Source organism: Tauraco erythrolophus, chromosome 4 (assembly GCF_009769465.1).
Source record: "Tauraco erythrolophus isolate bTauEry1 chromosome 4, bTauEry1.pri, whole genome shotgun sequence".
Lineage (NCBI taxonomy): Eukaryota > Metazoa > Chordata > Aves > Musophagiformes > Musophagidae > Tauraco > Tauraco erythrolophus.
In genome coordinates, this window is record NC_141468.1 from 1 (window position 1) to 110,740 (window position 110,740).

A 110,740-nucleotide genomic window follows, 5' to 3' on the forward strand; every position below is an offset into this window, starting at 1 on the left:
AAGGATCACCTTCCTCCTGGCAGCGCTCCTAATGCAGCCCAGGATGCTGTTGGCCTTTACTATTAATGGCTTATGGTCAGCTTGTCTACCATGATCCGCAGGTCCTTCTCTGCAGAGCTGCTTTCCGACTGATCTGCCTCCAGCATGTACTGGTGCATGGGGTTAAACTTCCCCAGGTGCAGGAGTTTGCATTTCTATTTGTTGAACCTCATGAGGTTCCTGTTGGCCCATTTCCCCAGCCTGTCCAGGTCCCTCTGGATGGCGGCATGCCCATTTGTAGGGTGTCAGCCACTCCTTCAGTTTTGTGTCAGCTGCAAGGTTGCTGAGGATGCGCAGTTGCGGAGGATGCACTCTGCAGTGGGATCAGCCAGCTGCCCCTACACTTCTGGGTGCATCTTGTCAGGGCCTGTGGATTTGTGTATGACCAGTTTGTGCTGCCTAGCCTGGTCCTCTTCCACATAAGGTAAGTTGTCTTTGCTCCAGACTTTCATTCAGGTGTCAGTGGACTGGGATTCCTGAAGCCTGGTCTTTCCACTGAAAACTGAGGGAAAGAAGACAGTGAGTGCCTCAGCGTTTTCTGTGATCAGGGCCTCTGCCACATTTAGCAGTGGGCCCATGTTTTCCCTGGGCTTCCCTTTTGCTGTTTATATAACTGTAGAATCACTTTTCATTCCCCTTCATATTCCCTTGTCGTATTCAGCTCACGCGAGAGTATAATTTAAAAGTGAGTTCAAAAAAGGTGGATCTATAAGACTTGAGTTCAGGTTATTAAAGTCCATGCCTGTGCAAATAGGTGCAGACCTCAGTTCCTCTGTTTCCGTTTTGAGGAGGCCGGTTGTGAGCCAAGCCCAGCAAGACACATAAACTTGGGTTCAGTATCCGGGTAGCCAGCCTCGGCAAAGGCCAGGGAATCTTTTTCCAGCATAGTCCGTGTACGCATGCTCGCAGTTATAATGCCTGTAGCATGCAGGTGTGTGCTGAGCCCTGTACCTGTTGCTGGTTACAACGGATGTCTGCAGATGCCTAGATTATACTTTTTTCATATTTCTAATACCACTTCTAAGAATTCAGCTATTGGTTCTGTCAGTCCTAAATCACATTATCTTACATTACCTTGTGTCACATCTCAACCACATGTTGTGCATTTGTGACTTTAGGCAGCTATGGCCTAATGCTCAATAGGAAGATTGGATCCATCCTTGTCAAATGTTGATGACAGTCAGAAAGAGGCATTTTTGCATTTGGATGACTGTTTTCTAAAAGGTGCTTTTGCCACTGCCAAGTCAGCAGGTTCTGTTCCTCATAGGGGCATTGGGAAGTTGGTGGTTTACTAAACTATAAGTACTTTGTTATTCTTGTAATGAACCAGGGATTCCAGGTCTTTAAATGACTGTTTTATATTACCAGCCTGGTGAACAGTTGATGTTAACAGAAGAAATTTCTCTGGTAGGAACTATAGAACTGTATTGTTCTGGAATTCCATGTCTCAGTCTCACTTGGGGCCAGCTGAGAAGTAAGCAAAGTACTAATTCTCTTTCCCCTGGCTATTGTATTGATGCAGGACGGGGGCAGTCCTGGCTTTCTGACAGTGTGCTGCTTGAGTAGTCTCAGCCTCTAGAACTCTTTGCTAGAGACTGTCTGAGGCCTGGCTGATTGCTCCACGTCTTTTTGCTTCACTGACTGTTTCTCAAGCATCTTGTTCTAGAGGCTGGAGAGACTAAGCTCATGCCATGCAGCATGAGAAACCAGGGCATGTCTGCAAGAATGGGAAATACCATTTCCCGAACAGGAAGACTCTTCACTTTTTATGATGACTGACTGTAATAATCCCAAAGTGTACTGTGTAGGATGAAGAATGTACTTTTCTTTAATGTTGTATAAATTATTTTCCTATTTCTTCTTTTTTTTTTCTTTTTCCTCTCTCTGTCAAGAGTCTTGTTTCATGCAACCTGTCAGTACCTGAGAGATCAAGAATGGCGTGAAGGACATGCACATGACTGCTCTGCCTTGGAAACCTCCTTATTACTGAATAAGCAGACCTATGAGCTCCTTGGTGCTTGAAAGAGGTTGGTATTCACATGCCCTTTTCTGCTATTAATGTGCATTGTAACATTTTCTACTTCTGAAAATTCAGGTGGTTAGAAGGTGTGAGTGCTGCAGAAGAATAATGCAGTACTGTTCTCTCCATTGTCAATACTGCCACGTTTCAAGTGGCAATCTGAGGTTTGCTTACTAGGATGAAGGAGGTCAGGAATGAGTAGATCGTTGTAGTAAGCTTTAGAAGCCTACTTCTAGCAAAACAGAGACATCTTGTATTAAAAGATTCCATTTGATGGAAGCTTGATCTTACAGGTAATGTGAGTTTGCCTAGTTTCAGTTTGCACTACTGGAGCTTCTTTTACATTCGTACAGATTATTTTGCCATTTACAGGCATGGACTTACAGTTGGGACAGATCTATAGCGTTTCTGTTGAGAGATGTCAAGTGTCACGTGACCTTTCTTCATGGAGTACTAGGCTGATTTAGGTCTTAAGGGACCTTATGTTTGTGTTTTCTGAAGTTCATGATGTTTCTGTCCACCTGTTTCTCTAGCCTGTTGAGATCCCTGTGGTTGGCAGCTCTATCCTTTGACTTATTGCTGTGGTTTAGTCCGCTCCGGCAACTAAACTGCACACAGCCGCTCGCTCACCCTCCCCCAGCCCCCGGGGATGAGGAAGGGAATTAAAGGAGAAAAGGAAAAAACACCTGTGGGTTGAGATAAGAACAATTTAATACTACTACTAATGTAAGAATACATACATATATGTACAATGATAGATATATACAAACGAGTGATGTATGGTGTAATTGCTCACCACCCCTTGACCAAGGCCCGTCTTGTCCCGAATTAACGATCCTGAAACAGATAAGTCCTGACACTGCAATCCTGGATGAGCGAGAGGCCCAGAGAGAGAGAGAGCACCCAGGGAGTCCGAGAGTGAGAGTCCTGGAGGAGCAAAGGCCCTTCTTTCCGGCTGACCCTCACTTTTGTACTGGGCATGATGCTGCATGATATGGAATACTAATTGGCCAGTTTGGCCTCAATCCTAAGTCTAAGTACAAATCGTAAGGAGAGTCGTGGACCCCCATCCCGGCTATACTCCCCCCTATCCTGTTTTGCTCCTGCACACTGGCAAGAACACGGCAGCTGAAAACTCCTTGAGGCCTCAGTGCCAACCACAAACATCAGCTTGCTATCAACATTCTTCTCAGAGCAAGTCTCAGACTAAAACCAAAACACGGAGCTCTTCTGGCTGCTAAAAAGAAGAGCTGACTCTGTCCCAGCTGAAACCAGGGCACTTATCAACTGCTCATTAGAATTTGCTGAACTTATTGAGGTGGATTGCATCCCATTGTCTGGGTTAATACTGGAGAATTTAATCTGTCACTCTCTCCAAATTATGTATTGCTGGCTGGTGCTGCTGCAGTTTTTTGGTTCTTCACCTCCACTTAATGTATCAGTTTGGCTTCTGAATTTCAAGGAAAGGAACGAATGTGTGCTAAGCAGCAGCCAGGGAATATATGCCCTCTCCAGACTATTCCCCTATGTCAAGGTCCTGTCCTGTCACACGTGTGACATGCAGAGGTCTCATCATCCCTCTAATGTGACATGCTTGGATCTACTTAGCAAATGTCAGGGCTGAGTTCACCATTCCCACTATTTATTAACAGAAAGCTGCTTTTATGTATTTGCAGATCATCTTTGGCCTGTAAAGAAGTGACTTTGTTTAAGAATCGTTTTCTCTCCTTTTGAGTAAACTGAACAGATCGTAGCTCTGTAATGTCATTGTCAAGAATGAACTGTGAGGGTGATTTGAAATCTGGTATAAAAATGTATTTTTTCTAAGAGTGGTGAAGGTATCCGCATGTCTTACCAGCACATCTTTGGCTTTCATGTTCAGAGAATCTGGCTGCTGTTGTTAGCATGATCATTTTTTTTTTTTGATCCTGAGGTTTTACTTTCGCTCTTCTCTTATGGCAGAGGAAATGTTTTCCCTGTAAGCCTCATCACCTCTATAACATTAGAGATCTGCATGAAGGGATGCTTATTCTTCTTGGCAGTTTTGACTTTCTAACTGTATTCTGACTCTGTTTTGTTTTAGGCTGAAGATGCTGAGCCGTTTGTCAGGTTTAGCAAGTACTGTTTTACAAGAGCTGTCAGGTGATGATGGAGATGCAGTTACTGAATCTTCTATTGCTGTAAGTACAGTGCTCTCTAAAGACTTCCAGATTTTATTGAGAATTAGTTTGGGGAGTGTGAATCATTTGACTGCAGTGAGGATTGTTTCTTGCTTCTTCATTGCTGAGCACTAGACTGAGCTCTCATTCCACTCTGCTTCTCCTATATTCCTGACCTCTTAAGTCAACACTTTTGTGGGGCATACCATAATCTCCTTAGTTTCAACGTCTCGAGGTGATCCTAGAAAACAAACTAGAATTAGGGTGAAGAAAGACTCTTAAGAGTACTAATGATTCCATGCAGCAGAAAGGGGAGCTCTGCCTGATTGGGTGACAGTGGATGCTGCCCTTTGGTACTTGAGACAGTGGATAGTGTGTGAGTCATAGAGTTTCTCCAGTGCCACTCGTTTCAGATTTGCTGGTGTTGTGTTCAGCAGAGGTGCTCACTTTTTGTGTGTTGACTCGTGGGTATCCTGAGCTTTCCTACTGGTTTCACCTAATTGTGTATAGTTCTATAGGCTATGTGAAATGCTTGTGAGGAAGAGAGTGCAGCATTTAGGAGTGGAACTGAAGATGTCATTTGGATGCTGTACTGCAGTCTGTTTAGACTTTTTTCCTCCAGAGCACTTGTTTCACTGTTTCAGGTACAAGCTTTAGAGCCAAAAGCAGAAAGCATGGAGGAGGCACCTGAGGAGCTATTGGAGCGCCTAGCCCAAACAGAAGAACTAGTTGTTCAGCTAAAGGATTTGATCCGAGAAAAGGATGCCCTGATCCAGCAAAAAGAAGCTGCACTCAAGGTATTATTTCTTTCACTGGGGACCTGGGAGCAAGAATAAAATGCTGATTCAGCTTTCTGTGCAAGCCAGTCTCTGGTTTCTTTTGAACGTTTGAGACACACGCACTACTAGATGTGTCACTTCCAGAGACTTATTGGAATCCAAAGAATGGACCCTAACCCAAGAGACGTAGGATAGCTGCTGTTCGTTTTGCTTAGGGGCAATTCCTTCTAGAGTAGATAAGTTACATCCAAGTTATGTAGCATTTTGTCTCAAAGCTCCTCGAGGCCCAGGCAGATTCCTGATGGCTCTAATAAATACCGATATCTTTTGTGTGAGGTTTTTCTTTCCCCACATCAGGGTGTTTGAGACAAAGGCAGCAGGCTGTGTTGCAGTTGCCCAGCAGTCCGGTGGTTTTACTGCACACAACCAAAGATATGTATTGCACACCCTGAGTCATGTCGTGATAGGACAAGGGGCAATGGCTTTAAACTGAAAGAGGGCAGATTTAGATTAGATCTAAGGAAGATATTCTTCCCTCTGAGGGTGGTGAGGCACTGGAACAGGTTGCCCAGAGAAGTTGTAGATGCCCCATCCCTTGAAGTGTTCAAGACCAGGTTGGATGAGGTTTTGGGCAACCTGGTGTAGTGGAGGGTTTCCCTGCCCATGGCAGGGGAGTTGGAACTAGATGATCTTTGAGGTCCCTTCCAACCCAAACCATTCTGTGATTCTATGATTCTATGACATGAGAGAAAGAGCAGTTACTTGATATGGTGTTGGGGAACTGCATATAGGAGAGGAAGTCAAACTGAGTTTGTACTAACTGCCAGAAGTCCTGTGAGTGATCTGTACCTTGAATAGAAAGTGCTAGAGCATAGAATCATAGAATCATTTAGGTGGGAAGAGAACTTGAAGATTGTCGGGTCCAAACGGTAAACTTACACTGCCAAGTTCACCACTAAACCATGTCCCTCAGCACCACATCTACACGTATTTTAAATACCTCCAGGGATGGTGACTCCATCACTTCCCTGGGCAGCCTGTTCCAATGCCTGACAACCCTTTCAGTGAAAAAATGTTTCCCAATATCCAATCTAAACCTGCCCTGGCACGACTTGAGGCTATTTCCTCTTGTTGTGTTGCTTGTTAACTTGGGAGAAGAGCTTGACCCCCACCTTGCTACAGCTTTCTCTCAGGTAGTTGTAGAGATCGATGGGGTCTCCCCGAGCCCCCTTTTCTCCAGGCTGAACACTCCCAGTTCCCTCAGCCCCACTCCACGTCACATGTGTGCTCCAGACCCTTCACCAGCTCCGTTGCCCTTCTCTGGACATGCTCCAGCACCTCCATGTCCTTCTTGTCGTGAGGGGCCCAAAACTGAACACAGGATTCAAGGTGCAGCCTCGCCTGTGCCAAGTGCAGGGGAGAAGCTAACTATTTTGCTGTGTATAGTGTTTCAGAGCAAATTTGTTTCCTGGATGTGTTTTAATTAGCACTGTAACTGGGGTGGCAGGTTTGGACAAAGAACAGCAGACTGGCAAATTCTGTACCTTTTCCAAGTGGTGCTTTCAGGGTGGTAGCAGTGGAATTTTAAGTGCAGTCAGTTTGTATCCTTCTTTTACAGGAAGAGCGAGAGGCTGCAGACGCTAAGCTGATGAAGCTTAAACTTCAGGCCAAAGCCAAACTGGCCTCTCTGAACAAACGCATTGAGGAGCTGACAGAGAAGGGATCACCATTGCCTGCACAGACCTTATCAGAAGAGGAAGTGTGTCCCAAGGTTGGGAGAACAGGGCTGCTTAAAAGCTGTTAGCCTCTGCTGATAATCTGGTGCCATCCTACACTTTAGGTCCCCGTGAGCTAGCAGGTCCTGTCGCTCTTGGTAACAGGACATTCATAGTTCCAGCAAGGATGAGCAGCCCTGAGGAAAAGGACTTGGGAGTGCTGGTGGATGAGAAGCTCAACATGAGCCGTCAATGTGCGCTGGCAGCCCAGAAAGCCAACCGTGTCCTGGGCTGCATCAAAAGCAGCGTGGGCAGCAGGTCGAGGGAGGGGATTCTGCCCCTCTGCTCTGCTCTCCTGAGACCCCCCCTGCAGTGCTGCCTTCAGCTCTGGGGTCCTCAACACAAGAAGGACATGGAGCTGCTGGAGCAGGTCCAGAGGAGGCCACAAAGATGATCTGAGGGCTGGAACACCTCTGCTCTGGAGACAGGCTGAGAGAGTTGGGGCTGTTCAGCCTGGAGAAGAGAAGGCTCCGGAGTGATCTTATAGCAGCTTTCCAGTACCTAAAGGGGGCCTACAGGAAAGCTGGAGAGGGACTTTTTGCAAGGGTGTGTAGTGACAGGACAAGGGGCAATGGCTTTGAACTGAAAGAGGGCAGATTTCGATGATCTAAGACAGAAATTCTTCACTGTGAGGTTGGTGAGGTACTGGCACAGGTGGCCCAGGGGAGTTGTGGCTGCCCCATCCCTGGCAGTGTTCAAGGCCAGGTTGGATGAGGCTTTGGGCAACCTGGTGTAGTGGAGGGTGTCCCTGCCCATGGCAGAGGGCTTGGAACTAGATGATCTTTGAGGTCCCAAACCGTTCTATGATTCTATGATGTCTGTGCTGTAGGAGGCTGGTCTGTCCAGCTTCCTTGTACTGCAGATGCCCTTGGAGTACACAACTTGATCTCCTCAAGGGTGTGGGCTGGTTTCACTCTGTGTACCTTCAGTAATCTGTTGTAGCTAGGTTCTTTCCTGCAGGAGTCACATGTCTATCTTAGCTGTAAGTTTGAAAATGTTATCTGTCATGTGAGTACAGCAAAGAGTGGGAAGGTTGGCTGAAAGTGGGAAGGTTGGCTGAAATACAAGACCAAGGAGGTTATTAAAATTGAAAGGCAATAACTTAAATGTTTTTGAAAAAATTATATTTTCCAGCCATGTAGCTTCCCGTGCCACCATAAAGTTTTATGGTTAACAAACCATGATTGTGTCAAGTTAGGTAAAAAAATGAGGAGAAAGCATCATGGTGTACCAAGACATTGAAGAAGCTGTTGGCTGCTAGCTAGAAACTCCCATCGGGGCTTGTAATTTTTGAAAACTTAAAAGTATTCTGGTGACCACATAGTTTTCTTTAAGAAGTCAGTAATATGAGGCAAGGGAAATGTGACGGAAGTCCAAACAGATTGCAGGACATCACACGATATTCGTTAAACCAGAGAAGATAAGGGTTGTTTGAAACATTTTCTAAAAAAGCTTAAAAGATTATAGGAAACATTAAAGGGTGAGTGTGAGAGGTGACTACTAATGGGCTGAAGATTGGTTCCATGACTTGTGCTCACTGTTTTTGGTCGATGACATCATAAGATCATATAAATGTGCTACTGTAATTCACTTTACAATACAATCTTGATCATCTTTCTCAATGCAAAGCAGCGTTTGGTTTTCGTACAGGAAGAATAGGATGATCTTGTGAGATAGTATAAAAATAAAGCAAAATTTAACGAGTGCAAGATCAAGCATTTGTGGTGCCTTGCCACTGTGTACTGCCAGGCTGTTTCAAACATGCCCTGGCCGCAGGGGCCGGCGGGGCCCTGGCGGCCGCTCGGCTGTGTCACCTCGCGCTGCTCTCCTGCTGCTGAGGCTGCTTTGGCCTATTGCTCTGTAGCACGTGCCGTCGCGTTACTTTGTGTAGACTTGCTGTTACGGACTAAGGAGTGTTCTTGCTTCAAAATTCAAAGTTATCAGTTGAAGAAGGCAAAATGAGAGAAAGCTTATCTGTTAATCACCATGATGCAGACTTTAAAAAGAGGCCTGCTCTTTTTTTATGTAAGGCAAACAGTTATCCTTCCAACTGCTGTACTAGGTGGCAAGGCCTCATGTGGAGTGTTGTCATGTTCTGTTCACCTGGAATTGGAAAGATAAAATCTGAGAGCAGCAAAAGAATTTCCATTCTCCCATCATGTTAGTAGCTGCTTTTACTAGACCCTCAGAATAGCTTGGCTACTTGGGCAGCCAAAGGTGGAGAGGAAACATCGTTTCTTTCTACAGTTGTGTGAGGGAGGTAAGCACCAAGAAAGTGGGAGACTTAAACTGAAAGGACAGTACTGACATGTGAGTGGATGAGTGTAAATTAACCAGGAAGAAAAATGGCCTTCTAATTAGAGGAGTGAGGTCTTGATATGGTGTCCAGTGGAAATGGTGTGGACCAGAGTCTTCCTGGTTTGGGGCTAGAACATCATTTAAGAGAAATGATGCTAGGGCAGTTATCTGCAGTATTATGTATTTGACCCAGAAAACACTTTCCAGGTACTTTCTTGTAAGGTTAGACCTACTGGGAAGCTACAGATTCGTTTATAAGTATTTCTCCAAGTAGATGCTGTCTTGAGTAATGGTGATATTTCCTAGACAAGTACTCTGTCTCATTTGAAGATGAGAAATTTAGGTTAGGGTTGCATGTTGTGCTGAGGTATTGAACGTTAGTGTTTCCTCTTGGAAATCATGAGGGATAAATATAGCAAAGGGCTTTTTTTTTCCTGTCCATGGTGGGGACCTCATAGGAAGGCTGTATTTTAAATATCTAATTGGTACTATTACTTTCTGGGACTTTAACAGACCCTCATTTTCAGGATAATCAAAATACTGGCTTCTGTCTTTCTGTTAAGTAATTAGTATTTATGTACAGAACAATTGAGTCTCCTTTTAAACTTTGAAAGTGGGTAAACACAAATTATTGTCAGATATAAGAGTTTATACGTTTTGGAAAAACATGGGATTTGAAAGCTGGAGCTCTGGGAACTCTTGGCTGTGCTGCTGTCCTTAACTGTGGCACTCCATGTAGTGGCCAGTGTGCAAAGACTTTATCAGAAGCTTTTCCAAATCTGATTGTAAATATCAATCCTGAAAGCTAATCCCAAGTAGGCAAACTAATCCACCCATCTTTCCCCCCTAGCAACTGCTTTGCCCCAGCCTTATAAATTATGTGTATCCCTGGCTTCTTAAAGCTTCCTGCACTTCTGTTGTTTCTTTTTTTAGCCTGTTCTACTTCTAAGCTTGAGTGTGATTAAAGCTTTCCTTGTCTGTCTTTTCTACTTGCTTCCGAAGACCCTCTTTATAGATGACATGTCTTTTGAGGAACAGTAGCTTCTTACTTATTCTTATTGCACTGACTTACAAGTCTTTCTAAAAGCCTTCATAAATTTTGCAGGGTGGGTTTAAAGGACATAAATACTCTGTAGACTCCATATGTTATTGATGATCTTTGATCCAATATCTGTAACAAGAAAAGGGATACGTTTTGTATATATTCAGTCAAAAATCCCTAGCACTAAGTACTTGAAGTAGTGGGGAGTGCTGACATGACAACAATTTGAAGGATGTCTTTTCTGCTTCTCAGTGACAGTGTTGATATGCTGGACGTAATATGTGACTCTGTGATAAGCAGGTGTACAACTGTGTTGTTGGAGAATTGCTGGCCATGCAGATGGTCTTTGAGACACAAAAAAGAGTGCAGATGTAGGGTGCTAGTATGTCTGACTAGACGTAGTCTAGGCACATAGAATGGTTTGGGTTGGAAGGGACCTGCAAGTTCATCCAGTTCCAACCCCCCTGCCATGGGCAGGGACACCCTCCACTACACCAGGTTGCTCAAAGCCCCATCCAGCCTGGCCTTGAACACTGCCAGGGATGGGGCAGCCACAGCTTCTCTGGGCAACCTGTGCCAGTGCCTCACCCTCAGAGGGAAGAATTTCTTCCTTAGATCCCATCGAAATCTCCCCTCTTTCAGTTTAAAGCTATTGCCCCGTGTCCTGTCACTACACACCGTTGTCCAAAGCCCCTCTCCAGCTTTCTTGTAGTCCCTTCAGGTACTGGAAGGTGCTGGAAGGTCTCCCCGGAGTCTTCTCTTCTCCAGGCTGAACAGCCCCAACTCTCTCAGCCTGTCTCCAGAGCAGAGGTGTTCCAGCCCTCAGATCATCTTTGTGGCCTCCTCTGGACCTGCTCCAGCAGCTCCATGTCCTTCTTGTGTTGAGGACCCCAGAGCTGAAGGCAGCACTGCAGGGGGGGTCTCAGGAGAGCAGAGCAGAGGGGCAGAATCCCCTCCCTCGACCTGCTGCCCACGCTGCTTTTGATGCAGCCCAGGACACGGTTGGCTTTCTGGGCTGCCAGCACGTTGCCGGCTCATGTTGAGCTTCTCATCCACCAGCACTCCCAAGTCCTTTTCCTCAGGGCTGCTCTCAATCCATTCTCCACCCAGCCTGTACTTGTGCATGGGATTGCCCCAACCCACATGCAGGACCTTGCACTTGGCCTTGTTGAACTTCATAAGGTTCTCACAGGCCCATCTCTCCAGCCTGTCCAGGTCCCTGTGGATGGCATCCTTTCCCTCCAGCGTGTCCACAACTCCGCACAACTTGGTGTCATCTGCAAACTTGCTGAGGGTGCACTTGATCTCACTCTCCATGTCACCAACAAAGATGTTAAACGTCACTGACCCCCTGCCTTTGCCTTCTGTGACTTGGGCCGTGCGACTGGAGCTCTTGCCAGTGAAGACTGAGGCAAAAATGTCATTCTGTACATCAGCCTTCTCCAAATCCTGGGTAACCAGGTCTTCTGTTTCCTTTTGGAGAGGCCCCACGCTTTCCCTAGTCCACCTTTTAGCACTGACACGCCTATAGAAGCTTTTCTTGTTGCCCGTGATGTCCCTGGCCAGATTTAACTCTATCAGGGCTTCAGCTTTCCTGACCTGATCTCTGGTTGCTCGGACAATTTCTCTGTATTCTTCCCAGGATACCTGTCCTTGCTTCCACCCCCTGTAGGCTTTCTTTTTGTGTCCGAGTTGGTCCAGGAGCTCCTTGTTCATCCATGCAGGCCTCCTGGTGTTCCTACCTGCCTTCCTCTTTGCTGGGATGCACCACTCCTGAGCTTGGAGGAGGTGATCCATGAATATTATCCAGCTTTCTTGGGCCCCTCTTCCCTCCAGGGCTTTATCCCATTGTACTCTACCGAGCAGATCCCTGAAGAGGCCGAAGTCTGCTCCTGAAATCCAGGGTAGTGAGCCTGCTGTGCACCCTCCTTCCCACCCTAAGGATCTTGAACTCCACATGTTTTATGTGAAATGTCTGAGTTTAAATTTTGTGGTGATAAACAGAGAATTTTGGTGCCTTAGAGTGGAGTAGAACTGATCATTGTCTGCATGTTCCCTTTGCTTATATCTGATGATTCGTTGCTATAAACCCCTTTAGTCTAAAGAGATTTCTGTGGGCATTTTCTGTAGTCTAGAATGCTTAATTGTCTGCCCTTTGTCATGTGGAGAATGTTCTTCTATTGCTAACTAAAAAGTGTTTCATTTCTGGTATTAGAGAAATCTGTGAAATGAAAAAGTCTCACAAATCAAAGTGGTCATATCATAGATTATGTATTATATTTTACTTAGTAATATGATTTACCTTAGTTTATATGGTAAGCATTCATGGTTAATTAGCCATTGCAAAGTGATTTTACGCTTCCCAATTGAAGACATCTTGTGCATATCTACACAGAAATAGGGAGAATAGTTATGAAGTAGGACAACTTCATTTAAAGAAACAAGGAAAATGTGGAGTTTAGGAATTGAGAAATGTAGTAGAAGTAAGTATTGGTTAGAAGTCAAGAGTGCAGTAGCTTTTTAGTTGTGTGGGGTTTTTTTTTAACTGACCGGTAATATTGATGGGTTTACTTTCTTCTGTTTCTTTTCTTCCGACTTCTTTCCACTTGCAATGTCAGAATAACCAAAATTCAAGTGGAGGGCATAGAGAGGAAGCAGAAGCACTAAAAGAGCAGCTCAGAGAGCAAGAGGAGACTGTTCAGGATCTGAAGGAACAGCTGGCTCTAGCCAAAGTGAATCTGAAAGATGCTGAAATCAAGTATGCAGCACAGGTACAGAAATTTTTTTCTATTCATCAGTCTGTGTGTGTGTCTGTGTTTCCCGCCCCACCACTTACACTAACATGATAGAACAGAATAGTTCCTCTGGAAGGGACTTACAATGATCAGGTAGTCCAACGGCCTGACCACTTCAGGGCTGGCGGGAAGTTGAAGCATATTAAGGGCATTGTCCAAATGATTCTTACAACATGTGACCACCCTCTTGGTAAAGATGTTTCCTAATGTCAAGTCTGAACCTTCCCTGACGCAGCTTTGAACCGTTCCCATGCGTCTTGTCACTGGATAATTTGAGAGAGATGGTTGCTCCTGAGGACATGCTGCTGCTAGAGAATGTGGCTAAATCCTGCAGCCAGCCAGAGACAAGGCTGACAAAGTTCCATGCCCCCCAGTCCAGCTGGTAGCGTGGCTGAGAAGGCGTTCTCAGCAGGCGTGCAGGTACGACTCCTGTATGTGTGTGTAGGTGGCCAGCCACACAGGATCACCCAGTACTTACGCACACAGACAGTGCCAGCAGCCTCACCCTGTTCCCCTCTGTGGCAGCTCAGATGACAGAACAGTAAGAACATACACAGATGTACTTAGACGCGCAGCCTGCCCAGTAACTGGCCTCTGGATCCAAGTCTCCCCAGCTGCTGGCATGTGGACATACAAAGCGGCAGGGCCCACAGCTCAACTCCAGCTGCTGGTACGGACCCATGGCTCACACACATGTGCACAGAGCTGGCTGGCATTCCTCTGGTCCCTGCAATAGCCAACTCCCCTGTGCTGGCTTGCTTTTAGCAAAATGCATGTGTTAGTGCATGGACACACCCCCACCCACCACCACACCTGACCAGGGCTCCCCTGGCCCCTTCAGTAGCCAACCCCCTGTGGTCTTATCCTTAGAGAAGCACAGACACACAGGTGCACCCTCACCAGGACTCCCCTGGTCACTCTGGTAGCCAACCTCCCTGTGTTCTTGGCCTTGGAGATGCACAGGTGTGCACATGCACACAGCTGACGAGGGTTCCCCTGGTCTCTCTAGTAGCCAGCTCCCTTATTCACACCCTTTGGCCAATGTCCGGCCCATTCCTGGCCAGCAATCCCAGAGCAGGAAAATCCTGAAACTGCAGTCCTGGGTGAGAGAGAGAGAGTAGGCCTCAGGAGCAGAACGACGGGCGAGACCCTGCAGGGATGGCAACCGCTGAGAAAGAGAGACCGTCCCCAACAAACTGTCCAATTTATAGTGAGCGTGACGTTACATGGTATAGAGTACCCATTTGCCAATTCAGGTGTCAGTTGCTCTGGCCACACATCTTCCAGGTTCTTGAACATCTGGGTCATTAGGAAAAACAAGTTGAAAAGTTCTTGATCACTATGGATACCTGCATACTGCGACTGGCTATTACCAACTTTCTTCTCACTGCTTTGGGTGCTGCAGTCGTCTTAAAAATGCAGCTTACTTTAGAACTGTAGCTTTTCATGATTCTATCCCAGCGAAAGCAGAACAAGTAAGAAGACAGGACAGACTGCTGATCAGGTGCAGGGCATGGCCAGACAAGCGTATTGAGCAGCTACTGTTGGCATAACTAGCCTTTTATAGTTCCCTTACCCTCTGTTTTTTTGGTTTTATTCCTCCTCACATCACCTTGGTCCATCCATTTCTCTGCCTTTGGTTCCTCCTCTGAATGTTCCATAAGCCTTTCACAATGCCAAAGTGCCCTTCACGTGTGTCTCTCAGGATGTCCTGTATCCCCAGGCAGCAACCACCCCTGGTGCAAGAGGTGCTCTGCACTTAAGTCATGTTGGTGGGTTTCATGCTTGGACAATAAGACTGATGGCTCTCTGAGGAGGAGGGGAGCCGCCTCTGAAAGGGCCTGGACAGGGTGTCTCTTCCGAAGAGTCGGAATTTGGGTTCTTCTCTGTCTGCCATTGCCGTTCTGTGATGGGTTTTGCAATAGCTGGGGCAGAGTATTCTTTCAGCTCCCAGACCTGCCATTGCCCCTCTGTGTTCTACTGTATATGTGCAGAGGAGCTTTTTGTCGCGTAATGTAGCAGCTGTTATGTTACATTGCATTTATTTATGGAAAGATTTTTGTTAATACTCTGAATTGTAGGTTTAGCTTTTGATCTGTGAATTGGGCTGCATGCTGTACAAGTAAAAACCCAGGAGTTTTATGAACTTGGAATTATATAGTAATCATCTTTTATCATTTGCATATTTGTAGATGAAATTCTATGGGTTTTGCTGAGATCTGAAATACTATCACTTAATACATATGTATTAGTAGGATAAAGATACTGTTTGACCAAGGTTACATATAGGATTATCAAGCTGAAGACCTCATCACACACATAATATGCTGGTGCATCCTGAAAGCAAGCCTGCCTGTCTGTCAAGCTCATAACCTTTTTTTTTAATTTATTTTGTGTCTTACGTTTTCAGCTGAGCTCCCTGCAGGAAGTGATTCAGGAGAAGGAAGCTCTCCTAGAAGAGCAGGTTCACCAGCACCAGACTGAATTGCTCAAGATGGTGGCCCAGTCAGATATGGAAGCAGAGATGCAGCAGGTATGTTTGATATAATAACCTTATTACGGGAGGAGAAAGGAAAAGAAATCTTACCAGTCTGAAAACACCCTTGAGAGAGCAGTTCTTATCAAAGTAACTCAGAAGGGGTGAGAAGAGAGATGATTTGATTGTTTGGGGATTTTTGGATGCTGGTTTGGACTTTCAGAGTCCTTACTTCCATCTGTTGATTTGCTATCTGTTGAAAAGAAAGAACAGAAAAAAAATAGTATTAATTTTTTGTGCTCCTGTTCCCTATTTGTGAAACAATGCTGAGCAGTTCCTACTGCACCAGGGCTCCAGAGTAAGTATCAAAAAAAAAAGTTATTCAGGCTATTAAAGTAACTGTGTTATGAAAACTAGGTGTATGGATGAAAGTAGGAAATCCAGCCACCTTATGTTAGCCTCCCAGACCCTGGCATAGCACTGTCTGTCTCACAGAACCTGCGTACGCTTCAGAGACAGCTGGAGGAGCAGGAAGCAGCTCTGCTGGGACGAACTCAGGTGGTAGAATTGCTACAGCAGGAATTACACGCTGCTAAACAACAAAACCAGGTACCTTTTCATGCTTTGCTTATTGCCTTACTCTCATATGTAAGTGGTGGATGGGGCCTTTGTCAGTAGCTCAGAAGTTACCAGATTAGCTTATTCCTGGCACCTGGTTTCCAGCATGAAATCAGCTTGGGGGGGCTCCCTCAGTTCAGGTTTTAGAGCTGCAGGTCTGTATGCATAGCTTGTAGCATGTCCAGCCAAACAACAGGGATAGGGATGCTGCAGCAGCCATCTCTAGTGACCTGGATTCTGGGCAGGTGGACAGGGACAAAATCTATCCATACTCCACGCTGCTGACTGATAACGTGCGAAGCCATCAAATACGCAATGCTTTGCCTAAGACCAAAGTACCAAACAGTGCTGCTGTAGCTACACTGTTTCTGGACTGCAGTATCCAGGCCACATCAGAACATAGATATTCTTTGGTATGTCTCGCTGAGAACTTGCTAACATGATGGCACAGCTTCTGGAGTGGTATTGGCTCTCGCTCAATCATTTTGGAGTGTGAAGAGAACAAGATCAAGTCCGTGCATAGGTGACTATATACACATGTGCTTCTTGCGACAGGGTTTAGTATGCAATCTCTTAAAAGGCTTGTATGCAGATATGTGATGAGTGTATTTTTATTTTTTTCCAATATCTGAACTTCTGAAAATAATTCTCCATCCTTTTAGAAAAGGCTTATACTGTATCAGTCTCATGTTAGTAGACTGCACAATCTCCAGCCAGTCTAGTGCTGAACCTCCTTTTGATAACTTTTACACACTTATGCACCACTCTTATTTTTTCGCGTGCGTCCCAGCCAGGCACAGTAGTGAGACCTCTTACCACCAGGAAGAGGTGAAGAACCTCTGTGAGCCGACTTGTGCTCAATACTGATTACATTGCCCACCAGGGTGTTTCAGGGAGTGGTGACATGGATGTCTTCATGGCATGGTTGTTGGGGTCCTCTGACTCCTTTTCTGTGTCTCTGACTCCCCTCATGCACATTATATGGTCAGAGGGACACCCTGGTACACGTATAAACTTGAGGCCATGCGGCTGAACCTTCTCTTCCTACCCATAAAGTAAAGGGAGCTCCTCACCTGCCTCCTCCTGAAACTGTGACCATCCACAGCTCTGGGAGGAGAAAGTTTGACAAAAGGAATTCTGGCAAGTGTAGGGTCTGTTTCTTTTCTTGGTTGTCTTAAATCTCTGCTCAGCGCCGACCAGCTTTCTGGGATCTTTCTTGAAGCAATGGGCAATGTGTTACCTCCAGTTTCCTATTTCAGCATTTTTGACCTCCTTTCATATACACGCTTTTGTTCTGCTTTTTAATTGTACTCTATAATTGTTGAGTTCTTCCTCTTCTGTTTTAGTCCTTCCCTTTTTGGGAAGCTTTCTTTCCTCTAAAGGAGAGCTCATGGCCACTGTTTTACTATTTCTTTCCTCTGCATTCTCCTGCTCTAAATTAAGACCTTCCTTTACTAAAATTGAGAGTTCTCGTTCCTCCCAGCATTCCTTTCCTGCAATTTGCAGATAGTTAAGCAGTTTCTTTCTAACAAATTGAGATTTCTGCCATATTTATTTCCTTCTTTCTGGTGCGTAGATATTTGAAAAAGATTTAATGGAAATTTTAAAATATAATTCAGATACTTTGCTTTGACGATGTATTGAACTAGTTGAGAGTTAGATTAATTTCCATATCCTTTTACAGACACTCCTAGATCAGTGCCAGAAGATGGAAGTGGATCTATGCTCTCTGAGAGATGTGCTAGATGCAGAGAGACGAGAGTCTCAGGATCTCAGAGAGAAGATGGAGCTGGAACTAGCTGAGAGGAAGCTGTCCTCCCATCGCTTGCAGGAGGAGGTGCAGTGTCTCTCAGAACAGCTGGAAGACGCAAGAAGAGCACAAGCCGAATTAGAGATGAAGTATAAAGACCTGGAGCGGGACCAAAGGCTGGAGGTGGAAGAGAAAAACCTGCAGATCAGTTGTCTTAAAGTGGCTGAGCAAGAGCTGCAGTCTAGCCATGCTGCCCTTGTAGCTGAAAATGATCAGCTGAAACGGGATGTTGGCCAGCTGTTGGTGTTGTCTGCTGAAAACAGTGCTACAATACGGAAACTGCAGGGTGAGCAAGCACAGCACTTTGGTGAAGCAGGTTCTCAAGAGCTTAAGGATCATTGGATTGCCTTCTTTTTGACTTTGTCTTTATAGTAGCTCATAAGAACGTCTTGATGTACCAGTTCCTAGTTGCTGGGGAACATAGGAGTGGTTGTAGTGTATCAAACTAAAGGTCTCTCTAGTGCCATCCCACCTTTCTGTCTTTGTCAGTGACCAAAGCCGGTTGCAAGAGGAGAAGCAGAAGAGTAGGGCAGCGTATGTGGTGCTTTCCTTGTGTACTGTCCCAGCCTATGATCTTTTGGGGCTTATGGATTTCTTGAGCTAGATGTGGGGGGTTTTTAATTAATTTTAATAACTTGTTGGATTTTTTTCTGTTGACTTATGAAAGATCTTTTTAGATGTGCCCCATTCTTCAGAGTCTGAGTTTCTACTGAAATTACAAGTAAAACAACCAAGGAAAGCAAACTGTATCATTTTTACTGTAGGCCTGTATTAAAGCTAACAACATTGATCTTGCCTCAAGCTATTATTTCGAATCGACTTTTGTTCCAGCTCCTCTATGGCCCAAAACTGAAGCAGTAACTGAGAGATAAGGAATATCATGTACTATTATGCATATGTGTTAAACTGAGTATATTTCAGCAGAAAAAGGCAAAACCACACCTAAACTCCCTTTTTTCCCCTCCAGCAGATGATCTTGTACAGAAACCTGGAGAATTTGTCTGCTGTCAGAATGAACTGAAATCCCAGTCAGTAGTGCAGGTGCGTGAATTGAACAAACAAGTCTGATCTTTTCATATGAATCTCTTGAATGTGTGGAGGAACTGAAGCTGAAAGAAAATTTTGGAATTCCTTTTTTTATGAAGTATTGCTTGAGAAAGGCTTTTATGGATTCTCTCAGCTAATGGGCAGACATGTTATGACAATTGAAGCCTGGGAAGAAATAGGAGTCAATTTGGGTAATTTAAAAGTTGCCAGTTGATTTTTTTTTTTTTTTTTTTTAAAAAAAAGGTTAACTGGAAGATCAAAGATTAATGTGTATGTATAAACTGCATTGAAATTTATCATTGAAATTTATCTTTCTCCCCTCCCTCCTATGTTTAAACAACTTCACAGGAAAAAATAATAGATCAGGAAGATCGAAATGAGACTTCACTCCTACCCACAGAAAACTTGGAAGGACAGAATACTGAAGGTAGTGTGATTATCTTACCTATTTTAATATTCTTAAAATACTTAAGAATTATTCTTGTCTATTTTTAGGTAAGAAACATGTCCGTGGTTGCTGGTTCATTACACTTTCATTGCCAAGATCTTAAATAGTATAGAATTCTTTCAAGTGGTTAAAGTAGAATTTAATTGTAAAAGAAAAAGCAACTATTTGAACCTCAGGCAGTGAACAGACTGACAGAAACAAATGAGTAAACCATCTGGAATTATTAAAAAGACTGGGCAGTGCATCGTAGACCTGCCTGCATGATGGTGGTGCGTGATACGAAGCGACAGTTGGTGTTTTGGCCGTGAGACGGAGTGGGGAGAGCTGTTACCTGTATGGTTCACGTGCTTCATGTTCCTGCATGTGTGATCTATGGTGATAGGTGCAAAGAACTTGGAGGAGACATGAAAAAGCTAGGATGAAGGCAAGGATGGTAATATTATGTGATTGCAGGCTTTTCCAGAAAAGGGCACCAAGGTTAGCTTCATTGTAATAGGGCATATTAAGTTCAATGAACAGTTTTGGTTTATTTGGGTTTTTGTTCCATTAATGTCAGTTATGCCTGGGGATGGTAGAATATATTTTGTATTCCAAGGCACTGTACACTGGGACATTCTTAGATTGTACAAAATAAGATATAACTGAAGTGGTAGCTCCTCCTTGATACAAAATACTGACAATCTGCTGCTGGTGCTTCAGGGCCTTATTTTTGATCACTTTTGCTGAAACAGTAAAGGGTTCATACATATGCTACATGGAGAAAAAAAGACAATTAATTTGATTTTGAGTGTCTAGGCATGTAGACTGGTAGTGGCAATATCACCACCCTGTCAGAGTTGTAGTATAAAAAGATGAGTTCCCACAGTTTTTGACTTTAGAGTGTGGTGCGCTATGGCAATAGGCTGTCTTGGTTACTGCAGAAATAGATTCCTTTTACTTCCTGTCATTCAGATATAGACCCTCTGTGTAAGAATCCTGATGGAGGAATAATCACCAAAAAAACAGATTCCTGCAGTCCTAGAACATCTCCATTCTCTCTTTTTATTCTATGAACTCAGAAATTCAGGTCCTTAACGGACTTCAAGACATCATTTAGAATCACAGAATGGTTTGGGTTGGGAGAGACTTTTAAAGATCATCTAGTCGAACCCCCCTGCTCTGGTCAGGGACATCCTTCACTAGATCAGGTTGCTCAAAGCCTTGTCCACCCTGACCTTGAACATGTCCAATGATGGGGCAACTGACAACTACTCTGGGCAATCCAAAGAGAAGAAGCCCTCTTGAAAGGCTGCAATAAGGCCCCCGTGGAGCCTTCTTTCTCCAGGCTGAAAATCCCCAAGTCTCTCAGCCTTTCTTCACAGGAGATATGTTCCAGCCTTCTGATCACTTTCATGGCCCTCCTCTGGAGTCACTTTAACAGATCCATATCCGTCTTGTACTGGGAGACCCCAGAACTGGGCACAGTACTCCAGGTAGGGTCTCATGAGAGTAGAGTAGGGGGCAAGAATTGTCTCCCTCAACCTGCTGCCCACTCTTCTTTAGATGCAGCCCAGGATATGATTGACTTTCTCAGCTGCAAGTGCACGTTGCTGGCTCCTGTCCATTTTTTTGTTTATCAGTATCCCCAAGTCCTTCTCAGGCCTGCTCTCAGTCCATTCATACCCTAGTCTGTATTGATACTGGGGATTGACCCAACCTATGTGCACTTGGCGTTGTTGAACTTCATGAGGTCTGCATGGGCCCACTTGTCATGGTCCCCCTACATGGCATCCCACTCCTCGAGCAAATCAACTGCACCGCTCAGCTTGGTGTGATCTGCAGGCTTGCTGAGGGTGCACTCAATCCCACTGTCTGTCGTGAATGAAGATAGTAAATAGTGTGGTCCCAGTATGGACCCTTGAGGGACACCACTCATTACTAGTTTCCACTTGAACATTGAGCCATTGACTACAACTTTTTGCACGCAGCCATCCAGGCGGTTCCTTATCCATGTAACAGTTCATCCGTCAAACTCATATCTCTGCAATTTAGTGGCAAGAATGTTGGGAGGACCATATCAAAGGCCTTAAGGAAGTCCAGTTTTTAATCTGATTTCATACCCTGAGTTAGGATTGAGTATATTCAAAATGTACCTGGAAGGCTTTCATGAGCTTTCTTAAAAAGCAGGTCCTTCCTCCACTGAAAGAAATTCCACTTGAAAAATGCAGTGACTTTTAGAGCTTCACTGTCATGTTATGTAAAAAGTCTTTCCCAATGCATGTTTACCAGCCTGTTTGCTTCAAACCAAGTTTTTTTTGTTGTAATTCTACTTCCAGTGAGCATCTTGAACCCTGCATTACTGACATTTTTTAACATTTTAAACACTGGGAAATGTAATTTCTTTAAAAAAGCATGAAAAGATTAAATAGAAAAATGTAAAAATTCATCATCTTTAAAACCTTCTCTGTAGGTTCTAAAGAATTTGTTACTTCATTTCCTGATGACTTTCTAGTTTGTCAGTCTTATTTAAAGACTGAAATGGTGTCTGTTGGTATCAAATGTAAATGGAAGCTTTCTTGTCGTAGAATCATGGAACAATTTGGGTTGGAAGGGACCTTAAAGATCAGTGCCAACCCCCCTGCCATGAGCAGGGTCACCCTCCACTACACCAGGTTGCTCAAAGCCCCATCCAGCCTGGCCTTGAACACTTCCAGGGATGGGGCAGCCACAGCTTCTCTGGGCAGCCTGTTCCAGTGCCTCACCACCCTCACAGTGAAGAATTTCTTCCTTAGATCTAATGTAAGTCTCCCCTCTTTCAGTTCAAAGCCATTGCCCCGTGTCCTGTCACTGCACACCCTTGTAAAAAGTCCCTCTCCAGCTTTCCTCTAGGCCCCCTTTAAGTACTGGAAAGCTGCAATAAGATCACCCCGGAGCCTTCTCTTCTCCAGGCTGAACAGCCCCAACTCTCCCAGCCTGTCTCCATAGCAGAGGTGCTCCAGCCCTTGCATCATCTTCGTGGTCTCCCTGTGGACTTGCTCCAGCAGGTTGATGTCCTTTTTATGTTGGGGGCCCCAGAGCTGGACGCAGCACTGCAGGGAAGGGGGTCTCACGAGAGCAGAGCAGAGGGGCGGAATCACCTCCCTTGATCTGCTGGCACCACTGCTTTGATGCAGCCCAGGACACAGTTGGCTTTCTGGGCTGCAAGTGCACATTGGCAGCTCATGTTGAGCATTTCATCACCCAACACGCCCAAGGCCTTTTCCTCAGGGCTGCTCTCAATCCATTCTCTGCCCAGTCTGTACTTGTGCTTGAGATTGTCTCAACTCATGTGCAGGACCTTGCACTTGGCATTGTTGAACTTCATGAGGTTTGCACAGGCCCACCTCTCCGGCCTGCCAAGGTCCCTCTGGATGGCATCCCTTCCCTCCAGCGTGTCCACAACACCACACAGCTTGATGTCATCTGCAAACTTGCTGAGGGTGCACTGATCCCACTGTCCATGTTGCCGACAAAGATGTTAAACAGCACTGGCCCCAGTACTGACCCCTGAGGAGCACCACTCTTCACTGGTCTCCACTTGGACATTGAACTGTTCACTGCAACACTTTGAGTGTGGCCATCCAGCCGATTCCTTATCCATCAAGTGGTCCATCCATCAAATCCGTGCCTCTGCAATGCAGAGACAAGGATGTTATGTGGGACAGTGTCAAATGCTTTGGACAAGTCCTGGTAGATGATGTCAGTTGCATATACGAACGAGTGATGCACAGTGTAATTGCTCCCCACCTGGTGACCAATGCCTGTCCTGTCCCAGCATACAATCCCGAAACAGGTAAGTCCTGACACTGCAATCCCAGACGAGCGAGAGGCCCTAGAAGAGAGCACGAGAGAGAGAGAGAGAGACCTCTGAGAGTGAGAGCCCCTGGAAGAGCAAAAGGCCCTTCTTTGTGATCAACCCTCGTCTATCTACTGGACATGACATTGCATGATATGGAATATTTTATTGGCTAATTTAACCCTCAATCCTAAGTCTAGATTCAGATCGTAAGAGGATTTGTGGACCCCTTGTCCCAGCTATGCTTCCCTTTCCCAGCCTGTTGTGCTCCTGCACACTGGCAAAAAATACAGCAAGTTGAAAAGTCCTTGAGGTCTTGGTGCCAACTATAAACATCAGTGCGCTGTCAATATTCTTAACGAGTCTCAGGCTAAAACCAAAACACAGAGCTCTTCTAGCTGCTAAAAAGAATTGCTGACTGTCCCAGTCAAAACCAGGACAGCAGCCTGTGCCCGTGGTCAGTCACCCTCACAGGGGAAAAAGCGTTTCCCGATGTTTAGAGGGAACCTCCTGTGCTTCAGTTTGTGCCCGTTGCCTCTGGTCCTGTCACTGGGCACCACTGGAAAGAGCCTCACTCCATCTTCTTTACGCTCTTCCCTCAGGTATTTGTACTCATTGATGAATTACCCCCTGAGCCCTCTCTTCACTGCGCTAACGAGTCCCAGCCCACTCAGCCTTTCTTTATATGGGATGCTCCAGTCCCTTAATCATCTTTGTGCCTCTTTCTTGGGCTCTCTCCAATATGTCCACGTCTCTCCTGTACTCAGGAGCCCAGAACTGGACGCAGTACGCCAGGTGTGGCCTCACCAGTGCTGAGTAGAGGTGAAGGAATACTTTGCCTAATGCTGCCCAGGATACTATTAGCCTTCTTTGTGGCAAGGGCACATTGCTGGCTCCTGGTCAGCTTGGTGTCAGCCAGGACCCCAGGGCCTTTTCTGCAAAGCTGCCTTCCATCTGGGTGGTCCCCAGCATAAACTGGTGCTATGGGGTTGTTCCTCCCCAGGTGGAAGACTTTTCACTTCTCATTGAACTTTAGGAGGTTCCTGTCAGCCCATTTCTTCAGCCTGTCCAGGTCCGTCTGAATGGCAGCACAACCCTCTGATGTATCAGCAACTTCTCCAGTTTTGAATAATCTGCAAGCTTGCTGGGAGTGCAATCTGTCCCATCATCATCATCCCAATCATTAAGATGTTGAACGGGGTCAGACCCAGTACTGACCCCTGGGGTACACTGCTAAGTTACTGGCCTCCAGCTAGACTTCATGCTGCTGATCACCACTCTTGGCTGGCCATTCAGCCAGTTTTCAGTCCACCTCACTGTCTGCTCATCCAGCCCATCCATCAACAGCTTCTTCTGTGAGGCTCTTATGGGAGACAGTGCCCTCCTGTAGGCCTTGCTGGTAGCCCCTGCTCTCCCTTTATCCACTGAGCCAGTCATTTCATCATATACAGTGACATACCTGTGGTAAATGGTGCTTATGCGTCAGGTTACAGAAATATAAGCATAAAAATATCCTGAGTCAAACAGCAACTAAGTTCTTGTACCAATCTTGTCTTGGACCATGGTCCTTAAGAGTTTTATTCTTCTCTTTTTTTAACAATTTCTCATTTATCCAAATGAAATTTGAAATGTTTTGCTACAGAAGTTCTTTCTTTCCCCTCCTTTATAAAAATATTTCTTAAAACTTGAAACTCGTATCAGCTGTCCTTTAATTTTAGTCTGTGTAACAACAATTGTTCTTTTCTAAAAGGTGCTTAAAACAGCATGTTGTTTGGTGGTTTACCTCTAAAAAAAACCACACCACGTTATCCAGTGACAATGTTATGTATCTCCACTACGTAAGTGTTGCTAACAGCCATGTGTCCTGTTCTCTAAAGTTCCTGGAAGAATATCCTGTTACTATCTAAATCAGAGTTTTAGTTTTCAAATAAATTGTTTATGTTCAAATATTTCAGAAATACCACACTTGCAACGTGTTCTCCAGGAGCCTCAGCAGGAAGCTTTGACGGTTGCAGAAAACACGAAGCAGGTAATGATTAAGGAACTGGAATAAGCTAAAACTAAAATAGGTCAAGGACTGGCCTTAAAACAGCTAAGCTGTTATGGCCTTTTTTAACAATCCTCTTTGGAAGGTTATTATTAACTGGATTAATGATGAAAGACAGAAATAGATGCCAAGTACTGCTGGTACTGTGTTCTTATCAGAATGTATTTCCCTTTGCTGGCTGTGTGTAATTCTTGTGTCCTTCATCCATTCAATCCATATTCGTACTATTTTCTGTCTCTCTTTGGTTCTTCAGCAAAACCATAGGCCAAACTGAGGTAAGTCTCACAAAATACAGTTCCAAAGGCCCAGCTGTCATTGTAGGATGCCTGTCCATTCCCGCTGCCCTGATGGGGATCCGGCAGACTGACTGGCGGAAGCTGAGCTCTCTTTGTTAAGTGAGAGTTGTGCCCACGTTTTCCCTAGTCCACCTTTTATCACTGAGGTACCTATAGAAGCTTTTCTGTTGCCCTTGATGTCCCTGGCCAGATTTAACTCTATCAGGGTTTCAGCTTTCCTGACCTGATCCCTGGTTGCTCGGACAATTTCTCTGTATTCCTCCCAGGCTACCTGTGCTTGCTTCCACCCTCTGTAGGCCTTTTTGTGTCCGAGTTGGTCCGGGAGCTCCTTGTTCATCCATGCAGGCCTCCTGGTGGTTTTGCCTGACGTCTTCTTTGTTGGGATGCACCGCTCCTGAGCTTGGAGGAGGTGATCCATGAATATTAGCCAGCTTTCTTGGGCCCCTGTTCCCTCCAGGGCTATATCCTATGGTGCTCTACTGAGCAGATCCCTGAGGAGGCCAAGGCCTGTTCTCCTGAATTCCAGAGTAGTGAGTTTGCTGAGCGCCCTCCTCACTGCTCTAGCGATATTGAACTCCACCATTTCATGGTCACTGCTGCCAAGGCTGCCCTTGGGCTTCACATTCCCCACCAGCCCCTTCTTGTTGGTGAGAACAAGGTCCAGCAAAGCACCTCTCCTCCTTGGTTCCTCTACCACTTGGAGAAGGAATTTACCATCAACACATTCCAGGAACCTCCTGGGTTGCTTTGGCCCTGCTGGGTTGTCCATCCTACAGATAGCAGGGTGATTGAAGTCCCCCATGAGGACCAGGGCTTGCGAACGTGAGGCTGCTCCTATCTGTCTGTAGAGGGCCTCATCCACTTGGTCCTCCTGGTCAGGTGGCCTGTAGCAGACACCCACTATGTCCCCTGTCCCTGTTCTCCCTTTAATCCTGACTGATAAGCTCTCCGTCAGCTCTTCATCCATCCCCAGTCGCAGCTCGATGCACTCAGCTGGTCACTGACATAGAGGCAACACCTCCTCATCTCCCCTGCCTGTCTTTCTTAAAGAGCCTGTATCCTTCCATTCCAGCACTCCAGTCATAGGAGCCATCCCACCGTGTCTGCGTGATGCCAATAAGATCATAGCCCTGCACATGTCTCTAACTCCTGCTGTTTATTCCCCGTGTTATGTGTGTGGCATCATTGCATTCACTGATATCCCAATCTGCTGAGATATGTCTTAGTCTGTTGCTTATCACAGAAACCAATCTACCTGGTTTTTTATTGATTTTCATTAGGCATCTGAGTTGCATCTAAAGTTGGGACTGATAGTTTTTACTCAAAGCTTGGCAGGGCAGCAGGCAGCTAAGACAGCTGTCTTCTAATGCAAAGATCATGGCTCAAAATTAAGTATTTTTCCTTCAACCAACAGAATAAGAATGTTGGACCTGAGGTGAAGTTCCAAGACTTGCAGACTCTGGAAGCTCCAGCCTCTTATGGAGACTGTTCTTCTCCTTGTACAGGTGAGGACACAGAGTAAGGCATGTGACAAGAAAATTGTGGAAATTTGTAAAGTTTCAGTGACAAATCTAAGGTGATTTGGAAAGAGGAGCTTTGAGGTCAGAATCTAAAGATGTACAGGGGATAGAAAAGATGCACATGATGTAGAAGAGAATTTTCTGATGTGGAATGGATAGGATATATCAGAAGAGAAGTAGGAAGTGGTTCCTAAGATGAGAAAGGGAGAAGTGTTTGAAGGAAAGCATGTTTGTAGATGCAAAGGCTGATGTGTAAGACACAGGAGAGAATTAAGATAAGATGAAGAATTGGATTACTCTCTGCAAGGTAGTAAGTTTCTGTTTGTGTCTGGAATTACCACCCCCACCCCCCAAATTATTAAAAAAAAAAAAAAAATCCCAAACCAACCCAAAATGAAACAACCTGTTACCTAGGTCACTTGTCTCTTTGCCTCTTCATTCTTCTGTGGAGGGTAGATATAGTGTAGACTTAGGGGATGGTAGTGTGCAGCAAATGCAGGAGGTTTTGCATGTGCAGAGCTATTGGGGATGTCTGGGTGCAATGCAAAGACTCAAACTTTTTTTTTTATTTGTTTTTGTCTTTCTTACCTTGGGAACTAGAGCAGCTCCAGTCCTATGTATTATCTCTCCACTTACCTACTGACTTTACATGCAACTCGTTACACTGATGGTGACAAGTGTACCTTTTATCACTAGATGCATCAGGAGAGCAGGTGAATTCTGAAGTGCAAAAGCCATTTGATGACACATTGGTGCTCACTGAGGTAAAAATTTAGTCTGGAACTTTTTTCTTCGCAGTATTGTACGCATCGTGGATATGAATGATATGGATGAATGCCCCATCCGTGGAAGTGTTCAAGACCAGGTTGGATGGGGCTTTGGGCAACCTGGTGTAGTGGAGGGTGTCCCTGCCCATGGCAGGGGGTTGGAACTGGATGATCTTTAAGGTTCCTTCCAACCCAAGCCATTCTATGATTCTATGAAAACTTTAATTCAGTTTAAAAGCCCCAAGGAGTTGGTTTTTTAACATCCTGTAACTTAAAAGTGGTTACTGCAACACTGCAGCAGGCTTTAAGAAATAACTTTCCTTTAATGGTTCCCCATAAATTGTTTCTGCCCTCTGAGCTGATGAATGGACACCCTTTAAAACACAAGATGTTGACTTACTGGTGGGCTGCTGATCCATCCTTTCTGGGAAGGATTTGTGACTGCTTTTCTTTTGTAATCTGTTTTTGTGGGTGGGAGGAAGGCTTAAGATAGTTATTTGGAAAAAGCCAAGCACTTTGGTCTAGATGCTTTGTCTGGTGCACTCACTTTGGAGATGAACATAGACTGGAATATGGACTTCTACACTGTTTCTTTGCCATGTTAAATGGACAGATAGAATAGGGGACAAAACCTCCTCATTCAGAGACTATGGATGGGATGCCAGGAAAATGTGACTGGATAAGTACACTGGAGGGCTTATGAGAATCACAGGAGAACTGAAACACTTCAGAATCATACTATCTTGTGAAAAAGAGAGAATAGGAAATAAGGGAATGGCAAGTTACCTTTATGGTCTAATCCTAGAGCCAGAATCTTTCATGCTGCAACTTCAGAAACTGAAATGAACAGAACTGATCTGAGGAGTCCTCCTGTTGTTAGTAAGGCTACTATTTATTGCAATAAATAGCCAGCTCAAGAAAGGGTGTGCTTAAACTGCAAAATGTGGAAAGCAGATACTTCCAAAAGTGACCCTTTCACAGGATTCAAAGGAAAATCGAAACCTATTATTTTCTTTCAGGCAAGAACAGATGGCTTTCTCAGTGGAAGTGAGCAGTTTACTGAGGAAAGATGTCCTCCTGGAATCTTGGAATATCTTGCTGCAGAGAAACAGAAAGATCTGTCAGTTCTGCTGCTGGAACTGAAAGAAGCCCAAGAAGAAATAACTTTTCTGAAAAGGCAGCTCGAGGCCCCAAACAGCCAAACTTGTACAGATAACCAAAGAGGAGAAGCAGCTAACCAGCTGGAAGATAATTCCCAGATATGGTCTCTTGGGAGAGAAGAGCAAAAGGCTTCAGATACGCAAAATGAGTTGGGCAATAGTTCATTACTGAGAGAAGCAGAAATGCAGCAAATTGATGTGCTTCAGAAAAACAGAATCAGTCTTCAAGAAGTGCCCCAGGGAAGCACTGTCCCCTGCAGAGGGGAGATGGAGGCAATGCAAATCTCTACAGCAGATCCGGAGCCTGGCACCTCTCAATCTCAAGAACTGACAAAGTTACAAAACCAAATTACAGAACTGCAAATAATTCTGCAGAAATCAGAAGAATCCTATAAGAAAGATCTAGAAGAAAAAGGTGCAGAAATAAATAGGCTAAACCAGTTGGCTGAGGAATACAGGAGAAAAATAGAGGATTCTGACAGTGCGTTTTGTGTTTTGACTAAAGAACGAGATCAGCTCCTGTGTCAGATGAAGGAACTTTCTATCGTAACAGAACTGAAAGAGCAAGTGAAGCAACTTGAGGAAAATCTAGCTCTTTCAGAGAAGCAGAGGCTGTCAGACAGTCAAAGCAGTCTTCTGAGAGAACAAATCCAAAGCCTTAAAAATGAATTTAAATCCAAGGAGATGAAAATTGAAGCTTTGCAAAAAGACTTGGATGAAGCGCAACTTCAGCTTTCTGACCAGGACATGCAATTAAAAGATCTGAGAAGCCAGATCAAGAAGAAGGAATGTGAGGTACTTGATCTAGGACAACTTTTGAGGGAGAATACAGCTGAGATAGAAGAGCTTTCCCAAAACTTAGCCTCAAAGGCACACGAAGCAGCAAGCCTAGAACAGCTTGTTGCTGAACACACCAGGTCTATAGAGAGCCTGCAACAAACCTTGCTGGAGAAAGACCAACAGATGACAGAGATCAGTGTCAGCATGTCTGAGAAAATGGTCCTGCTGAATGAAGAGAAGTTTTCTCTAGGAAATGAGCTGAAGAGCCTTAAAGAGCAAACAAGTCTATTATTAAAAGCCCAGGAAGAAAAAGACCAAAACATTGAAGCAAAAGATACATATCTGAAACGTGGGGTGTCTGAGCAGCAGGATGAGACTGAGGCAGCATGTAAAGAAAGTGAGGTATTAGTAAATAAACTTGAACTTCTGAAAAAAGAAAATGAGCAAGTAAAGCGGAAGCTGCAAGCAGCACTTGTTAACAGGAAGGAGCTTCTGAAGAAGGTTAGCAAATTGGAGAATGAATTAGTACAATTGAGAAGAGAACCTGAATCAGAAACCTTAGTGCCTCAAGAAGCTGAAGGGGAAGAAAATATGACAAGCATGATATGCAGAGAAGGGAATCTTGAAAGCCAGCCCAGTGAGGAGTATCTAATTCAACTGCTTTCTGAAAAGGAATCTGAGTTGCAGAGCATCCGGAAGAACCTGCTGGATAAAGAAACTACTGAAGCACAATTGCAGGCAGTGATTGAGGAAATGAGGCGAAGCTTGCAAGGTAAGACAAACATTGTTTCAATTAAAGATGAAATCATGGAGAGTCAGACCATTGCTGACAAAGTAACTGAAACCAATAAAAGCCCAAAAGATTATGAAGAAAATGAAAAAAATAGTTCAGCAGCTACAAATCTTGAAGAAAACCAAAAATCTTCTCTGAAAGACAGGATTTCAACTCTTGAACAAGAAAAAGAACAACTTCAGAAAAAGCTTCAGGAAGCCCTGGTATCTCGCAAAGACACTATAAAAAAGGCTCAAGAAAAAGACAGGCATCACAGAGAACAGCTGAAACAGCAGAAAGATGATTACAACATCCTACAGGAACAATTTGATAAGCAAAGCAGAGAGAAGGAGAGCATCCAGGCTCAGCTCAGACAGCTCCAAGAACAGAAAGGATCAACAGATAATGTTCTTGGGAATCAAGGTGGGTTGGATTCTTCATGTGTGGATGCAGAAAATACAACAAATAACAAGCTTGTTCAAGTTGCAGATGTTTCTGGGGAAGAGTTTAAGAAAAAACTTGAAAAATTGCAGATGGAGAAGGAGGAATTGGAATCTAATGTTAGCCATATGCAAAGTGAACTTGCTTACAAATCAGAATTAGTCTCTCATTTGCAAGAGCACGTAGCACAGTTGTTTCTGGAGATAGAAGGGCTGAAGAGACCCTCTGACCAAGCCGAAGCTAAGGCAGCAAGTCTTCAGACAGAACTGGAGGAGAGTCAAGCGAAAGTTTCTGGAGAGAGCAGTCTGGAAGACCTGAAAACACTTATGCACCAAAAGGATGAAGAAATGAAATTTCTTAACTTGCAGCTAAGGGAGAAAAGTGAAACTCTCAATAATGTGCAGGCACAGTTGCTGGAAAAAGAGGACTCAGTCAAGAGACTATGTAGTCAGTTAGAAACTCAAGCTCAGGTGCATGAGGAACAAAGCAAACAACTGCAAAGAGAGTTGCTTGAAATTCAGGAGAAGCAAGATGATGGTGTAGAAGCAGCTAAACAGAAGAACCAAATGCAGAGGAAGTTGCAAGCTGCACTTATTTCAAGAAAAGAGGCACTAAAGGAGAGCAAATCTCTAAAAGAGGAGCTGGCTAATGCTAGAACTACTATTGAAAATCTTTGTGTCAAGTTGACAAATATGGAAAGCCAAATATGTGGCCATGTTAAAGAAAGAGATGCTTTAACAGAAAAGTTAGCAGGCCTCACTGAAGAGCGAGAAAAACTTGTTGCAGAAGTTGATAAAGTACTTGTGGAAAATCAGAATCTTGATGGCTCCTGTAAAAACCTGACATTTACTCTAGATAGAGTTGTTCTGGAGAAGGAGAAGCTAGAGAAGGAGATAGAATCCTTGAAATGCTTTCAAGCTGCTGAGAGTTCTGAGTGGCATGAGAAATACAGGGAGCTTCAGAAAGAATACGAAACTCTCCTGCAGTCATATGAGAATGTGAGTAACGAGGCCGAGCGGATTCAGCGTGTTTTGGAAACTGTTAGGCAGGAAAAGCAGGAAATTTTCATTAAGCTGAAAAGCGTTGAAGCAAAAAAAGAAGAAACAGATAAGCAGCTACAGGAAGCTGGACAGGAAATTGATGGAATGAAGGAGAAAATGAGGAAGTTTGCAAAATCAAAGCAACAAAAGATCCTGGAACTAGAGGAGGAGAATGAGAAGCTTAGAGCAGAGATGCATTTTACAGATGGAGAGCTACACAAGACAGGACCTGTCTGTACAAATACTAGCCCGAAAGAAGATCTGGAGAGCTCTAGGAGGGATTACCAGTCTCTTTCCACTCAGCTTGAGACAGTAATGGCCGAAAAGGAGTCTCTTAATCAAGAGATCACAGACTTGAAGTGTCATTTGCAGTTAACAGAATCTAAACTGAAGGAAAGCAGACAACTGGTAGACAAGTACATTGCTCAGAAGACAACAGGGGAAGAGACAAATCAGGCAGTTGCCACACCACCAGCAGCGGAGAGGACTGAAAATCAAGTGGACATAAGTTTTAGACCAGAGTCTCCTACTGCAGAACTGGAACAAAAAGCATTTGAAGATAGTAGCCCTGGTGAACATCTTCGTACCTACATTCAGCAGATAGCTGAGCTCACAGAGCGAATCACAGAACTAGAAGATAATAGGAGGGCTTCAGAGCAACAGCTGGGTGACATCCGCATGTGTGTTGAGACTTTAGCAGGTGAGAAAAGGGCTTTAGAGACCCAAATGGAAGAGAAAGTCAATGAATTGAGTGCTCTTCAGGACACGGTAGCAAAGATGGAAAAAACAGTCCAAAAAACCAAAGATGACCTCATAAGGATGACAGAACTGAAAGACACACTAGAAACTGAGAAGGATGATTTGGAAGAAAGGCTCATGAATCAGCTGGCAGAACTTAATGGGAGTATTGGAAACTATCAGCAAGATGCAACAGACTTCCAGATAAAAAATGAGCAACTGAAACATGAGCTTCAAAGTTTGCAGAGAATGATGCGTGAACTAGAAGAGGAGAAATGTCAGATGGCAAAGGAGAAAAGTAAAGCAAGTTCAGAAATGCAAAAGGAATTTGTAGAAAAGCTAAAATGCAGTTGGAGGGGAGACAGCAGCACACATGTAAAGGAGCTTCAGGAACTGCTGAAACAGAAACAGCAGGAGATCAAGCAGCTGCAAAAGGACTGTATTAAAAGCCAGGAAAAGAACAGTAGTTTAGAAAGAACTGTTAAAGCTCTGGAATTTGTGCAGAGTGAGTCTCAGAAAGAGGTAGAAGCAGTTAAAGAGACTTTAGCTAAAGCAGTAGAAGACACCAAGAAAGCCCAAGCAGAGCTTGCTCTCTGCAAAGTAGTATTGGATGACACCCAGAGTGAGGCAGCAAGAGCTCTAGCAGAGAGCGTCAAAGTGAAAGAAGAGTTGCAGGCAAACAGAGAGAATATTAAAATTCAAATGAAGAAAAAAGATGAGGACTTTGAGAGAAGACTGGAACAGGAGAGAGACAAGCACTCAAAGGAAATTAACAACATGGAAGAAAAGCTGGCGACTTTGCAGAGGGAGAAAGACTATATGGAAACAACTATTGGTGATCTTCAAGACTCCTTGAAGACGAAGGATCAAGAAGCCAAGCAATTGGAAGGCAGTCTAAACAAAACACTGGCCCAGCTTGCAGCCTTCACCAGGAGCATGTCTTCCCTTCAGGATGATAGGGATAGAGTGATAGATGAATCAAAAACCTGGGAGAAGAAATTTACTGAAACTATTCAAAAGAAGGAGGAAGAAATACGTTCAAAAGAGGAAACTTGTGTTGTGCTAAAGGACCAGATGAAGCAGATGACCATACATGTGGAAGAACTTCAGGCTCATATATCCAGGTAAAGAAGGTGATAATGACTCAGCTGGTATTCTTGTATTTCCTTTTGACAAGGCAGCAGCCAGGCAGGAGGTAGGATTCTCCCTTCCTTTTGCACTATACCAGAAAGAAAGAATTTTGAGTATGTAAATACGCTACATGTGACGTGTTTGGCGAAACTAACGAATGCCTAAGAGAGCAGAATTAGTCTTCCTGATAAAGCCATGAACATAAGGCTCATCCCCTGGATCACTTATGTTTGGATGGAGAAGAGGTTTGGAGTTATGTTGCAGGGAGTTACTGTGTATTTGTTGTCTGCACAAGGATACAGGGAGATAACAGTGTGAAATATTTCTTCTTCTCATCATTAGGGTACTCCTGTTAAATGTGTTCTCTGCAAGAAGCAAGTGGCCACCTGAGTACTATCTAGAGTCTTTATTAATCTGAAATTTAAAATAGATTCTTTTGCATAGAGTTGTTGCATTCTGAGATTAAACTTGGCAGATCAAGAGAGCATTGCGATAGAGAATTCCAGTTTAATGCCGAAATAGATTTTGAGGGAGCTATGGAAACATACCAAAATGTACATCTGGGAATTTTCAAAATCAAACTGTTCTTACATGAGTAAAATTGTTCTGTAAATTTTGTGATCAAAATGCTATATCTTTGCTTACTGGAACATGGAATGAACATCGAGCATATTAGAACAGTGATTTTATTGATTTTTTTGTGTGTGTGATCTACAACAGATGAGAGAAAGAATTACTTTAATGAGAAGGAGGTGATAACCTCCAATGTTTACCTCCTCCTTTTTTTCAATATTGACATAAAGATTTCTCTCACTGGACAACTTTTTAAAAATAATCCTCCAGCACCAGCACCACCCCCTTCAGACAGTAGTGGAGTCAGAACTTTAAAAGATGCCTTGAATATTAAATTGAGGGCAAATTGATCATCTGGGAATATTTCCAGCTTGCTTCCTTAAAGTAAAACTTATTTTGTGGCTTTTCTAAATTAGTGTAATCAATGAAAACTATTCCTGTGGTTTTGGATGCTACTTTGATTTGGGACTGACTTTCTCTTCTCTGTTTTCAGGCTGGAACGCAACAAGAAAGACTGGGAGTCTGAATCCAGGAAGGAGATTCAGCATCATCAAAAGACATGTGAAATGTTGCAGGAGGAAAAAAAGGAGCTTTTGACTCAACTTGAAGGATCTCAGGAACTGTACAGCAAGTCTCAGACTGAACAGCAGAAACTAGAGTCAGAAATCAGCAGCCTGAGAGACCAGGTTGCTGACTTACAGAATTCCTTCGCCAAATGTGAATTGGTCAGAGAAGAGCTGGAGAGTATGGTCAAGCAACAAGAGACCAGTATCCAGAATTTTAAATTCAGCTGTGAACAGCTTGAGGCTGATCTGCAAGCTTCCAAGGACCTAACAAATAAACTGCATGAAGAAACTAGTGCCAAGGATCAAAAGATCATTAGTTTGCTGTCTGCCAAGGAAGAAGCAGTTACGGCTGCTCTATCTGATTTACAGCAGCAACATTCTGAAGAGATGAAAGAGTTGGAGCGTAGGCTAAGTAAGGAGGAAGAAGATAAAAAAGCCTTGGAAAATGAGAAGAACAAATTTCTTGACAAACTTGATCATCTCACTGAAAAGATGAAAATAAGCAGAGAAGAAAGTAAGCAGCAGAAGGCACAACTGGACTCCTTCACCAAGTCCATGGCATCTTTGCAAGATGACAGAGACCGTATACTGAGAGACTACAAGCAACTTGAGGAACGTCATCTTGTTATAATCTTGGAAAAAGATCAGCTAATTCAAGAGGCTGCTGCTGAAAACAATAAGCTCAAGGGAGAAATCAGAAGTTTTCATAGCCAGATGGATGACCTCAACTCCGAGAATGCCAAGCTGAATGCAGAGTTGGTGCGGTACAGAGAAGACCTGAACCAAGTGATTTCGATAAAGGACTCCCAACAGAAACAACTTCTCAAAACACAGCTTCAGCGGATCCAAACTCTGGAAAAAGAGAAGGCCATCACAGAAACACAGCTGAAAGAGTCAGAGCGTACTCAGGATGATCTCAGGAAGTGCATGGAAGCCTTGAGGGAGGATAAAGCCAGTATGTCACAAGAGATTGAAAGCCTTACATCCTCTCTGTCTCAGGTGCAGAGTGAGATGACAGCATTACACGATGGGGGTCCTATCAAGGAGTGTCAAGCACAACTGAAGGCCCGAGAGGAGGAGGCACAAGAACTGAGTCATAAGCTTTCTCTCTCACAGAAAAGGATAGCAGAACTTGAGGAGGAACTAGTATGTGTTCAAAGGGATGCAGCCAAGAGAGTGGGAGAGGCTGAGGACAGGCTTCAAAAGGAATTGAAGCACCTACATCATGATGCAGGGATAATGAGGAATGAAACAGAAACAGCAGAAGAGAGAGTTGCAGAGTTGGCACGGGACTTGATGGAAATGGAACAGAAATTTCTTGCAGTCACAGATGAAAACAAAGATCTCAAAGCTCAAATTCAGTCTTTTGGGAAGTCTATGAGCTCTCTTCAGGATAGCCGGGACCAGGCCAATGAAGAGCTTCATGTTTTGAAACAGAAATACTCTGCAGACTTAGAGGAACAAAAGAGTCTAGTGCAGAATCTTCAGAAACAGATGGTTCAGCTACAAGAGGAGCAACATTCCACTGCCAGGGACCGAGATACAGTGAGGTCTGAGCTGACAGAACTGCAGAAAGCCACTGACGAAAGAGGTCTCTTGGCTCAGATTGAGCAACTTAATCAGAAGCTCAGAGCCAAAGATGATGAGCTTCTCCATTTGTCTTTGGAACTAGAAGGCTCTTGCAACCAAGTCAAATCTTTCTCCAAGGCTATGGCAAGCCTTCAGAATGAGCGAGACCGTCTGCTGAATGAATTGGGCAAAACACGTCAGATGGAAGAAGTGAAGCCCCAAACAGAAGGGAGCACTTCCACCACTCCTTCAGAAGTGCAGAGTCTTAAGAAGGCACTGTCCTCCTTGCAGAATGACAGAGACAGAGTAGTAAGTCCTTGTTCTCTCTTCCTGCTCTTACTTAAAGCCCCATAGGAGATTTTGATCTTCAGATCTTAAAATTCAGCACACTTAGATCTGGTATTTGCAATGTGAAACATAGATCATTGTCTTTGCAGAATCACAGAACAGTTGAGGTTGGAAGGGACTTCTGGAGATCTTCTAGTCCGGCCCCCCTGCTTAAACAAGGTCAGCTGGAATAGGTTGCCCAAGACAGTGTCCAGTCGGATTTTGAATAGCTCCATTGGTGGTATATGCCACAGCTTCTCTGGGCAACTTGTTTTTTCACGTATCTGGAAATGATTTCCAGAATTAGTTGCTCCTTCACCTTCCCAGAGATGGAGATGAGGCTGACTAGCCTGCAGTTTCCCAGTTCCTCCTTGCCTTTCTTGTAGCCAGGGATGACATTTGTTTTCTTCCAGTCTTCAGGAACCTCTCCCGATCACCATGACCTTTCAAAGGTTATTTGAGTTGTCTCTCAATGACCTTAGCGCTTGTGGGCACGTTCCACAAGTGGATTTAGTAAGTTATCCTCTCTGACATACAGAAGCTGTGATTTCATTGTTAACTTTGCAGAGTGATTTCTTGTGTTAACTTGATTTAAAATACGGAATGACAGAAATAAGATACGGGCTCCGTTTTAACCTGCTTAATCCACGTCTTGCACATCTGTGGAAGCTTGTGCATTTGGTTTGTGTTAGGTTTCTAGAAGAGACTAGAGCAAAGATGTGGGTTGGTTTCTCCTCTTGGCAGCTGATTTGTCAAGACAGGTACAAGGCATTGCAGCTTCATTTTGACATCCTTGCTTGCATACGTAATGTGTCCGGGTTTGTATAGTCTCTAGCACAACACGACTCAGCAGGTTTCAGAGTTCTAGTTGCTGGTCAGATGACAGACTTTTACAATCATTTTCCACTGTCACTTAGCCTGTCTTAGTTTCCCCTTCCGTTAATTCACAACAGACTTTGATACTCTCTTAAGCACATCTTCCTTCTCGTCCATTTTACATCTCAGTTATTTGTAGGTTTATGTCTCCTGTACTGCTGTTGAACTGGCATATCTGTGTAGTGCTGCTAATGCTGAGATAGATCCTCAGGAGAGGGATCTCCTCACTCATTAAGTACTTCCCTGTCTCCAGGGTCAGTCACCTCTTTGTGTCTTCAAAAACAAATTGCAGTGATGAATGCGTAATGACAACTTATTTCAAATTCTGTCTGAGTAGGCTGTTAAAAGGACTTTAGTTCCTCGGTTCCCTGGTTTACAGTAAATGCCAACCTCAGCAGTTACTCTTAACCAGCTCCTCTGTCTCACTTTGTCTTCCATTGACTAGGGGAATTAATATTGCAATCTGGGATCTTCTCGTTAACGTATGTCAAATCTTCATGGAAAGTCTCAAAACTCACTACTCTCATTAGCGGTAGAATTCTCTGAGTTTGTTTTCTCTGAGCAATTTTCAGTAGACCGCGGTAATCACTGATTCAGTTTCTAGTTTCTCTGTCATCTGAATGTGACTTTTTTTCTCCAGATGTCACGGTGAGAAATGCTCTTAAATACTTGCAAGTAATAATCCTAGCTGCTTGCTCGGTTGTCACACACTCTGCTGTTTCCCTTTAATTAAAGGTAAGGGAGCTGAAGAATCTGCAGCAGCAGTACATACTAGTCGGGGTAGAATCCGCTGAAAATTCTCGCTTAAAAGCGCAACTGCAGGAATATCAGCAAGACGCAGATAAACAGCACCGTCTCCAAGAACAGCTGAAGCAGGAAAGTATTTTCTACCAGCAGGAGCTCCAGCAGCTTAGGTGAGAATTGTGTCTTCTCGCTGCCTCAGGGATGCAAACGTGCCGTTTCTTTCACTCAAAGAGCAGCTGGGCAGTGAGAAGCTGGCCTTGCCTGCGTTCGCTGTCACTGAGTCACTTTGCCCTGCTCAGAAGTGGGCACACGTTGCTTTTGTTCAGCTTTTGCCTCAGATGTAGGGTGAAGGACTACAGCCCAATGTATTGGAAGGAAATGCCTGTGTGAAATAGGTTAATGACTTTTTAATTTTTTATTTCCTTCATCTAGTGGTGGCTGATATCATCTGTTTGAGAGGAAACTTTGGCTGTTTCTTATATTGGAGCTTCTGTATGTAATTACGGAAGTCTCCATTCCAGGCTGCTGATGAACACCCTTTATTATCCCACTGATACCATTGTTTAGAAAAGACTAATTTCGTGTGACTGTCTAGTCCTTTGTTTCACTTGCTTGATGTCTTCTATTTTTGAAAAAGTCTGTAATTCAAGTCTAGTAAATTGCCATCTCCAGCTGGACTAAAACTAGTCAGACAAATGTGCTCTGTTCTAAAAATGTTTGTACTTCAGAGATCCAGCTAAGAGTGACTGAACCTTGAGTGACAGGGTGGGATTTTCTTGTGGAAACATGTATGGCTTATCTTTATACAAAGTGATATAAAAACTTGTAGCGCTCCTTCTCCCTGCCCACAGTCTGACCCTCAAACTAACACTCTAGATCTTGTAAAGTTTGAAGTGGCTCTCAAATGTTGTCTCCTGATAAAAGAAAAGGAGATTTATTTCCTGTCCAGCCTATACAATGTAAATGAAGTGACAGCCTCAAGTTTGCATGTTGGGATCCATGCTGGTTCTGGTGCATGTGTGATGGTGGCGGTGATAACGTTCTGATGACAAGTGGCGTTGTCAGTGACTTGCTTGACGAGACTCTCTGTACAGCACAATCAAAACAGTGTCCAGGAATATGAAAAGCGTGAGCATTGAACAATCTGCAGTGTTGAGACAAATGCAGAATACTTCCTTAAGCCTGCTTTTAAGGTTCTGGTACTTAAGTGGGCTGGTTTGGTTTAGTTATAAAGCTTCTCTTCTGGCATGGGGTAATGATAGGAAATAGAATAATCCTCAATTCGTTCTGAGCTGGATGCCAGGATATCATGAGTGATACTGGTAATTTCCTTTGTGTCGTACTGGGCAGACAAGAGAAAACTACCTGGGAAAAGCAGAACAGCAGCATAAAGGAGCAGTACCTGACGGTCATAGCAGAAAAAGACAAGCAACTGAGCCATTTACAAAGGATCACGCAAGAAATGAGACTTCCCCTCAGCAAGTCTCAAATTGTAGAGGAGCAGTACCAAACAAAGGTGGGTGGCAACGCATTTCCATGCAATAAAGAATCTGTGTGAGGCTTGAAGTTCAGACAAAGTAGCATGTGTTGCTTGTATTCAGCTCAAACAGGCTGCAGTATAGGATTTTGTTGTGTGGCCTCCAAGGAATATACCAACAATGCAACTTGGATCATTGAAAGCTTTTAGAAAACTCTGGCATACCCTTATGTACTCTTCCCTTAGTTCATGGTTCCTAATGTTTCAAGAAAGAGAGTAAAAGAAACAGGACTTCCTAGGCACCTTAGGTCCTTCTGAGCAGTATGGAACTTCTCAGGTCTTTCTGGCTATTTTAGAATTGCCTCTTGCACTGTGTTTGAATCTAAGGTCTTCTGGTTTAATTCTCCTTGTAACGTCACATTCTAGTTTTTAAGTTTCCTGTTGAATTGCTGTTTTTACAGCAGGATCTACAATCCTGACTCAAGCCCAAAGAGGCTGAGGATTGAATGTTGCACTTTCTGCCACCTTTCCCCTGTATGACAGTCCTAAATGTGGAGTGGAATGTGTTGAGTATTGTCTAGGGAAGGATGCTTGCCTACTGCATGTACGATACCATTAGGTTATGAGCAAGGAAAGAGCTCTCCTGCCCACATCTGTGATGTTCCAGTGAGAAGCTCTTATGTCAGTAGAGGAGGGAGGAAATCTCTCCTTACCTGTTTGACACACACTTGCATATATGCAAAGAAAAACCTAGAACAATGTGCATGTGATGCTTTCCCAGAGAATGCTTCAGTGCTAATCTTTTAATCTGGGTTGAATGAGAGCAATGTGGACAATGCTTCAGTTTTTTGTTTGTTTTTCTTGTTCATACGCTTTTTTTTTTCCTTCCTGTATTGAAGACAGCTTTAAGACAAGTTTTGAGAAGGCCCCATCATATGTGCAGGTTCATTGATCTTTCCTAATTATTTGGATTCTCACATGGCTTTTAGGATATTTCTGTTTATTCCCCATTTGCTGTTTTGCTTGAGCAGATCAAGTTCCAGGCCCAGGAATAATAATGTTGGGCTTTGACCTTGGAATACTAAACAGAGATGACTAATATGAGAGTGGGTTGTCATGTGTGCAGTATATTTTTCATTTTTTTTTTTCCCTGGCAGATTTCTTCAGAAGTTCTGAGAGGGGACTTTTCAAGCACAGAAACGGAGACAAAACATCTCCAGGCCCAGCTAAGTGACAGCCTGAAAGAATTGCACCAGAAGGAGCTCAGAATTCAGCAGCTAAACAGCAAGGTACCAACTATATCTTGCACTTGCTTGCAGTCTGGGATGAGGAATGCGGGGAACAGGGTAGGCTTGAATAGGGCTTAGGGAGCAGGAATGAATGTTTCTGTTCTTGTGGGCATTTAGTGAAGTAACACAAAATCAGAAATATTAGTTCTAAGAGACTTCTGGAGGTGGTCTAGTACATCCTTCTGCTGCTCAAAGCAGCACTGTCACCAACATTAGATCAGGTCAGCCATGACTTCGCCTAGCTGGGTGATGAAAAAATAGATCTCCCCTCTGGGCCTTTGTCCAATGCAACTCTTCACTTTCAATGCAAATGTTTTTCTTATTGTCTAGTCCAACGCTTCCAAGCCACAGTCTGTGGCTATGGCCCCTTGCTATGTTTTCTGCCACTATCAAAAAGACTTTGTCTCTGTCTGCTTTGACTCCCTTTAATTTAATTGCAAGCTATTGTATAAAAACATAATGTATTGATTATATTTCTGAAAGGTTTAGGTCAGTCTCAGCACTTTGGAAATCTTGTTTTGGAAGCCTGTTATTCTGTACATCCTGTTGATGTTTTGTTTCTCCTGTTCTGGAAGCCTTAGCCACAAGCTACTGTTGGAGATTATCTCTGGTCTTTGGGCCTTCGTAACTGTCACGTAACCTCACAAAACCAAGCCAGACCAACTAACAAACCAGAAACGGGATTTATTTTTTACAAGATGGAAACAAAATCAAACTAAGTTTTACCATAACTGAAACCGCTTTGAGCCTTCAACAAACATTAACAATCCGCAGGTTCAGAATGTTGTTCGCAGTTCATGCGACGCAATCGACTTCAAAATGCTTAAGGTTTATGGCCAATGACCCAAAATGCACAATCACTCACCTGAAAAGGGAGGGCTCTCAACCTCAAGGAGTTTCCTTAGGCAGCGTCACAACGCAAGGGGAGAGTCCTCAACTGCAGACGCGCTGCGCGGAGGAGGACCAGCTCAAAGTGGCTCTACCTCAGGGCTCCATTTAAACCCTAGTCGAATCTGATCAGTGGTCAAATACGGTCGCGTGGCCCCTCTGTTGGCTGAGGACCCCAACTTCCTATTCGACCGAAACGCATACGTACTGACCACCACCGTATGGGCGTAACGAGCTGTGGTGGGAAGTTTTTGCAGGTTTTGTCAGGTCTTTGTCAGGGCAGGTGCATCTGCCACAGTACTGTGCAGTGTGGCAGTTCCATGTTCTCAATAGAATTCTTACCCTCAGTTACACAGAGAACAATGTTGCTTTCACAAAAATATGAGTTCTTTACTTAACAGTTGTGTTCTCTTCTCAGCTATCTCAGGTCTTCGAGGAGAAAAATGCCCTCTCCCTCCAGCTTCGTGGTAGCAGTCGGAACGTCTGTGAGAGCCATCAGCAGTACAATGAGGTTCTGAACCGCTGCTTGGTGCTTGAGAGACAGCTCCAGGAGCTGCAGGCTGCAGACAAGGGCACGGTAAGGGTGGTCTTCCTGGTCCAAGGGAGGGAAAAGCTTATTGCAGGTGGCTCCTCTAACTGTGCAGCACTGTAGCTTTCTATCCTCTTCATTAAGCGCTATCCGCCCTACATTCATGCTTTCTTTCAGGAGTTGTTTGCAACAGATGCTGCTCCAGGAGCACCCCAAGAAAAGAATGAGCCTCAGAGAGGCAGTTACACACCAGAACTGCAGGAGTTGCAGCTGAGGTAAGGAAAGCCTGAGAAAACAGGGGTGGGGATGTTAGTCCTGATGGAAGACTTAGGGCTGGAGATGAGCCTATTTCTGTTACTCTCTGTCAGAGTGTTGGAAAAGCTCAGTTCCACACTAGGACCTTGTGGAAGTGGAGGAACTGAGGAACATATGCACTTGACAGCTGTCATTAGTTATCTCTTTGGATAGAACTTCAAAAAATGAAGAGAGAACATGCAGCAGCAATTCCAGTTGACCATCACCAGCCAGACTAGCATCTTTGTTTTGATGGGCTAGGTCTTCAGTAACTGCTTAATGGTCCTGGTCTCAAGGCTGTTATCCTGAGAGTGTCTGGAATTGAGACCTAGCATGTGATTCCTTGTAACCTTCTGGAACTAAAATCTAGCACAATTCCTCATGCTCTTTGAAAATAATTTTCAGGAGGTGGGGCCATGGATGACAGAGCCAAGGAGCTCCTTTCTGATGTGACATAGAAGCTTCAAAAGATTTGTCTTCTCTCTTGCTTTCCAGACAATTTAAGTATATTAATAAAAGATAACGAAGTCTTCTATGTGAAGTGGAAGGGAATTGGAGTCTGTTCACTTACTGCATCAATGAATACAATAGAAATAGAATAGTCCATGAATTAGCCCTTTTTTGGCATATGCTTGGTTATTTTCTGACAGGTTGTCCAAAACAGAACATTTGCATAGCAGCACAAAGCAGGATCTGAGGTATTTAGAGGAGCAGCTGGAGGAAGAACGGGACCGTCGTCTTGCTGTAGAGGAGGCGCTCTCTGCAGCACAGGATCAGATCAGGAGGTGAGGGAGCTTGAGCAAACAGGCAGTACCACCGTAAAAGTATGGTGATCCCAGCTCTGTGTTTATCTGCACTTCATTGCATCCTTCTGTCCAATGTCACTGGGGGCATAGAAATGACTACACCATGTGTATCACAGAATCACCTAATGGTTGATGTTAGAAGGGGACTCTGGAGGTCAGCTGGTCCAATGCTTCTGCTCAAGCAGGGCTACCTACAGCCAGTTGTCCAGGACCGTGTCCAGATGGCTTTTGAATATCTCCAAGGAAGAAGACTTCACAACCTTCTTGGGCAACTTGTGCCGGTGCTCAGCCACCCTTACAATAAAAAAGTGTTTCCTGATGTTGAGGCTATCCTTCAGTTGTAGAAAAAGATAGAATTAGACAACTGACTAGACATTAAGACAAATTTTGACTAGAAATGAGATGCTGGCTTTCTCAATGAGTTAAATTAACTACTGGAAAGTATAATTTGGAAACTGGGAATCAGGTGAAGGCAGAAGAGGAGTTTTCATATTTCCAGGGGATTCGTCTCCTCAGTAAGCACCGGTCTGTCATGGGCGAAACAGTCTTGTCTTGAAGAACGTCATTCAATTTTAATATATTGCCAATTAACATAAACTTTTAATTAATTTGAGTATTGAGAAAAAAAATAAACGCTTAGGGAAAACACTTCCCCCTGTCTTCCCCTGCCTCAGCTTCAGTCTAGACGCTTCTCCTGCCCCCTTCCTCGTACCCGGTCCGGTTGTTCGTGCCGCCCGTTGCACTCGGTCCCTTTGGTGAGGCAAAGGGCTGCGCAGGAGGCTGGAGTCAGCGTGGGGTGACTTCTCTCTGCTGCTCCTTGTTTCTTGCTCATTTCCTCCTTCCCCTAGCAGCTGCCACCCTTGGTTAGTTTGAGCAGAGGCACCATACGCTCATCTGGTTGTAGTTTTAGCACACAGAGTCGTCATCCATCGCCAAGCAGCTGGAACCAGCTGGGTCTGGGACAGGGCACTGCCTGGCCTTCCTGCCACACCGCTCTCCTTGCGGCTCCCCGTGACCAAACCGTGCCGTCGATACCGAGCACGCTGTGTATTCCAGGGCACTTGGCATGTACCCCGTCAGCAGGGCAAGGGGCCGGACTAGATGTTGGGATTGGGATGCAGCGAGTCGTGTGTTCGAAATGCCTCTTTCTCCTCATCAGCCATGAAAGTGGGTTTTATCTTGTAACTGCCTGTGCTGTGCGCTGCCTGTAGTCAAACCAAACCTCACTGCTGCAGTCTTTTACCTGAAAACTGTGGCTTGCTTCCGACACACAGGCTGCTTCAGCCAAAAAATAATGGTCTGTATGGAAGAATTCAGGATTAAATTCCCGGATAATTGCTACACAGACAACTGTAGCACCTTCTAGCATTAAAGTCTATGAACGCCTCATATACCTGAAGGGGCCTACAGGAAAGCTGGAGAGGAACTTTTGACAAGGGTATATAGTGATAAGGGGCAATGGATTTAAACTGAAAGAGGGGAGATTTCGATGGGATCTAAGGAAGAAATTCTTCTCTCTGAGGGTGCTGAGGCACTGGCACAGGTTGCCCAGAGAAGCTGTGGCTGCCCCATCCCTGGAAGTGTTCAAGGCCAGGTTGGATGGGGCTTTGGGCAACCTGGTGTAGTGGGGGGTGTCCCTGCCCATGGCAGAGGGGTTGGAACTGGATGATCTTGAAGGTCCCTTCCAGCCCAAACCATTCCATGATTCTCTGATACTGATTTCCCTTCACTAACTAATGCTAGCCCAGAGATTTGACAGTGCTGCTTCTGCATTTCGTCCTTTAGTAGTATCTTATCAATCTTGAATATCTGTCACTAGAAAATAGTTAGCAAGAACCAGCACTATTGGGACCAGAGCTGGCTTCCAAAATAATTTCACAAAATTTAAAATATAAATTAGATCATCTGCCCTGGCTTCTTTCAAGTCACACACTACGAAATTTCTCTTGAAAGCCCCCGTGCAGAACACAGAGACCTCAGTTAAGTTAGAGTCTGAAATTCCTGAAAGACAGGAGAAAACTAGCACCAAAAAAATAGTGAGTTTTGAAGTGATAGGATATGAATTAGGTATGAAAGGACTCCACTGCTAGCAACTGAATTGTCCTCTCTACTGGAGAGGAATGGTAATCTATACATCAAGCAGTGTGGAAGTTTTACTTTTCTCTCTGACTGTGGCTCTGACTTTGGGCACAGGAAGTGACTGGCACTGAGAAAGTGTAACACTGAGCGTAGAGAGCACAGAATACCTACTCTGTTATGGTTTCACCAGCCTCCTGGTGGAGGAAGGAGGACTACTGCTAGTTGGATCACTCAGTCCTTCTGCGCAGCTTGAGCCCAGGAGGCACTACAGTTGTACAAATGAAACCAGTTCTTGTCAAGTGAGGCCATGGCTTGTTTGCAATGGGTGATTACTTTTTGAAGAAATACCTCCTTTTCTAAGCTTGTCTATAGTTTGGGGCATCATAAGAAACTGAATTTCATTTCATGGTTTTTCGCGGCAGGTTGCAGTCAAGCGAGTGGACGTCTTCCTTAAGTGCTAGCATTGATGTGACTCCAGGTCATGAGCATTCCTTGCTGATTGACTCCGTGGATAATAATTTCAGCAAAGTAAGCATTTACTTTCACAGCTGTCAATGATGTGAGCCCTGGCTGATGCAAGAAAATGTGAATTGAGTACTGTGAACCTATAGCAGCTAAATCCTTCTGTAGGTTTAAATCTGTGTGGGTTTGTCTAGATTTCTGCTCATCTTGCTCTGTTTTCCATGCCAATGCCACATACTGTTCTGGTCGTGACTGTGCTACAGTCTGCGTAAGCAGACTAAATTTCAGAGGTCACTGAAACGTAGGCCAGCATTGTCTGTGCCTAAAACGTTATCCCGGGTTCCTTGTGGAATATCCAGGGCCTCAGTGGCAGGCAAACAGGCGAAGTCTGTGCAAACAACGTGCAATCGCATGCAAAAGAAGTGTGTGTGTTACTGGCCTTAGCAGCTACGGTGTCTGGGGAGTCTGCCCTTTCCTTGAGCCATTGCCTCAGTTTTTCCATCCATCATCTTTCCAACCTGCACCAGTCAAGCTGGGAGCCAAAGTGGAGAGCTGCTTTTTCGCTGTCCCGAATGACAGCCTGGCATTCGCCTTTCCTGTTTTGCTAAGGATAAAGCTCTGCTGAGGAGTTTGCCCTCTGGTCTCTTCAAGCCTTGGGGGTGGTGCTCTCAAGAGCAGCATCAGCAGAATTACAGCAAGAGCCATAACTGGGTGCTGCTCTGTGCTCATGCTTGGGGTTTGTCACTAGAATAGACGTTTTTTTCTTTCTACTGGAATTTTGCCAGTAGATGTTACATTGTCTGAGGACTCCTGGAGGAGCCCCTGTAGAGTAAGGTGTCCAACACAGCAGCTTGTTCAACAGCTTCAGAAGTCCTTTCAGCCACAAGGGTGAAAGAATGCAACAAATAAATAATTTTCTTCTTTAGGCCAGAGAGTGAATCAGGATTCCTGGTAGCTCAGAGCTGTGATACAAAAGTGCCATTGATCCATTTGTTTGCATTTCACTCAGAGGGGCTAGAAATTCATAGGGACCACGTGTTAGAGAGAGATGTTCTGCATTCTTTTGCCTTTTCTCAAGCAGAATTGGAGAGAGCTGGTTCATGAGAAACCTGCAGAGAGCAGGGGAAGGGAATTATTTTACTGAGGATTGGCTCTAGAGGTCAAATCTGACAGTGGAATGGGTTTAGGAAGGTTCATGCCCATTAGCTTAAACTTATTTTCATGATCCGGAGAGCTCTGGGAGAGGGCAGCTGGGGACACATCCATTCCTGGTACTGACTGGTCTCTCTTTTACTCTTCCAGACTCGGAATATCGTTGGACTGCGACGCCTGTTGTGCTCTCTCTTCCGTTCCCGGACCCGCTTGCCTCTGCTAGTGGCCATGTATCTGCTTGCTCTCCATGTCCTGCTCTTCCTGTGCTTTACAGGCCACCTATGAACAGGAACAACAGTCTTTTCTTTAGCCACAGCCCCCTGTGTAATCCCTGGGCCTGCATTCCCTGTCAACAGGGTAGCACTTCACCCAGCTGCCTTCTTTTTCCAAATCAGCCCTTAAGGAGCAGCTGCACCCAGCAGCTTGCGTCTAGGTTGCTTGCTGTCTAAGTATGCAGCAGCCAGTGCTGATGCTTGGGATCTGTTTCCAGGGCATCTGCCATCCCTTTAGTGTTTTTAAATGAGGGGTTCATTATCTGAGCCAGGGTCCTCATGCTACAAGCTTCAAGAACAGCATCTGTTCCTGTACCTGGAGATAGCACCACTTATTTAATACAGTATTGTGCTGTGGTAGGAATAAGGAAAATGTTCTTGAGTTGCTGCAGTACTTCAACGCTTCTAGGAACTGCAGGATCTCCCCCCTCTTAGACTGAATCAGTTAGTTGGGTTGGGGAAACCCTGTAGCTAGATGTAAGGAAGAGAAGCTTCTTTCCTTTCATCCCTTAGATTTGCTTCATGGCTCAGTGCTGTTTGAAATGCATATCCTAAGGAAGTTGTGGACACGTTAAGGAACACAAATTGAATTTCAAAATTGTGTTTCCTGCTCAGTTGCATCTCCTGTCAAAGAAAGACCAAAATTAGTATATCTGGACCTGCTGAGCATTCCATTTAAAACCAATCATGTCTGCCCTGACAAGCTGCTAAAATAATTTCAGTAATTTAGTTATTGAAAATGAATAGGAAACAAGAAACTTTTTAGCTCTAAGGCAATAACCTTGCTGTTCATAACATTTGTGCACCCATGGAAGGTGCTTGCATACTTCTTGAAATGACAGCAGCCGTGCTCCTGCATTTTCATCCACTGAACTCTTGTCACAAGATTAAACCTGTACAGGCTGTGTCGGAGGGTTCCATAATGTGGTATGTGGACCCAAATCAAAGGCAGAAACTCCAGAAATAAACTGACCCCCATGCTGAGGAAGGAAATAGAACTTTGAAACCTCACATCTCTACTTTAGGAAAAGCCTGTTGTAGAAAGCTAGTGCTGGTCATTGGACTTGTTTGATTCTAAAGCAAACTGATGCAAGTGGGCTTGATCTTATAGGATATATGGAAAGCTGTGTTTTCTAAAGAACTCCCGAATATGTCCTGGAATTGAGACTGCCCTCTTGCAAAGGGAGAATGCTGAATGCGAAGGAGATAGTTCCAGTGGAGTTCCCCGTCAGAGACCAAGTGGTGGTTCTGTTCGGAGTACTTGCCAGAAGGATTGTCTCTGCCTCTTACTGGGATATTAACAGTTGCATTTTTAACCATGGAAAAGAGGTAGTTCTTCTGATATTGCTGGTAAACAAAGATTCTCTAGCCTAGTGAACAAAGTTCACTAGTTCTAGTGAACAAAGCCTGTTTGAGGGTGGATTGATTTCATCATGGTAGCTAAAATAACTGGACCTCTGGTAGGTCCAGAACATTGGCATTATATATCCATTTGTGTACTACCCTTGATTATCTGTGTGGACTTCCTCAACTATGTAGAATTCAGTGACCAAATACTTTGCCTATAGCTTCCTGGGGCATGTGCTCCTGTATATATAATAAAGATTATTTTTCAGATTGAATTTATGTAATGTTGTCATGTAAATGTCAGAGGTCTCTTGAGGGTATAGTGCTGCTGTATCATACCTTCTACAGGACCGCCGTGGGACTGTAGGTCACTTGCGTGTACGCTGCTTTGTCTGTTGATGGCAGGAGCTCTGTTTCTTCACATTATTTGAATGCCTGTGGAGATGACCTTTTTCCCTTATCTCACCTCCCTCTCAGCCTTTTTCAGCTTTTGCTGCAATGACAAAAGAAGGAAATAGCACTTTAATAGTGAAAGCAATTCCAATAAAACAAGATCCGCTTGGGTTTATTTTCTTTGCATTTAGGCCTGTTTGGCTGAACACTGTGCCCTGCTAGAGTTGCACAACCCCAGGAAAGACACAGGAGTTAGCAATCTTCCAATTTTCTGCACCCATTTGCAGACCAGACCCCCTTTTCAGGGAAGTTTGCTGTCTCCCTGGGGCCTGAGTCAGGGATGTCACCAGATGACTGACAACCTTATAGCCTTCAGACTATTGCCCGCTCCCTCTCTTCCGTGTGGGTACTAATGATGCAACAAGAATTCCAAGGCTGATCAAAAGAGATTTCAGGGCCGTAGGAAAGATGCTAAAAGATTCAGGAGCACAGGTAGTGTTTTCCTCAATCCTCCCAGCAATGGTGAGAGACATTGGAAGAAACAGGTGTGCCTAAGATATCAATACCTGGCTCCAGGCCTGGTGCCTCCAGCAGAACTTTGTTTTTTATAACCATGGGAGAGTGTTTAAAACACAAGGTATGCTGGGGCCTAACGGGATGGCTGAAACCCATCTTTGCTTGTAAACTGGTGGGACTCATCGAGAGCACTTCATACTAGAATCAGTGGGGGAAGGGGATACCAACAGGAGAGCTGAAGGCAAGCCAAGGGTTGGCATGGCATCACCTGAGGGTGGCAGTGCTAAAGGGAGCATTTACACGGCTCCAGGGAGCACTGAGGGCTTAGAAGCACTTCTGAAATGTTTGTACACCAAGGCATGCAGTATGAGAAACAAACAGGATGAACTGGAAGCATGGGTCAGTTCCCAGAGCCATGGTATCACTGGTGTTAGTGAGATCTGGTGGAATGAGTCCCACAACTGGAGTGCTGGTATGGAGGTCCACAGGCTGTTGAGGAGGGGCAGGCAGAGCAGGCGTGTGGAGGAGCTGCACTAGTGTGAGGAGAGGTTTCGCTGTACAGCCCTCGCAGTTAGGGATCATGTAGTTGAGAGTCTCTGGGCGAGGACTGGGGGAATGGAAAACAAGGCAGATGTCATAGTGGCTGTCTACTACGCATCACCCAGCCAGGATGACAGCAGGTCTCGGCCTGAGTGCTGTGTGCAGTGCGGGGCCCCGCTGTTTCTAAAGAATGAGAAGGTCCTGGAATGCGACCAGAGGAGGACAACAAAGCTGGTGCAGGGATGGAAGGTGCGTCCTGTGCGGAGCGGCTGAGGACTCGGGGTCGGTCTGGTTTGGAGAGAAGGAGGCTGTGAGGGGTGACCTCACGGCTCTCTACAGCTCCTGAGGAGGGGATGTGGAGAGGAAGGTGCTGAGCTCTTCTCCCTGGGATCCAGTGATAGGACTCGTGGGAATGGTTCAAAGCTGCATCAGAAGATGTTCAGACTTGACATCAGGAAACATTTCTTTACTGGGAGGGTGGTCACATACTGGAAGAGGCTTCCTGGAGAGGCAGTGGATGCCTCAAGCCTGTCAGTGTTCAAGAGGCATTTGGACAATGCCATCAATAAGAAGCTCTAACTTTTGGTCAGCCCTGAAGCGGTCAGGCGGTTGGGCCAGATGATCATTGTAGGTCCCTTCCAACTGAACTACTGTACTCTATTCTAAGCCCTTTATATCTCACCGTTGTGGCAAACAGAAATGACTTCTCTAAGAGCTTTTCTGGCTCCACTCAACTCATTTAGAAATGAAGTTATTTTGGTTTGAGACGTTTATCTAGTGTCAAACTAGTGTGATTCATGCTACCCATTCCAAAATTGTGCACTTCCCACCAGTAAGCAATGTACCAGTTTGATCTGTAAGGGCTTAGGATTCTTTAACTACATGCTTTTGATCTTCTTAGTTCGAGCAATTTACTTTTTCTTTTTTTTTTTTATTGTCCTGGATGAGCTTTCCTGTTGTTATGGTTTGAAGTGGGGGGGGAGGTCCGGGTGGCAGAAGCTGCCCATCAGACCGGACTCCCATCCCCCTCGGGGCTTGAGCCAATCGGCGCCTCTGCGAATCGCCCTATTTACGTCGGACGAAGGAACCGGAAAGGTGTGTGCCTGTGCCCAGGGGCAAGGAGACGGGAGAGGGGCACGGCCCCCGCTCCCGGCGCTCAGCCGGGCCGGGCCCGCTCCGTCGAGGATGGCGGCGGCGGAGCCGCTTGGGGAACTCGGGGAGAGCCCCGCTGCCGGGGCGCCCACCGGGCCGAGTTCACCCAGACAGGACTGAAATCTGAGAGAAACGGCCACACAGATCAGAGGTCAGTGAAGGTGGGACGGAACAACGTGTGCCGCGGCTGAGCCCCCTTGTGAGCGGCCCCTTATAACAAGTCCCCTTATAACAAGCAGAGACCCACTCGCAGCCCGTGGATGACCCACGTCGGGAAGAGATGCCTGAGCCTGAGACTATTGTGAATCATGGGCACAGGTAGAGACACATTTACGCATCTCACTTTTACGCATTTATGCATTTAAAGTCTGTACGGAGACGCATTTAAGGTCGCTGTGCCGACCCACGCCGGAGCACATTTAAAGTTTGTTGATGACCCACGCCAGAGCGAGTGGCTGCGGCTCCTTAAAAGCCCAGGACTGGTAAAGCCCGCACTTGGGGCAAATCCGATGGGGTAAGGATTTGCCCCCCCAGCGGGCAGGATTCACGCTTTCGCCGTGAGTAGGGGATCCACTGGAGCAAGGGACAATGGTGTAAGGGCTCCTTTTCCTTTAAGAGAAGCGGCAGTAACAGCATGGGATGAGCTGACCTGCACTCCCCCATTCCCTGCCCCCTGCGCCGCTGGGGGGAGGAGGTAGAGCCGGGAAGAAGAGGCAAAGGGGGGGGGGAGTGGTGGTGTTTTTAAGACCTGGCCTTGTTTTCTCGTTATTCTCTTAAGTAACCGTTTCTGTGTGCTTTTCTCTTTCTAGGTAGCTGTTAATAAATAGTTTTGCATTAAGAAAAAAGCCTCTTTTGCCCGGGACTGTGGTTGGTGGGTGCTCCTCTGTTCCTGTCTCGATCCTCAGCTCTTTTATTACATTTTTCTCTCCTCTCCATTTTACTGGACTGGGAGAGCTGCGTGTGTTTGGTTGCCAGACTCAGCCTAACCCACGACACCTGTATGTATGTGTGTATATATATGTAAATATATGTGTGTACACCTGTGTGTTTATATATATTTTTAATTGTAATGAGTCAAATTTCTTAACAAATTCTGTAACTTTTATGGTGGAATGATTTTTTTGAAGAGATGGCAAATGGAGATCACAATCTAGTTTTGCACTCTAAGAAATGTAATTGTGCCCCATCAAGTGCTACTCCTGGAGTCAGGATTCATATCCTGGGTATATGCCTTCCCAGTGCCTCAGAGCACAGGCAGCGTGCGAGGGAATGGCAGCACGCTGGGGCAGGTTCTGGTGCTCACCACTGGAGCAGAGTTGGGGGCTGGGAGGCAGGAAATGAAGATAGCTGAAGTTAAAACAGGAACTCAGAGCACAGAGCAGTCCAAAAGCTGTCGCTGGCAACAGGTGCCTGAGCAAAAAGCAACGAGCCCACAGGAGCTGGTGAGCCTTTTAAGGTAAGAAAGCGGAGTGGGTTTTGAGAATGGAGAGAGAAAAAAAAAAACAACAGAAAAATGTAGGGTTTTGGTGGGCAATGAAAACTCCTTCTTGATCCAGCATGTGTGAGTTGCTTGTGCTCAGCATTTGCTTCTGTTTGTTCTTTGCTCATGGTTGTTGCTCTTCTGTCTGAGATTCTCTAACCATGCTTCCAAATCAAACAGCATGACTGTTCTAAGTGTGGTACCCCTGTATCTGTGCTGTAGTGGATGCTTTTGAGGGAAAAAATGGGACTAACTAGAGGGTTGAGATGCTACTCTGGCTGATATTCCTCATTACAGAGGGTGTCTGGAGCCTCGTGGTGTGATCACAGTCTGTGGTTTGTCATGGTTCCCAAGATCCACGAGGGGTGGCTTTGGAGACTAGGTGGTCAAGAACCATTTACAGCAGCATTTAAAACCCTGATCCACCTGCATTTGAGCTGGCTGCTCAAATCAGCTGTCCTGTTGAACAGCCCTGTGCTGTTTTATCATTAACAAAAATGAGTCACAAACTTTAAAAATCCTTGGCGTGAGAGGTGCTAATGAACTAGGGAGAGGAAAAGGAGATGAAAGGTGGTGTTGGATTGTGCTACATTGTCCACATGAGCTTTCCTGCTTCCCCTGCTTCTGTTTGCAATTAGATATATTCAGTTTGTCGTAAGATTACTGTCAGTGCACACAAGGACAGCAGAGTATGTCACAGACCTGCTGTGTTCTGGAGTATGCCACCTTTTTGGTTTTTGTTTGTGTGTGTTTGGGTTATGTTCCCCTGAGGCAGCCTGGAGAAGGTCTAAAGCCAGATTTTCACAGTAAATCTGCCTTGGTCCTGCATCCTCTCCTTGCACCAACTATCTGGCTGTTGTTTAACCAAAGAAAGGCTCGTCCCTGCGGTGCTCCCTCAGTCTGTTTGCTGTGCTCCCAGGTCTCACAGTGCTGGTTCTGCAGACAAGTGGTGAGGGCAGTGTGAAAACGAGCTGCACAGTGCACTGTACAGAATGGGAAGGTTGTTCACTCAACAGCTTTTTGTCTTCTGCAGTTAATTACTTGTTCAGCACAAACTTTCTGCTTGCACAGACTGTCCTGGGCGCCTGGAGCCAGTTTGAAGGCTGCAGTACAGCTGTGGGATTGAGGGGCTGAGAAGCACATCATAAAAGCATGCCGTTAAATGAGGATCCACCCCAAAGCAGTTCTCATCCCTCCTGTTGGCTCGTTCACGGTAGACGTGGAACGGGATGCAGCAGCCCAGTCTTTGCTGCACGTTCTGTTCGGTCTTTCTCTGCGCTACAGTGAAAAGCTGCTTTGGGTGACAGGAAGAATAATTTGGGGCTCCTCGACACCACAGGCAGTAACAGGTGGTGACGCGAAAGCTCTGCTGAGTACGATTGCTCTGTTGTGTCGGGCAAGGAAGCCATGTCATCCTCCTCCTCTCTCGTTTTGTGAGAACTGTGTTGTTTGGGAGGGGCTTTTTCATAGTCTTTTTCTCACGGTCACCTTGAAAATGAACTGCAGGAGTTTTAGATTTCACACTACTTTTATTTAACTTCCTCTTCCTGGGCCTGTCACTTCCTCCAGGCCTTTCTGGATGGCCTCTCCAAGACGTACCGCTGCAGCTTCAGCCTTTGCAGCCCTGCACACTTCACAGTTTCAGTCCCATTTCCTGTTTTTGCCACACGACAGACACAAACACCACGCAGCGCACTGCACCAGCACTGTCAGACCAGCACACAGCTTTTCTCTGAACCTTCTCTAGCACACTAAGCAGGGATTAAAAGGTTGGAAAACAGGCAAGAGACTTGAGGAGTCCAATGTCAGGTAAATAAGCATCGTATCACGGTGGCAGAGCAAACCAAGGCCGCTGGTGGTGTGCCGTGACTGCTCAACACAAGGGAGCTTAAAGCTGGGAACAGTCTCCCACAGCACAGAAAATTAATGGATGTTGGAAAAGCAGAATCTGGCATTTGGATGCTAGTGCTAATTTGCATTAAAATAAGGGTGTGCATTTTAGCTGTGTCAGTGTGCACGAAGTGTGCACGAAGACTGTGGTTTACACTTAAAATCCCTGTGTGTTTTGCTGAAAGAGGTTCTGGAGCCCAAGAGCAGCTATTTTGGGGTGTCCCGTGCAGTGCAAGGGACAGAGAGGTCGGCAGGGCAACGGCCTGCAAGGGCCCCTTCCAGCCCGAGTGGTGCCATGGCTGCAGCGGTCTGACGTGCCTGTGGCCATGGGCCAGCAGCGCCCAGCGCTGGGCTCTGGGTGACACCCTGTCCTCCTCGCGCAGATGTGGAAAGCAGTCGTGGGACATGACGTGTCAGTGAAGGCTGAGGCTCAGGGAGATGACTGGGACACTGATCCTGACTTTGTGGTGAGTGTCTGGTGTGGTGATCCATGTTATTGGTGGGGGTGGCGGTCTGAAGGGTTCACTGGCCCTCGGCATATGCTGGCCAGCTGGGCCGGGGCTCGGGGCTCAACCAGCGGACAGTACCGCCAGCTGTGCAGGGTCAGACGAGTCCCACCAAGCCCTCGCAGGTACTGTCAGGTCATCTAAACCATTTCTGACTCGTACCTATTTTCAGCCTCCGGAACTTCCTGCAGCAGTGTACCCCACATCTGACTACAAGTAGTATCACTTCAGGAGTATAGAATATTTAGTTTCTTTTAAACCTGCTCCCTGGTAACTTCACTGAGTCCTCCCCACAATTTATGTTACAAGAAATAACAAAAACTTACATTTTCTCTTTCCGACACTTTGTAATTGTACAGGATTCCAGCATTGCCCTCAAATGTCTTTTTTCCAGATGGAAGAATCCTGCTCTATTTATGGTCACCTTGTGCAGATGCAGCTCCATGCCTCTAAATAGCCTCGTTTTCTGTCTAGTCCAATTCTCTAGGCAAGATGGTTAGAGAATAGAAGGGCTCAGCATGTGGGAACCCCCCCGCATTCAGACAGTGTCATGAGTTTCATTTTCGATTTGATTCTCTATTCCTTTCCTAATAAGACACTCACACTTTGGCTTTTTGGCCAGTTCTGTATTTGCTACTCTTCTACATAATTGCACGTAATTTCATATTTCATACTCCCTCCCGAATGGTAAATATTCAGAACCATCATTGTGCACATATAGTTAAGAATTATTTTTTCGTACTTTTGTACTTATTAACACTAACCATTTACAATTTTATCACTCACTGATTTGGCATCACAAGATTTTTCTGCACTGCTTTGTCTCCTGTATTTTGTAAACCTAAACAGTCCTTTACTATCTCAAGACATTGGCATCTTGAATTCATCATACCCTTTTTCTAAACCTCTTAGGAGCATATGGCACAGCCAAAGTCCTGCTCCTCCTGGCACCAAGGAGCGCCAGCTGTGCTTTACAGCCATAGTTCCCTCTGGCCTCTGTTGAGATTTCAGTTTCCTTTCCAAGATAGTTTCTTGATGGATGGTCTCTTCTGTTACACGAGTCCTATATTTTTGAGGTTCAGTCTTGACTCGTTATTTCCAGTAAGAAATTCTAGTTTGGGACAGAAAAGCAAGTTCCCTCCTCAAAATTCCAAATTATTAATGCTTAAAAAAATTATATGCTGTCAAAATTTTTGTCTGTTAGTTTTACTTAATTTCTTCTATTTGTGGAAGCATTTAAAATAAGCCTGAACAGAATAAGACTTTGTATTTTTATTGTTTTGTATATACATATTTTTAGCTTTACCTTTTGTTAGGAAAGTTTATTGATGCTTCAGTTTCTCAAATACATGTTCAGACCTTCAAAAAGAAGACAAAACAAGTGGTGTCATAACAAAGCCGAGGCAGAACAGCAGTCTTTGAGTGAAACGTTCACTTCAGTGAAATATATTGGAAATATTCTTCCAATATTTTCCTAAACAATTTCCACAGCGTTTTTGTTTGCAAGCTCCTCCCTGAGGAAGAGGGATGGAGCTTCCCGCAGCCCCGCGCCCTGTCCCCGGTCACGGACCCGCCGTCCCCGGGCGACCCGCCCTGCAGGACGCCGGTGGCCGGCGGGGATGGGGCGCCCGGGACCCCCGGCCGCCCCCGCTGTGCCTCGCGGCCGCCCCCCTCCCGCCGGTGCCCGGGAGCCGCCCGCGTCTCCCCGCCCGCCCCGGCCCGGGTTTGCCGGGCTCGCCGGGGCCGGGCTCAGCCCGGCGGCTGCGGGAGGGCGCCGCCGGGGGACGGAGCCCCGCTCGCCCGGGGCCGCTGACGGCTGCGGTTCGCTCTGCAGAACGACATCTCCGAGAAGGAGCAGCGCTGGGGAGCGAAAACCATCGCGGGCTCCGGACGCGCCGAGCACATCGAGTGAGTGCGGGGCGGCGGGGCGCGGGGGCGGCGGGGGGCGGCGGGGCGCGGGCCAGCCCCGGCCGCTGCTGCCCCGACGGGCGTCCGGGCCCCGGGGGCTGCGGGCGGGCCGTCACCGCGGCAGCGCCGGCCGAAGCCCGCCAGATACGGGCCTGTGCGCCGCGGGGCAGGGCGGCCCGGGGGGGCCGTCCCGCCGCCCGCCCCGCGCTGCCCGTCGGGGCCTCTCCCCTCTTTCGGGGCGCCTCGCTCGGGGTGCGCCCTCGGCCTCGCAAGGCAGCAGGGTGCCGGGGAGGGGCGGCCCCGTCCCGGGCGAGCAGCGCCCCGGGGCCGCGCTGCCACCGCCCGGGCGCTGCCGCCCGCATCCCGGCTCTCGGTGCGCGGTGCGGGTGGTGCACCGGGGGCGGAATTCGCAGGCGCCTGTGATGCTGCGAGGGGTTAACTTCCACGTACGTTCAGACGGCAAAGACTTCCTGCCCCTTCCCTCTCCAAGGCTGACCCTGTCCAGCAGCTCCCTCGGGACATCCCAGCACTGCCCTGCACGGTGTGGCTGGTGCAGCGCACAGGAAAGGGAAAGCGAGGGCTCCTGGCGAACACTAGCCCTGAGCGGGCACTGCAGGGTGGGGGCTGGATGTACCTGCTGGGCCAACCACTCTGGATCCTTTGCCAGCCCCCAGGGTGGCATCGTCTCCTGCCACAGTACAGTGGCTGCGTGTGTGTGGCTACCACGTAGAGGGGCCCAGCGTGGGCACCCGGTGGCAGCTAGCAATGGGTTCGTGTCCTGCTCTGCTGGGACAGTGGCATAGGGATGCTCCAGCTGGCTGCATGGGTCGGCACAATCCCACAGTGACTTGCCCTGACTCTCTCTGTCTCACCAGCATCCATCAGCTGAGGAACAAGGTGTCAGAGGAGCATGAGGTCATCAAGAAGAAGGAGCTGGAGAGTGGCCCCAAGGCCTCCTATGGCTATGGGGGCAAATTTGGAACAGAGCGAGACCGAATGGATAAGGTAACAGTTGTAGAGAGCTTTCTTGGACCTCAGTGGAAAAGTCTTTTTCTCATAAAGGAAAGAGCATCCCTGTTTTCTGGCCTGACCCTGAAGGGAGAGAACAGAGAGCTGGCGTGTCTGCACAGATTCACACGTCTAGCTAGCCAGTAATCTGTCTCCAGGATCTGTTTGAATCCATATGTATAATTTGTCTCTGGAACTTCCTTCCAGCGCTCCCCTTAGCTGTGAAGAAGGACTTTCTGTGGCTTGTTTCAAACCTGCTGCATGTGAATTAAATTAGGTGCCTCCCTACTTGTGTTTGGAGAACTAATGAATAATAATTCTCTCCTCACGTTCTCCATCGCAAGATGATAAGATTGCAGTAGTATTCACTATATGGGGTCACTGTGGGTGTGCACGATACCAGAATGGCAGGGTGAGAAACAGACATTTCCAGGAGGCCGAAATGGAGCAGCCATGCTCAGCCCCTTCTTCCAGAGTGGAGTGAGGATATTTTTGTTGAGCAGCTCCTCGGCCTTCATCCATTCGTACCAAGATGCTGCAAGTGTTCAGCTGCTGGCCCTGCTCCTGAGGAGTGTGCAGTTCCCGGCCACACCACCTCCTGCAGGGAGCATAGGGACTGTTGCCTGGCCTGTGGTAGGTATAAAGGGTGATCCCAGATATTCACAGACACAGAAAATAGCAGGTACCAGACCTGCTGCCTGTAAGTTTTCAGTTGTGCATGCCTGTCCTCACTTTTCTCCTCAGTTTCCCCATGTGAGTATCCACCACTCCACTCTGCATTCAGCATCCTACGGTTTGCATGATGAGCTGGCACTGGGCTTGGGTGTGTGGGATGGCTGCCCTTGAAGCTGCATCACAGGTCTCAGAGCAGAGCTGGTACTGCCAAGGGCTGCGTGTGGGCCATCACTACCACCAGCATGATCAGTTTGGGCTTGTCACCTTGTGGCTGCAAGCGTCTCGGCAGTGGGGCAGAGCAAGTGTGTGGTGCGTGGGCCTCTGTCCGCCCTGCCAGGCTGACTGTGGGTGCTCATGTCGTCCTGTCTCTCTTAGTGTGCGGTGGGCCACGAGTACGTTGCTGATGTTGGGAAGCACTCCTCGCAGACGGATGCAGCCCAGGGCTTTGGGGGAAAGTATGGAGTCCAGCGGGACCGAGCTGACAAGGTGTGTTGGACAAGGCAGCTGAAATATGTACATTTGAGATTGTGGCTGCAGTTTTTCAATTGCTGGTGGGTGCAGGTGTAGGCATGCCATGCACCGTGGTCACCACTGAAGCACATAGCTCACCTCCTACGTGCAGGACGATGAGTGATGACGAATTGCAGGGCGCTTGTGAAGATTAATTCTCTGGTGTGCATTAACATGCTCACACTGTCCTGTCCAGGCAGCACCATGTTTGTTTTGAGGGCTGTGGTGTTTTGCATCTCCAGACCTCCAAGCTGTGCCATGCACAGTGAGTGGTCATGGCAGGACTGGATGGGGACAGCAGGATGCTGTCTCTCCCATGCACATTCTGGTGTCAGACACTGCCCAGCCGCCTTGCCTGCTGATGGGGTGTGAGGTCCAGGTTGTGGTCCTCCTACTTGGTTGTGGTCCTCCTCCCTTGCAAGGGCCAGTTCCTGGACACGCTGCCACATGGCAAGCAGGGGTGGTGTGGAGGCTGAGGAGGCCTGTGCCAGCCAAGGAGTGGCCAGGTGCCTGCATGTTGCAGTGCATGTCCCAGGCTGGCGGAGGGTGGGTGAGTCCCAGCTCAGTTCTCAGGATGACTGACATTCCTCCCCTTCTTGTTCCAGTCAGCACTGGGCTTTGAATACAAGGGTGAGGTGGAGAAACACTCATCTCAGAAAGGCAAGTCCACGGGCATGTGTGGCCCCTTGACACTTTGCCCAGCTTCTCTTCTGCTCCCCATAGCCTGTGCTGTCTGCTGGGGCACAGCCTCCTTTGTTACCCACCTCCTGTCACTTGTTTCAAAGTCCCGTTCCCAGTCAGTCACCCTTGTGGCCCCATTCCCCACTGTCCTGTCACCATCCTTCTGTTTTACACTCCGCTTGTCTCTGCCTTTTGCTTTGATGAAAACCGTGGCATGGCTGAGCAGAGGAGACACCCCCACGTGCACCCCCGAGGGATGGCTGATACTCCCTTTCCTCTAAAAGTCCTTCTGACCAACTGCTCCAGGGGGAACCCCAGCATTGTAGGACGTGGGAAGTGATTTCTGAAAACGCGGCATATAAGAAAAGGCACGACAATGGATATGGAAACGAAAGCCTGTACAGCACCCAAACTTTTGCAGAATTCTGGAAATGATTCGACCAAACTTTGACATGTGCGTACAAGCAGCTATTCGTTAAGAACATTGCAAGAACTGAAACTAAAGATATTTAAATACTCTGCAGCCAAGAGGAGATGAGAGGGCAAGGTCTGTTACTGTTTTGGATAAATGTGAGGAATACTGTATTACCAAGAAAAGAAGAACTGAATCTTGTTCATTTCAGAGGAAACTATAAAAGAAGGAAGATGTTTTGAGGCATTATTGGTTGATCTTAAATTAACGAATGACATGCAGTTGTGCTACGTTAACATATTCCTGTATAAGAGGAATTGTGTACTAGATTGTAGACATAGAAATTAATCAGGCTGCGTAAAACCACAGAAATTCCTCAGGACAAAATGAAAATGTTAGAAATAGGGAAAAGTGTTTGGATTGTTTTTCATAAAAATGTGTCCATACTGAAAACTCCAGCATCAAGGTAACAGTCAAAATCTATATTTGCTGAAAACGGCATCCCAAAAAGTCCATTTCATAATGGCCTAGTGGGTAAATAATAGTTTAATCAAGAAAAGTTTAAGAAATTTCTAGGAGTTACAGATTAATCGTTAAGTGAGTGAGCTTCTGTGGAACAGAGAGCCATTCTTGAATGCAAAAAGTTTTCGTGCATATTTCTCTAGGTCCCAGTCTTCATGGACTGATAAGGCTGAATTTGCTGAAGGAGCCCCAACTCATTCCTGTGAGCTGCAGACCTGTAAGAATGGGGTCAGGGAACAAAGAGCGGTGACTGTGATTTTCTCCTTCTGAAGGGCAGGAGTTGGAGTCAGAGCTGGCACGTCAGGTCTCTGAAAGGAAAGTGGCTCTGTGCAGCCAGCAGCTAGGCCAGAGGCTGGAATTTCGTAGGACGTCAGCCAGTAATAACAAGGTGGTCATTAGAGAGTAACTGAACACAGCTGAAGTAGTTAATTCATTACCAGTTTAGAAGATGGAAGAAGGGGAGGCGCGAGGAGGACGTGCTGTGCTCTATCACGTATGGTGGAGCGTACCAGAGGCGGTCTGGGAGGAGAGCTGGAGCGTATCTCCAGAAACATTTCAGCCTTCGCTGCAGCACGCAGAGCCAGTGGTTTCCTTGTAGAAGCTGAGATTCCATGATAGCAAATGTAAGCCATGTAACAAAAGTTTCCATTTCTTCTGTACTTTCAAGGGCTCAATGTCCTTATTCACAGACCAGCAGGGCACAGGCTGAAATCCTCGCTCTGCGATGCGTGAGCGGGTGGACGCCCAGGCTGTCAGTGCCCAAGTCTTGCCTTGGCTTTGCATCCGTGGGTGGCCGAGCTCTCGCTGCCTCCCCAGCTGCCCTTGGCATGTTGCTTTTCTTCCTTGCCCCCTCAGCCTGCCGTGTCGCTGCTATCGGGCCGCTGTGCTGCCATGACCCATGCTTGCCCTGCGCACCCGTTCCCATGGGCCCTCATGGTGCTCCCTGCTGGCCGCTCTGTCCCCTCCAAACCCCTTGCTTTTTGTAGTGTTTTCCATCATCCCTGATGCTCTTCCTCCTCCCTGGTGCGCCTCCCCAGTGTGGCTCTCCATCTTTACCCCCTCCCCTCACCAGCCCCATGCTTGGGGCAGGATTTCACTCCATGCATCACCTCAGATTACTCCAAGGGCTTTGGTGGCCGTTACGGTGTGGAGAAGGACAAGGTAGACAAAGCAGCAGTGGGATTCGACTACAAGAGCCAGGCGGAGAAGCATGACTCTCAGAAAGGTGAGTTGGGGGAGCCCGATGGCAGCTTGGCAGCTCAGGACTGGAGCTTGGGACTATGCCTACTGGGGCTGTGGGGCACTGTACTTGGTTTTTGTAACATGCTGCATGAATAGTGGAAGAGCTACGGGCAGCTGTCAGGTGCCCACTGCTTGCAGCAAGAGACTGGAGCAGGTGAGAAAAGCCATTGCATGGTACATGACTGCTGGAAAACGTTCAGGCTCAATGAAGAGAAGCAGCAGATTTCTATGGGCACAGGGATCTCCTGGGCAGTATATCATGAAAGGAAGGGTGCAGGGGAAGCCCAGGCAGGTGCTAATAGCAGGTGACATGTCCCAGGGAGGAGGGAGGACTGTTGCTGGAGCCACCAGTGGGGAAATCTGGCCTTGCTCCATGTTTTTAAGTCCTGGGCTGTGAAAGCTATTGCCCCTGTGAGAACAGCCTGAGCTCACAGTGCTGCCACTTTTCTCTTTCTCTCCCTTGTCTGTTCCTTTCCATGCCCTGATTTGGATCCCTGTGGCTAAAGACTATTCTGTGGGCTTTGGTGGGAAGTTCGGAGTCCAGAGGGATCGTCAGGACAAGAGTGCCCTTGGCTGGGACCATCAGGAGGAAGTGCAGCCCCATGCATCCCAAACAGGTAGGGCAATGCTGCCAGAAGTGGCAGCACAGTTTTCTTGGAGCACACACAGACCTAGAGCTAGTGGTTCATACTTGACAGAGATCCAGCTGCTGAAAACTGAACGTGCACAGCATGTTGTGGAGCAGCTGGGACATTGTGAACCCCCAGAGCACAAGGGAGAACTCTGCCAGAGTAGGTGCATGTGTGGATCAGTGGGAGATACTGAACGCAAGTCTTTGAGTCAGGCTTCCCAGACTGTACTGTGCTTTCTCGGGGAGACACATTCCTGATCATAAGCTCATTAAAAAGATGAGCACATGAGAATGAGGCAGAGCAGGTTCCAGGAATGGCTTGACTCCTGTATGTTGAGCTTAAGTGAACAAGGCCACATTGCACTCAAATGGCATGACTGGCTTCTCACTCCAGTGCCTTGGAAGCAGATTTGCCAGCGTATGGCACGGAACACCTGTGTGCTTCGCTGAAGGGAGTGAAATATTGGTCTTAAAAGCTATTGTCCAGAACGATTGGCTTGTATTACCTGTTACCTCTGTTTAGTTCCGTATGTGCTAAGATGCAGACAAAGCTAACTCGTCTCACTGGTCACAACATACTGAAGCCTGAGGTGCACACACAATATAAAATATTATAAAGTAGCCTCATTTTTTCCATACAGACTATGCCAAAGGGTTTGGAGGCCGTTACGGGGTGCAGAAGGACAGAGTAGATAAGGTAAGACTGCATGCTGCAGCCTGCAATTGCTTCCTCCTCATCACTGCTCCTCGCGCTGCTGCGAGAGAAGAGACTTCCCAGATGGAGATGCGGTCCCCCTGCTCAGTGCGCAGCTATGGCAAGGGTGGGGGAACTGGTGCAGTGTGAACACCAGAGGATGCAGAGGAATGCAGCCTGGGGAGGCCATAATGCCAGGAAGAAAATGTTTTTTTCCGTTCACAGCTGCTTTTGAGTCATTCCGCTCTCAGACTGAACAGTCATGCACTTGCTTTCTCTTGGGGCAGGATTTAATAGCAGAGCCAGTGAAGAGCCTTCTAAGGGCATCAGACTGCGTCCTCCTGGATATCCAGTACCATTGGAGATACTGGGAGTGTTCTGGCTGGCTGCGTGCCGTCACTCCTGCAGGCCCCGTGTGTACTAGTACAGTCATGATGGGCAGTGATAGCTCCTTGGAGATGAAGTTTTGTGAGTGCAGCCTTGAGAGAAGTCTGAGAGGCCACAGGCCATTGCACCATGCAGGAGCTGTCTCTTACACAGGAGAAGCGCTGGATCAGACTGAGGGTGCACTGGCTGGTAGGTGGTGATCATGCAGAGAGCAGTACGCAGACAGTTCCTGCCCTGGACTGCCTCCAGCCAGAAGGTGACAGCGCTGTGGCTGCCGCTCCTCTGGCTGTTCTTGCTCAAGGTGTGCAGCTGGTTAGTAGCTGTCATACCCACACATAAGTGAGGCTCCCAGCAGCTGGCTTGAATCTTTGGTCCTTCAAGCAGCCAACTTGCAGATGTCCCCGGTCTCGCCATATCTGACGCAGATCTGTGGCTTCTCTGGTATATGGTTCCTTATCCTCTCACATTGTTCTCCAGCTGCTATGGCTTTGTGTGGGAGTGACTGGCCCCATATCGCTCCTCCTTAGCTACAGGTGAAATCTGGCCATTCCTCACGGTGCCGTCTGCAACTCACCAGCTTCTCTGTGTTGCTGCCTTCTGCAGATCTTTCTGTCCTGTCCAGGAGTTTCTTAAGGTCTATTCAGTTAGCTGAATCTCAGGCCAGGGCCTGGGTATCTGCCTGCAAACCTTAACAAAACCCAACAGGAGTGGGATTGGCAAGGATCAACCCTGCATGAGAAGAGTTGTCCAGTTTGCTAGATGTTCAGGTTTTGTGTCTGGGCTAGAACCAGGCTGTCATGGTTTTAACCTGGCCGGCACCGAACACCATGCAGCTCCTCGCTCACTTCCCCCCGCCCCCGGTGTGATCGGGGGAGAATCAGAAGAGTAAAAGTGAGAAAACTCGTGGGTTGAGATAAAGGCAGTTTAACAGGTAAAGCAAAAGCTGTGCACGCAAGCAAAGCAAAACCAGGAATTCGTTCACTCCTTCCTGTGGGCAGGCGGGTGTTCAGCCATCTCCAGGACAGCAGGGCTCCAGCACGCGTGATGGTGACTTGGGAAGATGAGCACCATCGCTCCAAACGTCCCCGCTTCCTCCTTCCCCAGCTTTACATGCTGAGCATGATGTCACATGGTCTGGATTATCCCATTGGCCAATTTGGGCTGTGCTCCCTCCCAGTTCTTGTGCACCCGCACACTAGCAAAGCATGGGAAGTTGAAAAATCCTTGATTTCTTAGCAACAATGTTATGTTTAACCCAGCCAGCAGCTAAGCCACCAGGCAGCCACTCTCTGAATCCTTCCTGCTTGGTGAGATGGGGAGGAGAATTGGAAGAGAAAGGGAAAAAACCGCGTTACTGGTGAGCGCTTCTGCTTGAGCACCCAGCTTTGCTGCTGCGTGCAGCAGTCATCTGCCGCTGTGCAGCCTCTTCCGCGTGGCTCCGCGTAGCCTTGTCAGCCCTTGGAGGGCCACCTCCAGCAGGAGCAGCCCTGGCCTGTGGCTGGAGGGCAGCAGGTGCTCCCGCGGTGTAGGGCAGCATCAGGAGAGTGGGGCTGCAGCCAGCAGCCTCCCCAGGGCCATGGCACTGGTACAGACACAGCTGGGAGCAAAGCTCGCAGCCACCAGCAGCCCGACCCAGCAGGAATCTCAGCACTGGCCTCACCTAACGAGCCGGACACTTCATAGGTTCATAGATTCATAGATTCATAGATTTCTAGGTTGGAAAAGACCTTAGAGATCATCGAGTTCAACCGTCCCTAATCCCCATTAAACCATATCCCTAAGTAGATCATCCACCCTTTTCTTAAACACATCCAGGGATGGGGACTCAACCACCTCCCTGGGCAGCCTATTCCAGTGGCTGACAACCCTTTCAGAGAAGAAATACTTTCTAACATCCAACCTGAGCCTCCCCTGACTAAGCTTATACCCATTTCCTCTTGTCCTATCACCCAACACTAATGTTCATTCGCTTCCTCTTGCAGAGTGCTGCTGGCTTTAATGAGATGGCAGCTCCCACCTCCTCGTACGAGAAAACCAGACCACTGGAGGCAGGTGAGACAACTGAGCACCAGCCCTGGGCTGGGTGGGACCCTGTGGGCTGCATGGTCCCTCGGGGGCAGCACACTGGGAGGCAGGTGCTGTGGTGGGATGTGGATTTAATCTGTGCTGAGGGGCAGGAGAAGGTGGATGAACTGCAAGTTTCTCTGGCAGAGGTGGAGGTCTGGGTTTCTCCTGGATGTGTGGAGTGGTGGAAGGGAGCCACTGGGTCGGCATGATCAGCTCTCTTTCACACAGGAGCTTCCAGTGGCACCAGCAGCCTGCGGTCACGGTTTGAAAACATGGCCAGGTCGGCAGAGGAGGAGAGCAGAAGGCGGGCAGAGGAGGACCGGGCGAGACGGCAGGCTCGGGAGCGCCAGGCCCCTCGGCAGAAGGTGCGCCATGGCCACCTTGCCATGTACACCAGGGCTTATGAAGCAGGCTTTTCCTGAGGGCCGTGCAGCCTCATGGCCGCCTACTTGATTGCTTTACAGTAACCTCTTGCCTAAACTGCTTCCCTGCGACTGCCAGGGACTGCCGGGGAACTTCATAGTTGTCACTGGGTTTTCCTTTTTGGCACACGGCTGAGGACGTGCTGCACCCAGCCGTGACCCGCTGTGCTCTGCCCTGCGCTCCTTCTTGCCTCTGGTGCCTGGCAAGCACAGTGCCGTCCCAGCTCCCCGGGGTGGCCGTCCCAGCAGCCTGCCTTCAGCGTTCTCCAGACTGCAGATTGCACCCAAACCCTCACCTTTTCAGGGCCGCCTTCTACATTGTGCTCTTTCTGCATTCGATGTGAAGATAAGGTTCACCAATAACGCACTCCCTGGTACGTTCCCTCCCTGAGGCTACTTTCTGCAGACCCCGCAGTCCTTACAGGGCTGCTGGTGTCCCGTTCCCAGGGCAGGGTTATGGGAGCTGAACAGATTTCAGCTGGAGGAAAACTGAGGGTTGCTCTGTGAGCCAGGGCAGATTTACACTGAAAGAAAATTTTCTGAGTTGTTCTGTTGGGAGTGGGAACAGACATTACTCTGGACCTCATTCAAAGGGATTGAGGGAATTTAATGACTTTTCTCCAGCAGGAAATCCCACAGAGAGAGAAGGACCACACAGAGGCAGCCTCTGCCGCCGTGCCAGCAAGGGTGCCCCGGAGTGCTGACCCAGACAGGCCTGTGTCGGGAGAACAGGTGCCACGGCGGGCTGGGGAGAGCCAGGGAAGGGAGCAGGGGAGGGACTGCGCCTGGGACGGGGCTGCGCTTCATGGGCAGCCTTGCAGGAAGAAGTGGCGAGGGCGGAAACGTTGGGGTGGTGATGGGACATGGCTGCACAGCGCCTTACACCAAGAAATGGGCTCTTGGAGCGCGTCCATGCAGTGGCAGTACAGTAGCTGTAGCTAAGTATGTGAGAGGGGTTCAAATACATGAGCCATGGGGGTCTTCACAGCAATCCCAGGTGCCAGTTCAGCACAGACGTAATGGCTGAGCTGTCTCCCTGTTGTACAGAGGATGACACTTCGTTTGTGTCACGGTAGCACTAACAGCACCTGCAGTGGAACGGGCTCCCTTGTATTGGGTAATGTGCAGTCATGGGAGAGCCTGCAGTGGGTGCTCTGCAGGTGACTTTCCTGTCACTGTCTCACTTCGTGGCAGGAGGCAAAATGGGAGGATGAGGAAACACCACCCACTTTGCCACCAAGGCCAGCAGATCTGGGCGAAGAGCTGTGCAAGATCCCCAGCCAGGATCAGCCCATCTACAGTGAGGGTTTGGATGTCGGTGGAGACTATGAGGAGCTGCCAGAGCACTCTGACTACTGTGACAGTACCGGTGGAGGTGCTGACTATGAGGAGCTGCCAGCACCCTTGGAAAATCTGGATGCCATCTATGACCAAGGAGGAGATGGAGGTGAGGACTATGAAGAGATCCTTCCTGAGGAGCCCAGCCAGAGTCAGCCCCACTTAGGTGAGTACTGATGGAAGAGCCCGTGTCTTAGGGAACTTGTGTCTGGCTGCTTATCTCACTGGATGTACAGGACAGACTCTAGAGGGAATTTGTATCCTGAAGTCTCCTGTGGTCAGGGCAGCAGCCCATGATGATAGAGACTTGGTCATCTCCCACTCCCTTGCCCGGCTCCAAGGTGTGAGAGCAGCTGCATGGGATGCTGGGCCAAGCAGCAAGTATCTCTGCTGGAGCAGGACACCGGCAGGAGGACCAGAGGGCTGCCGTGGGCTCTGAAGAAGCTGGACCTGGACTGATGCACTCGGTGTGCTGTTTCCTGGCAGGCGACTGCCAGCGCTGCACCGAGTTCTGGGGTGTCCCGTTAATTCAGCCTGTCACTCAAATGGCTCATGGTGGTGAGACCTGATCTGGTGGTGTCTCCTGAGTGTGAGGAGTGCAGGGTGGTTGTAATGGTTTAACCCAGCCAACAGCCAAGCTGCCATGCAGCCACTCGCTGAATCCTTCCTGCTTGGTAGGATGGGGAGGAGAAATCAGAAGAAAAAGGTAAAACCCGTGGGTTGGGATAAAGACAGTTTAATAGGACAGCACAAAAAGAGAAGAGAAGGGATAATAACAGTAATACTAATAAAAGAACAACACAAAGTGAGGGATAGAGTTGATCACCACCCAGAACCTGGAACCCGATGCCCAGCCCATTCTTGATCTGTGATGCCCCTCCCCTGGCCAGCTCCCCCAGTATATACCTTGACCATGACATCATATGGTATGGGCTATCCCCCTGACCAGTTTGGGTCTCCTCCCAGCTTCCTGTGAAAATTAACTCTGTCCCAGCCCAACCCGGGACAGCAGTCTAACTCCAGGCACAAAAACAAACCGCATGGGCTGCTCTTGAGGTTTCTGTCGCAGCTTCGCTGCCACTGATGATGGTAAGCGGAGAGGCTGGAGTTATGTCCAGCCTTTTTCTTGGGAGAGGAACATGAAACATCAGAACCCGCCTCTGTCCTTGCTGAAGGCAAGGGAAGTCGTACCTTGCTTTGAGCCATGGTACACTTCTCCTTGTTGACAGGGTTTGGATGTGGCTTACCCCACGGCTGGCAGCTGGGTGGAGGGTGGCACTGACCAGCTCTATGTGGCTGCTTTCAGCCACCTTCTCATCTGCCTGTCCTGTCTTCTGCAGGGGAAATGGACAATGTTTATGAGGTGGAGAAACCTGGCACCTGTGCAGTGGCTCTCTACGATTACCAGGGAGGTGGGTCTGCCATCCAGGCTGTGGGGAGAGGCACTGGGAGCTGGCCGTGGCAATGCGGCGGGAGGTGGTGGCTTACACCATAAGCAGTGGTGAAAAGAGTTTTACTCGGTGGTTTAAATATCTTCCTCTTGGAAGGCAGAATGAAACCTGACTTGGGAACACAAAAGCTTCATCTTTGTCTGTGAAGTCTTTCTCTTTGGTTTATCTGTGCTGTTTGATGAGGGTTGGATGAGAGAAACTCTGAGGGTTATCAGAATGCTTGTTCTGTATTCTCCTCCTGTGGGTGGGGGTTGGAGGAGGGATGTAAAAACAGCTCTCACTGGGGTTATATTCGCATTGTAACTATCTTTTCTGAACAATTTTTGCAGATGGAGATGATGAGATTTCTTTTGATCCCGATGACACAATCACACACATCGAGATGGTAGATGAAGGCTGGTGGCGGGGACAGTGCCGGGGCAAAGTAGGCCTCTTTCCAGCAAATTATGTGAAGCTTCTGCAGTGAAACCAGCATTATCCAAGCTGCTTCCTTCCAAGCTTTTGCCTCTCTCTGCTTCAGCCTTTTACATGTTATTCACTTGGCTCGACCTGGCGTGTCTACATGCAAGAAATACCAAGGAGCAAACTGCCAGTGTCTAAGGGAATGTTTTGACCTGTGCCTAAGAGGACTTTGGTTCCCATCCACTTCCAGATTCATAGATTCATAGATTCATAGATTTCTAGGTTGGAAAAGACCTTAGAGATCATCGAGTCCAACCATCCCTAATCCCCATTAAACCATATCGCTTAGCAGATCATCCAGCCTATTCTTAAACACATCCAGGGATGGGGACTCAACCACCTCCCTGGGCAGCCTATTCCAGTGGCTGACAACCCTTTCAGAGAAGAAATACTTCCTAACATCCAACCTGAATCTCCCCTGACTAAGCTTATACCCATTTCCTCTTGTTCTATCACCCATCACTAATGTAAAGAGCCCTTCCCCCACCTCCCCACCATCCCTTCTCAAGTATTTATAGGCTGTAATCAGGTCTCCCCTCAGCCTCCTCTTCTCCAGGCTAAACAGCCCCAACTCCCTCAGCCGCTCCTCATAAGTTTTATTTTCCAGCCCCTTGACCAGTTTAGTCGCCCTTCTTTGGACTCGCTCCAGGAGCTCAATATCTCTCTTAAAGCGAGGGGCCCAAAACTGGACGCAATATTCCAGGGGCGGCCTCACCAGTGCCGAGTACAGGGGCAGGATCACTTCCCTGCTCCTGCTGGTCACACTATTCTTGATACACGCCAGTATCCCATTGGCCTTTTTGGCCATCTGGGCACACTGCTGGCTCATATCAAGCCGGTAGCCAACCAACACCCCCAGGTCCTTCTCCGCCAGGCAGCTCTCCAGCCACTCTTCCCCGAGCCTGTAGCGATGCTCGGGGTTTTTATACCCCAAGTGAAGGACTCTGCCCTTGGCCTTATTAAAGCTCATGCCATTGGCCTCAGCCCAACGATCCAGCCTGTTCAAATCCCTCTGAAGGGCCTCCCTACCCTCGAGCAGATCGACACAGCCTCCCAGCTTGGTGTCGTCCGCAAATTTACTGAGGGTACATTCAATCCCCTCATCCAGGTCATTGATAAAGATGTTAAACAGAACCGGACCCAGCACTGAGCCCTGGGGAACCCCACTGGTGACCGGCCTCCAGCCGGATTTAGCCCCATTTACCACCACTCTTTGGGCCCGGCCATCCAGCCAGTTTTTAACCCAAAGGAGGGTGTGCCTGTCCAGGCCAGCAGTTATCAGTTTCTCAACCAGAACACTATGAGAAACTGTATCAAAGGCTTTACTGAGGTCAAGGAAAACTACATCCACAGCCCTTCCCTCGTCAACCAGCCGGGTCACCCTGTCATAGAAGGTGATCAGGTTTGATTGGCAAGATGGGAAAGGTGGGATGGTTTAAGAGCGTGCGAGTGTAATATATCTTTTCTACCTAGGCTGTCCCACATGTCAGCCAGCAAGCTTAGCAGAAGTCTGTCCATTCCTGTTCCCAACAGAGCAATTCACAGAAAGAAACACCATCTCTAATCCAGTCAAGGCAGAAGGGACATGAGCTGTGGGATGGTTTTAAGTTGCTGTGGCCCTGCTTCTCATCCTACCCAGGGCTCAAGGAAAAGAGCACTGTGAGGGCCAAACTTGCCTTTGTTCACAAGGAGAGTTTGCACTTGCAGGAAGACCCGTGTTTGCAGCACAGGATAGAGAAGCATGACCTGGCCTGTCTGGGCAGGTTTCAGGACTGGGACATGGGAAGGTTTGACCATCACAGTGAAGAGTGCTGACTTTTCCTGCACGCAGACGCAAGCTTCGCTGTAGTGAACTGTTCCATTAAATAAGAGAAGTGTGTGCTGGCTTGGTGAAAATGTAGGATGATCTTGCTAAGGTAGGAGATTACTCACTTGGTTTTCCTCTGTGTGCCAAGAACAATGATGGGAGATGTGTCATTTCTGGGGTAAACCTTGAAAAAGGAAGTGTAAAATTAGATTATTTTCTAAGAAAAATTATTCTGGAAAATCTGTCTTGGAGCAAGAGGAAAATACTAAAAGGCTTCACTTAACAAATGTATGTTAGTAACTGCCTTGGGTCTTTGTCCAGGCAGCCCATCAGAGGCATCGGGAAATCCCTTCAGTCTAGCAAATTAATCAGAGTAAGTGCTGCTTGATACAGGCAGTAGAATATTTTTAAGAGCACTTCATTTTTCTTGTAAACTGCTCCGACAGCATAAGCGTAGGCATGCAGGTGGGGTGGGCAGAGCGGTCCCGCGGCTTCTCTGCAGCCTGAGGGCTCCGGAGTGCTTTGTGGTCAGCGCCAAGGTGGGTTCCTCCAGCCAGGGTTTGGCTCAGCCCGTTCTCTCTGCCCTTGGGTGGTGCGAGTCCCTGTGCTGAAGTCAGGCCTCCCCAGTGTGGTAGTGAAATAGTTAACGCCTCTCAGGCCTTTGCAGGACTCACTAGTTAAGAAGTATTTGCAGGTAAAGGTCTCCCCAGTTTAATTAACGAGGAGTGAATGATTAAAGCCAGAGCCTCCTTCCCTGAACAGTGCTGTTGTCATTTCTGTCCCTGCTTCTCTGACGCGTTTGGGAGAACAGATCGAGCTGCATCAGCGGCAGGTGTGTGAACCCTGGAAGTGCCCGTCTGGGCTGTTCCCTGTGCCCTCCCTGTAGCTGGAGCAATAAACTGCTGCTGTGCTGGCCGAAAACTGCGTCCCGTTATTCTGTGACGGCACATCTCCCGTGTGTGCCGCAGGCTCGGTTCCTTGCACAGGGAGACGGGCCCCGGTTCTGCTCTAGCCCTCCTCCATCCCAGATGTGGGGAGAAGGTTGAGCAGGTGGGAAGCAGGACACGAGGAAATTTTTTAGTTTTATTGCTTAAAGCAGTTTTCAGTAATAATCCGATGCAAACTGAAGCCCTCCCTTGAACTGGTATATTCCAGGCTAGATGCTCAACATGCCGTTGTAGGAGCTGGTTGTTCCTTTGTGATGTGCGAGTGTCATCACAAGAGGAGTAAGTCCTGGATGCACGGAGTAGTGCAGCATATGCGGAGCTGCAGCAGCACACCCCAGTGCAGTGCCAGCTGCCACGAGCAGGGGCGCAGAGGGTCCCGCTCACAGCTTGGTTCTGGACCATCCTCCACTTGACTGTGCTACCTGGAAGGTGGTACAGCATCCCTGCTCAGCGTTTGTTACTGAGAAACAGTCTGTGTCTGTCAATCATGGGAAAGACATATTGTGATTCAGGTTAGAAAATGTCCCCTATAATGTAAATTTTCTTGAGGTTTTTGGTTTGGGTTTTTGGTTGGTTGATTTTTTTTATTTGGGTTTTTTGTTTTGTTTGGTTGGGTTTTTTTCCTCTGAAATAACTTTCCCAATATTTTTTCACCCTTTATTTCCTGATATTCCTTTCCAGGGGACTCTTCAGAACTCTCACTGTGGCAGACTCTCTTATGTGTCCTAGTGAGACGCTGAACTAGGTGTGTGTCATTCATTTTTCACAATCATGAAGGGTGTATAGCAAGTAGAGCTGGCTGAGAGGCTTGCAGCCTGTTTGGGCAGGGGCAACAGGCCATCCCAACACGAGTTGTAGAAACATTATTTTCCCTGAAGAATGAAACTGGTGTGTGTTATGCACTAAGAACTGGCAAACTGCTCCCAACAAGCTGTTTGCCTCATAGGCCCATTTTTGACGCTCGAGTAGGTTTCTTTGGGAACAGACTGGATTTTGTTGGATATCTCTTGGTAACTGAGCTATGGATGAGCATGTTTTGGCCCCTTCCAGCCAACGTGCCCCTCTGTGGCACAGCTGCAGGAACGCTGCTGTGGCTGCTGGCGTGCACCTGCACGTGCAGCCTGTGCCAGTGCCCTCCCTGTGCACACCCTCACCCTGGTGTCTGGCTGCTCCTGGCTTCTGCCACGGCGTTGGACGCTGCTGCCCCTCGTGTAGCTGCCTGCAGACTTGGCCAACAGCGGGATTGCTCTGGCGCCCGTGCAGAGCCCTTCTAAGGGGTTAAGCTGAGGCTGCCCCGCGTCGCCAGCCAGCCGCGGTCAGCATGTCCACAGCCGCACCACTCACTACAAAGGCATTTTGATTTTTGCATGGCTGTCAAGCAAAGCGAGTGTTTCTGGTGAGGATCTGAGCAATGGCAGCTCACAGCTCCGCTGTAGTTGGGGCCCAGCCGGCCATTAAGCACCATGCAGCCGCTCGCTCCTCCCGCCTGGTGAGACGCGGAGGAGACCATATAGCGAAGGGCTCGTGGGTCGAGACAAGGACAGGGAGGGGTCACTCACCAGTTGTGGTCGTGGGCAAAACAGACTCAACTCGAGGAAAAAAATCAATTTAATTTGTTGCCAATCATATCAGAGTAGGATAATGAAAACCAAAACCAAACCTTAAAAACAGCTTTCCCCTCACCCCTCCTTTCTTCTCAGGCTCAACTTTTCTCCTGATTTATCTGCCTTTTACCTGCAGCAGTGCAGGGGGATGGGGAATGGGGGTTGTGGTAATTTCATTGCATGTTGTTTCTATCGCTCCTTCCTCCCCAGAGGGAGGACTCATCACAGTCCTCCCCTGCTCCAGCATGAGGTCCCTCCCATGAGAGACAGTCTTCCGTGAACTTCTCTGACGTGAGTCCTCCCCAGGGGCTGGAGCTCTTCACAAAGTGCTCCGGCATGAGTCGGGGTGCAGTCCTTCAGGAACAGACTGCTCCAGCAAGAGCTTCCCATGGAGTTGTGGCCTTCTTTGGGAGCAGCCACCTGCTCCCGTGTGGGGTCCTCCACAACCCACAGGTGGGTCTCTGCTCCACTGTGTCTCTCACGGGCTGCAGGGAGGCCACCTGCCATCTCACCATGGGCTGCAGGACAATCAGCTCTGGCACCTCCTCCCCCTCCCTCCCCACTGCCCTTGGTGTCTGCAGAGTTGTTTCTCTCACATCCCACTCCTGTCGCCTCTGCAGGTTCCGCCACAGGTTGGTTTGGCTTTTTTTTTCCCCTTCCTAAATATATTTTCACAGAGGTCCTACCAGCATGGCTGATTGGCTCAGCCTTGGCCAGAAGCAGGTCTGACTTGGAGCCAGGGAATGGCTACAGCCACCCCTGTAGCCCCTCTGCCCATACCAAAACCCTGCCGCACAGCCCCAGTGCAAGCTCAATGCTGAGGCCGTGCTGTTTGACCAAAACCCTGGGAATGACAGGTGGCCTGTTGGAGCTGCTGGCTGCTGGGTCATGTACAGAATGCTGCAGAGCGCCTGCATTGTGGGGTTTTGGGGCAGGTCTAACACATATACCCAGTCCGCGAAACGGAACGTGTGGTCCTGGCACCAGCCTCAGGTTTTGCTTTGCTTGCGCGTGGCTTTTGCTTTACCTGTTAAACTGCCTTTATCTCAGCCCACGAGTTTTCTCTTTCACTCTTCCGATTCTCTCCCCATCCCGCCGGGGCGGAGTGCAGCTGTGCGATGCTCAGCTGCCCGCTGGGGTTAAACCAGGACACTTGCCCAGGCTTGGGCATCAAGTCTGCCCCAGGGGCCAATTAGTGCACTTGAAACAAGATGCTTTAAATAGAAGGCTGAAGTTTGAGAGAGAAGTTTTCTTGTTTCCAGTTTGCCTGCTTGGTACCCATTCCCTACAGGCTTCTCTCCACAGAGAAAATGCCACTGGGGTTTCAGTGCCAATTACTAAAAGCCTGGAGCACTTCGCTTCCTCATCTGACATGTTTTTGTGAGATTTGTAAACAAGACAAAAAGTGGGCTATTCAAAGTTTGAGGCAGTCTTTTGTGCAATAACTTAGAAACTGTTCACAGCTGCTGTAATCCATTGCATCATAATGTAGAAGCAGCAGAACGAGAAATGGAGAAAATGTCTTTGGTCTGTACAGACTTCCCATCTTTGAAATGTTCACACTCTAGACAAATAATACAAAGTTGTTGAAGTATTAAAAGGAGAAAAAGGTAAATAATTTAACAGTGCTTTAGCAGTCAATATGAAATACCCGAATGACAGTAAACTTTATGGGAAACGTAAGTTATTGCAACAGGAAATACAAAGCTGAAGTTCCACAGCCATTTGTAACACCAATTACGCCTTCTTGCCCAAATTCCTGCTCTACTCTGAGGCACTGCATCCAGACCACGTAAGTATCCAACAGCACAATGCCATGTCAGACAGGTATGACAGCTTGTTATAGGTATGAAGGGCAGATTGTCATCCCTGGCTTTTCCTGGGAGCTACAGGTTCCTGACCCATCTGTGGGGTGCGTGCATATGGAGCTATAGGTCCTATTTAGTGCAAGACCCACTCCATGGCTGACGTGAGCCAGATGACAGCTACTCATCTGGAGTGGGCACCTCGACAGGTGCTGCAGCAAAAGCACATTGTCTAGATCCAGCTGTGTCCGACTGAAGCTCACAATATGAAGCTGGCCCGAAGTTTTTCATAGAAATGTGTGTTTTACAGTTCTAGATATGAACTTGATTTACTATTAGAGGAATTTAGCAAGCGTGGCAATACTGGAGGTCAGGACACAGCATGCCTTGAGCACAGAGGGAGCACAGCATGAGCCCTTGAGGAAGGTTTCACAGGGACAGTGTTGCTGATTTGAGAGCCAGAACTCGACAGAGACACCAGCACTGGTCTCTTGACCTGTTTAGAGCAGTACATAGCGTGGTGCAAAGATGGTGCAGACCCACCTGCCCTAGTCATTTTGTGCTTTCTCTCATCAATCAAGAGTCACTGGTGGTTTGGGGGCAATTTGCCCAACTGGTGAGGCTGGAACCGCTCAGACTCACGGTCCCTCGGGAGGCTGGTTCCAAGCCTGAGACAGCCTGAGCATCCCTGGAGCCTGCTTCCAACATCCGGCATTCTCAAGGCTACTTTGCAGGTATGCATCACTTCTGTTGCCAAGCAGGGTGCAAGCAATCCGGGAGGTCTCCGGATATGGGGAAACACTCTGCTGGACATGGTACTCACAAGAAAGAACTGGTCAGGCACATGAGGGCTGAGGGTGGCCTTAGGTGCAGTGACCACACGATGGAGTTCAGAATCCCACGAGGAGGCAGAAAAGCAGAAAGTGTGAGGGGCTGAGGGCACTAACACGCCCACCGGCCCAAGAGCTCCATTTCAGCTCAGGCCTGGACCTTAATCCCTGCTATCATGGGCAAAACAATCTCAGCTCGAGGAATTTCACTTAATTTATTGCAAATTAACTTAAACTTTTAATTACTGATTCAGACACTGAGGATAAGCCAAGATGACAAATAATTAAACAACTTAAGGAAACACTTTTCCTCCTCTTTCCCAGGCTCAGCTTCAGTTCAACACCTTTTCTCCCTGCTTCGTAGCCTCAGCTCCCCTTGCCGTCCCGGACTGATGCGCTCAGTTCCTTCCAACCCCTTTGGTGAGGCGACTGGCAGCGCAGGAGGTTGGAGTCAATGTGTTGTGCTTTCATTTGCTCTTTCCTTCTTGTTTCCTCTGCTCAGTCGCGGCACACCCATGGGCTGCAGCCCCCTCAGGGTAGTATCTGCTCCAGTGTAGGTCCTCCACAGGCTGCAGTTCCTCAGGTGTCCCTGCTCTGGCACAGTTCCTCCCTGGGCTGCAGTCCCTTCAGGGAGAAATGGGCCAATGGGAACTTCATGAAGTTTAGTAAAGAGAAATGCAAAGTCCTGCACCTGAGCAGGAATAATTCCATGTGCCAATACTCAACTGGGAGGCCAAAGCACCTTTGCAAAGAACTACCTGGGTGTCCCGATGAGCAACGAGCTGACCATGAGCCAGCCATGCCTTTGTGGCAAAGGCAGCCAAGCAAGAGCATTACCAGCAGATTGAGGGAGACCTTTTCCCCTCTACTAGGCACTGGTGAGACCACATCTAGAGTACTGTGACCAGTTTCAGGCTTCCCAGTACAAGAAAGCCTGGGCAAAACTGGAGTCCAGCATGAACATGATTAAGAGATTTAAGCATCTAACATGTAAGAAGAGGCCGAGAGCTGGGACTGTTTAGCCTTGAGAAGAGGCGGCTCAGAAGGGTTTACCAATGTGTGTAAATACCTGATGCAAGGCAGGAAAGGAAAGAAGTGGTATCCAGTGAACAGACAAGAGCCAACAGGCACAAACTGAAATACTACAAATTTCACTTCAGCATAAAAAATGTGGTGGGTTTTTTTTTGTTTGTTTGTTTGTTTTACTGCAAGGGTGATAAAACAAAGTCCTGAGCAACCAGTCTAGGGGGACCCTGATTTGAGGTGGGGATTTTGGACTAGACAATCTCTAGAGGTCCTTTCCAACCTCCAGCTTTCTACAATTGTGGGACTCGGGTGCACGCGGCAGATGTGGTGGAGCTTGTATATCACGGGCGAGGACTCCAGAGTGTTGCTGCAGTAGAGCACAGCTGCAGAGGACACACAGGGGGCATGTGGGTACGTGAGCAGCAGGTCAGTCCTCTCCTTCCTCCCAGCACAGCCATAATTCAGACCATACCCACTTCAGGGGTTCTGTTGCTATTTAGTATTTCCCTTTCTGCATTTCATCTATCCTTTTTTCAGTAGCTGGTGTCCAGCTCTTTCCAGGACTGTGGAGAAGTAAAATGCTGACTACAATAAAGACAAGATTTGTCTCTTTAGATCTAATTACATGAACCACTTGACTGTCTTATACAGATGCAATCTTACTTACAGGGCTAAATAGAAGGAACTTAGAAGTTGCCAAAGAATTCACAGCTTTGGTCTTATACCAAGCCTATTGTTTTCACATTGTAAAGACAAGGACCTAGTAAAGACAGAGGTTCCTGAGAAAGAAGCCATAGAATAAAATCACAGGCGAAATAGAAGTAATACTGTTCACAGAAGACAGCATGCCAAAGATATTCAATCCATCTCAGTACTGAAAGTTCCAAGGTATGAACAAAGCATGGACTTATGTGGTGAGGGCAACAACCATGCCCTCAGTGAGCCTTTCTACAGTGTCAACCATCATTTAAACTGCCAGAATTGCACCAAGTGGTGGATTGGACATATCCATGTGTCTTCTGTGAAGGAACAGGTATCTCACCAGTCCACACATTCTTCACATCTGTCAGTAAAATAACATAAAAATTATGAAATCCAGAGCAAATAGCTAAGAAACCAAGTTATTACATGTTAGAGTGAGATGATGGCAGGTATCAGAAGGCTGGGGTGAAAACAGATGTCCAATTTTTGCCACAGTGAGAGAGTCAAGAGGTGCTGCGATATGTGTGAGTCTCTGCAGTGTGTTCACAGTCCTCTCCTCTATCATTCCTAACATGCCTTTTCACCACTCCTGACTCTTAATGAAAACACGCCATGTAGTAGAAGTGCATCTTATGGAGGGACCGGAGCCCACAAGGGCATATGAAAACTGTCAAATAAAAATGAAATGAAGTTGACAGAATTCAGTTTTCCTTCCATGTGTCGACTTACAAACATCATTCCTCTAAGACAGGAATACAACAGCTTCATTAATTTTGAACAGAAGTTGCAGAATGGGTTCATTCCCTTCTAACTGCAGAAATGAAAAAGGGATCCCTTTGCCTAGGGTAAAAATCCTAAGATATTAGGAATTTTTTTTTCAAATAAAAGGTTTCCTATAAGAAACAGAAACTAACCATGGTGTAAGGTGGCAATGACTAGAAATTCTTATTTATACACTTCTAAGAGGTTCTGTTAGAGCAAATCACCACTGGACCTGAGCCTCCACATGCAACGTTTCACGTAAAGACACAACAGATACTTGGTGATGCTGCACTGCAATTTACATGGGTGGCACTCTGACATAACTCGTGATCGCAGGCTCAAGAGCTGGAAAACTTTCTGCTGAGAAAAACAGATGGAAGGACGATCTGCAAGCAGTTCTGTGCTGACTGCACTTTTTCAGTCTCTGTCCTCGCATACTCCTCTGCCAGTGGCAAGTCCAAGTCCTGTCAGCAGGTGAGAATTCCTGCAGCAAGTATGCCTGCTGCAGTGTACCGGGATGCCAGGCTTGGAGCTAGCCCAGCTATCTCTATGCAGGACGAAAGTCAGAGCTGGAATGTCATTTCACTGAGTCACAGAATAGTTTGGGTTGGAAGGGACCTCTAAAGATCATGTAGTCCAACCTCCCTGCCATGCACAGAGACATCTTTCACTAGACAGGTTGCTCAAAGCCCTGTCCAACCTGACCTTGAACGCTTCCAGGGATGAGATATCCACAGCTTCTCTGGGCAACCTGTTCCAGTGCCTCACCACCCTCAGCACAAAACATTTCTTCCTTATGTCAAATGTCAACCTCCACATTTTCCCTAGTCCTTTTATCACTGACACACCTACAAAAGTGTTTCTTGTTGCCCTTGATGTCCCTGGCCAGATTTAACTCTATCAGGGCTTCGGCTTTCCTAACCTGATCTCTGGTTGCTCGGACAATTTCTTGGTATTCTTCCCAGGCTACCTGTCCTTGCTTCCACCCTCTGTAGGCTTCCTTTTTGTGTTTGAGTTGGTCCAGAAGCTCCTTGTTTGTCCATGCAGGTCTCCTGGTGCTTTTGCCTGACTTCCTCTTTGCTGGGATGCACTGCTCCTGAGCTTGGAGGAGGTGATACAAAACGATACACGATACAAAGCTGAGAACAACCTTGTTTCTCAGATTGGATCCAGGAAAGCAAGGACAGGAGAGTTTCTATTTCCCTGCTTACTGCTGCATTTTTCTTCACCCTCTTTTCTCCTTAAGGGACTGTGGGAACAGAGCAAATATTAAGAATCTGAGGCCTACTATCAGCAAAACCAATTATATCCTATCTGGCACGAGCATCTCCCCTTCCACCTAGCCCTTTGTTGAACTCACCTGTTCCGCTCATATCCAAATAAACACGTGAGGGACCAGTGAACTGCACAGCTAGATCTCTACATCAAGTTGGATTACTGCTACTTGAGAAGTTTTTCCTAAAATGACCTAGCACCTGTATGCTGCATGAATAACATAATCCCAGGCAGCACAACATAATGTGCACTAGGTCGTTTCCTCCCCTACACTCCTTAAAACACGGCACGGCTCCATGTCCCGTTACGAGGCTGACCCAAACAGCGTGCCTAGCAGCTACGTCCAGCTCAGCAAACCATACCCCTGGGAAATTCAGGTCAACTCTGTTTCTTCATCCCCCAACACACAGTGGACACGCTCCTCTGCGTTGTAATACACCTGCCCACAGCGCAGACGTGGCTCTTCCTGCTGATACCAGAGCTCCTCATTGAACTCTGGGAAGAAAAAGGCAATTTCTCTGCTGGCTGATGCTGGTGAATCTGTTAGAAAACAGAGGAAAAGATGATGAGAGATGCCACTTTGGCCCCGCAAACATGTGCTATGTTCCAAAAGGAAGGGCAGACGCCGAGAAGAAAAGCACCGGGCCCAGTCGCACAAGGACAGGTGGAAGTGGAGTCTGCAGAACCGAGCAAATCATTAACTTTGACTTCCAGAATGGAAAGCGAGCAAAGGCAAACAAAACACCATCATTCACTCCTTCCTGAGCTCCAGCCAAAAACGACAGGCCTACCTGAGCCATGGGTGGTATTCCTGGTGTCAGTGAGGCCATAAGCTCCTCGGATGGAGTCCGGGACGCTGTTTCGGGCTCGGAATACTTTGGTGGGTCCCATCAGGGATCTCCAGAGGGGCACAGCGTTCTCATGGGCCAAGATATAAGCCCACATAGGGCCACTGAGAAAAGGACCAGGGAAGAACAGAAGTAGTTAAGGTTACAAAAGAGCACAGCTCCTCCATTCTCACAATTACAGCAAGCGCAACGAGGCGGGGAAGTCTGGCTGCCACGCGGTGCTTCCTGGGAGGGGATGCAGACCTACCATGACACTAGACACTGAGGCTGTGGCTCAGGAGCAAAGCCTTTGGGTGAATGACCTCCTCCTAAGCGCTGGTACCCACGACCTTCGGGCTGCCACCCCCCAAGCGCTACTGCTGTCACAGCAAAGCTGGTTCGGACACTTCTCCGCCCCCACGCCAGAGCCTTCCCCCTCGGCACCCCACGGGCACCGGCTCGCGGAGCCGGATCGCACGCCAAGGCGGACCCCTCCAGACACGGAGGGCTCGCTCAGGTCAGACAAGGGTCCGCCCCTGGAGCCCAGCGCTTCCCGCCGGCACCGGGCACGGCCCCGCTGCGGGCGCGGCACGTACCTGGCCATGAACTCCACCAGCCGCTGGTAGAAGAACCGCCCTGCGGGAGAGAGACAGCCCGAGTCACGCAGCCCGGCCCCGCCGGCCCCGGCCCCGCCGGCCCCGGCCCCGGCCGGCGGCCGCAGCGCCGACCCGCGTGCTGCCGGCAGCAGCGGCGCCCCCCCCGCCCGGGCGGCCCGGCCCGCCTACCCGCGTGCTCCCGGTAGAAGCGGCGGCTCTCCTCCCGTCCGCAGCGCAGCTTCTTGGCGCGCACGATGAGGAAGCGGTTGCTGAGGATGGTTTCGTGCACGGCCTGCGGGCAGAGGCGCAGCGGCTGGGCGGGCGGCGCGCACCGGCAGGCCGCCCCGGGCCGGGCCGGGCCGACAGACCGGGTGACGGCGGCGGGGCGGCCCGGCCCGCCCGGCCCTCACCTCCAGCACCAGCGGGTGGGCCACGGCGTCCGGCTTCAGCAGCGCCAGCGTCAGCTGCAGCGGCCGCCCGCAGCGCGCCGCCGCCGCCGCCATAGCCCGCGCCGCGCCGGAAGGGGCCCGCGCGGCGGCGTGTCGCGCGCGTGACGCGCCGCGCGGGGCGGGCGCGGCCGCCGTGTCGCGTAGCAGCGGGGACGCGGCGGCGGGGCCATGGCGGCCGCGGCGGCGGCGGAGCGGGCCCGGGGCGAGGCTGCGGCCGGCGCCGAGGAGACCGTGAAGATCATCTGCCTGGGCGACAGCGCCGTGGGCAAGTCCAAGTGCGTGTGGCGCGGGCGCGCCGCCGGCCCGCCGGTGCCGCGGGAGGGGCGGCCGGCGCCGCGGCCTAACGGGTGCGCGGTGCTCTCTCCGCAGGCTGCTGGAGAGGTTCCTGCTCGACGGCTTGTATCCTTGTGCGCTGCCCGCGCCCGCTCGGATCCCGCCCGCCTTCCCCGAGCGGCCCCGGCGGAGCGCGGCGCGGGGCGCGGCCGGGGCGAGCGGGCAGCGAGCGGCCCGGCCCGGGGAACGGCCCGGGGAACGGCGGCGGGCCCGGCCGCAGGAGCGGGTGCCGGGCTGGCGCCGGCGGTCTCGGCGGGGCGGGGGGTCGTGCTCCTCCGTCGGGCCCTTAACGCGAGCGCAGCCGCCCCCAGCAGCTCTCCACCTTCGCCCTGACGCTCTACAAGCACCGCGCTCGGGTGGACGGGCGGACGGTCTCCGTGGGTAAGTGGGCAGCCCGCGCCGGTGCTCCGGGGGCCCTGGGGACGGGGTGGTGCCGGCCACGTGCGGAGAGGGGAACGGCGACGGTGCTGCTGGCATGTGCAGCGGTAAACGGACCCAAAAACATGGCAGGGGAGTTCCTTGCGGTGGGCAAGGGGATGCCAAACAGTGGTGTGTAGGCAGGGAAATGGGGGAATGAAGGGATCCCCGAATCACGGGATGGTTGTGATTGGAAGGGACCTCTGGAGGCCATTCTGTCCATTCCCCCTGTGCAAGCACAGCCACCCAGAGCCAGTTGCCTAGTACGATGTCCAGATGGCTTCTCAGTATCTCCAAGGAGGGAGCTTCCACAACCTCTCTGGGCAGCCTGTGCCCGTGGTCAGTCACCCTCACAGGGGAAAAAGCGTTTCCCGATGTTTAGAGGGAACCTCCTGTGCTTCAGTTTGTGCCCGTTGCCTCTGGTCCTGTCACTGGGCACCACTGGAAAGAGCCTCACTCCATCTTCTTTACGCTCTTCCCTCAGGTATTTGTACTCATTGATGAATTACCCCCTGAGCCCTCTCTTCACTGCGCTAACGAGTCCCAGCCCGCTCAGCCTTTCTTTATATGGGATGCTCCAGTCCCTTAATCATCTTTGTGCCTCTTTCTTGGACTCTCTCCAGTATGTCCACGTCTCTGTGTCTCATGGACCTGTTAGAGCAGGTTCATGAAAATTATCAGAGGGCTGAAGCACCTCTGCTATGGAGACAGGCTGAGAGAGTTGGGCTTGTTCATCCTGGAGAACAGAAGGCTCCAGGGAGACCTTATTGCAGCATTTCAGTACTTAAAGGGGGCCTATAAGAAAAATGGAGAAAAACTTTTTACCAGGGCTGGTAATGACAGGGCAAGAGGCAACAGTTTTAAGCTGAAAGAGAGTGGGCTTCTATTGGACATAGGAAGAAATGAAATTTTGTGCTGGGGTTGGTGACACTCGGGAACCACTGGCACAGGTTGCCCAGAGAAGCTGTAGATGCCTCATCCCTAGAAGTGTTCAAGGCCAGGTTGGATGAGGCTTTGAGCATCTTTTTAGGGAAAGATGTCCCTGCCCATGGCCAGGGAGTGGACTAGATGATCTTTAAAGGTCCCTTCCAACCCAAACTATTCTGTGATTCTATTTCTTCTCTCTTTTTGGATAAAAAGTCTCACTTTATTCTGCCTTTTCTCATAGAACTTGTATTCTAGATCTCTTGTTGTTCTTTATGGTTCTTCTGAATTCTGTTCAGTTGGCTTATGTTTGAAATACATTTTACAAAGATAGAGATGGTTCTTCATCAGAGTCTTACCAGTGTACATCGTCACTTTGAGTGAGGAAATGCTGCAATTCTTAAACAACTAATCTGTAATATAGTGAAGCATCACCCACCTATTTGACCTGTTGCATTGTTCCTAACCTGGTAAGTAACAATGGTTTCGGTAATAAACTAATGCAGGTAAACTGGGATGGTTTATGATATGGTTCCGTATAAGTTCATAGGGAGAATTAGAAACCATCCTGGGAGGCAAGAAAGATGAAGAACAGTCCTTAGATTAGTATGAACTTAGTTTTGGGCCCCTCCCTTCAAGAAGGACATTGAGGTGCTGGAGCGGCTTCAGAGAAGGGCAACAAAACTAGTGAAGGGTTTGGAGAACTTGTCCTATGAGGAGCGGCTGAGGGAGCTGGGACTGGTCAGACTGGAGAAGAGGAGGCTCAGGGGGGACCTTATCGCTCTCTACAGTTACCTGAAAGGAAGTTGTAGGGAGATGGGGGTCGGTCTCTTCTCCCATGTTATGAATGACCGGACGAGAGGGAATGGCCTCAAGTTGCGCCAGGGGAAATTTAGGTCAGATATCAGGAAAAATTTTTCCAGAGAGGGTTGTGAAGTATTGGAACAGGCTGCCCAGGGAGGTGGTGGAGTCCCCATCTCTGGAGGTGTTTAAAAACCGTGTGGATTTGGTGTTGAGCAACATGGTTTAGGGACCCTGACAGTGCAGGGTGAATGGTTGAACTTAATGATCTTCAAGGTCTCTTCCAACCAGACAGACAATTCTATGATTCAAAAGAGGGCTGTATTCCAAACAGCTAAGGTGATCTTTGGATCAAAAAGCAGAATATTAATTTGAGTTATTTTATAGCTATCCCAAATTTGAAACATTACACTGAGACTCCTTTTTGAAGCCACTACAGCAAGACTGTGTCTAATTCTTATTTCTGTGATTCAGTAAAAGTATTGAAAAATGGTGGTTTGTGGTGGGTTGACCTTGGCTGACCACCAGATGGCCACCAAGCCACTCTGTCGCTCCCCCTAACCCTTCTCCTCAGGGAGAAGGTAAAACATCAGAGAACAGGAACTTGGTAAAAAAGGAGGCTTCAGCATAGCGAGAAATATTTAACAGCCTCTAATTGATTTTAGGTAAACTCAAATAAAAGATAAGGTGAGTTTTGTTGTTTTTTTTTTTTTTAACCAGTAAGTGAAATTACTATTAAGGCAACTTGCAAAAATGTGCATTCATATGTCAGGGTCTTATTTTTAACATGGATTTTGTACTTTATTAAGTAACTTGCTCTAGTTTAAGAAGTCATTCATCTGGCCTATGTTACACAAGAGTTCGCAGTGTCTTCTGCCTTCACCTTTTGTGAACATAACGCTGATCGCCCAGGCTACCTTGCAGAGAAGACCTGTATTGAAGTGTGGTTTGTAAAGGCAGGTAGTTTGATCTGAAGGCTTTAAAATGTGCAGAATTACCACTTCCTTTGCTAGTTTAATTTTCACTCTGCTGAGCTGTTCTCAGTGGCCATTGCCAAACTCTGTGCAGTAGAGTTAGGATTGCATTAAAATGTGGCGCATTTCTGTACTCTGTGAATCTTGTTTTTCCCAAGGATTTTAAGGTTGATAAATTTCTATGTTCTGGAGTGACGTGGGGTATGACAGGCAAGATCTGGAAGATTTAGTAACAAAAGCAGCAGTGTTTTTCAATAAGCCATGGCAAGTTCTCTCATGACAGCTGCTACGTTGTTTAGGAAGTTAATTTAGGGACATTTGGTAGGTCGTGGTCACCGGCACCTTTTTGTTCCTTGTAAGTGAGGATTCTGCAATGGCACATTAAAAGGAGCAGGCAATTTAGAAGCTAAGCAAAACTACTCGAAATGAATGCAAATGTGGTCTCATGAGTACTCGTCCATATTTTGGGCGGTTTAAGAAGTTGCCGTCCTGCAAGTCTGATACGGTATCCAGTCAGAAACTAATTTCAATGCAAAGTCAGCACTAAGGAAAGTGGCATATTTGGCTTCAGCCCAGCTGACAGAGTGTAACTACATCTAGTGGGTCTCAGCTGAAGCTGTGTAAATTTATACACAAATAAGACACAAATATTAGCCTATAAATCCAGGAAGAGGAGGGAGGGAGATCTCTCTCTGAGATGCACAAACAGAAAAAGGCATTAAGATGTTGATGACTGTTCAGGTATTCTTCATGACACCTAGTCTACGAGGTACTTAATGAATTGGGACCTGTCTCAGGCTAGCTTACTTACCCTTCATAATTTTAGAGCAAGTCGCACGTCTGGAAAGAGCAGAGCCAGGCTGCCTGCGAGAGGAGATGGAACATTTCCCATGGCAGGCACCTGGCTGTTTATCACTGTGTCAGAAATCAACCCGTTTCAAGACATTTAGATTTTGTTTCCTGTTGTCATCTCTAGTGACAAACTCCCATATGTTGTTATCACTCTTTGCACTTCTGACTAGCTTTGTCTTACTGCCCTTTATAGGTCACATCTACTAATGTCTTCTCTTTTGCTAATATATTTACAGCAACGTTCAGTGTCAGCACAACTCATAGCTAAGCCTAGTGAAGAAAAAGTCCTAGTTTTGCCTAATCTCTTAGCCCTGGAATGTTTCAGTTAGTGAGGTGAAACCTAATTTGTGACCCTGAATACTTGGACTGGGCTTTGTGTCCTGAGCTTAAGTTGTGAGGAAAACCGAACTTGGAAAGTTGTGTCATTCTGAGCTTGTTTTTTGTGTCTTACAGACTTCTGGGACACAGCTGGACAGGAGAGGTTCCAGAGCATGCATGCATCCTATTACCATAAGGCTCATGCTTGTATCATGGTAAGGGCAGTGCCTCAGCTGTGATCGGATGGAATTTTGGCAGTGCCGGTTGACACTTGGCCTGGATGTTACTTGTTATGATTAGGGCGCCTTACATTTCTTGTCTCTTCCAGTGGTTTAAAAAGCTTTCCTATAGTGTTCTTTCTTCTCTCACCAGATAAAACCAGTGTAGTTGGGTGTGTTTAGCTCTCTTCTGTCTTTCCTGATAGCACTCTTACTATATTCCCAGGCTTTGCTGTCTTCTAAGCTTCCTTACTTTTGTCACTGTGCTTCCATAAGGAGGTACCTGCAACTGCCTGTCCGTATTTAGAAGCAGTCCTGTCAGAGGTGGTGTGAGGGAGAGGGCATTCCTTCTTGCTCTGTGATGTGACTATTGGATTATGTAGTACAAAACTGTTCTGACATGTTCTGCAGGGGTGCTACATAAGACATTCTTCTCTGGTCTTCTGCCCTTTCTATTTTCCTGTACTTTGTGCTCCCCATTTATTAGCTTGAATCAGTCTTGTTTCCTGACTCCTAACCCCCTCAGGTGTCTTGGTTGATACTGTTGCTCTAACTTCCCACTAGTTCTCATCACTTATGAGCATCTGTCCACTTCATTGATATTTTAATGGTTAAAAGAGAGACGCCTCACATCTGACCCTGCTTAGCAGAACAGATCTCTCCCAGTGCTTGTTCACTGTCACGGGTGATAAAGTGCTTGTCGTAGTGCAAAACAAGAATGTAAAGGAAAAGGAGGGACTGTTTCCTGCATCGTGCAGAGAAGTGGGCTGGCTGCATGTTTCAAGGCTTGCTGGATGTTCTCCCTTTTCTCTTTCATCCTTTCTAACAAAGGCTCGTTTCCTTTGGGAAAATTCTGGATTCTGTACTTGTGTTTTGTGCAGTGGGTTGATCAGGAGCTGTCCTGCTGCTGGCCCCGGGATAGCTGGTTCTTTTTTGGCAGGTGTTTGATGTGCAGCGGAAAGTCACCTACAAGAACTTAAACAGCTGGTACAAGGAACTGAGAGAATTCCGCCCAGAGATCCCTTGCATTGTGGTGGCCAACAAAATTGATGGTGAGTATATTTTCTTTCAGCCTCTCAGGATTGTGATGCAATTCTGTTCTGACCTGGCTGAGAAAGAACATCATTTGTTGGGTCCAGATGAGTTCTTGAGTATTAGTCCCTCCGGGCTGTATTTTACCAAACAAATAGTTGGGTCCTCTACTGACCTTGCGTGATGTCTTACAGGCTTCTCCTTGTTTTACTACCATTAAAAGTACAAATTTGATCCATTTGAAGTTTGTTCAAGTGATGTCCTTCCAATTCAGTCCTTACCACGCTGCCTATTTCATCCAGCAGGAACCCAAAAGCTGATTGGAGCAGTACCTAGTGAAAAATTGCAGGATGTCTTTCTGGAAAAGGAGCATAACCTATTATATGGCCTCCCCTGTTAACAGTCAGTAACTGCCTTTCCATTGCTAATTCAGCCTGCAGGTTTCCCTGGGACTCCCCTGTGCTAAAGTGTCTAAATATACCTGCTGGCAAAATTGTTCACCTTCCTCTGCAGATAACTGGATGATTCTCTCCTCGTGGGAATGCCAGCGAGGCACTCATTGTTGCCATCATTTGGGTTGTGATGTGTCTCCTGCACCCTGTGAGAGCGCGTAACACATCAGCTTTCTGCTCAGCAGCAATGAGAGAACACATACCCTTAGGACTGCAATCTTCTGTGATTCTCTGTCAAGTATGATGTCAGACATGGGCTTCCTTGCTGGCATTCCTGGCAGAAATCATCACAGCTATGAATAGGTGTGTCCACCTGAATAAGGTGTCTGGGTTCCTGCTGCAGTCCACAGAATGTCATTTGGTTCAGTGATGTGGTTTAGGGCATGATTGATCTTACCTAATGAAAGCCTTTCCTATAGGATGTGTCAAGCCAGCCTTGAATCCACTGATTCATGGCATAAGGGCTGTGGGGACTTCTGGTTAAAAAGGCCAGACTGGAGGGAGAGACATGACTAGTACTAGCAATGGTGTCCGGGTCATGTGGACACCCAGCAAAAATTACAGGCATGTGCCTGGAAAACATTTATAGTTGCTGCACAGCAAGGGAACTGATGTGTTCTAAGTGGCGAAGCATTATTCATTGATAGCACATCAGAATCCATCAATAATTTAGTCCAACAAGAACTCTTTTCTTCCTGTGTCTTCTTGTCAACGGTTTGCTGATGCTGTTGCTTTTAAAACCCTGTAGCCTTTGGGGAGGACTCTCCTCGCCTTGTACTACAGTGAGGGGGCCTTGACAGCTAAATGGGGCTCTGGTCTCCATCTGTTCCACTACTCCTGCATATGTTGGCATTCTGCCTACGGTGATGTCTTACTGACCACTTGTTTTTTTGCCCCCAGCGGATATGAAGGTGACCCAGAAAAGCTTCAACTTTGCTCGGAAATTCAGTTTGCCCTTTTACTTTGTGTCTGCTGCTGATGGCACCAATGTAGTGAAGGTAAAACATAGCTATTTGGTTCAGCATCTATGAGACCCCTATACAGTCCAAGGACACGGAGGCTGCTGTAGGCACAGAGAGCAGAAAATGGGCGAGAACATCTGTTTGGCTACTTGTGAGGTCCTGGTAGTGATAGGTAGTTGCAGAGGTGGTGGTTTTTTTTCTTGGGGTGTGGGAACAGTTTCCATACGTTACAAAAACCCAGTGCCCCGTACTTTCAGTGACAAGCATTCTCCCTCTCGTCAGCTCTTCAATGATGCTATCAAACTGGCAGTTGCTTACAAACAGAATTCAGGAGATTTCATGGACGAGGTCATGCGAGAACTGGAGGTAAGGAAGACTCTTCTACTGCACTCTTCTTAAGCAATTAGCAGCTCTGCTCTTTTTTACCTCGGGGAAAGCAGAGCCTGGAGCAGAGTGAAGCTTTGCAGGTATGGGAAAGATTTGCCTTATGCTGGTGACACCATGAGGTTTGCGCACTGCTCATGTCTAGGTTGGAAGGGGTGAGGTGGTGACCCTCTAAAGAGCCCACGCTGCCCTAGACTGAATTTGAAAGAACCACAGCAGAGTGTAGCTGTTGCTGTCATGCTTCTCAGAAGATCCTTGTCCTGCTCCTTTCCAGAGCTTCAACCTGCAGAAGAGTGAGAATTTGTCGGACAAAGAAGATAGCTGCCCTGAAAAGAAGCCCCCATCTGCCTAAGCCCCAGACCCTGAGTCTGTTTTTTCCCATTGCTCTAGATTTCTGGGGCTAGTTAGAACTGGCCTTCACAGAAGAAAGTGATTTTTCTCACGCCCTGAGAGCTCTGGTGATGGGCAGCAGGGCCTCTCCCCTTCTTGTGGGATACTGTGTCGGCATGACCTTCCTTGACTCGGCCCCAGGCACTGCACATCACGGTCAAGGAAAGGGTGAGAGTATCCACATGGCTGCTACTTACTGTGTGCTTCTTCAAGGCAAAGTCTGCCAGGAGACCTAAGCCACTCTTGGACCTGCAGGGAAGGGTCCTTCCCAGATGCTTTAATGGTACCTACTGGAGAAAACAAACACTATAAAGATTTTTTTTTTTACAAAGCTTTGAGCTTGCGTCCTTCCTGCACTTTTGTTATAAGGCACTCCTAGTTACTACGCCGTGCAAGTCCAACTGCCAGCCCCCCCGTTGCTTTCACAGCCTATAGCCAGCACTGTCTCTCCGTCCACCGCTGTGACCTCTGCTGCAGAGCTTCTGCGGGTTTCCTTCCCCAGATCCAGTAGACTTCTGAACACGGGGGGGTTTCTCCTCTCAGGTCCGCTAGAGCTGAATCAGGTGGACTCTCAAAGCCAGGAGGCTTGTCCTGTCCCATCCCGATGGATGTGGCTGCTGCTGTTCCCACGTGCGTCTGCGCAATGAGGCTGCATTCCGGAGAGGCAGATACACAAACACATACACGGACTTACACATACACGTGAACAGCGAAACAGAGACGCAGAGCACTGCCTTGACCAGCACCCGTGGATACAGAGCTGCCTTGTACATAACCCTGAGCACAGGCCAGTCCTTTTCTGCTTTTCCAGATGATCAGGACTGGACGTTTACTAGTGAAACATAAACACACCTTCATGCCCCAGATTCATAAGCACAGCATGTTCATAGATTCCTCAAATAACAGTATGGAAATTAAGTCCATGTAATATCTGGGGCTGGACATCAAGCTCCTTACCTAGTCATTGGTGCAAACCTTGGGGCTTTCCAGGCCTGCATCTCCTGGGTCAGGAGATAGTCTGGTTTCAAGTCTGCTGGTACACTGTACATGCACACACAAGGGATCCCAGCTGTCACTGGCCTAAGGCACTTCATGTTTCCAGCTGCTGTCCCCAAGACCTCTAGCCCCCTATGACCTGTGTTCCCTTCTTCCACTGCAACCTCACCCTCACCTCTCTGACTAGGCAGTTTCAGCCCTTTTGAGTGCCCTCCCTGGCTTCAGCCTCATTCTGCAGGTGCCAGGCATGGAAGTCCTTGCCTTGGGCAGGAGATGGAATTGAACGAAAGCATGGTTAGCTGTGAAAAGTGGCAACTTTATTTCATAGAATCATGAAATGGTTTGGGTTGGAAGGGACCTCAAAGATCATCCAGTTCCAACTCCCCTGCCATGGGCAGGGACACCCTCCACTACACCAGGCTGCTCAAAGCCTCATCCAACCTGGCCTTGAACGCTTCCAGGGATGGGGCAGCCACAACTTCTCTGGGCAACCTGTGCCAGTGCCTCACCACCCTCAGTGTAAAAAATTTCTTCCTTAGATCTCATCGAAATTTCCCCTCTCTCAGTTTAAAGCCATTGCCACGTGTCCTCTCACTCCATGCCCATGTCCAAAGCCCCTCTCCAGCTTTCTTGTAGCCCCTTTAGGTACTGGAAGGTCTCCCCGGAGCCTTCTCTTCTCCAGGCTGAACAGCCCCAACTCTCCCAGCCTGTCTCCATAGCAGAGGTGCTCCAGCCCTCGGATCATCTTCGTGGCCTCCTCTGGACCCGATCCAACAGCTCCATGTCCTTCTTGTGTTGGGGGCCCCAGAGGTGAATGTGGCACTGCAGGGGAGGGTCTCCTGAGAGCAGAGCAGAGGAGCAGAATCCCCTCCCTTGACCTGCTGCCCACAAGAACTAAGTCCACTTCAGCCTTTGTGTGCATTCAGGGGAGAGTGGGCAGGACAAAGCAGGCCTTTGAGACTGAGCCTGCCTTTGGATTGGCAGGCATTGCCCCAGAAGGAAGTGGTCATGGTACCCTGCAGCCTGTCCTGGACCCCGTTCATCCTACTGCTCAAGCCTTTTTTCTCCTTGGGACCTACAGGAGCTCCTGCATCCAAGTAAATTCCACCACCTTCTGGAGTGGAAATAGGCAGGAGCTAAACCTGCCCGATTGTGTTGGTGTTGGCCTTTGAAAGGGGGTTGAGGCAGTGATAAAATGACTCCATGCCTGTAGTGTTGGAGCAGCTTCATCTTGATCATGGCTTGAAAGGAGCTGTTCTGGCTCTGGAGGTGATGCTGCCATGGTCCCTCCCTGAAAAAGTCCGCATTTCTGTCGAGAGGCCTCGGCTTGACCAACCAGCCGGGAGCACAGGGTCCGCTGAGCGGCACTCCCAGCAGGGCTGGTGATCTCCCCAGCCCACAGTGCCACCCCAGCACCCCGTCAGTCTGAGGTGTCACTGAGCCACAGCTGAGAGCAGCTCTAAGGCTGAACTGGGTTAGTCGGGGGACTGGGGGGTCGGGTGGGTTTGGGATAAGGTTCCGGTGTGGAGCAACTGAAGGGGACGGAGCAGCAAGAGGCTAGGAGCAGCGGCAGCAGGAAGGCTTAGGAGTGCAGTTTGGTACGCAGCAGGGCTGCAGAGCGGGATCCCTGCCCTTGCTCATCTGGCTTTCCCCAAACTCCATGCGCTGTTCAAAAAGCACTTTCTGCAGTTTGATCTCCTTCAGGACTTGCAGAACCTCCGGCCCTGCGCCGCTCTGCAGCAGATCATAGTTCTCGGCTGGGTCTGACTCCAGGTCGAAGAGCAGTGGGGGCACGTGAGAGGTGAGTGGGGTCAGCCCGTGGCACGCCTGGTCTGGGGTGGTATCACTGTGAAAGGAACCTGGAAAAGGAATGCCCAGGTGTAGCTCAGTTTCTTCTCTTTGAGCTTTGGACAGCAAAACCCTACAGGAGCTCACAACGCTGTCCGTGCAGAGGAGAGGAGACAGCACTAACCTTGTGTGAAGTAGTGGGCCTTGTACTTCCCAAGCCTGACGGCGAAGGGGCCGTGCAGGGGGTCGGGTGACGGCGGGTAGAAGAACATCGTCTGGCGGGGACTCTGTGGGAAGCAGCAGAGCTAAGCTCACCTGTGCAGCCATGCAGCTGGTCCTTGAACAGGACCAGGCAGGGAGTCACACAGGAACCCAAATACTGCACCAGAACACGGCCAGAGAGGGGGGAAGCTGATGAGCAGCAGCATCCTCTTTGCTCCCTACTCAAAGTTACTGGGGCTCTGTCCAGAGGTCTGGCTTGGCAACATGCTGCAGGTGTTGGAGCTGAGCAGCCTGGGGAAGCCCAAGAACTCCATGGCATGACCCAGGCCAGACAGAAGGTACCAGCCCATGGATCACCCCTGATCCCCAGCTGGTTCTACTCATCAGGCACACAGCTCCAGCCCCACATCCAGCCTTCATGCACAATGCCACTCGAACTAGCCCGCAGGACTCACCTTCCCTGACCCAAACAACACTGGACTCAGGTCATAGCCATCCAGGGCAACTTTGGGAAGAGCTGCTCCAGCCAGGGTAGCCAGGGTTGGCAGGATGTCCAAGGTGCTTGCCAGCTCATGCGTCACTCCTGTCACCCACCACAGCAAGGCACAAGGAAAGGTTCAAGCACCTGATCCCTCTCCCATCCCCACCATCCTCACTTCTCTCCCACCCTCTGCTTGTTCCAGGGCAGCCAAGCTGCCATGACACCCCTGCCTTGGCCGGCACCAGCACATGAAAGGCACAAGCAGTGCCAGGTCTCACCTGGAGTGATATGGCCCGGCCAATAAGCCACTGCTGGTTCCCGCATGCCACCTTCGTATGTTGTGCCCTTCCCACACTTCAGATGGCCAGAGCTACCTCCACGTGCCATCCGCAGGGTGGAGGGGCTGTCAGAGAGAAGAACCACCTATCATCAGTTTCACAGGTTCATGTTACCCCTTCCCTGATGCTGCAAACAGTGCCATGACAAGAGGAACATGGTGCCAGCAAGGGACACTGCTATCTTTCTCAGCCTTGTGAGCCAGGAAGAAGCCAAGGTGTGCCAGACGGGAAGGCCAGGAAGAAGCCTGGGGGCCGGTGAAGAAGCCAAGGTGTGTGAGACACCTAAGCAGGGCACCAGACACCAATGCCACCCACACACAAAGGGAATTGGGGCATATTTGGGCTGCTGCACACTCCTGGTCCGAACCCTGTAAGGTTTCTGCCCACGAGGAGGGGCACAGCTGAGTCACACAAACAAGGAAGGGATCATGTACTGGGTCTTCTCCAGAGCAGCGTCCACCTCTTGCCTCACTTCAGGTCACTGGGGTCTCATCCAGCAATGCCACCCCACACCCCTTTTGCCCAGGCCAACCAAAGCCTCATTCCAGTTCCCTCATACTGTGGCAGGAGAATCTTATCAATGACAAAGTCCCCCCACTCACCCGTTGTCAGAGGTGAAAAACACCAAGGTGGTGTTTGCAAGACCATTTTCCTGCAGTGCCTGCAGCAGCTGTCCCACGGCACCATCAAACTCTAGGAGCGCATCACCAAACGGCCCACGCCGTGACTGCCCTGCGTACTCCTGGCTGGCAAACTGCGGGTAGTGCGTATGCTGGAGAAAGGGCAGAGAAGGCTGCTACGCAAACTCCCCAGAGCTGCACCTGGTTCCCACTTCACCCGGGGACAGCGAGCACCCCTGCTAGCACATGGAGACACGTGACAATACCCATGAGATGGGAGAAGGGACAGCGAGCACCCCTGCTAGCACATGGAGACACGTGACAATACCCATGAGATGGGAGAAGGCTTGTCCCCAAGCTTCAGAAACATCTCTCAGAAATGGCATAAAGGAGCTGAGCCCCAAGCAATGACATGGAGCCCCAGAGTGGGAAGTTTTCCCAGGTGGACTCCTGGCCCAGAGAAGCGAGCAAAGCTCCAGGAAGAAACAGCCCCAGAACATTATCAGAACGATGCTCCCACAAGACCTGGGCGTGGAAACAGCAACCCCAGGTTATCCAGAGGCAGGTACTGACTGCTCAGCACAGTCCTGGGACTGCAGGAACCAAGATGCTTCCCTGCTCTCCCCACAGGACAAAGGCTGTGGGGTCGGGGGCCCCCCCCACCCTTGGGCCCAGAGCAGCCGTCCCCTTCTCCTACGTGGGAGGCATAGTAGAGCAGGAAGGGGAGGCCTCGTCGGGCACAGTCAGCGATGAAGTCCCGGGAGAATTTGTTGTAGAGTGGCACCAGATCAGGGAAGGAGACTGGCTGCTGCACGATGCTCTGGTTCCAGAGCAGCGGGACCGGCACTACACCTTGGTCACAAGTCCCGAAGCACTTGATGTCAGGTGGGAAGCAGGTGAGATTCTGGCAGGGGCCCTGGAGAGAACAAATAACACTTTGTCTTTTGCCTGTGTTGCAGGACAGTGAGGGGAGCAAAGAGTCTCACAGCAGACCACCACCGGCTCTTACAGGCACCCTGTGGGCAGTCACTCCCAGAAACCCAGGAGTCTGTGCCCACCCTAGAACTGTCCAAGGATTATGCTGCACCAATACAATTTTCTCCTGGCAGCAATCCAGATGTTTCTTTGTAGCCCAGAAGCTGACCTTCCCTCCCTTGACAAAGGGCATATGTCGTCACGCACAACTGCCACCCACGTTCTGCAGAGCTGCCCGCTCACACGAGCGCCTCAGAGACGGGCTTACCCCACCCACACCCATCCGCCCGGGCAAGCGCTAGCCCGCCCCATGTCTCTCACCAAGCTCCATCTTTCGGGACTCCCCCCAGCCCTGGGGCACCCTTCGGGGCTTGACGGGCCTCTCACCTGGTCGTGGGAGTAGGGCACTCCCAGGAAGTGGTCAAAGCCCTGGTGGATGGGCAGGAAGGAGCCATTAATCCCCAGGCCAAGGTGCCACTTGCCAACCATGGCTGTCGCGTAGCCCTCAGCCTTCAGCACCTCCGCAATGGTGACCTCGGCCAGCGGCAGGCCCCCCCGCGAGCCCGGGTAGAACACACCGGGGTACACCCCGGAGCGCATCTGGAACCGGCCCGTCAGCAGCGCTGCCCTGCAGGGGCGGCGGAGAGAGGAGAGGCGTCACGGCGGGCACGGCGCACTCACGGTGCCCGACCTCCGCAGCGGGAGCCCCGTTCCTCCGGCCCCCCGGCTGCCACTGCCACCTCCCGGCGGCGGGGACACTCGGCCGGTCCCCTCACGGGGCCGCCGGACCTTCGGGCCTCCCGGGACACGGCAGGTTTACCGGCCGCCCGCTGCTCCCAGCACTGCCGCTCCCCGGCGGGGCGGCAGGGGTCCCGACGCTCCCTCCGTGCCCACCCCGCGCCCTGCAGCGGCCGCCAGCCGGCGGGGCGGGAGCCGCAGGGGACGTACCGGGACGGGCTGCACACCGGGGAGCTGCTGTAGAAGTCGGTGAACCGCAGCCCTCGGGAGGCCATCCGGTCCAGGTTGGGCGTGGCGGACGAAGGGTGTCCGTAGGCGCCCGGGTCCCCGAAGCCCAAGTCGTCCGCCAGCAGCAGGATGAAGCTGGGGCGGGCGCCGGCCGCTCCGCGGAAGGCCAACAGCACCAGCGCCCAGAGCAGGCTGCGGCCCCGCGGCCCCATGGCGCTGCCGCCCGGGGAGGCTCCGCGGCCGCCGCTCCGCGCGCTCGGTGCGAGGGTGCAGCGCTCTCGGTTCGGTTCGGTTCCGTTCCGTCCCGTTCGGTTTCGTTCCGTTCAGTTCGGTTCTGTTCCGTTCAGTTCCGTTCCGTTCGGTCCCGTTCGGTTCGGTTCGGTTCGGTTCCGTTCCGCTCCGCTCCGCGCCCGCGGCCCCGGCACGGGACGAGCGGCGCCGCCTACCGACCACATGACCCGCGCGGCGGCCACGTGACCTCACTGCCGCGGGGCATGCCGGGCACTGCAGTCCGCCGCGGGCCGCGCTGGGCGGATCGGCGCTTCGCCGCCGCCGGCCGGGCCGCCGTGCCCGCTGCGGGCGGCCTCCCGGGACCCGCGCCTGGCCCCGGGACCCGCGGTCGAGGGTGGTTTGTTAACGACAGGGGTTTCCCGCAGAACCGCCCGCAGCGGCGCCCGAGTGCGGGGGCTGCAGACTCGGCCCGTGTGCCCGGCCCGTGTGCCCGGCCCGTGTGCCCGGCCCGTGTGCCCGACCCCTGTGCCCGACCCGTGTGCCCGGCCCGTGTGCCCGGCCCGTGTGCCCGGCCCGTGTGCCCGGCCGGTGTGCCCGACCCGTATGCCCGGCCCCTGGGCTCGGGGAGAGCCCTCCTGGGCAGCGGCTGCCCGGCCCGCTCCCAGCCGCGCCGCGGCCGAGGCTGGCAAACCGCCAGGCTGGCCTGGGAGGAGATGGGCACCTCGGCGAGTGGTGGGGAGGGGACGCCCTCCTTGCTGGGGCTGCGTGGCCCGGGTGGGCGCCCCTGCGCGGCCCTCCTGGCCCTGGCTGCCAGCTGGCCCGGGCTGCTGCTCCCACCTTCCCGCATTCGGGAAGAGCAAATGAAGGTGCTTTTCTCCAGACGCATGCAGGGTGCGAAATTCCCTGGGACAGGCAGAGAGCGAGGTGGTGCTCGGGGCAGGCTGGGCCCTTCGGCAGCCTGGGCACTGTTCAAGAAAAACGTTCTTGTAGCAGCAATGACGGTTTCATGTGCAGGCTCAAGGGCTGTGGGTAGCGCCTGAACACAGGAGCCCATGTCCTGCACATCAACGACTCGTGATGAGAGCAGAAGGGCCAGTGCCAAGAGCAACAGCAATTCTCTGATGGGAGGGAAGGATAAGGAGAATGAGGAGGGAAAGGGAAGGTTCTGCACCCTGCAAAGGCTGCACCCCATTGGTGTGTCTGCCTTTGAAAACCAGAGAAAGCTCGGAAGACAGGCCCAGAAGGGGACTGAGGTCTAATGTCCTGAACACCTCCATCTGTTGAGTTTATCCAAAATGAGGGTAAAGCAAGGCCAGAGATGGTGTACAGCCACAGTATAGTGGCACTGTTCTGGGGTTAACCACACAGCAGGCAGAGCTGAGGAGTTTCAGCCCAAAGACAAAGCAGGTGTGAGACTGGCTGATGTCCTGGAGCAGATACTCTCGTGTGGATGCGCCTGTGTTTTGCATCCAGCCTGTGTGATCAGCCTGGTCTGGATTTTCCTGTTACTACTAGTCAGCATTTCTTAAGACCCATCCCACTTTTACAGCACTTTCTAACGTGCCAGTGTTATAGGTTGATTTCAACAGTTTGGCGAGAAAATGATTCTCAACAGCCAATAACTGTAGAATCAATAGTTAAAATTTATTTAGGGTGAGCAAGCAAACAGCACTGGGTGCGCCGGGAGTCTCCGCTCCACCAAGACGCACACCGAATAGCTCTTGTCTCTGGGTTATATTTGGTTTATTCGTGCATAATCATTATTATTTCCGAGAAAAGGCAGTCTTATTATAATGAGTTCCAAGAAATCATGTCCATAGTCCCCGCCTTAGGATACGCCTTTACACGCCTCCTGGTGGTCACGGGCTGTGGTCTCTAGGATGAAGATCAGCGGTCTTCCTCGCGGTGCACTTTTCACCTTTTCCTTATAAGTCTGCATCATGTTCAGTTTCCTCATTCTTGCAGGTCTTGTTAACATCCTTATAAGGGTGTTTTCCGTTGTCTAGTCGTGCAGTTCTTCGTCCGTGACCGCTGCCCCATTTCCCATACCGTTAGGGCATAGCAGAGTTACTCTTTTATTTGGTAAACCGTGACAGTTGCCCTTTCCCGTATCATTTAAGCAAGCCTTAATATAAGGCCTATGCATTTTATCCTTCAAAATATTGTGAGTTTCTGTGCTTGGCCTAAAGCTTGTTTAGCTAGTTCCTGGTATGACTGTGGTTTTTATTTGATTAGCAAATTTCAACATGTGTCATGGTTTGATGTGGAGGGGGTGGGGGTTCTGGTGGCAGGAGAGGGGCTTTGCTCCCTGCGACCTCCCTGGTTTGGGAACCGGGTTAGACTTGGTTCTGGCCACCAGATCAGACTGCCATCCCCCTCAGGGTTGAGCCAATCAGCGCCTCTGTGAATTGCCCTATTTAAGTCGGGACAAAGGAACTGAAAAAGGTGCTTTGCCCAGGAGTGAGGAGAGAAGGGAGGAGGGCACTGCCCCCGCTCCCTGGCTCCCGGCCAGGCAGCTGCCTGCATTGGGCCAGCGCCGCCCATTGAGGATGGCGGTGGCGGAGCCGGCTGGGGAACTCGGGGGCACCCCACTGCTGGGGTGCCCACTGGGCTGAGTTCACCCGGAGAGGACTGAGATCTGAGAGAAACAGCTGCATCGACAGCAGGTCAGTGAGGATGGAGCGGGAGGAGGTGTGCCGGAGCCGAGTTTCCCGTGCAGCTGGTGGTGAGATGGCAGGCGGCCCCCCTGCAACCAGGACGGCCTCGGTGGAGTAGAGACCCACTCGCAGCCCGTGGAGAGAAGATGCCTGAGCCTGAGGATGGTCATGTTGGGGTGCACGACGAGGCAGAGAGGCATCTGGAGTCTGCGTGACGACCCACGCCGGAGCGAGTGGCTACAGCTCCCTAAGTACCCGAGACTGTGGTAAAGCCCACACCGGAGCAATCTGTGGGGAAGGATTGCTTCCTGTGGGCTGGACTCACGCTGGAGAAGTTTGTGGATTTTTCCTCGTGGGTAGGGGATCCACTGGAGCAGTGGGAAAGGGTGTAAGGACTCCTCCTCCTTTAAGAAAGAAGCAGCAGTAACAGCACGGAATGAACTGACCTGCACCCCCCAGTCCCTGCCCCCTGTGCCGCTGGGGGGAGGAGGTAGAGCCGGGAGGAAAAGGAAAGGGGGGGGGGGAGGAAGGTGTCAGTTTTAAGATCTGGCTTTGTTTCTTTCTATCCTCTCAAGTAACTGGTTTTGTTTCCCTTTGTCCTTTTAAGTAACCATTAATAAACTGTTTTACTTTAAGAAAGCCCGGTCTGTTTTGCCCAGGACCATGGTTGGTGGGTGCTCCCTCTGTTCTTGTCTCAACCCTCAGTCTCTTTATTATTTTTTTTTTCCTCCTCTCTACTTTACTGGAGAAGGAGAGACTGTGTGAGTTTTAGTTGCTGGATCCGCCTAAAACCACGACAACGTGTTACTTATTACACCAGTGAACTCTGCTTTCCATTGCTCCCTGTCCTCCACAGCTCAGACTGTCCCCGTAGCCCCTGGCCTTCCTGCGTGTCTAGCCCCATGCCTCCCAACGGCCTGGCCCCTGGCACAGGAAGGGTGCTGGGGCTGCTGCTGCTGCTGCGCTTGCTGCCATCAATTATTCAGGGCCAAGAGGCAGAGCGAGGAGGCTGGTGCTGCAGCAGGAGGCAAAACTGCTGCATAATTCATGGAGCCTGCTTTGCTCATACCGCATGGCAGTGCTTGCCGCACAGTGCCTGGCAGCGCTTGCCGCACGGTGCCTGGCCACAGCGATCAGGGTGCCAGGGGCTGGCAGTGAGGGCTCTGAGAGGAGAACAGCTGGGGCTCCAGGCTCTGGGAGCGCGCAGGGTGGGGGCAGAGTTTCAGAGCCCAGGCAAGGAACAGGGCAGGAGGTGCGGGACCATGTGCACTGTGTGCAGGTAACTCGGCTGCAGGAAACTGAGCAAGGCATGGCATGACTGCCCCAACCTGCACAGGTGCCAGCGGGCACAAATAGGACACACAGGTGAACGGTGTCCAAGTGGCTGGTGTGGAAGGAGAGGCCCGAGTGACGGCTGCAGCACTGTGGGAGAACACGCTGTGGCAGCCAGGCACGGGCAGGAACGGGCAGGGACGGGTGTGATAGGCTGTGTTCACGTGAGCAGCTCGTGGGCATGTGGAGTGTTAACAGCCTGTGTGCATGTAACACTCCTGTGTGTGTGCACACATGTGTGCATGTGTGCGTGCCTGCACACGTGTACGTGTGCATGGACATGCACGCGTGTATGCACGGGCGAGTGCGTTACCTGTGCACCTGTGCGAGGTGCATTCTGCATGTGCATGCATCACTGGGCCTGTGCTGTGAGCATGTGTGTGGGCAGATGGGTGGGTGCACACTGGGTGGGTGCGTTCCGCATGCACGCATGCTGTAGGTGCGCATGCACTGCCTGCGTGCCTAAGTTTCGTGTGTGTGTGTGTGTGTGTGTGTGTGCACCAGCCAGGGATGCATATGCACGCACGCGGTGTGTGTGTGTGAACGCTGTGCATTGCACTCTGTGTGTGCACCATGGGTGTGCACACACTCTGGGTGTGCACTGCACCTTCTGATTGTACCCCATGTGTGCCTAAACATGTGCGTACGCACATGCACCCTGTGAGTGAATGCAGTGTGCGCACAGCATGTTTGTCCGTGTGCTCTCTGAATGTTGTGCGTGTGTGTGTGTGTGTGTGCGTGTGTGTGTGCGTGTGTGTGCGTGTGTGTGCGTGTGTGTGCGTGTGTGTGCGTGCACTCTGTACACACTGTATCCAGCCCATGTTCCTCCCAGAGAACGTCTCCTTGCAAAAAAGCTGGAGCTGAACTGGGAGGACTCTCATTCCCAGGAAGTTTCTCCTGTCTCAGTCCAATGGATGTGACTGCTGTTCCCATGTGCAGGCACATGAGAGTTATTATCTTCCAGAGCCAAATCACGTTCAAGAACGTGCACACGGACTTCACTGACACGAGTGGCAAACCAGATGAACATAGAGCACCACCTTTACCTGCACCCACTTAACACAATGAGCACAAGCCAGTCATAGAATCACAGAACGGTTTGGGTTGGAAGGGACCTCAAAGACCATCCAGTTCCACCCCCCCTGCCATGGGCAGGGACACCCTCCACTACACCAGGTTGCCCAAAGCCCCATCCAACCTGGCCTTGGACGCTTGCAGGGATGGGGCAGCCACAGCTTCTCTGGGCAACCTGTGCCAGTGCCTCACCACCCTCAAAGTGAAAAATTTCTTCCTTAGATCCAATCTAAATCTCCCCTCTTTCAGTTTAAAGCCATTGCCCTGTGTCCTGTCACTACACGCCCTTGTAAAAAGCCCCTCTCCAGCTTTCCTGTAGGCCCCCTTTAAGTACTGGAAAGCTGCTATAAGATCACCCCGGAGCCTTCTCTTCTCCAGGCTGAACAGCCCCAACTCTCCCAGCCTGTCTCCAGAGCAGAGGTGCTCCAGCCCTCGGATCATCTTCGTGGCCTCCTCTGGCCCCGCTCCAGCAGCTCCATGTCCTTCTTGTGTTGGGGACCCCAGAGCTGAAGGCAGCACTGCAGGGGGGTCTCAGGAGAGCAGAGCAGAGGGTCAGAATCCCCTCCCTCGCCCTGCTGCCCACGCTGCTTTTGATACAGCCCAGGACACGGTTGGCTTTCTGGGCTGCCAGTGCACGGTGCTGGCTCATGTTGAGCTTCTCATCCACCAGCACTGCCAAGTCCTTCTCCTCAGGGCTGCTCTCGATCCATTCTCTGCTCAGCCTGTGCTTGTGCTTGGGATGGCCCCGAAATTCTCAGTTTGTGTCGGTGTGCAGTGCCTGTGTGCACATCTGTCAGTGTGCAGTGTGTGTGTGCACATCTCTCGGTGTGCAGTGTGTGTGTGTGTGTGCACATCTCTCGGTGTGCAGTGTGTGTGCACATCTGTTGGTGTGCAGTGTGTGTGCACATCTGTCAGTGTGCCGTGTGTGTGTGCACATCTGTCAGTGTGCAGTGTGTGTGCACATCTGTCAGTGCGCGGTGTGTGTGCACATCTGTCGGTGTGCAGTGTGTGTGTGTGCACATCTGTCGGTGTGCAGTGTGTGTGTGCACATCTGTCGGTGTGCAGTGTGTGTGTGTGCACATCTGCCGGTGTGCAGTGTGTATGTGTGCACATCTGTCGGTGTGCAGTGTGTGTGTGTGCACATCTGTCGGTGTGCAGTGTGTGTGTGCACATCTGTCGGTGTGCAGTGTGTGTATGTGTGCACATCTCTCGGTGTGCAGTGTGTGTGTGCACATCTGTCGGTGTGCAGTGCGTGTGTGTGCACATCTGTCGGTGTGCAGTGTGTGTGTGTGTGCACATCTGTCGGTGTGCAGTGTGTGTGTGTGCACATCTCTCGGTGTGCAGTGTGTGTGTGCACATCTGCCGGTGTGCAGTGTGTGTGTGCACATCCGTCGGTGTGCAGTGTGTGTGTGCACATCTGTCGGTGTGCAGTGCGTGTGTGTGTGCACATCTGTCGGTGTGCAGTGTGTGTGTGCACATCTGTCGGTGTGCAGTGTGTGTGTGCACATCTCTCGGTGTGCAGCGCCTGCGTGCACGCGCGTCGGTGCGCAGCGTGCCGGTGCTTCCGCGCGCAGCCCCCGCCCCCGCGTGCCGTTCCCCGCCGCCGCCGCCAGGAGGCGCCACCGCCCGCCGCCGCGGGGCCCGGCCGGGGCGTTCGTGCTGCCGGGAGCGCCGGGCCGCGGCGGGGTGTGCAGGGGCCGCCGGGCTGCGGCGGCGGCGGTGCGGAGCTCTGCGGGGAGCCGGCCGGGCGGGGCGGCGAGCGGCCCGCGGGGGTCGCGGTTGCCGGGCTGGCCGCGGCCCGGCGCCCCGGGAGAAGCCGCAGCTCGCGAGCTCGCAGCTCGCGAGCTCGCGTTCCTGGGCCGCCGCCTCGCCGCTTGGCCGGCCCCGCGCTCCGGCCCCGCGGACCTGCCCGCAGCTCCCTCCGGCTGCGCAGGACGGGGCTGCGCCGGAGGGGCTCGGGAGGCGACCGGGCAGCGGCACGGGCTGCCCGCGGGAGCCGCCTGCCCGCTCGCCCACCTCTCCAGGGCAGCGCGGCCACCGGAGAGGCGCTGGGCACCCCAGTTTCGATAATCCTGCTTCCCAGGATTTGTGGTTGCCAAGGAGGAGGCAGAGGAGGGGTGGGAGAGGAGGGAGCTTGCAGTGGAAGAAGGTGGCGGGCACGGAAGGGTGGGGAGGACGACCCTGGGGTGAGCGCAGAGCGCCCGCCCCACGCGTGCACAGGAGCCGCCCCGGGGAGCGGCGTTCCTGCATCCTCCCGGTGCTCCAGCCGCCGAGGCCAGGAGCTGGGCCCTGCAGCCAGAGCGCTGCTGCCCTGCGGAGCGGTGTCAGCCCTGCGGAGCTCTCAGCCCTGCGGACCTGTGTCAGCCTTGCAGAGGACCAGGGCGTGTGGACAATGGCTGCCTGAGCAGCAGGGATGTAGGATCGTACCAGCGAAATGCAGGCGTGGAGGGGCTAGCGGCAGGGGCACAGAAGGGGGCTGAAGTGCACGAGAGAGTCCGTATCCCTTTCAGGAGAAGGGTCAGAGTCACTGCTGCTTCCTGACATGGGGAGACTTGGTCCTAGACCAAGGCCCTGCCATCCCAGTGTGAGGAGATATAGCAGGCGAATGCCCCCAACAGAAAGCCTTGGTGTTCCTGGGCTGGGGGTGGTTCTGGGCAGACATCTCACAGCTTCCAGGTGGCAGATGGATCTGAGATGTCCCTCTGCAGCCCAGTACCACCCCTCACATGCCAGCTGGAGTCTCCTGACAGACTCTCTCCAATCCTGTTCCTGACATTATTTTCCATAGGCCAGGTCTGTTCCTTTCCATCTGCACGCTTAGGCTGTTGGTTGGGTGCCAGGGGATGGCAGAGATGGTCTGTGTGGTGGAAGATGCTGCTTGGGCTTGTGAGACATCAGGAGTCCAGGAGTGGCTGGCTGAGCTTGCACAGGACAGACGTGCTGGCCAAGTGCTCTGTGAGGAACTGTCACAGAGTCACAAGGTGGTTGAGGTTGGAAGGGACCTCTGGAGATCATCTGCTCCAATCCCCTGCTCAAGCAGCGTCAGCTACAGCAGGTTGCCCAGGACCATGACTAGTCTGATTTCAAATATCTCCACAACCTCTCTAGGATCTGTTCCAGTGATCAGTCACCCTCACAGTAGCAAAAATGTTTTCTTGTGTTCAGGTGGCATTTCATGTTTTTTAATTTGTACCCATTGCCTCTTGTCCTGTCGCTGGACAGCACTTAGCAGAATCTGGCTCCCTCTTCATTCCCTCCCATCAGATATTGATACACATTTATGAGATTACCCCTGAACCTTCTCTTTTGTAGGCTAAACAGTCCCAGCTCTCTCAGCCTCTCTTCATATGAGGGATGCTCCAGTCAGTCATTAGAGTGGCCCTTTGGTGAACTCTCTCCAGTATGTCCATGTCTTCCTTGTACAGGGAAGCCCAGCACCAGACACAGCACTCCAGATGTGGTCTCTCCGGTGCTGAGTGGAGAGGAAGAGTCGCCTCCCTCCTGGCAACACCCCTAACACGGCCCGGGGCGCTGTTGGCGTGCTTTGCCACAGAGGCACATTGCTTGTGTATGGTGAGCTTGGTGTCAGCCAGAACCCCCAGGTCCTTCTTGGCAGGGCTGCTGTCTGGCCAGACAACACGCAGTGTATACTGGTGCTCTGAGGTTATTCTTTCCCAGGTGCAGGACTTTGCATTCCCTTGGTTGAACTTCATGGGATTCCAGCTCGTTTCTCCTCTCTGGACGGCAGCGCACCCGTCCGGTGCATCAGCCACTCCTCCCGTATTTGAGTCATCCACAAACTTGCTGACGGTGTGCTCTGCCCCATCATCCAAGCTGTTAATAAAGGTATTATTAATGTAGATGTTGAACAATATTGGCCCCAGTATTGACCCCTGAGGTACTCCACTAGTGACTGGCCTCCCTCCGGACTTTGTCACAGCCCTCTGGACCCGGCCATTCAGCACATTTTCAGTCTGCCTCACTGGTTGCTTACCTGCTCCATAGCTTATCAGCTCACCTATGAGGATGTTACAGGAAACAGCATGAAAAGCATTACTAAAGTTGAGGTAAACAACATCTGCTGCTCGCCCTCACCCACCAAGCCAGTCATCTCACCCTACCAGGCTGTCAGGCTGTGTAAGCCCAATTTCCCCTTCGTAAACCGTGTTGTCTCATCCTGCCCCACTACCTGGCACCTGCCCCTGCCACCTGCACCCATTTCATGGCTGAGTTTGTGCATAAGCTGTGTGAGGGAGCTGGTGCTGGTGCCTGCCGCAGCTGACAAGCTCCAGTTATCCTGGGCTGCAGAGCAATGAGGGGATGGCTCCGACAGGGTGACGGGGTCTGCCACCACGTGTGTGTGGGCCATGCTGCACGGGGACAGCCTGAGCCCTGCACGGTTGTATAGCAGCCCCCCCCCCAACACTGCCAGACCCTGGCAAGACCCTATCAGATCCTGCCAGACCCTGCCCAGACCCTGCCAAACCCTGCCCAGACCCTGTCAGACCCTGCCAGACCCTGCCAGACCCTGCCAAACCCTGCCCAGACACTGCCCAAACCCTACCAGACCCTGCTCAGATTCTGCCAGACCCTGCCAGACCCTGCCAAACCCTACCAGATCCTGCTCAGATCCTGCCAGACCCTGCCCAGACCCTGCCAAACCCTGCCCAGACCCTGCCAGACCCTGCCCAGACCCTGCCCAGACCCTGCCAGACCCTGCCCAGACCCTGCCCAGACCCTGCCAGACCCTGCCCAAACCCTGCCAGACCCTGCCCAAACCCTGCCAGACCCTGCCCAGACCCTGCTAGGCTAGGCTGTCTTCTCCAGCAATGTTGGATGGGGTCCAAAGGGCAGCCCTGGGCAGAGAAGAGGACCAGGGTGCTGGAGCTGTGGAAAGGCTGAACTCTGGAGCTGGCTGCAGCGTGGGGATGGGGTGATGCCTCTTGCTGCTGGGACTCAGAAAAGGATCTCGTGTCTTTCCTGCCTAGAGCCAGGGCTGTGGTGGGTGCATTTGCTCCCTGCAGAAGGGGTTTCCTTTCCTCAAAGCTCTCACAGGACAGCCCTGCCCTCCTCCATAAGCACACACTGATGGATGTAGCCTTTGGCACCCCTCGTGTCTGGGTATGTCTCCCCAGAGAAGCTGAACACCCGCTTTGCTCCACAAAACTGGTGCCTGAGTTGTCATCTCACCTGCACAGCAGCCTGAGAATTAAAGATTCAAGTGGAATGAGCTTACAGTGTGGTTCTGTTTGAGCACAAGAGGAAGCTCCTCTCCCAGCCCGAGTCAATCCGTGTGTCTCTGCCTCAAGCTGTGTGTGGACACTGCCCATGGAGCATCCTGCCACCGTGGGGTCCTGCGCGGTGCCCCTGCTGCAAGTGCCCCCGGCCTGCGTTCCCACGCAGAGCTGGCTGGTGGCTCCCGCCTGGCCATGGTCACACCTGCACTCGCCTCCCCACCTGCCAGCACGCGGGCAGCTACGTGATGTTTCCTCTGCCCCCGGTGCTGCGGCATCAGCCCTATGGCCTGCCACCCCTCTGGGTGACAGACGCTTGTCCCTGCACGGTCCTTGCTGGCAGGGAGCTGGGAAATGAGTGGCAGAAGGGGCCAGGGAAGCTCAGCCAGAGGGCTGTGCCACAGCAGAGAGCACCCAAGTGCCCTTCCCTGGACCACAGGGTTGGACAGGATTAGCTGGTCACCTTCCCCATGCAGAACAGTCCCACTGCCTGAGACCTGCCCCCCTTTTCCCTGTAAGCTGAAGGGACACTACCCTTTTGCCATCTCAAGAGGCCCTTGACCACCCAGCTTTGTTGCTACCTCCGTAATTGGCATTCTTGTGGCTGTGCAAGCCAAGCTCTGCTGCTGTCCCCCAGTCCCTCCCTGCCCCGTCCCGCAGCCTGGCGTGCACATGTGCAGCTCTGTGCCGCCGGCTGCTCCCTGGAGTAAGCGGCCCCGTTGCCAGCGATGGGGCAGGCGTGCTGCAGGCAGGCGTCCCACACGAGGCGCAGGCACAGGCTGGGACTCGGGCTGTGGCAGAAATAATTTGCGACTGGTCTTTAAATAAAGCAGGTTACGTGCCATGCAAGGAGATCTCTTTCCTGCGGAGCAGACTGGGAGTGCAGCGGAGCGAGCAGGAGCAGAGGGAGGACGCAGACCGCAGGGCGATGCTGGCTGCTCACAGCTCCAATGCTGTGCCATGGCCTGGCAGGAGCCGAGCAGGATATTCCCAGTGCCAGCCCAAGTGACGTGGGAGACTGGTATTTTTCCCCAATGGGAGCCAAGTGCAGTTTTACACTGCAGGAGGCAATTGGGGCCCTCTGGGCCGAGGGCTGAGGTTGTACCTGGTGGGTTATCCCGGCGGTGAGGATATGGCATCCAATTATTATTACCCAGCTGGCTTGAATTGAAAATAATTAACTAATTAACTAAGGTTTAGACCCTGCCTACAAAAGGTGGGCCATTTCCTCCTGGCTGTGGAAGATGCAATGGCATCCTTGGAGCTGCAGCCCAGGCTGGTGAGCAGCAGCTGGTGACTCTGATGTGATACATCCAAAGAGACCCTGAGGATCCCGACTCCCTCACCTGAGCCAGAGCCAAAAGAGCCCGAGCGAGAGTCCTTTGGTGAAGAAGGTAAAGCTGCAAGCCCTGATGTGACATTTGTGGGAGGGAAGTGTGCTGGAGTTGGAATGAATGGACTGGGTCTCTGCTCACTGCAAAGCCTTCTTGAAAACACCTTTGAAAACAAAAAACTGTAAAACAAAAAGAGTGAATTATGGCATCCTATTATTACCCAGCTGGCATGAATTGAAGATAATTAACTAATTAAACTAAGGTACAGACCCTGCCTACAAAAGGTGGGCCGTATCCTCCTGGCTGTGGAAGATGCAATGGCATCCTTGGAGCTGCAGCCCGGGCTGGTGAGCGATATGAGGAGGGGAGAGAACAGGCTGAAGGGAGAGGAGCGGGCTTGGGAAGTGTGTCGGGCTGAGAACGCCTTGGAGATAGCAGTCAGGACAAAGTGTTCGGGGAAAGGTGTTATGGGGGGAGAAACTGCTGCTGGCAGCCCAGCTTTTCTCCTCTGCTGACCCCCTTCTCCAAAACCAGCCGATGCCCCTGTCTGCAGCCAGCCTGGAGCTGGCCAGGCACAGCCCCCTCCCAGCCACCTCTGGGCTCGGGGGTGGGCTGCGGGTGCTGCTGGGTGCTGCTGGTTGCTCTGCCTGGGGCAGGAGGGTGAGGTGTGTCCTGCAGTGGGTCTGGGGACAGGTGAAGCCTCGGGCAGCTCCAGGGCTGCACCGGGGCGTCCGGAAAGGGCTCTGCGATGCTGCCCAGAGCGCGCTCCCGGGGAACAGGCTGCGGGAGCCCCGGTGCCCTCGGGGGGCAGCTGGGGCAGCTGATGCCTGCACCTGGGTGCTGAGGTAGTGGCCGTGCGGAGGCAGAGCTTGTGCGACTGCTGGAGCGCGTTTGGGGGGTGATGCTTGTGGGGGGGACACTGGGAGTGGGGGGATAGGGTGCTTTAGAGCCAAAGTGAGGTGGGGCAGCATTACAGGGTGCCCCAGAGCCCAGAAGTCCACCCGCCCTGTGCTATGCTGTGCTTCCAGGACTTCCTGGCCCAAGGGGAAGGCTCATGGTCCCGTGCAGCCCCACAGCTGCCTGCAGAGCTCCAGCACTGCTGCTGCGGCCACCAAAGCTGGCTGCAGGGCCAGCCGTGTGCCAGGAGATTGTGCACTGCTCGGGGCACCCTGTGCTGGAGCTGTGCTCTTCTCTTCTTCGTGCCGAGCTGCTCTTCCACACTCTGTGGCTTCCCAGAGCTTGTCTCTCCCCCACCTCCTGCAGCTGTGAGACGCTGCTGTGAGAACATTTTGGAAGACGGAGCAGACACTTCTACAGCAGAAAGACTTCAGATAGGCTGGGAAGCTTGCAGCAGCTCTGCACAAAGGAGATGGTGTGCAGTCAATCATCAGATGCCCCCACCCTGCACACTGCAAATTTAATGGCTCTTTGGGTCTCACTGTTTAAAGCTATCTAATGAGCATTTAACTGCTGCTCAATATTTAATGCCTCGGTGTTCAGTGTAATAATCCCATGTATCACAGTGAGCGCTGGTCCATCACCCTGGGCATGGGGAGAGGCATGCTGCAGGAGGGGATTTAGCACAGGGCAAGGGAGACCAGGGGATCTGCTCCATTACACCTTTTGTGTGGATGGCAGGTTATCTCCACGCCATGAGCTCCTTCTGCCTCTCTTTGATGTCTGACTCTTCTCAGTGGTGCACTACACACTGGAGCTTGTCTATGCTGGCTGGGAACAAGGGCCTGGCATCCAGCTCCTGGGCTTGCACTGGCAGGGTGGGCAGCTGTGGGCTGGGAGCAGCTCCGGGCAGCCCGTGGCACTCGCCGCACAGCGACAACCTGTCCTCAGTGCATGGT

At 49.5% G+C, this 110,740-nt stretch overlaps 5 protein-coding genes across 7 annotated transcripts; 3 read left to right on the top strand and 2 right to left on the bottom strand.

Moving 5' to 3' along the window:
• Positions 1 to 4,146: 4,146 nt before the first annotated feature.
• Positions 4,147 to 47,861, top strand: GOLGB1 (golgin B1). 2 transcript variants are annotated; one of them, XM_086609717.1, is made up of 23 exons: positions 4,150 to 4,239; positions 4,863 to 5,015; positions 6,616 to 6,768; positions 12,731 to 12,883; positions 15,318 to 15,440; positions 15,879 to 15,992; positions 17,686 to 18,097; positions 18,782 to 18,874; positions 19,193 to 19,288; positions 25,076 to 25,149; positions 26,878 to 26,968; positions 27,295 to 27,297; positions 27,680 to 27,747; positions 28,770 to 33,805; positions 34,879 to 36,829; positions 38,459 to 38,637; positions 39,818 to 39,983; positions 41,102 to 41,233; positions 42,540 to 42,698; positions 42,828 to 42,925; positions 43,595 to 43,729; positions 46,252 to 46,357; positions 47,594 to 47,861. In XM_086609717.1, the coding sequence occupies exons 1-23, from the start codon at positions 4,150 to 4,152 to the stop codon at positions 47,726 to 47,728; spliced, it is 9,720 nt and encodes a 3,239-aa protein (XP_086465843.1). In that variant the 3' UTR covers positions 47,729 to 47,861. The 2 variants fall into 2 exon arrangements, with proteins under 2 accessions (XP_086465844.1, XP_086465843.1); XM_086609718.1 differs by lacking the exon at positions 27,295 to 27,297 and having other exon boundaries at positions 4,147 to 4,239; positions 6,616 to 6,766; positions 12,723 to 12,883; ... (1 more) ...; positions 19,207 to 19,288; positions 26,878 to 26,962.
• A 5,125-nt stretch (positions 47,862 to 52,986) lies between these two features.
• Positions 52,987 to 70,135, top strand: LOC104376979 (hematopoietic lineage cell-specific protein-like). Of its 2 annotated transcripts, none has more exons than XM_086609927.1 (15): positions 52,987 to 53,119; positions 55,417 to 55,500; positions 57,374 to 57,447; positions 58,323 to 58,452; positions 59,506 to 59,616; positions 60,246 to 60,300; positions 62,370 to 62,480; positions 63,004 to 63,114; positions 63,770 to 63,825; positions 66,192 to 66,261; positions 66,505 to 66,641; positions 67,323 to 67,430; positions 67,893 to 68,202; positions 69,377 to 69,448; positions 69,817 to 70,135. In XM_086609927.1, exons 2-15 carry the CDS (start codon positions 55,417 to 55,419, stop codon positions 69,951 to 69,953), a joined length of 1,566 nt encoding a protein of 521 aa, XP_086466053.1. In that variant the 5' UTR covers positions 52,987 to 53,119; the 3' UTR covers positions 69,954 to 70,135. The 2 variants fall into 2 exon arrangements, with proteins under 2 accessions (XP_086466053.1, XP_086466054.1); XM_086609928.1 differs by having other exon boundaries at positions 67,326 to 67,430.
• Positions 70,136 to 79,249: 9,114 nt separating this feature from the next.
• On the bottom strand, positions 79,250 to 82,633 carry NME6 (NME/NM23 nucleoside diphosphate kinase 6). Its single transcript, XM_086609839.1, has 5 exons — positions 82,541 to 82,633; positions 82,320 to 82,422; positions 82,131 to 82,170; positions 81,499 to 81,659; positions 79,250 to 81,247 (listed from the first exon to the last, which is right to left on the bottom strand). The coding sequence occupies exons 1-5, from the start codon at positions 82,631 to 82,633 to the stop codon at positions 81,081 to 81,083; spliced, it is 564 nt and encodes a 187-aa protein (XP_086465965.1). The 3' UTR covers positions 79,250 to 81,080.
• A 114-nt stretch (positions 82,634 to 82,747) lies between these two features.
• Positions 82,748 to 90,950, top strand: LOC104378914 (rab-like protein 2A). The gene is made up of 8 exons (XM_086609840.1): positions 82,748 to 82,854; positions 82,949 to 82,978; positions 83,214 to 83,293; positions 87,334 to 87,413; positions 88,357 to 88,468; positions 89,801 to 89,898; positions 90,145 to 90,228; positions 90,521 to 90,950. The coding sequence occupies exons 1-8, from the start codon at positions 82,748 to 82,750 to the stop codon at positions 90,596 to 90,598; spliced, it is 669 nt and encodes a 222-aa protein (XP_086465966.1). The 3' UTR covers positions 90,599 to 90,950.
• Positions 90,951 to 92,365: 1,415 nt separating this feature from the next.
• ARSA (arylsulfatase A) lies at positions 92,366 to 97,234 on the bottom strand. Its single transcript, XM_086609875.1, has 8 exons — positions 97,005 to 97,234; positions 96,444 to 96,684; positions 95,779 to 95,997; positions 95,064 to 95,233; positions 94,402 to 94,526; positions 94,098 to 94,225; positions 93,605 to 93,707; positions 92,366 to 93,491 (listed from the first exon to the last, which is right to left on the bottom strand). Exons 1-8 carry the CDS (start codon positions 97,232 to 97,234, stop codon positions 93,190 to 93,192), a joined length of 1,518 nt encoding a protein of 505 aa, XP_086466001.1. The 3' UTR covers positions 92,366 to 93,189.
• Positions 97,235 to 110,740: the final 13,506 nt, after the last annotated feature.

Excerpts from the sequence above, each read along its gene's own strand:
- GOLGB1 (XM_086609717.1), top strand. The coding sequence starts at position 4,150 with ATGCTGAGCCGTTTGTCAGGTTTAGCAAGTACTGTTTTACAAGAGCTG. Across the intron at positions 18,098-18,781 it reads TACAATACGGAAACTGCAGG|ATGATCTTGTACAGAAACCT; the intron begins GTGAGCAAGCAC and ends CCCCTCCAGCAG. Across the intron at positions 27,748-28,769 it reads ACACATTGGTGCTCACTGAG|GCAAGAACAGATGGCTTTCT; the intron begins GTAAAAATTTAG and ends ATTTTCTTTCAG.
- LOC104376979 (XM_086609927.1), top strand. The coding sequence starts at position 55,417 with ATGTGGAAAGCAGTCGTGGGACATGACGTGTCAGTGAAGGCTGAGGCT. Across the intron at positions 62,481-63,003 it reads GAAGCATGACTCTCAGAAAG|ACTATTCTGTGGGCTTTGGT; the intron begins GTGAGTTGGGGG and ends CTGTGGCTAAAG. Across the intron at positions 63,115-63,769 it reads GCCCCATGCATCCCAAACAG|ACTATGCCAAAGGGTTTGGA; the intron begins GTAGGGCAATGC and ends TTTTCCATACAG.
- NME6 (XM_086609839.1), bottom strand. The coding sequence starts at position 82,633 with ATGGCGGCGGCGGCGGCGCGCTGCGGGCGGCCGCTGCAGCTGACGCTG. Across the intron at positions 81,660-82,130 it reads CTGGTGGAGTTCATGGCCAG|TGGCCCTATGTGGGCTTATA; the intron begins GTACGTGCCGCG and ends TCCTTTTCTCAG. Across the intron at positions 81,248-81,498 it reads GAATACCACCCATGGCTCAG|ATTCACCAGCATCAGCCAGC; the intron begins GTAGGCCTGTCG and ends GTTTTCTAACAG.
- LOC104378914 (XM_086609840.1), top strand. The coding sequence starts at position 82,748 with ATGGCGGCCGCGGCGGCGGCGGAGCGGGCCCGGGGCGAGGCTGCGGCC. Across the intron at positions 82,855-82,948 it reads AGCGCCGTGGGCAAGTCCAA|GCTGCTGGAGAGGTTCCTGC; the intron begins GTGCGTGTGGCG and ends CTCTCTCCGCAG. Across the intron at positions 82,979-83,213 it reads AGGTTCCTGCTCGACGGCTT|CCGCCCCCAGCAGCTCTCCA; the intron begins GTATCCTTGTGC and ends ACGCGAGCGCAG.
- ARSA (XM_086609875.1), bottom strand. The coding sequence starts at position 97,234 with ATGGGGCCGCGGGGCCGCAGCCTGCTCTGGGCGCTGGTGCTGTTGGCC. Across the intron at positions 96,685-97,004 it reads CCGGTGTGCAGCCCGTCCCG|GGCAGCGCTGCTGACGGGCC; the intron begins GTACGTCCCCTG and ends CCGCCCCTGCAG. Across the intron at positions 93,708-94,097 it reads TGTTGTTTGGGTCAGGGAAG|AGTCCCCGCCAGACGATGTT; the intron begins GTGAGTCCTGCG and ends TGCTTCCCACAG.